General features: G+C 37.7%; 1 protein-coding gene across 1 annotated transcript; it reads right to left on the bottom strand.

The window, feature by feature from the left end:
- Nucleotides 1-16,167: 16,167 nt before the first annotated feature.
- On the bottom strand, nucleotides 16,168-91,804 carry HHIP (hedgehog interacting protein). The gene is made up of 13 exons (XM_015625760.3): nucleotides 91,058-91,804; nucleotides 83,931-84,126; nucleotides 76,607-76,763; nucleotides 75,607-75,808; nucleotides 42,367-42,518; nucleotides 41,759-41,932; nucleotides 40,806-40,949; nucleotides 39,814-39,935; nucleotides 37,638-37,761; nucleotides 37,148-37,278; nucleotides 36,478-36,559; nucleotides 25,749-25,897; nucleotides 16,168-23,396 (listed from the first exon to the last, which is right to left on the bottom strand). Exons 1-13 carry the CDS (start codon nucleotides 91,322-91,324, stop codon nucleotides 23,203-23,205), a joined length of 2,094 nt encoding a protein of 697 aa, XP_015481246.1. The 5' UTR covers nucleotides 91,325-91,804; the 3' UTR covers nucleotides 16,168-23,202.
- Nucleotides 91,805-144,179: the final 52,375 nt, after the last annotated feature.

The raw sequence follows: 144,179 nt of genomic DNA on the forward strand, positions 1-144,179 counted from the left end.
AAGAAGAGGAAATCACCATTTGACAATGTGGGAGAAAAGGAAATTAATCTTCACTAGACTAGTCAGGTAATTTGCAGCTGCCATGATATTATAGAATAATTTATTAATCTTTGCACCTGCCTAAGGTGAAAACATTTCCCCTTTCCAATCTACCAGCTAGGGTCCTGGAAGCAGAAGCACATAGGCTTTGGGGATAGGAGGGGGAAAAAATAACCACCTGAGTTTATTTTTTTACAAGAAATGACAAATACAGCCGATTTTTGTTCCCCAGAACTTGTTGTATCTTGGGGTGAGGATGTGTGTTTGAAAGCATTCTATAGCTTTTATTTCCAATTGAGCCTTTTAGACTGGACACATGGCAAGAATTTATCTTTGTTTGGTTGTTCTTTTATTTGTTCAAATAAAGCAGTTGCAACTCAAGTGGAACATTTGAGCCTTACCATAGTAGAGAGGGCAACATGGTAAAAATCTAGATGAAATTAATTTTCCTCAGCAGATGCTTAATAATCATCCCTGTGATCTTAACACGTGGATGCTTTCTGATGTGCCTGCATTCCACCCTTATCACCAAGCCTAGCCTGTTTTCTCTGGACAGACTGCTCCTTCTCAAAGCACAGAGAGTTTAACAGAGCCCTGGCTGGATCTGTGTTAGAAACCTGTGCACTGCCATAAATCTCTGACTGGTAAAGCAATGCCTATACTTACACATTTCCCAAAAATTCATAATTGTACTTGTAGTGTGTTGGACTAGAACCCCAGTGGTTCCATGCAGTGCTGTCTTGGGGGGAGGTAGGTTATGTTCCTTTGCTTCTTCACTATTATATTTACCTGCAACTAATTTTGAAGAAGAGAGGGAAAAAGGTCTATGGGTGATTCTTCTAAGGTCTATCTATATGGATCTATATGGATAAGAGAATCTCAGTATGTGAATGTATTTCATATTTCTCTGGATGTTCTTTCTACTTGTATTGAAATTTCTTATGCTTATTGCCTTATTTCTTATTGTTTATTGTTTATGTTTACTGTACCTTCCACTACATGAAGAAAAGATCCTTAACCTCAGAAAATTCCATGCAAAAGAAAAGTGTACAGTGAAACTTCATAGAAAAAAATAAAAATCCACTCTTTAAGTATAACATAAGATTGAAAGAATCTACATATTTTGGTATTCAAATTCAAGGAAAAAGAATCAATTAGTTTTTGGTGAAAGATGGAGGTGATTTGGTTTGTGCTATGAATTTATAGGAACAATTATCCTATTGCCTTCAGAAGTGCTTGGGATCTTTAGAAAATAAAGTCATCCTGTGGAAAATTGCATACTAATGTAGAATTTAGACTCACAAGATTTCCTCTTCTAGGTAGCTGAAATTGGCTGTTATTTGGTCTCATCTGCTTTCTTCAGTCCCCAGATTAATTTTCCCAGCTGTTTCCTCAGGCATGTAAGTTATGTGTGTGTCTGTCTTCCTGTTTAGCAGTGAAAAGCTCTTTTCTCATCATCTCAATCCTTTACTTGTGGTTAGGGGAAAAGGAATATCTGATATTGGAAAAATGTTCTTATACTGGAATAATGTCTCATGCAGGTTCCACTCTTAGGCAGACAGCAGAGAAAGTGCTGCATTTGACTTTTCCTCTTTGCACATTTTTCTGTACTCAACTAATTTTGGAATTAATTCAGGGTTTATTTAAATGTTCTTAGTCATGAGTAGTGGATATTCTAGAAATCTTCTGGTTAAATTGTAAGCAGAGAAAGTTTTGCAGGGAGGGCAGAGGAGGTTGGGTGGTTTGCAGTGGGAGGAAGGGAGAATGCAGAGCAGTTCTCCCAGGCAAGGTAGCTTAAGGTCTGGCTGCTCCTGGATTGCAGGACATGGGTACAGGCTCCACTAGGTGGCACGTTTCTGGGGACTTGGTGACACGGTGTTGACAACACATCAATGAAACTAGATGGACCTTTTTTTTCTTTAATCAGTACAGAGCATGTGTTTTGTGCTTTTACAACTGGTAAATTCTGCTCTCGGAGCGAACATTATTAATCCCATATTTCCTTCCCCGCAACGGAGGTGCATTTCCAGAGCAACCATGCATTCAGAGTGTGTTCCTATGATTTGGACTGTAGTGTGATGTTCAGATGGAAAAGTCAGCTATTTTAATATCTGTAATGCAAACCTCCTTTGCTTTACAATCTTCGGAGGCTCCATAGAACTTTAGCAATGCTCCATTTTAGCTTTCCTTCATTTAGAAACTGTCTGAAACAAATGGCATATGCAATATAGGATAAAGAGATAGCACAATGGTTCTTGGTTTGTTTTCCCCTCAGAGTTTTTAAAAATAGAATAATGGAACCATTTGGATTGGAAAGAACCCTTAAGATCATTAAGTTCAAACATTAATGTTAACACTACCGAGTCCTCCACAAATACTTCTTTCATTCTCCTTTACCTTTAGGTCATTCAGTAAATCTTGCATATTGCATAGGAATTATTTTTATATCACTCAAGTTAAGTTTTCAAAATTTAAAGAGGATGATTTTTTTTTTTTTTTAGTAAGTTCTAACGGTAAGAAATTTGGGGCTTACAATTTGCAAACTAATCCAAGTAGAACTACTTGGCTTTAAGTATCTTGTTGAATCAAATCTCAGTGCTAAAGTAGGACTACTGTCTTAAATATGAACCTATATCCACTATATTGTTTTGAATATTTAGATTAAAAAAAAAAATCAAATGGAATGATCCATGATATAAGAATGTAATTAAATAATTACCTTATGCGTCTTTTTAGGGAATTCTGCCTCACTGCAATTGTTGATCAGATAACTGGGCAGTAAGTTTTGTTAAGCAGGTTAGCTGATGGGTGGTCTCAAGGATATTAATATTAAAAGATAAAATCAAAGAATAGAAGCAGATAGAATGAAATCAGTTAACCTCCCACTCTGTTTAGAGAAGGATTCTGTTTCAGTAGAGGCCGACTTTTTAAAGACCGTGACAGCTTTTGGATAGCTCAACGGGCAAATAGTTCTTGGGCATAGGTATGACAGACTCCCACAGATGTTTAGAAAAGCCTCCTGCTTCACCTGGGGTTTTGTATTAAACTTACTGAGAAGTGTGGTCAGGTGTGCCAGCACAAACGAATAAATATCTCAAACTTTTTCCCGTAAGTCATGCATTTGTGCTCTGGGGAATCTGCAGAGTGGCGTGGGACAGGCTTCTGCAAAGAGCAGGGTTTGTTTACAGGTAAAGAGAGGTTGTTACATAAAATATGTCTGTGACTGGTGGATGTTCCTACAGAACTGAGGATGGAGTAGTGGCTGAGATAATGCAGAAAAAGAAGTAGCTATTGGATAATACCAGCCATGTTTTTCCACATCTGCCGAGCACTATTTTGGTGTATCTTTTTCCAAACCTAGTGGTTGTTATTCAGAATCTACAGTCATAGTCTTCCAGTAATAGAAATGGTTTGTTTCTGGACTTTAGACTTGTCAGTGTTAAAAATCAGATTCAGATTCATTGTGCCAGCTTTATTTTTGCTTCCTTTTCTGCAAGATGAAGCTAATAGTAATGATATATTTAGAGAATTAATTGGCCCTTTCGAAGTTATGTGAAACTTTGGGTAGAAGGTGACATAAAAGTATAAATTTTGAGTGCCAAGATGTAATTTTAGAACATAAAATTTGGCCCAGAACTTTTAGCCAAGTACCAAGAAGAAAAAGAAGAGAGACAGAATAGTTTTGATGTCAATACTCTTAGAGAATATTGCTTATTTCTGGTATTAACAGCAGATTTTCTGTTCAGAAGGCAGTGTAGACTTGCTATTAATTTATCTGAATAAAGCATCTGTACAACAGCTCTAGGAGCTATTGAAAGATAATTAGTTAAAGCTTAATTTCCTTCTGTAGCTGAGATTTAGGTTTGTTGGCCAATGACACTGGAAACGCTGTAGCATTGGAAGGATTTTTGAGAACTCTCTTGCTCTTGCAAGAGACCTGGAATTTACACAGGTTTTGTCTTCTTGCTTCTGGAATCTGGAATAACAGTTGCATTTTGAAGTGATGAAGGGTATTTCTGACAGTCTCCAAGAGCATCCAGTGTGAATCTCTTTCCTGACTAGTAGCCTAAATTGTTACAATAATTGGTTGTATTCTGAGATATTGTCTAATTATTTAATTTAAGATTATGTTAAATACACAATTGTCAGAAAGTTATTTTGCTTCAGGGAAGTATAAAGGCTGTGGAAATACAAAATATCAGTTGTAGATATTCTCCATGTACCAGTGAACTTTTGAGAGGAAAACCTGGCTCAGAGTAACTCTTGCATTATTTCTTATGTAATTTGATAACTTTCTCAAAAAACATACAAATCTTAATGTTTTCAAAACATTAAAAGGAATCTAAGCATTCAAATTCCTTCAGTATCATTTGGAATGGAATGGAATAATAGAATCAATCACAGAATGGCTTGGATAGGAAGAGACCTCAGAGATCATCCAGGTCAGCCCCCTGCCATGGGCAGGGACACCTCCCACTAGACCAGGTTGCTCAAAGCCCATCCAACCTGGCCTTGGACACTGCCAGGGATGGGGCAGCCACAGCTTATCTGGGCAATCTGATCCAGTGCCTCACCACCCTCACAGTCAAGAATGTTTTCATAATATCTAATCTAAACCTGATATCTCTTTCAGCTTGAAACCATAAATGGCTCATGATTTGCAAGGCTAAGGCTGTAGCCAGTTTCTGTAGCTGTCATTCTTGTGGACAAAATTTTCGGTTTAAAGCTTTCCTGAAGTATGAGTAGGTATTCTTGATTTGTTCTACCAGTTGTTTTCGTGGTGGATCCAAGTTTTTACACAGCCTGGGATTAAGTAACTAATTCACTAATGGCTTTGGGTCCACCTCTACCTGAAATGATTGACCACAGATGTACCATCATGCTTGGGTCTAGTGATTTTTTTTAATGAATGTAGCATTAGTACAGAAAGAGGCCTAGAGGGTTCGGTATTTTAGTGAAGATTGTGAGCCAGGCATCAAGAGAATTTAAATTTTATTCTTAGTCTTGGAATGAGATAAATCTGGCTATTGCTGGGGAAAAAAACCCTCCAAATGTGGTGAATATTGTGTCAGTTTTGGAGTACTTTTGTTTCACAATTATTGCTTTCTTAAATATTTATCTAACAAGAAACATTTCTTGCTTTGCCAAATGCCTTTCCTGCAATAGAGAACAGTCTGGAAAGGCTGAGACAGATCAGGATAAAGCGTTGGTAGCACACCTCTAGCAAAAGCAAGTACTCTTGTGTCAAATTATCTTGCAAGGCAGGAATTGATCCAGAGTTGATGTAATGTTAACTCAGGGCAGGAATGCAAAGTTAACTGAGGAAGTTGCAACATACCTTGACCGTTGCTAAATTATTTCTTCTTGTGGGATATTTAATTTGATGTGCATCACCTTTTCTTCTCTTTGTGAGCGAGTTCAAAGTAATTCTGAAGATTTAAGATACTCTCAAGTGGTTGGAGTGAGTAATTTAATATTTTTATATGTTTAATTCAATTAATGTCGTTAAATAAGAGATATATATTTAAAGTAATGGTAAGAGCTGGGGCTATTCAGCCTGGAGAAGGGAAGGCTCAAGAGAGACCTGAGAGCAGCTTCCAGCACCTAAAGGGGGCTGAAAAAGAGCTGGAGAAGGACTTTTCACCAGGGCATGGAATGACAGGGAGAGGGGGAATGGCTTCAGACTGAGATAGGGCAGGTTTAGATTAGATAATAGGAAGAAATAATTTGCTGTGAGGGTGGTGAGGGACAGGAACAGGTTTCCCAGGAAAGCTGTGGATTTCCCATCCCTGGAGGTCTTCAAGGCCAGGCTGGACAGGTCTCTGAACACCGTGGTCTAGTGGAAGGTGTCCCTGCCCATGGCAGGGGGTTGGAACTGGATGATCTTTAAGGTCTCTTCCAACACAAGCCAGTCTATGATTCTGTGATAATCAACCAACTAATCAGGGCAGTACTAATTTGATATTGTACTAAAACTTAGCTTGATAGGTAATGCAGCCAAAAGAGAAATTTCTAATCTAATGCATGAATGCAATTCTAAAAATCTGGTTTCTCGTTAAATACATGATTCACTTTCTGGGAGTGTCCATCAGTATCTGACTAAATCAGTTCTGAAAGCAAATTGCCAGAATATTTGCAAAAAGTATTTGAATGTCCTGAGCATAAATACAGTAAAATCCTTTAGACACTTAAGGTTTTAGGTACAATATTTTTCTGCAGACTAATCCCAGTGTATTCCTATCTATTTACTGATGTAATTTCTCTTCTTAAAGTTGTGTTCAGTGACTGGGGCCGCGCATGTTAGGATAGAAATCCAGACTATCTTCTGTCTGTTTCCAGTTCCACAATCTTTTTTACTATTCTATCCTGTGTTTTTCACTTTGTCCATGATGAGGAGGTCATAAAAAGCTAGGAAGAATCTCTTCTGAAATAAACAGGAGAGAATTTAATACAGTAATAATAACAATAATTACAAAAAAAAAATAGAAAGACAAGTTAAAAAGAGGAGCCTTCTCCTCATAACTTTTCCATGGTCAGAAGAAAATGCAAGGCTAGTCTTGTTCTGCATTCTTTCCTAGAAGTTTCAAAAGGTAGTACAAAGGTTGCCCAAATTCTTTTACTTCTGAGAAGGTCTGTCTTTTGTTTCTGGGGTAGATACAGTAGGAATTATCTTTGTTCTCAAAATTTACCTTTGTAGCTGCCTAAAATGAATCAAATCAAGTAACCTGTGAAAATCAATCATATTTGCTCTGCTGCAATAACCAACTTGGTTATGATTTGCAGAGAGCAAATCTACTTAGTGGCCTAATATGTTTTAGGATGTGGACTTCAAATGTTTCATGGATGCAAAATGCTGAATTATGGACTCTATATAAACTTATTTTCACAGTTTCTTTCCATATTTAAAAAACACATCTGTTTGTTTTTCAGGAGTATGAGTTTCATTCACAAAGTTTCTTCTGTTGCCATGATTGGGATGAGTTTCAAAGTCTTATTTTTACTCAATGTATATTCCCCATGTGCTGTTAATGAAGTAAAATTGGGTAATAACATGTATCAATTTATTTTGAAATTTGAATTAATGATGTGGAAATGTTGAGCTTTTCCTTATATTTGCTCTGGTTTTACCCTTTTTTGTTTTGAAAGGATGCGATTATTCATTTTTTTTTTAAAAAAAGGAGTAAATTGTCACAACTAGTTAAAGCCCTGTTTTGATTAAACAATTTGTGTAAATTGTAGCACTTGCTGCTCTGTGCTCTGAGCCTGCTGTTGCTTTCACTGCTAGCTGAGACTCCAATATTTAAAATGTTCCTTTTTTTTTTTTTTCATACATAAAAATGTACCTCCAACCCATCAAACCATTTCCTTGGGAAGTTGTGGTTCATGACAGCATGACCAAGTTAGTGTTCTAACCTGGAAATGGAAGGAAAGCAGAAGCTGAGCTGTTAGAGGAGCACTGGCACAGCGAGAGATTACCCCGTTTCATTTTCCCCAAACCACATTTTTCTGGAATTACACTTCCAGGAGAGTCCCCACCCAGGCAGTCCTTCTCCCAGATGAGGTAAAGGAAGCCACCATCAAGCTGAGCTGGGAGCTGTGTTAGGCTTCTCTGAGCTGGAAGCCTCTCTTCATTACATCACACCTGGCTGTATTTCAGAGATTAATGAACGGCATCTTGTCAGGTTTAATATATCGCAGTGCTTGGGTTCACATTGAAGATGTAATCATAAATTCCCTGAGCTGTGAACTACACCTTAAGGACTCGCAGGGAGTTCTAAGAAGGCAAGAAAAAGAAATGACTGTAAACTACAGAGTGTGCCAGTTTTGAGAGAAACCTGCAGATTTTCTAGGACATTAAGTTTCAAAAGAAGGATTACACACAGACTAAACAGAGTAGAAGTCATAAAAATTTAAAGACATCACAAAAATAAGATCCTTTTTAGGTATGACAGAATACTAAAGGAAATTCATACTGAATTATACCACCCAAGCAGACCCATTAATTAACGTAATGAGAAAATATGTTCCATTTCCATGGACCCAACATGTCAGGAAGCATTTGACACTTTTAAAAGGGGGAGAGGTGAAAGCACGCACTGCACTGCTCTTGAAATTTTCAGGTTTTAGCTTATCTATTCACATTCATGTTTGGGCTGCTGAGGCATTAGGATATGTACTAATCAAGAGAGAGAAAGAAAAAACTACTGCAAGTGACCGATATGCCTAAAAAAATGTAAACACATTTATGCTGAATAACTCAGGATACTCTTGTATCCTGAATGTTGGAGAGGTTGTCACGTCATATCATAGGAAGGCAGGAATGAAAAGAATCTTTTTATTGTCAAGATATGATTCTGAAAATATTATATATGTGAAATTTAAAAATCCATAAGCAGATGCTCTGTGCTCATTCCAATGGCTTATACTTGTAAAGCTGACAAGTAGGGCAATTTGCAGGATCAGGAAATAAAAGCCAGACATTCAAGTTTGTTCAGACATCATTTTTCTATGAGAAGGATTTTAAAAATCAGGTTCTAATTCCTTTTCTCAGAGTTTTATTCCATTCCTCTTATTCAAATATTCTCCTGTATATTACTTGGAAATTCTTATGGTCATTCCTTGATAGAAACAAGCTGAAAAAATCAGTTTGAGCTTTGGTGTTTTTTAGGATGTGAAACCCCTTGGTCCATGTTCTTTCATTTCTTATCTGTGGTGTAATGGCCAGTTGATGCTGAGAATGGGACATTGCAGGTAGCATCTTCTGCAACATGTCTTGTAATTTTTTCTGTTTGAAAGCAACTCCCAGATGTTCTCACACCTATTTAGTTTTTGATACATGGGACTACCCCTTCCAGATGTATTCTTAGACTTAATATGCTGAACCATCTACATTTCTGAGGCGTCACTTTAATATATCTTAATAAATACGTGTTTTGTAGACATATAGGTGATGCTTAAGGATCCTCTAATTTACAAATAAGTATAATTTTTATGCATGCAAAATTTTAAGAGTTAAACACACTAGTGTGTGTGCACATCTGATACAGCACATCATTGATTTTTGGGATCCAACTTCATTCCTTTTCACTTGGTGGCAGGATTTGGGCCTGCAGATCCCTTTTCTCTTTTGGGCTGAGCAGCTTACAATGCTGTGTGTGCAAAACTGTGCTGCAACCAAAATAATACTTGAAATATTTGGTCACCAAGAATCAACAGAAGGAAGGCCAAACCTTATGCTTTTGTGACCAGATAAAAAGCAGGAGGTAAGTAATAATAGCTAACCTATCTGTGTGGTTGAAGTGCAATGTAGCTGCTGTTTTATAACAGCAGGAAATAGAGGCAGAAGATGCAGGAGAATTGTACGTTTAATTGAAATAGGTGAAAATATTTTACATGGGCAAAATCCAGTTTATTTACTTCAAACATTATCCTATAGTGCACTGGCATTTTATAGGAGTGCTGATCACTGCTCTGATTATGTTAATCAGAATATTTGCAATGCAGAGAATATTAGTTTGTTTAAAATTGCTTGTATTTTATAGCTGCTGTGGAAAGTTTATCAGCATTGTCTATTTTTGGGGAGAAATTTACTGAGGACAATGTGCTAATAATCCCATTAAATATAATTGAAAGAAAGCTCTTCCTGAGCAGGCAGCTTTCAAAGCAGTCAGAGCACAGAATCTCATTTGCTTCTTTTTACTCTTTTTAAAAAGGTTAATATGAATTATTAATTCATCTCTATTAATTTGAGCCATCATTTTCTGATCTCTGGAAGGTTCAGCTTAAATGAGTAACGATAGCAAAGATGAGCCTTCTGCTGTGTCTGTGCTGCAGTTAACAGTGACTGCAGCAGAATACATTTCCAAATGAGGGGTCTGTAAGCACTTTGGGATACAGCTCGCAGGTAAAACAGTCCTTCAGAGCTTCACACGCTTACCTGGGATGTCTCTTTGCTGCCCCAGACTTCCTGATGCCACCACTGGGCTACTGCTCATACTCCAGCTGACTCAAAGCTGTCTCCCAGGCCTCTGTTCAACTCAGTAGTCACTCAAAACTTCAGCATAGACTTGTCTTCTCTTTCATTTCCTTTTATAATACAGAAAACACTTCAACACTTTCTGTTACCTGTTCAAAAGATGTATGAAAGTATTCACATAATCCAGCGGGGTTTTAATGTCTCATTTCCATAATCTGGCAAATCTTTTGTTTTGAGCTTTCCATTGGAGTGTTTATTTGTCAGGGGACTGAAGCTGAAAGCTCACGGTGATAATCGCTCGCTCCACTGAAGCCCATTGCCGTCTGAACTTGTCTTCCTGAAGTCTCTGTTCAGCTTCACCAGATTTTAATCTCATGGTTTCGTGTGCTGGCGTCTCTGAAAGGACAGGCAGAGCTCCTGTGGATGTCAACAGATCTGGATCTACTCTGTGACCTTCTTCTGGCAGGTGGATTTTGAAAACCAAAAATTTGTAGCTCTCAGGTGGTAATTTTTGTGTTGGCACTGTTTTCTTAGCGGTTCATGTGATGGCTTTGTGCATTTTCTGTTTAGTCTTCTCTGCTCTGTAGATCACAGAGTCACAGAATAGTCTGGGTTAGGAGAGACCTTTGAAGGCCATCCAGTCCAACCACTCTGCAATGAGCAGTCAATGAATGTCTTCAGCTGCCTCAGGATGCTCAGAGCTCTGTCCAGCCTTGAGTATTCCTAAGGATAGGGCATTCACAACTTCTCCAGGCAACCTGTGCCAGTGTTTTACCACCCTCTTTGTGAAAAAACTTCTTCCTCATGTCTCATCTAAATTTACCCTCCTTTAGTTTGAAAACAGTGCCCCTTGTCCTGTCACAACAGGCCCTGCTCAACAGTTTGTTCCCATCTTTCTTACAAGTCCCCTTCAAGAACTTGGACTCCAGCAGGGTCTCATCAGAGCCTTTCCTTTTCCAGTTGGATCAACCCCAGCTCTCTCATCCTTTCCTCACAGGAGAATCATCCCCCCTGTCATGTTTGCATCCCTCCTCTGGTCCTTGTCTTTGCTGCCCTGGGGTCCCCAGAGCTGGATGCAGCACTGCAGGTGGGCTCTTACCAGAGGGGAGGAGATGCTCTGCCTGTGCTATGAAATGGGGCTTTTATAATTTGTGAAATAGTAATATTTGTAAAAATCCCTGATTATTCCCTGTAAAAAATACTTTGGGTTTTCCCCTTCATTCTTTTACAAAACTTATTGGAGATTTCAGAGCTGCTGTGCCCCAGAGAGGACCAAGTGAAGAAGTGTGGAAGAGGCAGCATTGTCAGCGCTGCCTGCTGCAAACAGGCCACTTGAAAAAGCAGAGCATAGAGGCAGAAAAGGGAGTTTGACTCACCTGGAAGGAGGCACTGGGGCACTCAGTCTTGCTTCCTCGAGTGTGTATATCTAAATTGCTTAGCAGGACTAATTCAGTGGGCTAATTTAAACTTTTCAAATAAGCTTTCTAGGCCAGAAGATTCCGACTGTGCTCTTCCCTCTCTTCTTTTGATCCATTGCTTTTTATCACTTCTGGCTTTACTGTACCTTGGATTCAACCAAAAAGACTGCAGTCAAAACAATTTCTTGGGAAGTAACCAGAAGTCAGATCCACCTCTTTGAGAATCATAGTGGTGTTCTTATCATTAAACTGGCACCACCACCCATGAAGTTAATTGAGGTGCTGGCTAGGACTAACTTTTCAAGATTCTCCAAGGTCTCAAGCAAGCTTTGGCAGTAGTATGTCTTATCCTGCATTGCTTTTAGAAGGAGATAATTATCTATTGCCATTCTGTTTGGGTACTTCTCAGCATGTGTGCCAGCTAGAAAAAAAATTTAGCCGTATTAAAAGAAACACAGTGAGATCAGGTGCCAGGAGATTTAAGTGGTACTGGAAGTTGGGTAGATAAAATTGTTCTTTGGGGCTCAGAAGGGTTTACAGGCCTGGGACACACTTTGGGTAGACATCAGTTTGGAAACTGCTGCCTTCTTGGAGGAAAAAGTATTCCTGAACACAACAAAACAACCAAACCAATCCTGTCTAATCTGTGTTTGAGACAAATCAACACCAAGGCTGGGGGCTCAATCCCTGTATGGGCCTTTTCCTGGAGAGCTGGACTCAGTGAGCCTTGTGGGTCCAATTCAGAATATTCTGTGAATATTCAGTGCTCCATCTGGGGTATTTTTGGGTGAATCTGCAGTTTCAGCAACCACTGCTGCCTGAGTATTAAGTGAGAGATTTCATTTCCAGGCTAATAGGAGATGTGAAGAATTTGCAAGACAATAAGCTTAAAAATATTAAAATGCAGTTTATCTGCATACTGAAAATCTGATAATTCCATAGAAGTTCCATCAGTAACAAAAAGCTGTAATTATAAATGCAAAGTAAAAATGATTCTAGTAATTTACAGGGGCCTCCTAGACATGAATTCATCTTACTACTAAGGTATTTAAATAAGAAACCTGAGAGAATGCCAGACAGCTGTATTTTTTGGAATAATTTTAATAAGTTAACATGGTAATGAGTTTACTGGTTCCATCCTATTGCCCATACTGAAGTCTGTGCAACTCAGTCACTTCGGTATAATTTTTTCTTGCAGAACCATCTTAAAAACTGCCTATTGTTTTACCTTTTCACTGCTTGTTTGCACTGATCTAGAACCAAATAGCTCTGAGTAAGTGCAGAAATGATGCATGAGGTTTTAGCATGCGTGTGTGGCTGCAGCTTTGTGTTACAGATTTAACAAGCAAGATATATATATACATATACAGATAGAATAAGCAATATATATATATATATATATATATGCAGGCTGTACAGCTATGCATCTTGGAAACCTCAGGGTTAGGCTGACATAAGTGCCTTCTGATGGCTTGCTAGCTAAGATCTAGCATGAGGCTCTCTGGGGATGAATTTCTTAAAAAAATAAAAGTGGGTTTGGCCACATTTATTTGATATTACATTCATAGGTGTAAAATAGCAGTTTATAGTTTCACTTGTCCATTTCCCTTGCTCTGGACCTGCCTCCCTGATCAAGAAATTCAATAGCTATTAAAAGCTGCAGCTGTACTAACAGTCTTATGCTTTATAGGAGGCATTTTGCAGCTATTACTTTAGAACAGGCGTTCTGTGCCAGTACAGATGTTACATCCACCTTTTTCATAAGCACTTTATCTGCACCATGGGCATTGCATTTCTAATGTTTGCTTGAAATTGCTGAACATGCTCTGTGGCTGTAATTTATTTGGGCTGGTGTAGTTTAAAGGCCTGAAAGCTGTGTCTGCACCTGTTCTATTCATCCGACCAGGAAAGCACGAATTCCACTGCAGGAGAGTTTGTGCAGGTTGGATCTCTTCTTTATAAATCTCCTGAACCAAAGGCAGCCATTTGATTCACGTGTATGCTCCCTTTCCCTGAAGTGGAAATAGCTTGCATATATATCACAGAATCCCAGTTTTCTAGCACTGAAAGGAGAACACACCTCCTGCTCTAATGAAGGAGAGGCATGCAACTCCTACATTCCCTCCCTCGGTCTGTCTCTGAGTAATCAGACGTGCATGGTGAAAGGGAAAATGTGTAGAAGCTGCTCCAGTGTGTACAACTGGAGCAAACTGTGCTAGGTTAAGGACACCAGTTTCACTGTGGGAAATGTGACTGACACTTGTGAGTGAAATGCATTTAAAGTGATGTAAAATGAGTGAAAAGGAAAAGCCGCTGCTTAGCCCGATTCACCTCCTGACAACGCTGATATCAGTGAATTTGTGCTAATGGAAGATAAGCAACAGTTGAAGATGACTGAAACACTGACAATATCTGAAATTTTGACTACTGAATGTTGAATCAGTGTAAGAGCCATTCATTCAACTGTTTTAGCCCAAAATTCTGAAATTCATGCAAAATCCAGGAGTAGTCCTAGCTCTGAAAGACAAAAAAATAAACAAAAAAAAGAACTTAAAAAGCCCTCAGAAACCACCCCAAAACAAGCAAACAAGGAAGCCACTGTTGAGTGAGGTTTTCCAAACCAAAGCTATGTCCCACTTTGCCCAGTTCTGCCAGAGACGTATGTCATCTGTAGACATGTCATCAAATATGACTCAAACCAACCCTTCCCCCAAAGTAAATAAATCCAACCACATAGACCGAAATGATTCCTTGGCATCCTAGAGATCCTACCCTACTTACTTGTGGTGCATTTTTAATTCACAGTTAAACCAGGGGCTGATCCATTACTTAGTGTTTTCATTAAAGTAAAACAGAAAAAAATGCACTTGTGCTATAGTCAGTCTCATGAAACACTTGTAAATAGTGCAACAGAAGGGAGAAGCTGCATATCTGTAAGAAAAATAAAGAACCAAGGACTTAAGGGAAATAAAAAAAAGGCAATAAAAAGACAGAAGATTGTTCCAAGTATATATTTTGGGAATAGTTATTAAGTACTTAATCAAATATATGAGCAGTAACTGTATTTTTAACGTTATATGTTCCCGAATTGTGCATTCAGGCATTGGATTCCTTTTGAAAGTTCTGATGGCTTTTGGCAAACCACTCAAGCCTTGCTCAAGAGGCCGAGCATACCTCCTTTGGTAAATCCAAAAGCAAATTCAGAATTTGGCCCTTCAGGTTTAGGATACCATCAGAAGCTCTAGGTAGAATTACAGTCCTGCTGTACACAGCTGAGTGTATCTAATTCTCTAAGTAAAATTCATGTCTTATGTGTTGTAAAAGGAATGAAAGGTAGCTGTTAATTCCAAGGCTTGTAAATATGTCAGTGGGTTTTCATAATGTCTTAATAAATTACAAGAACAAACTCAGTGACTCATGATGTCACCAGAACTACATGCTGCACTGTATTTATTGTAATTATGTACAAAACTCACAGAATTCTTTTTACTCTCTACGTTAATATGTAGGTCCCACTGAAAATCAGAATATTCCTCATGGATTTCTTCATTGTTTATTTGCCATCTTTCAGCTGTTTTCTCGTTTTGAGCACTTCTTCAAATGAAGAAAATTTTCAAGAAAGTATGTTCAAAAGAACATTTCTGCAACTGCTGTATTTATTCATTGAAAAGCTGAAGTAAAATACAGTTTCCAAATATCCTCAAATTTGGGTGAAGTTCAAATTTTCCTTGGATCCTAGTTCTCTGGCTGGCCACCAGCCCATATCACTAATGCTATAGCTAGCTAAAAAATGGAAAAACAATTTCATGAAAATTTCAAGATTATTTTGGCTTCAATCTGAAACACAGAGATAGCATCAATATTGTAGAGTTGGTAATGCTTCATTCTCTAGTTTAAGAAATAAACACAGGACAGCCTAAAGGCTTTAGGTAAGTTAAATGTGTAAGACTAATACTACAGCATTTCACACCACCAAAGTAAACTTGGTGTGTGAAGCAGCCCTTGGCTCTTTAGTGCTCCCTATCCCAACTGGTTTTTGCTGTCCCAGATGCAAGTGTAGTTTGCATTTAAATGTTGTGATGATTAATTGTTCTCTTGTGTGATAAAACACGGGGGGTTGGATGTGTGGAGCTGGCCCTGCTCCCATGTGCACGCTCAGGTGTTGAGCTCAATGGAACAGAACCTGGATGGGGAGAAAAGGACAGAATTCCACACTGCATCCATGTTTTATGGCCCTCATTTAAACCACTGGAAACGGTGCCTCTGGATTTAACATACATTGATTTGATGACGTGCTCCTCTGAAGATACAAAATAAGCAACAAATAAATGACTCCAATGCTTCTCCCACTGTTGCTGAACTAATTCTCTGAGATATCTGTACTTCCAAAGCCTGTGTATGAAATCCCCTTGTTCCAGCTGCATGTCTGCCCACACACTGCTTGCCAGGCAACAGGTATCTTTTCAATATGGATGTCATAATTTTCTGACCAGGAAACGCCGTTCCAAACTTCCCATTCCAAAAATAATAGCAGTGTTCACTCACATTTTATGAAAGCATCTTAGAATTTATATAAATAAAACTAGAGTACATTTCAAAGAATATATAAAATGCTGGCGTTTTGCTTTTACTGCAAAGATCAAAGAGCCGATTAAAATTAAAATTTCATGAACATTAAATTATGCATTTAGTCATAAAAAATATTAAAACAAAAAAAAATTAAAGCAGCAGGTGTACCTTATATAGTAAGATAAAGTTTAATATATTTTATTAGCTTAAGGGACACAGAATAACTATCTAATCAGAACTTCAGGCATGCATTTACATAAATATATTAAATTAAGAAAAGAAATTATACACTTAAACATCCTTTTGTCTAAAAAAAAATCATTAAATCCACAGATTAACAATAAATCCAACTCTATGTATTTATCACTTCCAGATACAACTGTTCCATTTCTCAGATATTACACAAATACATTTGTTAGAATTTATATGCATTATACATATATTATATATTACATAATAGTGTGTATACATACATGGTGTTCAATAATATAATAATAATTTGTAGTTTTTATAGCACTTTTCATTTGAAGAGCTCAAAGCGCTTTACAAGGATTGATTTCACTAATTTTTGGATGGGAAGTGGAGGCACAAAGATGCGATTATTTCAGGTTATATAGAATTTGTGACAGACAGCAACTGAATTCTCTTGTTGGGAACTTCAGTCCTGCTGTCTCCCCAAAAAGAAATGCACATATAGCATATGGAGTCCGTGTAGGTAGACTTGCAAGGTCTCAGACCAAGAAAGCATTTAATTATATTAATAATGTTCAGCACATGACTTCAGTGAGGATCATATGCTTAAAATTACTCCTGTGCTCCCAGCTAGATCGGTGCCTGTATATGCTTAGTAGTATAATTCAGCTTACTGAAGATGCTTAAACCCAGTTTGAGTGATATTTTCTAGGCTATTTTCCCACATCTTAAATGTACATACAATTCCTGACAGGTACTATGAAATAAAACTAGTTGAACAGGGGAATGCCACTACAGTAATGTTCTCAAGTGACAGAAGTTTGTTACTTCCTTTTCTGCTTGGCTCCCATTACAACCTAATAGTCCTCAAAGGGGAATTGAAGTTTTAATTCTGCAGTATATTTTGTGGGGGGCAGCTAATAGCATTTCTGGATAATTCACAGGGTAGGGTTACTGCTTCTGGTACTAATGGAGAGCACTACAAGCTACAGCTGGTGACTTAATACCAGGTGGTTTCTGGTCTCAGTATGTCTTGATATGAATTAAGTCCATTCTGCACACCAGTTTTGACTGCCTAGAGCATTTTCTTTTTAGCAGCTCCTCCTAGGAACACTCAGAAAATGGGGTTGTTTGTTACTGCCTTGTGATGCAAAACACCCTTTTGTCCTACTGTAAAATGTATCCTACATAAAAAAAAAACCCTGTCTCCAAACCAGCCAACTCTCTCTGCCTTTTTTCCAAGAATACTGTGAGCACAGCCATTGTGTATATTCACATGCTTTAGCTGATGCTGCCTTTCTGAAATTTCCTGTGAATTTAAGCAGTTTTTCACTTAAAATATTTGCTTACTTCATCACAAAATGAAAATAAATAGGAAAAATCTCATAGACCACAGAAGGACCTTTACTATATGATACACTGGACCCTCTTGATAATGTGTTGATGGAAATGAGGGAAAGTTGTTTTTTATCAGTAGAAATAAAACTCTGCTATGGTAATGCCTGCTGTCTGTGCAAGAATGTCTGACAATTTTGTTTATCAAAGCCTGTCTGTGTGCAGTAGAGAACAGGTAAAGACACACATTATTTGTCTATAAGCCAGAATATTAAATGTTTGTGAATGTCTGTAGCATAGAATAATCTTTTTCATTACTTTTTCATGACTGAGAGCTCAGGGGAGCAGGTGAGTCACCGTGAACTTTCACATCAGCTGATTGCTGGACATTTAAAAAGTACCAAGAAGTCAGGTAGATTTTGTGTAAATGCTGGCAATACCTATAAGGAAACCCAGGAGGATTGGAAAGCTCTTCTGGGCTTTCTGCAGGGCTGGGTCTGCACTCTTAGTCCACAAAACATCAGTCTAATGCTGCAGATGCAGACACAGAGAGGTCATGTGTGCACTGATGTCTGAAGTTAAGATCTTCTGCCAGCTAAGTGGATATCTCTTAAGGACTTAATCCTATAACTAATGAAGTCAATAGGAGATTATCAGTTGACATCAATGGGCTTGGAGTCAGGCCCTGAAAGATTAAAGTAATCCTGTACTAAGCTTTCAGGTGGCTTCTGCTGTTTCACACCTATATCCCAAAAAGTACATGCCTTATTTCACTGAATTATTCTGTTGTTGAAAAGAACAAATTTTTCAGCAAAACAGTCTTAAATTTTTTTCAATGTTTCTGAAACATTTTATCCCAAAACTACTTAGGGAAATATTTATTTATCAGGTTTTTGTAGCCAGAACCCAAATTATTTGGTACAAATTTTCTGCAAATTTGAATTGAAATAAATTTAAAGGGTTGACTGCATTTTTTATGAGAATGTTACTTTATATTTTTTTAATATTGCAAAATGAATATAATTAGTTTTTATTTTCCACTTGCCTTCCTCCTGTTTTTTGCAAGACAAAGGACAACTTTTAAGTTGGACAGAAGATCAAAGTGGTATAATTCCTAAATGAACTGATACATAGATAATCTCAAGGATAGTAAATTAAAATGCATTAATATCTTTTAAGAATTTACATGATTACGGAGAAATTAGCAGAACAGGCTATTCTTGGACTTGTTTTTTCCATGTAGAACTAATCTTGCAAATGCCTATTTCATGGATGCAATTAGAGCTACATGTATGAATACTCACTTTCACCATAGTGCAACTTTACACCTGTGGAATTGCTTGTTCATATTTCTAGTGTCTCCATTTTGCATAATTTTACAGGAAAAGGTCCTTGTTTCTCAACCCATATTAGAGAAAATGTGTACTGAAAATCTACATTTCATCATGCCAGGGACATCATTCTGGTTTCCAGATAAGCCATCTGATCACTGGTCACTGCAATGGGTAACTTTGTGATAAGCACAATAACTGAAGTGATTTCTGCCTTCCTCCAGCTTCAGTCTGTCTGTGTCTGAGCTGTGTGAGGCTGGTACACCTGAACTGTAAATGCCCAGCTAAGACACAGTACTTGAAGTCACTATAAAAGAACAAAATTCTGTGGAATGACCATAAGATAAAAGCCTCAGCCTGCTAGGAAGATTTTGATGCACACATTTGTCAGGCACTTTCAAAAATAATAAGCCCCTGCAGCAACCAGGGATTTCTGATGTTTGCTGTGGGTCTAGAAAGGAAGGAGCTGCAAAACCAAATATGGACAAGTGAGTGAAAAAGGGAGATAGATACACAGAGGTGTCATGCCAGTGATACAGAATTTATATTCTTATTTATACCTGTCTTACACTTCGTTTGCAATGAAATAGAATAAAGTGCGAGGACTTAAAGGTAAAAAGGGTTTGGATCTGTGTCCCTGTCTGTTAACAGAAATTTATTCCCAGAGGGGGAGGCTGTGAGTTAGTATTTCTTATTGGGCACAGCAGAAAAATGAGTTTACTGTTTTTCTGAAACGGAGTGAAACGATTTGGAGCTGATTTTGCATAACATCTTTTTATCTATGGAGTAAAGCTGTTTCTCCTTATATTCCAATAATATGCCTTCTTTCTGATCAGCAGCATTTAAAAAGAGAAGGATGAGTTTTCTGTCCCAAAATAATAAAGCAGGGGTTTAACACTAGCAGGCATCAGGGAGAGTCATGTTTCTTGCAACAGGTACGTTTGTTCTCCTTTAGCAGCAGAAAGGCTGAAAGAATGCTTGAAATGTACAATGTGTTGGGAACAGAGAGGCAGTATCTCCGAATAAAGGAAGAAATGAATGGAATAAAAGATTAGGGGAGAGAGACACAGAGACAGAGACAACTCGAACACATACATAAAATCCCTTCTGGAGGCCCTTATCTAATTGCCTCATTTATCTAGTTTCATTTATAAGCTCAGTTTTATTCTGGGACACTCTCGGAGGTTGTGTGAGAATGGCTGCAGAATGACCTAACTGGCAACAGGCTTTCTACAGACCCTTTTTTTTTTGTTTTTTTGTATGCCAATTCTCAGGGCAATTACTGCAGTTGCCCTTTTTATATCAGCATCTTGGGTGGCTAGGCCTGGGGTTTGCTCACTCTTTTTAATAGTATAATTTTCTTTTGATAAATAAGCAACTAGGATTTTTTGTGTCTTTTTTTGGTTTGGTTTTTTTTTTATGAGAATACTTCTTTTCCACTGGGAATTCCTATGAAGAAGGATGCCTGCTTTCACACAATATAAAAGATGATTTAAAAATGAACCAAAACAGTTTCACAAAGTATCTCCCCTCTCCCCCTAACCTTCACTTAGATTATATCTTAGTTTTGAAGTTTTTATGGAATGACTCAGAGTAGATTTTTATTTTTTTTAAAATAAAACAAAGTGAAGAATTTTGCTTAAATTTTGTTTAATTTTGAAAGTGATTTTCTGGATGCAGCACAGTCAATGTGAGTTTTTGTCATTGATTTGAATGAGGCCTGGATTTCGTTCTTAGCTCTTACTGGAGTTTTATTTTTGGATTTCCCTAGTAAACTAAATTGTATTTATTATTAAGATCAAAACTCCAAGAACATTGTTTTCTGTTCTCTGCATGACTGTGGCATATATACAGTATTGTGAATCTTCAATTTAGGTGCCATCTGTGGTATTTTTTAAGGCATTAAGCAGTGAGAAAAAGAACTATCACATCTTCCCAGCTGGTTGTTGAAAATAACATGTCACAGTGGAGTAAAAGTTGGGTTTATTTTTAAATATATTTCATTGAAGAAAGTGTTAAAGATGTTATCTCTGTCAGATATTTAAACTGAAAGTAAAATACTTCAGCAGCTTTCTTGCCTTGCTGATTATGAAGAGTGTAATAAAACCGTGCTGTGTGACAGATTTAGACAGCTGGCTCATTCATGAGAAGTTCACATTTTTGTCACCCACGTTGAATAAGGAAAGATTAGATGCTAAGGTCAATTTACAAAAATGGTTGTCAGGACATTTTTTAATTGTAAAACTTTTTGTGATGGAATTCAGGGGGAAGACTAAAGGCAGAAAGCAGAGGAGACAAAGAGCTGCTATTAACCTACAGATGCTACCACGGGGTTCATTTTAAGATTGGTCACACTGCTTAGCCAATGAAGTGTTCGTGTGACTATAAGGGACCACCCTTTTCTGGGGTGAGAGGGCAATTTGGTCTTCATGCTCATTTAATCCCAAGATGTCTTTCAATGGACTGTCAGTTGAATCTACATTGTGCAAAATTATGCATGCACTTTTTAATGCAGACCATTGTTCTCTGAGCACTTAACCAAGATTTCTCAACCAATTTCCATTTGGCATGAGGTCACTCGAAACCCAGGCAAACATATATGGAAGGCGAATGTAATTGTTCCTCGGAGCTGGAATGTGTGAGACACAGAAATGCAAGTATCAGATATGCTGTAATTTCAGATTTAATACTTACTAAATGAACACTGATAAATTTCTATAAGGGAAAATTTGCTGCATGTTGCTGGCCTGGAGAGATGATTTTACTACTGGAGATTGACACGGTAAAACTCTTTTAGATATGTTTGGCTAAAGTGTTGTCAATCTTTGATGCATGAGCAGCTACTTCTAAGGACCACAGGATGTGCACACTGGGGCTGCTCTGCTTTCTTTTCTTCAGCAAGATTTTGTAAAAGCTGCAGTAGGTAGTTTTCAGGTAGTGCAAAGGAAACCTGATAGTTGGTAAGTAGTGAACGAAGAAACTGCAATTAGAGCTGGAGATGAGGGCACCAGTTCTGCAGATACATGTAATTAATTAATACCTTAGAAAACCTGACTACAGCTTGTACACCACATTTATTGATATATTTACAAAGACTGGGTTTACTGTTGGCTCTCCAAGGTATATTTAGAGCTGTGTTTGGCAGGAAGTGCTGTAGGTTTTGTACAAGTGACACCGTGCACAGGCAGCACGCGCTTGTGGGAGCTCTCGCTCCGGGACGCCCCATTCCGTGTGGCATCAGCAGAGTCTGCCTGTGTATCACCTCCTACACTGCCCTGCTACAGTGGAAATCACTTTATGGACACTTTTAACACATGCTGTAATTTTATTATGGTTGCTGGGCGTCTGCTTTTTTTCTCATCCTGTGTAAATGAACACAAGTTGACACAAAGGTACATTTCTAGATTAGATCCACAACACGTTGAAGTGTGTGTGTGTTTGCTCTCTCTTTCCCAGTCTTTCCAATTAAGTTGGTGAAAAATGTAACTTTAGTATTTTACAGGACATGGTAAAGCTGTCTCATCTAGGTGATTTCTATATTATAAAAATAAAATAAAATAATATAAATATGTAACATGAACCCAGTGCCCATCGTTAAATAAAAAATATGATAAAAAGCAGACCTTCTAGGATGACTGGTTTTGAAATATGCGAATATAATTTAATTATTAAACACTTGAAACAATCTTGATATTAAGCTGCGATAACCAGATTTTTGCATCTATGCTAGATAAAGAAATAACATTCTGTAATAGAGTTACATTGATGAAAGTGAAGGTTACAGTCTTACAATGAATTGCCTAGATAGGAATGCATTAAGCAGTTCTGAAATATTGTCTCATGATGGAGTTCAGTTTACCTTAGAAACTGTTACAACTGGATTTTATTAAGTCCAGCAGTTTATACAGCGATGTTTGGAAACTGCTTTCTCACTGCTCTAATCAGATAGGTACGGGAACGAGATTTCTGGGATGTCAAAGAATCCATTAAGACATCAGGAATAGTCCTTTGATGAAAATGTGTTTTACAGTGGACTTGCTTCGTAAACTATTTCTCATGAAGAAATAAATATTAAAAAAAGATTCCACTCTCTGCAAAACCGCACTTGTGATAGCGGCTGTGTGTGTATGTGTGCGCGTGTTGGATACCGGGACGTCTGTGGAGACGTGCAGGAATATTTACACACATACAAGGGATTTTTCTGCACAGTGGTGGGTATTACACTTAAATTAATAAAGTAAATCAAATCACCGGTGTTTGTTGCAGGATAACAGTCTTTCAAAAATGACAGGATTCAAAACAAATGCCCGTTGAAAGTGGAGTTTCCAAATAGTCCCAGAAACTATACAATGTAGCTGGTTAGATCCAGCAAATAAGATGTCATGTCTAGGATCTGATCAAGAATACCTGCCCTTGTCACTCTTCGGATGTTTCTATCCACTTGTTCACACTGGGGGCCCAGATAGCCTTTTTTACATAAGCATTTATTGGGCCTTACACAGACACCTCCATGTCGACAGGCTGGGTCACATTTTGCTGTGGGTAAAAAAAACAGTGATTTTCTAATTTGTTTAGAACATCACAAATAACAACAAAAAAAGATACAGCACACATTCATTTAGAGCTTTTTAAACCTTATCATGATAAAGCATATAAATTAAAAACAATGTAGAAAAGGTGAAATATTAGGAGTGTTGAAAGCATATTTTTTTAAGTTTTAGAATATTAGGGGGAAGAAGTAATTTTGTTTATCTGAGAATGACAGCCAGGAAAGACTGATAAAATCAAATAACAGATTTTTTGAAATGCCACATTCAGGTTTCATTTTGGACTCTCAGGCAAACTCCTTTGTATACTCAGAGTTCTGCACTACACATGAGCCTTAGCAAAGCAGACTACACCTGAGCAGTGCATCAAATGCACTCCTTTGGCTCTTGAATCACTTACTGCTAGAACCAAAATTGAATTCCTGTTGGAGAAAAAAGAGCCAGTGCATTTTTTCAACCTTTTTTATCAGTTACATAAGTTTCAAAGTTTTCTTCTCTCTTTAGCAGATGATTTATCTGTAGAGTTCTAGATTAATCAGCTTGCTTCAGTTTTTCAAATATATTTTCCTGTTTTAAATTGTAGCTAGTGTCAGCAAAATTAATAATAAATAACTTTAATTGTGGAAGTATTTTCTTCTGGGGTACTCACAGGACTGTGATATATATATAATGTATATAATATATCTTTCTGCAGGTGTTACGCTATTTAATGTTATCTATTGCAATGAACTTTAATATGGATTTATGGATATTTATAATACACTATAGAAACACAGGTTTTCTTGATTTTATCCAAGAGTTTCTTAGCTACATGAAAAGGAAACTCATACCTCATAAGGTAAATTTCCTTATTTAAACTATAATAGTAGCTTGAGATTCAACTTGGAACATCCCTATTAATTGTTGCGTGGGATACAGGGATGGAAGTTCCTTAGTCTACATATTTTCTGTGGCTTTCTTGCTCATCGTGTCCATCAATTCAGCTATCATAAAGCTGTGATTTTTGAAACAAAACAGGTTATTTGAGACCCATTTATGTTCATGTTGGAGGCATTTTTTACTTTTAAGTTCCCTTTGGACAAAGGTTGTAGAATGGGCCTCATTCTCTAAGTGCAGGAAGGCTCTGACAAGTGAGGACAATTGGGATATTTGGCCACATTACCTCATCCATTTCTGTAACCTGCCTTCATTGCTGGGTTGTAGATGGTCAGCTCATGAATCTTTCCCAGCAAGATACTTTATTAGTGATTAATTAATTTCATTTCATTCCAAAGTCACTCCTGCTCATCACTAAAAACCTGGAGGTTGCTGAAATTTACACTCCAGCCTATAAGGATTTCATAGCTGACCCTGCTTCACCAGGGTCCTTCTAAGTACCTTTCCATCCTGAATTATCCATGGTCCACCATGAGATCCTTGTTTTCCCTTAGTCCTTGCTATTTCTTTGAGTTCTACTGCCACAATATTAAACATCTCTTTGTGTGGGCATCTGGTCAAACTTGCTGACTACACCCAGTCATAGGACTCTGCTGATGCTGAGGAACAAAATCTCTGCCATAACATTTCCTGCTTCCCAGACTGGCTCTGGAACATCTGCCCTGGCCAAAATGACGCAGCTCAGACAGAGCCACAGCTTCTGAGACAGTCATGGCACAGCTGTGGCACTTCAGGCTCATTCACCTCATCCCATGGCTGGCACACCCATCATCTTAGTTTGATCACAGTCACTTTTCCAAGTCCCTTTTAAAAGCTAAAGCAACAAGATAGGACTTGATGAAATCACTGTAATAATGGATCACAATAACATTGATTATTAGCTGTTTTGTGATGTGTTGTACATAGAATTCTCTTTAACAAACTGGAGCCATTTCATTTGGTAGGATCAAAAGCAAGAATGTACCAAAACTAAAAAATCTGCACTAAATTAGTGAAGTGCAAAAGATGCAATGGGGACCTGCAGTTCTGATCTACCATCTTTCCTGACAAGTCACCTCTCTTTGACACTGACAGTGATAACACTGCAAGTGGAAGGACACGTATTGACTGCGTCTCCTTTCATTTGAAAATCTGGGTGGAAAAAAAAAAGAACACTGTTGTCATGTTTATGCTGTCAATTGCATTTTGCACTGGCTCACAATGCATTAGATGTTTTAGCAGTTGAATTTATCTAAAGACTTACTGTTCTCCTGCAGCTCCTGAAGTCAGTATTTTCTAATGTCTTAGAACTGAAGGCCAATATGTTGGTCAGTATATACTGGAAATTTCTCTGAGCAAATAATTAAAAGCCAATTATGACATGTCACTGCTTTTTTCACTTGTTGCTATGAATCTGTATACAAACCAGTTCTGCAGAACTCTCCTTCCCAGCCTTGATTACAGCAGCATTTTCCTGTGGGAGTGCAGTGCCCGTTCCGACAATGCCTTGAGCATTCAGATGTCAGTATCTGTGCAGGCTGAGCTGTTCTTTTGCATTCTTCAGGGATTAAAGGCCTGAATTAAAACATACAAACCAAGCAAAGAGTTAAAAGTTGGGATCAAGAAGAAAAATTCTGAATTTTTTTATTGAAGGCCTGATTCTCTGCTGTAGTATTATCATTGGGAGAAATCATAAGATTTCTTTTTTCCTCAGAAAAAGCAGTAAGCCCAGAGATGATATGTTACAGTGCAGAAAAATACAGTGCAATTTGCTATTATTTCATGTAACTGCCTTCAGAGATCTTCCACAATATTAAGCAATAGTCCTTTAGAATTCTTGAAGCATGAATCTGCCAAAACCAGCTTGCTGAAGGTTTATCTTCATAAAGCTGCCAGCTTATCGCAGGCAGCATCTGATGGTGTTTTTTGTTTGCATTTCTAGCTGGTCTAGATTTCCTCTAAGAAAGGGGAGAGAGTAACCTGAACAAATTTTGTCATGCATTATGACTTGTAATAATTTTGCAGAAGTGTTTCCTCTGTCTACAAATTCAGTTTTAAACTGCCAGCTTTTTATTTATTTTATTTATTTTTATTTTTACTTTTATTTCTATTTTTATTTTTATTTATTAATATGACGATATTCCATCATATCCACAGAATGATACTTGGATTGTGCATTCTGGATGCTTCTTTAAGCACCTGAGCATCAGAAAAGACTTTTTCACTCTGAGAATGACCAAGCACTACCACAGGTTGCTCAGAGTTGTGGAGTCTCCATCACTGGAGATACCCAGAAGTTGTCTGGATATGGTCCTGGGAAATTGGCTGTGGGAGTCCCTGTTTGAGCAGGGGGGTTGGACCAGGTGCCCTCCAGAGGTGCCTTCTAAACTCATCAGGTGATTTTGTGGAATGTATGCATGAAGGAAATTCTAGTTCAGATGACTTAAAAAAACTTTTGACACCGGATGTTTTGGTTAGGATGACAGAATCATCCCAAGGCTACAGGTTCCCAGTAGAGGTACCATGTTTTATCTCTGCTGTAGGTTGGTTGCACAGGTACAAGTTTGGAAAAGAATGTCATGATCTCCCAAGTGATCTAATCAAGTAATTGAATAGGAGCATCATGGAAAATTAAGTTAATTAGTGGCAAATACAAAATTACTCATTCCCAAGAAAATTGTCTTAACTACTACCATACATACTAAGCTTGAAATGAGCAAGGAAAAAATTCTAACAGTTTTGTGGAGAGCTTAGAGAAACCTTGTCTAAGTGTCCAGCTAGAATCCAAACAAACCAAAACAAAATTCTATGAAATGAAATTCTATGAAATTCTATGAAATTCTATGAAATTCTATGAAATTAAATGAAATTAATAGAATAGAATAGAATAGAATAGAATAGAATAGAATAGAATAGAATAGAATAGAATAGAATAGAATAGAATAGAATAGAATAAAACTTTGTTCATTATACTGACATCAGTATTACCACCCCAAATATATGCAAACAGCTGGAGTAGCAGCTTGTGCATGGATTACTCTGTCACATATTAAATTCCCAGACTGACACTCCTGGTGTGGAAAATGGTGATAGAAGAAAAAGAGGAGAAAAATTTAGCATTCTTGTTTATCTCCCATTTCAACATCAGAAGAAACATCAGGGGAAAATAAAATAAGCTAAAGAAAATACAATTTACTAGCTGAACTCATGGCTACTGAGATATCAAAAGATATCCAAAGCCCATGTTCTACTAGGATTTTAAGTTTTTGTGCAGAATGAGGCCATTCAAAGTAATATTAGATAGGGTAAAAATATTTTTTTTAAAAGATAAGCATTCATACCTTATTTCCTCATTAGCTGACTGGGCTTACATTTCCCCCTCCCACTTTGGCATGCATCTTGTTAATGGTCCACTACAGGGTTTCTTGCCTTTTCCTTGAAACTGAGTGATACAGTACAGGCCCAGAGGTTTGTTTCAGCACAGCACTTTCTCTGCCCAGTCTTAATTACTACCATGATTACTTAAACATCCACACACAAGAACTGGCTCCCCAAAGATGTTAAGGACAGAAGGAATGTGTAGATGCTTCTTTAGCATAGCATCAAGCCCTGATTTCCAAAGCATTTCTGAGAATCAGACTGAAGGTCCTGTATTATTTAAGGGCTTCGAAACATGTTTTGACACCTTTGGTGCAGCATATTTGAAACCCTTTCAGTTTTACTGTTTACATATTTCCACAGCTGTCTTTTAAGTAGAACACATTATTTTTTTCACCTGTAAAAGGAATTCCAGTTCTGTAATGAGCAATGAGTGTATTACATACGATCTGGTTAAGAAAGTTCCTACACTTAAAAAAATCATAAGCAATATTCACATGCAATGCTGTTTTGGAAATGGTTCTAGAAAATAATATGATTTTCAGTGGAGACTTGTTCAGATGTAAAGTAAAAAGATCTGTCTTCTAAAGTCCTACATCTGGAAAAAAAATCTACATTTGAAATTATTTCTGTATAGCCAACTGCACAGGATGCAACATTCTCTTTCTATCTATCTATCTATCTATCTATCTATCTATCTATCTATCTATCTATCTATCTATTATCTGTGTATCTATCTATCTATCTATGCATCCATCCATCCATCCATCCATCCATCCACCTATCCATCTATCCATCTATCTCATTATTTAAAGCGAATTAATTTCAAGTTACTTTAAATGGGAGACATGTCTTTCTGTTGCTCAAACACAAGTACAGTACAGTGTTTAGCAGGAAGCATAACCTCAGGCTCCTGGAGCATCTCTTGGAAAAGAACTCCAGTGCCATATCTTCAGCAAAGAATGACCTCATAAGTCACAAAGGTATTTTATTTGGGAAGATAATGATTTATTTTATTCATAGATGTGAAGTATTTGTCTATGATAGTGCTATAATATATCTCTTTGTATGCAATTAGGAAGGCAGAAGCCACACTTCTTTGTATCCAGCTGAGCATGGCTGGTCACTTCTATGATTTAAAGTTTTCTGCCACTCTCAGTACTTGTGAATATAACCTTGCCTTTTATTCTACCATCAATCAAGAACTTGCACTCATCAGCCTTGGATAATATTTATTAATGGTGGGGTGGAGTAGCAACAAAGATGGAAAAAATTTTGGTTGGCAGAGTTCCTTAGGAGAAGAGGAATACAAATGCAGCTGCAGCGGAATCCTCACGTGTGAGAATCGCCGGTTTTCCTTAGCTGTGCTCTGGGAAAAGCCACACTTCTTTCTCAGGATTCGAGCGCTGCTCTGGGACCAACACATGTTGAGAGAAAGCCTCTGCCCCACAGTGCTCACACTTTGCATTCTTAGGGCTTGGAAGGAGTGGAAATCTTCAGGCTCAGCACAAGTTGAAGTGAATCTCACAAAGATAACCTGAAACTGACTGTTGGGAGTTGATCTCTCCCGCACTTAGACAGGACCATGACTTTGTTTATATAACCAGTGCTTCGCTGTGTCTCCTGACATGGAAAATGGAGGGTAATAGATGGAGCCACACTCTGGGCTGGAGGGAATTTTTTTCCTTGTATCCCTCAATCTATAAAACTCTAAAGAGTACAGCTTGATTGCTCTTACAGTAAGCACTATTTGGTTCACAGAAAGTCAGCCAAAAATGTAGCTGATAATGACTATTTATATGGTCCGTACAATTCTAGTTATCTTAAAGAGCTGTTCATATATACAGTACAGTACAGTATATCTTGCTTGTTAAAACAGGCTTTCATGAAACTGTATAACAACTTTAAATGTATGGAACATGGAGGAAAAGTTGTACTGGGGGCTGGGGCCTCGCTGGATCCCTTTGCTGACGTGTGCAGTGAGCTGGGAATTCTTGACTATGCAATGTGTAAAATAATTTTTGCTGCCTTACCATAGCTAGTAGAAGAAAGCAACCTCTACTGTTTAGAGGCATATAAAAGTCCAACATGCTTTAATAGATTAAAACTCATCCTGGCATAGCTCAGGACTTCATGCTTTCTTTATTGCATCTCTTTGCAGCTTCACTAAGCACATAGAGAGATTTAGTTGCTGTATGTGCTATCTGTAACTCAGACGTGCATAAATCAACACAAATGGAGGGCCAAATTCAGCAGTAAAATAATGGTACTGAAGAGAAAACAGTTCCTCAACCAGGTGTTTGACACAATATCAAAAATTTCTACTTCCCTACTAAAGTGAGGGGGAAATAAAAAGGCAGACAAAATTCCTGGATGTTCAGATTCAAACAAGAGATGTTGCTGTAGAAATCCTGACACAAAATAAATGGAATGTTATGCTTCAGCTTTCTGCACATAATATTTAGGTATTAGAAATATATATTCTATATATATATATATATATATATATTTGTATATATATATGTATATATGTACATATACTATATTTGTATCTATATAAATATATATAAAAGATATACTTAAGTACGTCACTAACATTTGTGCATTAGTTGTTGAGGTTTTTTCCTTTATAAGGGAACATGTCAAGAAAAAATAATTTTGTTTCACTCCTTGTCATAACCTAAATTTACTACTTGTCATAGAATAAATATAGCATCTCTTCAGGTACAGCTTCTAAAATTAAAAAAGTATACCTTCAGTCCTGGGAGAGATGCCAAAAGCTCGTTACTTGTCTCCAGATTTACTACATGGGAATAATGTGGAAAAAACTCACGGCTTTTAAGATTTAAACTCAGCAGCATATCAAATTTATTCTTATATGGTATACTTGTTCATGACCTCTAGTCTTAAGAAATTCTGTCATGTTTGAAAACTAGTCCCTAGTGAAGCCTGTATCAATGTTAATAGCTAAGAGGTCAATGCAACTGCTAAACAGTTTGTATTACTGTCAGGGTGGTCATGAAAACAACACCTGCTGCATGAGCACTTGGCAGCTGGGTCAACAGGCACTGTGGGAATTTATCAATTTAGGGGGCCACTTGCATAACACTTTGACTGATGAATTGGGAACGACTGGCTTACTGGGCTAAAGCTGCTCTATTATGTGTGACTTTCTTTAGGATGGCAGAGGCTTCCTGCAGGCTCCAGAAAATAAGCAAAAGATAAACTGAGCTGTTTTTTTCCTTATAAAGTGATAAAAAGTGAGAACTCCTTAATAGCCAATGCTAGAAAGACTTTAAGAAAAGGGAGAAAAAAATATGAAACCAAAACAAAAACTTCTACAGTCAGTGAGCTGTGATGTGATTGAAAAAAATCCTTAGGTTTTTCCATCGTGGTTACAAAGGAGTTTTTGTGAAGTGCTTCTGTAAAGTGAAACTCTCTGGACTGGTATTCACAAAAAGCTCTAATTTCTCTTTAGTGTCTCTCGTGGGAATAGTAACTACATGTGGGTAGGTAAATGAGATAAGAATTTTGCATGCTCCGGCTAAACTAAACAAAATTAGACATTAATTCTGGCTTTCCATTCCCTCAAATGACTAAGGGATAGTAACTTTCTGAACAGAAAGAAATCATGTGGCCCACCTGGGTTGGTGAGGGCATTCACCAGCAAAATTGGCTCCTTCTACAGAGTTTCCAGTAGGAGCTTTGGAGTTTATCAACAACCCATCAGAACTGAGTATATTGATGCAGATTACTTTAAAACTGTGTGTTTCCATTTCCACAGGAATTAAAGTCTCAAACAGAGCTTCACTTTCATAAATACTTTTCTTCTGTCATACCACCAAACACTCCTGACTCATATTAAAAAAATCAAATCACTAATGGTTTTCTGAAGAGCCTGAACAGCGTCAAAATGAGGTATGACCTAGATACTGTCCCTTCGTGTCTGAAATCAGTCTGTTTGGAAATGCTCTCCGACAGCGGAAATCCCGGAAGGTGATGATGGAAAGGATGATAAGTGGAATTATATACTCTGGAGGGGCATGAAAGAGGAGTGAGATGGTTTGAATCAAGTTCAAGTTTCAATCCAAGGGGAAGCAGCTATTCCGGCTGTTGATATGAAACACATTGAAATCCAGATCTATAAGGTGTTACAAGGAGAGGAAGAGGAAATCTTCTTCTGTGTGCTGGAACACTTACTCAGGCTCTGCCCTCTTCCATAAAAATCACCTGCTGGCTTCAGTGAGCCATCCTGCTCAGAACAATTACTCATGCCCTTTGGAATCACTGTATGGATGGTGGCAAACTCTTAAAGATTCACGCTTAAAACTTCACAGCACATCTTTTAAAAGGAAAACTTTTGTATTGTCTGTCATTTCCAGACTCTTCTCTGGGTATCTTTCCTTTTATCTGTAATTTCCTTAGAAATTAAAGTGATCATATTATAAGCACTCTAAAAGAAGACTTACAAAGCCTCTTTATGGCTGTTTTTCCACCACCCAAAGTTTATTTTCTTACTTTTTGGCCTAGTTATAATGTTTAAATTACAGACTGTGTGGACCTATCAACAGATCTTACTTATTTAAATATTCATTTTCACACCTGGTTTTCTCCTCTCATCATGCTAGAAAAATGATTACTTTTCCTTTTCTAATGGGTTTTTCTCCTATTTTCTCTGTTATCAACTAACTGGAATCTTTTGACTTCTATACATTTTCTACAGCACTGCTTACTCAGTTGTTTTTTCTTTTCAATTCATCAATACTTTTGTGATTGATATTATTGTGTATTTTTAGAAACAGAAAACACGACAGAAAAGTTATGAAACAGAAAATAGAAAACTAGAAAATAAAAATGTTTTGGTTTTTGGCCACAAAAACAATTCATAAAATCTTAGTATTTGCATTGACCTTCAGGATGTCTGGCTAGCCCTACGTTTTAGCTGTGAAGAACAGAAGTATTCCTCCCTTTATTTTCTCACTAGTTCCAATCCCTGGAAAGTAGTGGTAACGGGTTTTTTTTTTTAATAATCATCAAACAATGGATATATTTTTCAGAGACAGTTTTAACTTAAGAATTTCTTAACTGCCAGTTTAACTAATGTGCTCAGTGTTAGGTTTATGTGCTTGTAATTTTTAATGTTTCTCACATGTCCTCCATCCTCAAAGCTAAAGATGCCATTGGCTATACTCATTTCTCTATGGGATTTTTGGTAATATTTAGAATACTTATATTTTGCAGCACTTCACATACTTAGGGCTTTTTTGTTTAATCACGTTACTGTCTGTGAGCTCTCAGGCACTAATGTATCATTAGAACAACCTTTTTACAAAGAGAAGAATTATTTCACACCATGCCTTCAGTGGGAGTCTATTTAGTTATTGATACAAAGTATTTGGAAGAACCAAACAAAAGTTTTGCTGTGGCCCCTGGAATTCTGTATTTCAAACTGCTTTGATAATTGTGGGATTCAGAACTTCTGTGTTGATCATGTTCATCAATTTGTCATGTATCACCTCAGTTTAACACCTCATTTCTGTTACACTTGAAGGATTGCTTTAGGATGGGACTTTCCCATTGCTGAGCATTGAAGACCAATCCAAAGAGTTCTCTGGATTGCCCTCATCTTCTGACCACCTAAGGTTTTAACCTGCCCACTTAATTTGATTTTTTCTATATCCAAGTAATAGATTTCTGTCTTAAGCCATATTTGAGACAAGAAAATTAGGAGTCATGGTTATGTTTGATTATGCAGTGCTTTTCTACAAGACAAAAAGACGTGGCCTCAGGCTGAGCCAGGGAAAGTTCAGGTTGGACATCAGGAAGTATTTTTTAACTGAAAGGGTTTTTAAGCATTAGAATGGACTTCCCAGGGAAGTGGTGGAATCACCATCCCTGGAGGTGCTCAAGAAACACCTGAACATGGCACTCAGTGCTCTGGTTTAGTTGACAAGGTGGTGATCTGTCAAAGGTTGGACTTGCTGATCTTGGAGGTCTTTTCCAACCTTAATGTTTCTATGATTCTGAAAAGGTCAAAAGAAAAAAAATCCTTCACCTTCATATAATGCCTATTTTTTAAAATAAAATAATAATTTTGTAAGCTTGCAGCAGCTTACAAATGACCACTAATAGAAGAAAGATGGGTTTGCATGGAATTGTTAATTTCCAGCAAGGGGCTACTGCAAGGAATGATGATTTTGTTTTTCTACACTGCCTTAGGCATGGAAGATTCTCTTTAGAGACCTTAGAGACCTCTTTAGACCTTAACAGGTCCTCCAGGGGCCACCTCTCACAGGGGTTTTTTAATGAGTAATGAATTTCTAAGATATGACAAACCAATAGTTTCATGATTTTATTTTTACCTGCTACTCATAGTTCACCTGTAGCATCTTTACTTTGTGTTCTACAAAGCTTAGTGTGGTAGAGTTTATGTGAATATTCATTGTATTGGTATGGTGCACACCACAAGGAAAAGGAACAAAATATTAACATGGAAAAGAATGTTATTATCTTGTAAATAACAATATTTTGTTACTAAAACTTTACATAAGCATTTGTCAAAGCCATGGAATTTTTAAGTTGTTTACATGGGTGGTATGAACTCAGCATGGAAGGGTAAATACATCTGCAGTGTCCTATTGTGGAAGTCACTCATTATCCTTCCCTTAAAAGCTGCAATGGTGTGAGACTGAAAAACAAGAAAACTCAAAACTTTGCCTGAATGAAAATTAACCCACGTTTCTGAGAAGTGTTACCAAAAACTATATCACTTTGCCACAGTCTGTTTAATTTCAACAGTGTGCCAATTTACAAAAGTATTTTATAGTTTTCTGGTTACTTTCACCAGTAACCAAACACAGTCTTGACCCTTTTCCATGCATGAGAACAGCTAACCGTGAGGCAGCAATGGGAGGTCTGGCCTTTCAGGTATGTCAGCTGAAGACCACCCTACTGGAAGAGGTAACAAGAACAAAAACCTGAGGTCAAACAAGGCAGCCCCATGTAATTAGATACTAATAGTGGATTTAGGGTGTAAAATTCACTTAAAACCATACACCAACAGACTAAACAATCCCAGGAAGAATGGCAAGTTTTGTTCTAAAAAAATGTTTTCAATACCAGAAAGCATAAATAAAACATACATAATAACCTTGACTGACAGACTGCTCCAACCTGCAGTAACATCTGCTTATGAGCTATTTGCTGTAGTTTTGGGATAGTACAATTATGAAACACTAAAACCCTGCTACCACTGAAATTCTACTGTAACTTATAGTACAGTGTGCATCCAATGTCATGATTTTCTTGTTGTATTCCCTTGTTATCCCACTAACAATGTTTAGAATTTTTGTTTGACAAGAACATAAATTCCTCCCTTAACAGCAAAGCCAAAAATAGAAGTCTGACTGTATCTGATACTCATGGAGGAACATGCTGAAGTAGATGCAGAACAAATAGGCAGCTCCTTTTGTAGGGTATGATGGGGTCAAAGTTATTATACAAGAAACTTAATTTCTGTTGGCTGTCTCATTTTGTGTTGACTTCTGATACTTTTGCAGGATGGATGTGCTACTTTTACATGTCACAGCTTGGTCTGATAGAGCAGCAAGATCCATCATGAAGAGCATGGTATTCCCCCAGCTAAAGTGAATATCTATCTGCTAGCCATCAGCTCTTATTGCTGCTGGGGCCCCTGAGTCATACTGGAAACTGGTTCTTTGCAGTCCTTCCAGATTCCTTAATATTTTCATACCTCCAGCTGCTCTGCACGGATCATGCCTTGAGGAACTTTGGTTTGATAATTTTCATTTGTCGTCATTTTACAAATGGTAAATTAGTCTAACTTATTAGAACAGTCCTATCAATTCCATGTCTTATAAATCACTTGAGTGGGATTTATAAGCTTTGGGAGCAGTTCTTTAAGAACTGTTAAAGAATTTCTTGTATTTCTGGCACAGAGTCCAAGGAGAGAGGATTTTCCTCCTTGGTGCTCCAAGGGAGAGACAGGTGATGGAAGGGGTATGGAAGGATGTTGAAAACTAGTAAGCAGTGACAACTCACACCCACTGAGAACTGAGTCCTCTCTATTATTGTCCATTGGTGGTATCTCCTGTACAACAGAAGAAATGTTTGGGAAAGACTGAACCTTAGAGTACCTTAGAGCTTACTTATGGCCAAACTGACACTGGCTAGGACTGCCAAGTTATTTTCTGGATTTGCTTTTTAATACACAGAGCAGGTACTGTCACACAGTGCTGATTTTTGGAGCCAGCTGCTGTTGTGCACTGTCCCACCACAGCAGCAGGTGAGGAAGCAGCAGCACTGAGGAGAATTCCAGCATCTGCCTTCCACTGATGCTGCAAAACTTTTTGTTGTACTTACAAATCATTTGGCATCAGAACTACCAGAAGCATCTTTTACCAGTCCATATGGACCCACATTAAGTAAGTTTACTTCACTATGAAAACATGTCAAAAATATACATCGAGGTGGGAAAGTGGGCAGCTTTCAGCACAATGTCAACCTGTAAAAATTCCCAGAAGTTAGTGCTGGTTACCTCTCTCTTGTTATGACATTCACTTCCTATGAGACAGTGAATCTATTCTGCTTGCTGCTGCTGGAATATTTACTTCTAGGGAGCCCCCTGCATAGAGAATTTTCCTTTTCATTGAATGTCAGTATTGCATAAGTCAGCCACATGAAGAGAACTGCAGTTACCTTCTGGTTTTTAACCTATTGAAGGAAAGGCTGATCCCAAAGAGAAGTGCAGTACTCACCTTTTTGGGTCAACAATCTTGTAGAGTTTTCCACTGTGAGGCTGTGTCATACTTTTACTGCTTGATAATATGTAAATCTCACCTGTTAGCAAAAACAGAGCCAAAAATTACTTCTCCTTTCCTAAGATGGTAAATACAAGACTTTTGTGATCTGGTTGTATTTGCAAAATGAGATTGAAAAGAGTTCAGAAGAAACACTGAAACATACAACAGAATCATTTGCTAATTGAAAATTTTTATAAGTACTTTCCCCAAATTGATGCTAAAATGTGAAAAATATTCTATCATAAGAGGCTTTTTTTCCATGTAGTATAGAATTGCTTAACAAAATTAAATTGGTGTGGAAAGGAGAAGAGGGGTCAGTCTGCTCAAGCAATATCTTTACCCCTTAATTCTGTAATGCTGGAAATAAAAGCAAGTATTTTAGACATTGTGTCATAGTGAGTGCCACGGTTCACAGCATGTGAGACACACTAAGGACTTTTGCCCCTTCCAGCAGCACATTCTCTTCTCAGTTCTTCCTACATGGCTGCTGAGGTATAGTTGAGAGCAGTGTAGACAGCTTTGTCAAAGATAGCCTTCTTTTTAAACATTTACTATATTTATGAACAATTCAGCAGGAATTACTGATAAGCCTCTTTAATTTAAGAACAATTCTTTTAGTATTTACCTAATTCATCTTCTCCAAATCCCAAGACAGGGCCTGAAAAGAAACCTCTACATGAGCCGGTGTTGCCAAGACAGAGGGGTTTCTCTTGCCACTGTTTGGTTGCAGGACTCTGTTGCAGTGTTAAAAAATTTCTACATTCAAAAACACATAAAAAAAAAAAGAAGTTATATTACATTTTGAGCAGAGAGTTTTCATTGTCCAGATAAATAAGTAAACACTCGCTGCAAATAGCTTCATGGATACATCTGTGCAGCTCCTTGTCTTAAGACTTCCTGTACTTTTTTTCCAAGGATTAGGTTTGTCTGTATGTCACCATTCATTAGAATGCTGTGCTATTTTATTCCCAGATCTAGAATCTAATCTGCATTACCACACTGCTAAACTGGCAAAGTGACACAATACACAAGACTGTTGGTGTGGCTTTTTACAGGCAGCTGGGTGACTAAATACACTTCACATGCATTTTTAAGAGTGAGTCTACAAAACCTACCCATTGCGGTCTCCAAACACATAACTTCCATAGAGCCTCTCCGACTGGCAGCCCCGATACACAAATCCACCAACCAGGGACCCACTGCTAAATGGTTTGAATTCTAGAAGTGAGGGCTCACTCTCTGAAAAGGAACTACCATAGCATTAGATCATATGCATTTTCACATTGATGAACATTTAGGAAAATGTTACTGCTTCAAGGAAAGAGATTAATTCCATTTTGATACTCCTCAGAATTCAAGATATGCTGCCAAAAATGAGACGTTAAAAAGAAAATCAGAAAATTACAACAAAGTCTGTTTGTGAAACAATCCATTAGAGATTTCAAAAGGAGAGGCTATTATTGCTTTCTTCCATGTGCACAAGCTGGGAGAATAAAACTACATAAAGATTATGCTTATTGTTTCCATTGAAATCCATGAGATTACTGCTATTAATTTCTACATGTCAATCCAGTCTGCAGACTGGATCTCCTAAACTTCAGGAACAAAATAACCCCCATTCACTGTAGAGTCCAATGCAGAAATTCCAGTGATTTTCAGTAGAATTAGTTTTGAGATCCTTTCAGTGGTTTGAGAAACTTTCCTAATCTCAGTTTTAAACATGGTTATGTGTGTTATATCCCACAAAACACGACTATTACTGGCTGTATCTTCTCATGGTAATTTATTTTATGCTGCTGTAGTAGTTGCAACTACTACATGTTTTTTCCCTTTTTTATTTCACAAAACCACAGAGTTTAGTCCTATCAAACAATTCTTCAAGGAAGTTTCAGTTTACATGTTCCTATTCATGCAATCAAATACTGCTTAGGGTACAAGCTGGCTATATTTGACATGCTAGCTGCATAATTTTAAAAAAAGCCAAGGCTAGGAGACTATTTTTAATAGGATTTTTTTTCAGTCAGAGGGATATCTGCAAGTCTTTGATAAATGCATTTCCCAAACTGTTTTACATGAGTTAGAGCTGAAATTTAATGGGGGAGAAAAGGATGGTGAACTCTTTTTATTGAAGCCATTGACCCACAGCCTAGTATTAATATTGGCAAGCTGCTCTGCATAGACACAATATTGCTTAGTTTACTCTGCAATAAGGATGCAGTCAAAATTCCATTGGAGCAGTGGTTAACCAAATATTATTCTTTGGTTTGGCTTTTATAAAAAGGACACAGAAAATCCATGCAATAACTGAAGTAGTACAATTGCATTATGCTGTTGTGTACTGTTGTGCCAGCCAGCACAGCTGCTTTGCTTTTAGGGGAAGTACAGGTGGGAGAACCTAGGGATGTGAATTAGAAAGGGAAATACTACATTCCAGGTAACAGGCCAGTTCTCAATGCCTTTACACACCGTTGGCATTTATCACATGTTACCATCAGGAATTTACAAGCTGCTAAATGGGCAGTCAAGACAGGTGATAGCTCAGAGGAAGTGTCACCTGGCTTGCCTGAACTAGCAAGGGATCTTGCTGAGCATCAGTTAAACATCAAACTAAATTTGTGACTAGCAATTGCACCAATTCAGAGACAGCATGAAGCACGTTAATATTTTTAAGTCCCTAATTGAGGGTATTTATATTTTTGTAATCTAATCTAAACTAGCCATTTATTATGAAGTAGTAGCATAGTGCCTTTTTCTAAGTTTTTTATTTTTAGTAATATTTAAACAAAGCTCAGTCATTTCCCTGTTTGGTTGTGGTCTGTTGTTGTCTATCTCACTTTTTCCATTATAAGAGGCACATTACATGAGGTTTCCATTCTCTGTCTTAAAAGGTTATTTGTGAAAGACTAAGAATACATTTTCACCATTTCCTGATATTCCAAAATATTCTCTTTATGAGCCAAAATATGCAGCAACAGTGAGATCTTTGACAGACTAGCAACTGTCAAATTTGTTAAATCTTATTTACATGATATTCTACACCAACAAGAACAAAGTTGAGTCATTTCAATTTGGTTTTGCCCTGCATCTTTTATCCACTTCTACATCGAAGTTTTCTCTTGAAAAGACAGAACTTTTCACTTCTATCTCAGATAAGTTATCTATCCTATCTATGTGGTAAGTTTCCTATCATGGCTATACAGGTATTTACTTATTCTCTTCTGCTTTCTGTTTATTATTCCATGGACATAGAACCTGACTGTTGCCAGCAGCTTTACACTGGATAGAACTTACCATAGTCTTTGCCCTTTATTATTTGTAAGATCCTTGCTGAAGATCTGTTCTTTCCATTTGAATCTGAACAAAGTATAGTTAAATTGATGTTTACATCTGTTGGGTGCCGGTCCACAGCACACCTTTAAAACAAGAGAAAAAAGAGAAAATCCATGAGGAAGTTGAGTTCATAACTTATTAATATGAATATTTTAAAGTGCCATTGTTTCTTTGTGGTGCCTACTCATTTGAGGGTCCAACTTCATGCTGAGCCAAAATACCTGAGAAATGTGTTAGATTTATGTACAGGAGACAATACAACTTTCCCACTCCTACACCGTTTCTATGTAATGTAAAATCAAACTATTTTTCCCTAGTAATAGATTGTAGTCTGTACTATAGAGCCTGAAAAGAATAGTGCCTTAAGCTAAATGAACTTACATAGTGTAGGAATTTTGGACTGTTAAAAAGTCCAAGAATCAAATCCTTATCTGAACAACTTGACTTTCCGATTTTTTTCAAACCATGACTTTAAATGTCACTTCAGTACTACCAGCCACCTAATTTGCTGAATTATGTGTTGTTTAGTTAAAGCATTTTTCTCCTCCTTGCTATTGTTTAGATATCACCAGATGTTCTCATTTGTTTTCCACGTGCCTTTCTTTCCCAGTCAAGATTCCCATTCTCAGCTGCACTTTACCAACTCTCTGCTTTAAGCTCTTTTCTTTCACCAAGGTAGTAATTTATTACTAATTAAAACTAAAAATCCTGTACTTTGTTTCTGTCATTTTGGGCTTGACTTGTAGTAGCTGTGCACGCTCTTCTCCTTCCCCTTTGCCAATGTACATTTGTTTCTAACTGTGACATATGTGTGGAAGTGGAGGAGTGGAAGATTCATAAAGTTCACGAGTGCTTTTATTATTGAAATATTGCTGCCTGACTGTATAAAAAAAAACCTGGTTGAAAACAGTGTCTGTTCCAGAGTAATTTCAGTTTGATTGAAACTTACTTACCGGCCTGGATTGTGGAGTCCATGTGCAAAAATCTCAGGAGGTTGGTTTGTGCTATTGAAGTGTGGGTTGCTCCGTGGGATGGAATAAGGCACATTGCACAAGTCAGTATTGACATCGAGGCGCAGTACAGAACCTGTAAAATCACTGAGAGAGTTGGAGGGTAAAACAGTTGGGTTTTTAAATGCATCTTACTGGTAGATTTAATCCATATAATAGCAGAGTGAACCAGCAAAATAAATGACCCACTTTACTGATTAATCATGTAGAGATTGATTTCATGGTGGATGCAAGTCCAAAGAAGAGCAGCAGAGCCTTTCAAAGATTCAGTTTGGTGAATATCTTGCCAACTAAAATGCCTCTGACCATGTTGTTGGGAAGCAACTTGATCATAAGAACAACTTTCCAAACATCAAAATTGTTTAGCCCCTCAAGTATAAGGCTATTAACTCTTTTATACTGTGTCATCTAGAGTAAGTATGAATATAATTTCTTTGTAATTACGAAGCGCTTTTTGCTCATGTTTTTGATCCTACTCTTGAATTCACTGACTTCATGTGACAATACAATGCAAGGACTAATTATATAGAAAGCAAGTGAGAAAAAAATTGCATTGTTTGAATGGAGATGTTGATACTGTTTTGTAAGGATTCAGAACTTTCTCATTATATGAAACAGGAGAAACTAAAATGTTTTAACTTACATTTGTGGTTATGATGGAGGAAAGGAGAAGAAGAGCACCAAAACTCTTTTCATAAACATGAAAAAATGTGATCTTTAAATTAATTCCATTCCATTAATTTAAAACCAAGTACTACAAATGCCCTCTGGTCTGGGTTTTGAGAATATCCTTATACTTAAAGAAATTAAAAACCACAGGAGCACCTGCATTTCTGCTGAGTCAAAGAGGCCTTTGAGCACAATAATAGAAGTCTCTCCACTGGTAGTTTTTGTACCTTAAACCATCCATCTCCTCCATGTCATCCAGAGTGATCATGCCATCTCCAAGAAAAATGTACAGGAAACCATCTGGGCCAAACAGCAGCTGTCCTCCTAGATGTTTTCGATGTAGTTCTGCTACTTCTAAAAACACTCTTGCTGTCCTCATGTCAACTTGGTGTGGATTTTTCCTGCAAGTTAAAGATATGAACACAGTTTTCCCAGTTCACTATCATTCTTCTTTTTGAAAATACAGTTGACTCATTCAAATTATACTTTGAGATGTGGATGTTGTAACTTGGTGGAAAAATGGCTAACAGTTATTTCTGAGAAATTTCAATTTTCTAGCATTCACAAACAATTTGCTGCCTATACACAATAAGTAAGAAGTAATTATAATTTAAAAATGACAGAATAACTGAAAAGAAGTCTTAATAAGACAAAAAAACAGTGTACTCACTTTAATTCCAAAACTACTATTTGAAATAAAATCCACAATAGTTTTTCTACAGGTGTCCAAGTTTATACATTGTAAATCTCATATTCATTTTAGAAATCAGAAATACTAAAGTGCAGAGGTTGCTGAGAAATAGAGAGTTTGTTAATTTTAGATTCCTACTGATACCTGGATACTGTGTACTCCACGACCCTAAGGATGTGGTCATGAGGTCCAATAGCCCACCGTTCTTGGTTGGTGGTATAAGACACGTACAGCTTTCCATTTTTCTTGTAATTGGGGTGGAATGCAAGGCTTAACAGTCCTCTTTCATCTCCTCCCTGCAGTCAAATGAAAAACACAAAGAATTGTGAAGTTAATTATGTTCTTTATTGTGTTTCTGCTGGAACCAAAAAAAAAAAAAAAAGTTTCTTTCTTGTGGATAATCTTTGCCCAAACTCTTTTATTTCTTTCCTGACTACTGCACAAAAAGGATTATAAAACATTTCACTTTGGGGAAGTCTTTAAGAGTTAGAACAAGACAATTGCCTTCTGTAGTTATCTATGCACAAGTCTGTTACGCCACTTTTGTGGAGTGATTTGTGTATGTAATCTTTGGGAAGCCATGAAGACAAGTTTAAGTGCTGGGAAGGATTCTTTGCTGGGTTACTAGGTTGCTTGTAATTCGTAGAAGACGAATAAAAAGGTCTATAATCAGCAGTCACTTGTAATCCAAGTATCCAAAACCTAAAACATAGTGCTGGCTGCCAACTCCCACTGTCTTGGCAATATGTTTAGAAAACAGTTAAATTGCTTGTGTAATATGTAAACCTTTGTTTTACCCTGGAGGCAGCAACATCAGTTGTCACAACTATGGTGGTCTGTTCATCATAGCTGGTGTACTGTAGGTAATAAGCAGCCTTGGTCTGTGTGCAGAGAAACCATAGTTTTACATGTGGTCCCTCACTGGAAAGGTTTTTTGTTATTTTTTTAAAAAAAATAAAAATAGAAAAATCTCAGAACAACTTTATTTTGTTATTATGTTTGCCATGAAGATTAGTACAGTTATATGTTAAGCATCCAATCCATTTAATGTACTGTGACAATGCAAATACCCAGTGAACTTAAATAGAAGGCTATTTTCTTTTTGGCTACTAAAAAGCTTCTAAAAATGTGTGTACTATTATTATGCCTAAAACTGTATTTGTATAAATGAAGAATAAAACTTAGATTCATTTGCTGCTCTTGAAGCAATAAAGGGAGTGAAGCTGAGGCACGGAAATAAACACAGCACATAGTTAACAATTCAAATTCAATTAATATATGTGATTATTCACAAGGTGATACATATTTCAGGGTTTGTCTCAGGACTTGCCAGCCCTTCAAAGCTGGAACCAGTGACTCTCTTGTAGATTCAAGTGCTCCAGCTCTTGATAGCACCCATAAGGAGACGTTTTTCAACTCTAACCACACCCAAGACAACTAATTAAGAAATTTGAAATTATAAGAGAGAATGAAGCTTTTAAAATGTATTTGCACTTCAGAGTGATGGATGGGCCTGTCTTCCTGTTGAAAGTCATCCCACAAAGGGCCTAATTGGGAAAGAGCACAGCTTTAATTTATTTTAATTCAACATGATTGCTGTACTTCCTTTTTAATCACAACCACCAAAGAGAAACCTGAGTCAGAGATGTAAATAGGTCAAGAGATTTCCATACAAACAGATTTGTACAATGAAATCTGGATCCTGCTAATTTAGAGGCAGACAAAATTTGCTAGTTTGTTTGTTAGAAAAATTTAGTTTCTGGGGGTTATCAGAGAGGTTAGTTTTGAAAGTCTAGTTAGAGCTGCCAAATCAGTTGCAGTCATCATGGATGAAGGGACTGCCAATCCAGCTCTTTCTTCCTTATGAGCCAAAAATAATTCTGCAGCTGAGTCTGAACTGATTGTAGATATTATTGTTTGAGTTTCTAAGAGTTTTGACCAAGTTGCTCTGATAAAGTCTGAAGCAAAGGGAGGCAAATCAGTTGCTTTGGGAACAGGAAGGCATATTTCAAAGATTCCAGATGAATGATTCTATCTGTTGTGCCCAGACAAAGACAGTCCTATTTCTTCTCCTGAGAGATGAGTTCAACTCATTTAAGGGCCCAGGAATGTCAGTGAGTCATACTAGGTCTGCCATGCAAGGTGAATTATTGAAAGTATTAGTAAGAAAAGATCATTTTGTTACTGAGCTGAAGATTTTATTTAGTGCTCGATGCCATGGCAGCCATCTCAGTGTGAAAGCGAAGTTGTTGAAAGCGTAAACAGGTGAAAATTAAATTAAGAGCTTTTAATGAAGTACACATGGAGCAAGAATTTGAAAAATGAACAAAACATGGGACCTACAAGGTAGTAACTATGGCAAGTTGCATTTGTAGGATCAGGCCATGACTTTTACTCATTGCTGGCTTGCATGATTGTTAGAGAGCAGTGTACCACTTGTAGATTGTTTCCGTTGCTTCTTGAAAAGCCACACTGCTGTTTTTCAAAGTCAGATAGACACATTTTGTCCTAAAAAGTCTATTCTGCAGTTAATAAAAGCTTTGTGAATAGCCCTCCAAGAGACTGAAATCAGTGCAGCATCAAGCCATTAGCTGGCTCATGTTCAACTAGAAATCCAGATGAGTTTTTCCATATTTAGCTTTCCTGGTTCTGGAAACTGATTCTTCATGTGTATTTTCAATTTTATCACTAACTGGTGAACCTGCTCTTCCCAACAAAATCACTGCCACAACTTCTATAGCTTTTGAAATGCCCTTTATGTGCCATAAAGTATATAGTTTTCTGTAGTCTTGTCTCATATGCTGTGTGGTAGATGGAGAGATATCCAGCAAAATCCCTTACGAATAGTAATTTTAGTACTATCAAACCAAGCAATTAGGTACAAAATCTCAGTTTTTCTCTATGGAATATTCCTCACTGATATTTTTTATCAATGGACTTTTGATGTGAAACCAGCATCCCAGGCTTTACAGTCTTTCTTGTGGATACCATGTGTCAAATATCTGTACCTTCTTGGCAGCTTAAAAGGTTATTGACATCCCTCTCTTTGAAAGTTTTCCTATAGATCAAAGCAGCACCAACAAACTGTAGATGACAAAGCAGCTTGTATGAGATTCTGCACTGCACTATTTGATGGAATAGCCATTAATGTTTGTCAGTTGTATAAGGAAGGGCAAGAATGAGACAAATCTTTGTATTCCATTGGGATGTCTGTTGAAGACAAAGAATGATGGTTGGCTGAAATGAGTATTAATTACTTAAACATACTGTGGACTGGGGCCAATGTGGAATTTGTGTCGTAACTAAATCTGGCAGCTCCCACTTTCGATGTCTGCCTGTGCTGCTCTGTAGCTTGAACGCTCCCCTCTCCTGTTCATGGCTGTGACACCTTCTGCACCAATACTAGTTTTTTCAAAACTGATTTCCTTTGGGCCAGGAACCTTGGACCTTTAAACCCCAGTTGGGTTTAGTGTAAGACCACAGCCACAAAAATAATTTAATCAGAATTCCGCAAAGTCAGTACAAAGCCAAGTAAACATTAAAACAAAGTGTTTCGATATTTTTCATTTTTAAAGAGATGTTTAGCTACATGATGTCAGTTCTGAAGGTATATTGCAGCAGTATGTGTTCTCAACTGAAGGATATTTTTGATACTTTTTGTGTTGTAATTTTTCTGATAATATATTTACACCTGTAAAAATGTTAAACAAGTGCACAAAATGATCCACTTTGTATCTTGACCTAACACTAAGAGAAATAACTTGCATGTGAATACTGGATGTGAGGCATGTGAATACTGGAATTTTATAGAATGGTGCTATTTTCATGTAACCACTACTTAGAAGTGGGCTCTGCTTCCAATTTGTGTGCTTTCAAATGCACTCTGGTATACCTCTGATATTATAGACAGAAGTTTTATTATATTATTAAGATATTATACTTCTTCTGTAATACAGAAACATATGCTGCACTTATTTTTAAGACATGCTGCCATTTAATTATGTCAATATATTTGTTATTACATATAGTAAATACAGAGAAATACACAGGAATGCTTTAACTGGTATTTAAAATTATTTAATTTTAAATTTATCATATTGTAAGTATGACCCTTAATTACATATCCTTAGTACTAATTAATGCTAGTAAGCAAAACCAGACATGACCATTTATTTCCATTACTCTGTGTGGCTTAATAGTAAACAATGTAGGTAGCATATGCCAAGTTTTCCTTTAAAACTGATTTTGAAATGCACTCTTTATTCAATACTTATAAAATAACGGTATTTATACTTAACAGTACTATGTGTATATATGTGTGTGTGTATATATATATATATGGTATATAATGGTATTTATACTTGACTTTTTTATCTGGACAAACTCACTCTCATGTTAGAATGGAGTAACAACCTTTTTGAAAAGGGGTTGTGCTTAAAATATGCAAATTCAACACTGACTTAAGATTTTAACTGTAATATCTTTGTATCTTTTTTTCGTCTATTTTTATAGTGCAAATCCTGGGTAAGTTGTTGAAGTAATATAATCACCTTTAATTTAGTTTATTTCCTGCTTAATAAATAGCATAACCAATATGCCTTACCAACTAATCTTATGGAGTATTATTTGTAAAAAACATGGGTGAAGGGTAAACTCTCTTATCAGGCAGAACCATCTGAACTCTTCAGAACAAAATTCAGGAGGGCTGAAAATCAGTGTCAGGTATTCTTCCCAGTGGGAAGTGTTTGCTTAATTGCCATGTTTTGGAAATTTGGCCCCAGCACAGGACAGAAACGTGACTCCAGCAGAAGCAGAAGCCTGCCAAGGTCTGCTGCAGGGGTACACCCTGCCCTTCAAACTGCACCACCTATTCTGAGCTCCCCAAGAGGGAATTGCCCAGACTGGTGGAAATAGAGCAAAGACAGAATGAAAGGAGCAGAAGTTGTCTGGGCTGCAGGCAGGCTGCAGGAGTGGAGCTCCTAGGAGACCTCTTGGGTGTTGAGGACTCCAGTGCTTTGCTATCTGTGGGGCCTGAGGCCTCTGGCAAGGGAAGGATTTGTAACATAAGACATTTACCTTAGGGGAAAATAATTACAGTGATGTCATGGCTCAGTATGGTCTACATACTAGACCCTATCTCCAAAGCATTTCCTTTTTCCTCTTGTGTTGCAGAGCTTCACTTTTTTCCTTGTTTATAAAGGGCTTTGCAGTTATCTAAAGATTTTTAAAAAAACATTTTAATTTTTTTTTACTAATTTCAACAAATGCATTATTTTAATACTTGAAAATAACTTTAGGTACAGGAACACTTTACAATTAAATTTATACATGAGAAATACTTAAAGGGCTGTACTCTGACTTGGAATTTAAGCACAAAACCTACTGAAGTTATAGATGCTTTCTATTCAGTTAGATGCAGAGCAGGATTTAGCTGAAAATGGCCAAAGTGCATCCAAGTTTTCTGTTCTGATGTTTGATAGGACTAAAACTTAAAGCCTAATTCTTTTTTTCTTCTTACTTCTGTTGCAGCAAAGACAAAATTTTGACATAGGGGGATATTTTTTTTTCTTTTCCTTACCTTCACAGTCCTTTGAAGATACCAGTCACTAAATGCAGGACCTTTCACTTCTAGTCCTAGTCCTCTGTACTTATTTTTTTTTAATTCCTCAACTCCACATTTTGCTGTTCTGCTGGGCAAGACTTTAGCTTAGTCCAAATGATAATCCTCATCCCCTGATAATACAATTATTTCTTCCCGTCCTCCTAAAGAAAGTACATGAAACTTATAAATGCAGATGCCAACCCAACACAAACCCACAGCTTGCCTCCTTCACACTTCTCTGGTACAACAGGAATCCTGCTTTCACAACTCTCCTAGTTATTGGTTGGGAGCAGCTGAAAGCTTTGAGACTGCCCAGAGCCAGCCAATAATTGAGAGGTTTTGGGCAGAGTGACATATGGCTGTGAGTGTGCTTACAAGGAGGTGGCCATGAGCCCATGTGAGGTCTGCATCTGGACTCAGAAACTTTATGTACTGCACTGCTTTAGGAGAATTGGAATAACAGAAGACAGTGGAAATCAGTCCCGGAAGAGGGAGATTCAAATAAAGACCAGATGATTATTGCATTCAGTAAAGCTGGCTCAGGAAGGTGTGAATTACACACTTTCCTGCACCACAGAGGCCTCTTGAGCTGTAAGCAGCATTTATCCTCTGGGAACACAGGTGGTGATTCCACCTCTGTCCCCAGCTGGATTTATTTTCAAGGAAGCTTTACATTCCACCAGCAACTCAGTGAGTGGTTCACCAGCGGAGGCCACTATGGGAAGGTAAAAAATAAGCATGCTCCTTCTCAGTTCCCTGGCATGCCTCCACTTTCTGGTCTTTTATTTATTTATTTGGCATATCTGCTCTCCTACACTTTTCCTCTTCAGCATTCTTCCACTGCAGACTGTCTTTCCCTGACAGGTTTTCTGCTGCATTGGTTTGAGGGCCATTGTGCTGCAGACTCAGCCTTCCAGGAAAGCGAGAAAGCATCCTTCCAGTGAAGGAGAACACAGTAAGTGTTCAGAAATTTACTGACCATGAAAATCCATCATTAGCAGTGGGGAATAGACTTGATATACCTTTGTATTTTTTCCTCCTCCTTTCTGTTGCTCTGAAGCTTTACCCACCTTTCCATGGCACTTCTATGATAAAGGCAAATTTTACAACTCTCTTGCAATGGGCAGTCCAATAAAATTGGCTCAGATGATGCCCCACAGAGAACAGACTACGTTCCATTAGTATTCACAAATACATGACATGATGACAAGACACTAATAAACCTTTCTCCCAGTCAACAAAACTGTGGCTTTATCTCTTCCAATCAAGAATGACTGTTTAAAACTCGCACCCTATTTTGATGCTATCTGACTTTATTTTTCTGTAAACACACAAACAATACAAATTAATCTTATTAGTGACTTGCTGTTCTACCAATGCTCTAATTTGGCTATGGTCCTTTCAGCCATCTGTTCTGATTTTCTCCTGCTCTCCTTCCCTCACTATGTATATAAAACTTATCTTTATTTTTCAGTAGCACGTTCAATACAATTTTTCATTTTGTTTAAAATACAGATTATTAATGGCAGAGAGTTGTCAAAAGACCCTAAGAATTACAATTCAATACATAAGTTGCTTTTTTTTGTGGCATGGTATTTCAGCCAATCACCGGTGTCCCTTTTGTCCTTCCTATGGATAAAAATATGCTATGGAAAAATAAAAACCCTGCTACCATGCAAAGGTCTTCTTGAGATGCTAATTTTAATAAATGTCCACAAAAAAGTCTACAGCACTTTAAATGAGCTATAAGACTAATTTTCTTTTCTGCTGAGAGAGGGGAAAAAAAAGGATGTATGGTGACACAGAGCAAATTTGACAGTGCTTATGTAAAATGAACGAACCTACAACAAATTCTATACTCCGATAATCGAAAACAAATTCATGCTGTTTTACCGTGACCACTTTATATGGAAATTTAGGGATATAATTCAGAACAGAATAACAGTAATTATCATACTCTCTGCATTAAATTAAAACCAGAAATGTTGATCTGTCTAATTGTAGGCATTAAAAATAACTAGTTGCAAAAAAGAGGGATGCAAATGGGAATATGCCATGATGACATTATTCTTACAAACAATTCTGCCTTTCTCCTTTGGCTCTCAGTGCTGAACTGTCACCTATTAGAGCAGATATTTGTTTTTTCTGCTTGCAAAAGGAATGGTACATTCACATGAGCTATGTAGTTCAATATTGTGGGGCTGGGGGAGAACACAGAAAACCACAGCCAGCTTGAAAGGAAAAAAGCTTTAGATTTCTGCTTAGATTGGTCTCCACGTCCTTAATGTTGTCTGCATGCTAATGGATATTAAAACTTGGTCAGCAAGTGCCAGAAGTTGCTAGCAGTTTGCATCTTGCAAAATAAATGGTTAAAAGAACTTTGAAAAACACCCCTTCAACAGGTTACCTTTTGTCAGAGATTAATAAAGGGCTAGAAGCACTTCATTCAGTCCACACCAGTTGTATTTCTTTGCCAAGTATTACCATGATAATCATTCATATTTGCAACACAGCCTGGATTAAACTGTGGCCTTTATGAGCTCTGTCACTGTTTTGAGAGAAGAGTGAGTCCCATGGCTTATCAAATTGATGCTCATCTTCGCTGTAAATAAAAAGGTAATCTTCTTCATTGAAGGTTATTTCTTAAGCAAATTTCTGGCTTTAGTCACTAAGGCTCTGAAGGTATTTAGGAAAGGTTTTAGAGTGATTTCTGCAAGGTATTTCAAATCTCCTTCTTATTGTAAGAAACTGGAAAATCACATTATCTGAATGGTTTTTAGTAGGGTATTGAGAGACAATTTGAAGGATAGAAGTTCAAGTAGCATAAAAACACAGGAGACAGGAAGGATAAAAAAAGGTTTATTGCAATTGATGCTTGTATTCCACCTATGATCTTGTCTGAGGTTCTCTCCTGAGGGCAGAGACCCCATATAGAATGTGAGGCTTTGCCTGCAGGCCCCAGAAGATGAGAACACATTACTATTTTTCAGCCACCAAAAAATGTGTGTGCAAATCCTAGTGATAAAACAAATGCTATTCTGCTCTCTAATATCCAAAGAACTTTTGGACTCCAAAATATGGATGCATGGAGAGGCCTATTTCAGCCTATATTTAGTATCAGCATTCAGCATAGTTTTGATAATAACGTGTCATATCTTCAAAGCAATGCTGGTTGCACGTGCTGCTGGTTTTCTCAGTAATTATTAAGCAAAACATAATAGGCAAAGTCAGACTTTGTACTTAGAAGCTCTGTAGACATACAACAGCACTACTGGATAAAGGCTAGACCACTCTGCTATGTCTTCTTACTTCGGGATTGGGATTGTTTACACCTATGTTCTTTGGCCATTCGGCTGTTCCAGAAAGTAAACGGTACTTTTTTTTTAAATGGCACAAACGCGAACATTTAGATGTCCGGCATCTGCTATTGAGCTTTAAGCTTCCACATATGAGTGTGAGCATTGGAACTGCATTTGTTATCTAAAATGAAACTCCTTGAAATATAATGACTGCATATTTTGGAGTCCTGGTACAAAGGCAGCCAGAAATAATCCAAAAAAGGCTGTGATTGCATTTTTTTAACAAAAAGCATGCATGTGCATCATGTTTGTACCTGGGTCAGAAACACATTTTAAGCAATGAACCCTCACTTTTCTGAAAAGGTACTGGATGGGAGCTGGGAAGAAAAATGCATTTGAATTCTCTGATACTGCCCAAGGACTTTTCTCCCTGGTTCTTTGCCAATCCCATCAACTTCCCAGTGCCCCAGGAGATGAGCAGCCCAAGGGCAGAAAGGCCAGTGAGCAACTTACATACACTGCTGCAGTTAAGCTTGGCTTTAAATACTGCCTTAAGCAACCAAATTATTTTAGTTCTTTCAGTAAGTCTTAAAAAATATATGTATTTTGCCAAATACCTGAAAATAAGTAAATAAATCCAGAGATATCCAGATTTTTTCCACAGACATTTTGCGGACACCAGAGGAAGCTAAAATAATCAAGCATTTTTTGTGGATCCCTCATATAGGTCTTGTCTTTACCTCTCAACTAAAACAGTGAGAAAAATATTAATATTTTGAGGAGAGATGTGAATATTTTTATGAAATGTGCCAAGTGGAAAAACCAGGGTGGTGGAGGATATACGGTTTGCTCTCCATGACTAGAATCTGTATATAAGAGGAGAATGATGGCAATCCACAGCCGTGTTGACAATTCAGACATACAGGAAATACCCTTGTAGGAAACTAATACCATCTGGGTTTGGCCCAAGATGTGTGAATGAGAAATATGTTTCTTGTTGAGAATGCAAAGATAGTTTTGGACATTGCAAAGAAGGAATGTGTTAAGCATGCACAGTTATAAAAATGAAATAGGGTGAGGCACTGCATGCATATGGAATAATTGGAGGAACATGTTTGTGTGCGTCAATAGCTGATGCAGACATAGAACTTCAGAACTCATTTGTCCTAAGACAACCATTAATTACTATGAAAAATGTCTTCAGTGCAAATGGCTGGAAGCTCTCTGAATAAAGACAGCATTGGAAAATGTTGATTTGTCCAAGTCCCTGCTTTCCCTGATGGAAAGGGAGGTTTGCTTGTCACACATGTTCTATTTGGGGGGCAAAAAGTGAAATAATTCTGAAATTCTTGAAACATACTATGTTAATATGTGTAAAAGTGGGAATTTTGATTATTTCAGTGAGTTGTTTTCAGTTTAGAAATTAGTTTTAGTTAAAAGAATGTCAACAGTGAAATGAAATATTTCATTTGGCCCTTTCTGAGAACCTTTCAGTCCACACTTGGTGAGAGTATGTTTTCAAAATCTCAGAATATTCTCACTCCTCTCTATCCTGTTCTTGCATTAACTGTCTGAGATTTTAGTGTCTGTTCTTGGCATAGGAAGGCTCTCTGGTTTCTAACGAAGCCATTGCCAGCATTCTGAGGTTCCTAAGACTCGCTGCCTGCGGGATGGATTTTTGCCTCTCCCTTGACACCCTCATCTACTTGTGAAAGCCCCAGCAGTGCTGATTTTTCTGTTATTTGTGAGAATAATGAATGCCTTGCATGGATAGGAAAAAGTTCCAGACTCTCTTTTGGGTGCACATTTGCCTTCTGCTCCAGACTAGCCTTGAGTACTATCACCCTCCTTCTAAGTTCAGGCTCTAAATGCCCTTTTTGAAGAAAATTATTGAGAAAATAAAAGAGAAAAAAAAAAATTCTGGCTCAAAGACACTGATTTTACAAATTACCTGTTCCTTAGCTGAGCAATGCTCATCTGACAATAGTAAAATGGCTGTTATTGTATCTTGATCTAATTTGGTTTTCAACAGATTTTTGACATATCCAATTTCTCACTGTTAAACACTCCTGGAGATATTTATTTAACATGTATTAATTGTTTTAGTGCTTATCCAGAAGACTGAATGCAAAAAAGAGAAAAAAGAATTTTCATTCTTTTATTTTCCATTCTTTTTTAGTAGTCATTGACCTTGCATAGCACCTGAGACCTTCAGACAGGATTACCAAAGTCTGTTGAACCAAATGTTATTGAGACACTGAAGGCACACCTTTGGGCGTCTTTGATTGATGGGCAACCTGTGCCCATCACCCTCACAGACAACCTGTGTCTCCTCACCCTCACAGTTAAGAATTTCTTCCTCATATCCAATCTAAACCTGCCCTCATCCTTTGCTAGGCTGGACACACAAAGCACTGCTTTCACTTGCACCTCCTGTGGAACGTGCACATCTGCCTTGCACATCTGCCTCTCAGGAGAGGATTTATGACTGTGCAGGGCTTGGATTTTCCAAGCTGTTTATGCTTATGTGTTATGCACATTTTCACTGCATACACTTGCATCCAGCATTTAGGTGAACACAGTTTTCCTTGGCCTCATAGGTTAAATTCTCATCAAATGTAATTGTTTTTGTAGCCTCAAAAGTGGAACATGAGTGGATATAAACAGTGTACACATGTTTGATTTGCATATCTTAAGGCTTAAATAAATGGTCTTTGAACTATCTAGAAGGATTTATTTTATAGTAAAGAGTAAACTAATGTTGTTATGCCTGCAAAATTCAATTCCACTGTTGGGGAAAAAGGGTTTTGAAAACTGCATTTCATGTACGTGCCCTGTATATTTTTAAAGAACTCATTAAATTATGGTTGTACTATGTATTTTAAATATTGACATTTCTGAGTGGGGTTTAATTTTTATTCTGCCAAGTGTTGTAAATTCCTGTTTTGGATTCTGAGGATTTCAGTGGAGGTGGAAAACCACTAATAATTTCTTCTTGTTCACGCAACTTATATTCACTTGCATGTTTTAACTTGAGGCAGACCTTTTCTATTGATGCTGATAACACTGCTCTGGGTGTAAACCAAACTCTTTTGGAGTTGGAAAGACTAAAATTTCCTCTAAGTAATGGCAATGAACATTACCTTAATATAAAATTTTGTTTCATAAGACCCTCATTCAGCAAGTACTTAGGCATATGCCCAAACTCCACTGACTTTTTTTCTAGTGCAAAACAGGATAACAAGAGGCAGCCAATTCTCTCCATTTTAGCGTTTACTTGATTTTTGGTGTCAGTAAATGAGATCTGATACAATGTTGATTAGAGGATTTATCAATCAAAAATGCTTCTGATTGAGAAGAAAAAAAGGTACTGGAAAAATTGGAGAATTTTCTCTTAATTAATCTTACCCTGAGATTTCATAAAGATTATTTTGTGGTCTGTAACTAATGTGGTGGTTATGCAGCTAAAGGCATTATCTTCACATCATTATAATGAAACATAACACTGGTATCCTTGACTTTATTAGCCAAGCTTCATTGGTATCTGACATTATATATTTCCTATTATAAATCTAAATAAGAACTTACATTGACCTGCATTAGACCAAACATTAAACAATTTACTAAGATTAAAACTTTTTTTTTAAAAAAAGAAAGAAGTCTTTTAGACCACCAAGAAACAACCATAAATTTAAGGAAATATGAGGTTTCCACCATGTGACTTCCCCTGCAGAGTTATGCAACAGACTGCTGTTACTTAAAGGTCATACATAAAAAATTTATGGTACATTTTTTAAGAGATTTATGGTGTTTCTATTTATACAACTTATATGTCAACAATTTAAAGGTATAGTATACTAAAATAACAAATTAAACTCTAATCACTTTGAATCCTTGATAAAACAGAATGCTTTAACGTAAGTCATATATAAAAGAGGTTTAATAAATGTATCTATATTAACTGATGTGGTATGTGTGATGTAATGATTAGCTGTTTATTATCTATTACAGATCATTTGCTCATTTTTATCCTGAAAATCATTTGCAAATGGGGCTGGTTAGGGAAGCATTCCTTGGAGCATAGGCCCATTACATGGTGGCGTAGCTCTCTTCAGAATTGCTCTGCAAATCAGTCTCAGAACTAACTTTCCTTTTGTGCTAAGCTGAATGATGCCATTGATACAACCTAGACCTCTTCTTTTGGGATATCTCTGAACTCACATATACATCATTTACGGAAGATGTTGCTGGATTTTCTGGAAGTAAAATTTTGTAACGCTCTATGATGGTACCAAGTCTTAGTTATTTGCTGAACTTTATTTTCTTTGCACTGGAATGCAGTAAGAGCAGTTAAGACACACACTCAGCATTGCTAAGGCAAGAGGGTGACAAAGACTGAGAGGGGGCAATTTCTCAAAAGCTTTACTTTGACTCAGACATGGGATTCACATTGTGAGCCTTCCCTTTGCTCACCTAATGTAAGTATAACTCTGTGGGAGTTGGGACTGACAATACATCACTTTATGCCAGAAGTCAGAGCCAAATATGTAGATCTGGCAGGGATTATTGATGACAAATTCATCCTTGAATTTTGCATATTAAATTAATTCATGAATATGATGGCTCCACTGGGGCACAGCATTTAAAGTACCCTTAAGTGTGTAAGCACTGTGGCACCATAAATATTAATTTCTCATGAAAACAACTCTTCACAGATAAAGGAAGGTCCTAATATATACAACATCTATGAATATGCTCAACCATAAACATATTGATAGATGACTGCATTTGAGGTCAACCAAAAACATGGTGCTGAACGGGGTAAGAGCATTTGGAGAAAGATACTAATACAGTCATGGAGATTTGTGGTGTTGTGGTCCAATCTTATCCTCAGTAAAGAGCCCAGGAATGCAGTCTGGTGGTACTGACCTCCTGAAAAAAGGGAGGGGAATTCTCCACAATTCTCTGGCTTGCTGTGCCACCCACCAGGTTTCAGTTGTAGAGTCCCTACTGACTTGAATCATCATATCTCATCCCTTGATGACTCTCACAGTATTCCTACAGGGATGCCCTTTATCTGGGCTTGAAGAATGTTTCTTGCCTTGCCTTGGGAGACTCTGTTTTATTGGTGTCCTTGGCTGCTGCTGTCTCAGGATCTGAAGATAACAGAGTGCCTGAGCAGCCCTGCAGAGCTGGAGCTGATCCTATAAGAAGTCCTCAGTAAAATTACCCAACAAACCTTTGCAAAAAGTACTTATGTAACCCTGCATTACTGGGTTTCTTCCTGTAAAATACAGCTCTGCGGGAACTGTGGATTTTGGATATTGCCAAGGTTGTGGCACCCTGTGATTTGTCTTTGCTGACTGCAGGAACATATCGCTATTCCTAAGCTGGTCATCACCCCTTCATCAGCGTAATTCACTCCCAGAATAAGAAACTGTTATAAAGAAATTAGCTGCAACTCTTCCAGCAGAGTTTATAGGTTTTTAGGCCAACCCAATAAGCAATTAATTTAAAAGAAGATGTGATCATTTCCTATCTTTTATGAGCATTAAATATATTTTTTTTCTTTTTGACAAAAAATATTTGACCTGTCAAAGGAGTAGAAAAAGAGCTGATAGTATCTATGGTATTTAAAAATATTAATATCTTTTATAAATAAGAAAATCACAAAGTGTTAGAAAAGAATAACAGATACGGCATTTTAAAAGATGTTTTTCTTTATAACTCTAAGTCTAGAGTTTCAGAGAGAAAACACTAATAAAAATTAGTCAGTCATCATTATGATGTCATTCTCATAATTTCCCTTGAAGTAAACTAGCAAGTACAAATAATATTTGTAATGTCTGACATCATCTATGTAGCTTTCCATATGCTCAGACTTTGGGTTAAATTTAGTGATGTTTCCCATTTGTTAGAGAGAACACCTTCTGGGTGGAATGGATTTCATTAAGAAAATTTCTCTGAAGTTAAGCCATCCTTGTAACTTGTTTGAAACAACAAAACCAAACCCCAAACAGTCCAGGAATGATAGGAGTACAGCAGTAGCAATTTGTCAAAAATGTGATTGTCTGTAAGAACCAAAGTTTCAGTCCCAGAGTCTCAGAGCTCAAATGAAGAAAAGAACCATGTTCTTTCTTGTTGCTCTCTTCTAAAAGAAATAAGCATCATCATCATAATTGTTTTATGTAGAAAACTATTTTCCCTTCCATGTGACAAATGCATATTTATCACAGTTGGTCTGCAAAGACTTCTTGGAATCAAACTTAAAAAATGCTTTAGAGGAGTCATGGACTCATTTTTTGTTGCTTCAGTATGACTGGCTCATCCTGTAAGCCTTATCTTTAGATAAATATCTACCAGTTGAGTTAATTTGCAATGGAATTATTGACTGGGATTATATCTTTCAAGTCATCTTTTAAAGATATGCAGTACACAAATGATATCGACCAATTTAATCCAAAGACCCGTGACAGCTTTTTCAAATAGTCTGTTGCATTACTTAATATAAACTTGAAATTTAAGTAAATATTATTCATTATTCCTGATTTTGTTGTTGTTGTTGGAAGACTTGGGCATCTGTTTTAAATGATGTCATTATTTACACTTTTGCATTTGAATGGTCATTAGCTAAATGTGACAGTTATTCAAATTAAAAGCAGAAAAAATTACTAGTGTTGTCAGAATATTGTAATACACTGATATATTATTCCTTGATAAATGCCAACATTTTCTATTACCCTCCCTCCCCACCAAAAAGGAATAGGAAATTCACACATTTGCAATCTATACTTAAGCACTGAACGGAACAATTCCTGAAAGAAAAATAGCTAACATAAACATAATTTCTTCTTTAGAAATATGAGGTATGTAAAAATTAGTAGAGCCTCACTAAAGCTACAGAAACCATATTCCCTTAGGAGAAAAAGAACAGTAACTTCTGAAAAAATCATAGTTTGCTATATCTGAGGAATAAAAATGTAACTGCTTAAACATATTTAAAAGTGCTAAATTCGCTTCCTCTACAAATTCATAAACTCAGAAATATTTCCTTTGCGATTGTTCTTGGAACTGATAGAGGAAAATCTCCCAGGGACACACAAAATGTAATAAGTGTAATATGAAAATTGCCCTTTCTGCTCTGAAGATTGAAACAAAGCAGACATTCTCCAGAACACCAGCAGGTTCCCCTGCTCTCTGCCCATATGGGCTCTTCCCACAGTCTCACTGCATGAGGGACTTATGAGCCTCGTCAGAGCTGACTGTATGGAAGGAATGTGGGCTCAGACATTTGCAGGCATGCCACAGAACCTCAGCAATCCAGTCTCTTGTTAATTACGACTAATATTTCATTATGTTGTGGAATTTTCAGCTACACAGCTATGTGCACACATCTTAGTATGTTGTGTAGCCAATGCTTGCAATTAAATTACAAGTCTTGTGTAGTATAAGAGGTGTATTGAAAGCTGAAATTAGTAGAATAAAGCACTGCAAGTAGGTTTTCAGCTTTTTAATTTGAAACTGTCAGACTTTTTGATTGCAGGAAGAAGTCTGAGAACACAAATCAAACTAAAAAGTAAGGAGGCAGTGAATTTCCACTCCCCCTGCATTCAAATGGGCTTTGTAAGCATGTGGCTTCTAAGCCAATCTCATGATTTTGGAGTCTGCCTCATGCGTGTGTGAATGGACAGGATTGAAGGTACTTTACATGGCTTATTTAAAAATAACATCCTAACCCAAGCTATAAATCACAATAAGTATTTAATGCCTTACGTATATAATAAATATTCAAGTCTAAGTATCTGGTTACAGCAGTGATTAAGAGTTCTGAAAATCAACCCCTGAAAGGACAGTCTTCAGTGGAAAGAGGGTGAGTGGTGATGCTTCTTTCATACCCTTCAATGCACATCTGCAGTCCACAGCCACTAAGTCAACAGCATCACAGCATCTATTATTTCTGAATTCTGATGCACATCCATACGCTTGATAAATTTCATTTGAATACTGCTGTTTGAGGAATTTGAGCAATTCTTAAGACAGAGGGGAGCCAGCCCAATATGAAGTTCTAAACTGTAGTGTTAAAAGCAGCTTGATGGGTTTTATGGTGGGAAGAGGGACTGGAGGATAAGAAAGATATCTCAGGGGGGCTATCTCTAGATTCTAGCTTTTAAACAGAGACCTTGACCTTCATTGTGCTGGGGAAGAACTACCTCTGACTGGACAGCCCAGCCAGAAAGAATGACTCAGAACTTCAGATAGAGATTCCTGCAGACTTTTTCTTTCCCAAATCCCATTACATTTTCAACAATGCAGGCAGGGAACTGATTGGCTGGGGATAGCTCTGCTGAAAGGGAGTGCGGGGTCTCGGCAGACAGCAAATTGAACATGAGCCAGCAGAGTGCCCTGACAGCGGAGAAAACCAGCCACAGGCTGGGCTGTTTAACAAGAGCACAGGCAGCAGAGAAACCCATCATCCTCCCTTCTCTGGGCACTCAGGAGGCTGCAAAGAGAACACTGCACCTGTAGTTCTGGGTTCTACAGCCCCTCAGCACCAGAGTGGTGTCACTACACCACAGTGAGTCCAGTGAAGGGAGGCTGGGGATTGGAACATTTGCTCTCCTCTCTGGAGAGGCTGCCAGAGTGGGGCTTGTTCAGCCCAGGGAACAGAAGGCTTTGGGATGCTGTTCTGCAAGTGAGGTAGTTAAGTGTGGCAATGAAATTAGAGAATGACATCCCCAGTGTAATTGTTCTCTGTGAGAGTCTGTGACTCTTATGCTCTTAGGGTTTTTGGCAAAACATTTTTGTGGCAGGTATTGCTAGAAAACCCTAATTAGTGAATAAACACCCAGTTCAGGCATCTAATTTAAAGATTTAACCTATCAAGCTACTTGTTATGTTGTTATGGACTTTTTCTCCTTTTCCTTTTCTGTTTTTACTAGTATTTCTAGTTTTGACCTGATAATGTTTCTAAACAGCCTTCCTAAGAATCAGGAAAGGAATTCTGCACTTGATTAATGAGAAGGACTACCATCTGTAATTTGCATATCCTGGATAATGTCCTTAATCTATATAGAGCAATGAGTCCCTTTCACCAAACAATATTTAATTTCATGCAGTAGCATGGCAGGTCTCTGTGAGCAAGGACCATTGGCTTTATATGTGCCTTTGAAGCTGCCTCTCTGAATTGATTGTATTATTGTATATTGTGATCAATATTTTGTAATTTTATAAGCTTCCCCAGAAGCCTATCTTGACAATTCCTAGTTACTGCTGGAAATGCTTTCTGTGGCATCCAGCCCTGATACAAACCAAGCTGTACATGTGAGTCTGGTAGCCAAATTAGTTATTAAGTCACCAAGCTTTTCAGCATACCTCAAGTTTCACATAAAAGCTAATTTTGAGATGCTTGGCTTTGTCCCACACAGAAAACAAACACTAACACTACGTTATTTCTGGACAAGGAATCTGAAGCAAAGATCAAAGGTGATTTTTCTATAGGCTACCACACCAGCAGACATAGGAGCTACCTGCACCCAGTTTTATTGACAGATGGCCCAATTCTCTATCAGGAGACCTACATGTCTGCTGTATTTTTTGTAAACAATTGGATGATAAATTACAGTAGCAGAAAAGCTACAGGTGAACACTTCATTAATTGGTGCTGAATCAAAACTATCAAAGCAGCACCATGTAAAAGACAAGTGATTATGTTTCTCAAATGTCATTTCTTTCAAGTGTGACAATTCAATTTGTTAAACTTTTTAATTTAAGAAGAAACATAATGAAAAGGCAATATTGCCTTTTCTGAAATGTATTACTTCACCTATTTCTTCTAGATCTTGTTTTTTTTCAAATTAAATATATTTTTAGATGCGGTCAAACAGAACCCCTTTTCAATACTATTTCATTCAATTGTGTCTTGCTGTACTGCTGAGGATGCTGCTGAGTTAAATACAGACAGTGTTCATTACCCAAATATCTCTTTTAGATACTGCTCAATACTTGCTTTTTATAGTTGGATAGATTTTGGTCACTGACACTTCTTATATTTTTTCCAGGACAGAACAGAATAAGGTGAGAGAGCTCTTTGTGTGTTGAAAGATTCTTTGTTATATTGAATTACTGGGGCATTTCATTACTTATATTAAAAAAAAATACTTTAGATTTCCTTCCAAAACACTCAATCTTCTATCACCAGCACATTCTGACACTTAGTTATGAACTTTTCAAAGTAACAGCTGATTTTCTGGAAGCAATACAAGATTACACATTTTAAAATTATTTTAAAGATATGGATTATTTATTTCTTCTATTTGTTTTTCACTCCTAATTTAGAAGTGTACTAGAGATGTCCAGAGGCATTGGTATAGTGCAGTTCTTGCCTGAGTGCAGTCAGAACCACAACAGGGTGTTTTTATTGCATGAGCAGCAATTTCTCATACCACTTTCTTCAGAAACACCGAATAAAAACTTCTAGAAAAATAAACTACTTTTTCTTCATTATCTTACATATTCTTTGACAGCATTCTGTTTGTGGCAAGAAATTAACATATAAACAACATGCTTTTTTTGCCCTAATTTCACAATTGTCCTAATTTTTCATCTAGGATTTTTTGTTCTCCCTTTTCTGTTATTTACAGGATGACCTTCAGAGACCTTTTAAAACCAGACTCAAAAGATGAAATTTTGTACAAAGAAATAACACAGCTTCATTACCTTAACTAATCAAAATTTCACTTGCTTTAGAGCACTTATTTTCAGGGTAATTTATGTTGGTGCTTTCCATGATTTCTCTTCTCCCTCTTTTTATCTTCCCCTTTCTCATCCTACAGGTGGAGAAGCAGCAGATGTTAAACACCAACTGTAGGATTTGCTTTTCTCAGTTTCTCTTTCGGAAAGAAACCAAGTTGTATCTTTTGCTTTTATACTCCATTGGTCCACCTAACCAGCCTCTGCCACAGATCATCACCTAGCTTGAGGAAGTTCCTCTATCATGAAGTCTTTAAAAATTCTCTGTATTTTCCCCTATTTATCCTTTAAATTTCCTCTCAAACCTCAGAATGTTGTTCTAGCATGAATATTTATGGCAAACTCCTACTTACTCTGTCAGTGAAACAATGGCAGGATATAACCCTTAACTCTGGTGTTCTGAATTTACACTCTGCTCTATTAGTGCCACTTGAGTTTGATTTCCATTTTATTATGGGATTATTATTTTTTGGGGGCCCGAACATTCCCTTGTACCTTGTAATATTTCTCACCTTCTTGATTCCTGATTGTTCCAGTTAGAAACATATTTTTGCCGAGTCTAATAAGGTACTTTTAAAGAACCTCCATGTTGCTTCTATGGATTTTAATTTCCTAACTTTCTCCTTCAGGCTATTTCTAACTTCCTCAATATAAAAATCTTCCTTTTTTGAAAAGTACTGTGATATTATTACCTTATGGTAGGTTCCCACGGGAGGATGTTGAGCTTAATTATATTATAGTTGCTTTTATTTAGTGGCTCGACCACATTAACTTCCTGAATCAACTCATATATTTTGCTCAAGATCTGCATCAAGACTAGATTTGCCCTTTCAGAATTCCACAGAAATTGTGGTACATTACAATTGAAAGCCCATGATGATGCCCAGTAATGTGTCTCAAGTAATCAGTTGTTGTTGGGCTAAGATTCAGCTGAAAACAAACTTTAGTAGTGAACTATATGGTAGTTCTGAAAAGCAGATTGAAATATGGCTTGTCTTTGAACTCGATCCACTGCTGCTCTGAACTTATAAACATGTCTTTGAAAGAATGTACACTGTTTTCCTGATTAGAAGTCCCTTCTCTTTTTTCTTTCCATTACTCATTTATTTCAGCCCTAGTTTTAAAATCTATCTCATTAGAAAAGCATTTTCAATAACAGAAGTTGAAACAAATACAGACACGTGTATCCTTGTTCAACACAGAGCTGTTACTATTACATGTTAAGAGAACACAATATTTGGTCTGTACTAGACTTAATTTCTTTATTATTCTAAATCCCAAACTGATTATCTTAAATCTAGCTTTTCTTAAATTTTCCAAGAAATAAATATTTGCTTCATTAACGTTATAATTTGTGGTTCACATTTTGAAAGAAAGCTAAAAATAATGTCTGAAATAGTGTGTCTTTCTGACATAAACACAGCTAACTTACATTTTTGCAGTTTCCAGGATTGTTTCACTTGTACAAAGCAGTAAAAGTATCCTGCTCTTTCCATTTTTCTCGTACTATAAGAACCAAGAAAGCAGGAATTTGTTTAGCTCATTGGCTCCATTTATCCTGAGCCAAGACCATGATCTTGGAAACCCTGTAACTTGGCTGAATACAGTACAAAGTTCTTTGCAAAAAAGCCAGTGCAATTAGAACAACACAGTGTATGTTCAGTCTCAAAATTAAGACGATAAAGTTTCAAACAGCTAGAACTGAAACAAAGTATCATGGACCCAGACCTTTAATCAGTTGAACACAAATCCTAATTCCACTAGTTTTTGATCAAATGAAGAATTGTGTGCTTGAGGACAGCATTAAGAAAACACTATTCTACCTTTTTGTAAATGGGCAGAATTCACACAGAAAACACTGAAACATAATGGAAGAAGTGCAAGTTTTGTGCAGTCCAGCCTTGGGAGCTTCTCTGAATACTGCAGACAGAGTGATACTTTAACACAGCAATCCCCTTTACACTTTCTGCTTTATCACTGCTTACTGCTCAGTGGCCAGACACATTTGCTGACCAAATCAGCACATTGAAGATTCTGTCTTAAAACCTAGTGCTTCAGTTTTGAAGTTGGTTTTGGTTTTTTCCCCAAAACCTCCCCTTTGCTGCATATTTAGAACTTCTAACACATGCATAAGGCATTCCCTTCACTTTCATGAAATCATCTGTAATTTCTACTTTGATGAACCACAACTCTTAAGGAAATCACATAAATAAAATTCAATACCAAAGGATTATAGTTTATTATGTTTCAATTCACCTAAACTATTCATGGGCTGTTGAAGGTTCATTTTTGTTTTATTGAATAAAGGAATTCCAGGCCTTATTAAAAGTAACTTTAGTTCTGCTCAGATTGAGAGTAGTTTTCTTCCATGCATTTTGTTTGGTTTTTTTTGGTTTTTTTGACCATTCATATAAAGCAATTTCAGAAGTTACTAGGTTAGTAAGGAGCAAATTAAGTTCACTTCACTTAGTCATTTGCTACCTTTTTTTCTGCAGAAAGAACACTTAGTCCTGGAAATTGAAATATTTATGCAGATGGCAAAATAAAATAAAATAAAATTTATATACATTGATGAGATGTATATGCATTTTATACAAAATAGGCAATTATGTGGATTGTACAGAATTATATTCCTTTTGGTTTTTCATTTGTACCATATAAGTTTAATATACTATTTTAAAAGAAAAAAAAATTAACAGACCATATAGTTTGCAAGGAGAATGAATCTACAAGAAGTGTAAAATGTTGCAAGTTACAAAATGCTGACTCACTAAACTACAGAAAAACCACAGTTCTCAATGCTTCTACTTCAAGGATGACATTACTTTTAAATTAAGTAATACATTACACATTTCTTTACCAAACATTTGTAAATAAAGGATTCGATCCAAGTTTACCTGCAGCTTTCCCAGCCCCACAGGCCTTTGGAGAAACATGGATCCTGTCTGTGAAACAGTTTTGATTCTCCCTGGTGAGGGAGAACTAGCAGAGGGGTAGAACCCCACAGGGGCTGGTTTCTGTGAGGCAGTTCCCTAATATTCCCCACTTTTGAGTTTGTCTGCCACTTCAGACTGTGGACATGATGTTTGGAACTACCCTGGGTTTGGCAGGGCTGTGATCTGTAGGGGCAAACTGGAGTAATCTTGTAGGTGGCTTGTTAAGGTTTATTTGATCTTCTGGCTTATTTGCACAGGCACACACCTGCTTGTTACATGAGAGCACTGACTTCTTGCTCTTTCCCTCAAAAAGTCACTGGAGCAATCCTGTCCTGATAATATTGTCCTGTCATATCTTGTAAGGCCATTACGGGGACGGAAAACAGCAGCAATGGAAGCTGTCACCATTTCGCCTCTCTTCTGATCTGAGATTCTATTGATTTGATGAGATCTTTAAAGTGCTCAAGGTTTTAACAGCCCTAAACATGGTCTGCTGCTTGATAAAGAGAGTCAATAGTGCTTGGTCACGTCTTCAACCAGGCCTCTATGAGGTGTACAGTATCATTTTACGTTCATTACTAACAATTAAGCATCCAGTTTGCTATCTATTTTCTTTAAGGAAGAGCTCAAGTAAGCACTTTTCTTATATGGTTTGATATTAAAAAAAACTCTTCTTATTTACCCTACAGCATCACTCAGACCCATGCATCTACTACCACTTGTGTGTCGTCCCTGGGCTGCTATAGTGATTGAGAATCCAGCTGACAGAGATTCACCAAATTTTTAAGAATGCCAAAAACATAAAAGTTTTTTTGGGTGATTTACTCCCTCTTTTATTTCTTTTGAAGGCATTCAGTTAGCATAAAAATAATGATTATTACATAAATTAAAGTTGTTGCAATTCAGCTGTAGGGATTGCAGTCCAAAGCCAGTGAAGATAGCTCAAGGTTTTAAAAAGTATCTGCTGTAAATTGAAAACAAATGGTTGAAAGTATTTTTCAAACTTCTCTCCCACAGATTGTATATTCCATTTTCCAAATTAAATCTAAGAGAGAATATTACTTTATTGAGATTTATGGAATAATTTCTTTAAAAATTCCAGCAATATGAGAATGTAGGCAGACACTGACAATGAAGAAAAATAAGTGTCAGCTACTAAGTGGTTTCATCTTTTGGAGCTTTTTATGTTTTTGGTAATGGGAAAAATTAGTTCTGACTGCTTTTTAAAGCTAAAATTATATATAAACCATTAATTAAGGGCAGATCATTTGTCCAACTTTTACTGCAAAGGGAATAAAATGGGTGGAAAACATGATAATATACCAGTGCTCCTTGGAGAAAGGGTTCCTCCCTCAACCCAACTCACTGATCCTGTCTAAGGAATAAGACTTAAGAGCTTGTGAGAAAGTGTGTGTAAGAGGATATAAAGGAAAATTGTTCTGCGGCATCTGGGAGAAATACATATATAAATAGCAGTTAGGCTGTATTAACTATGAAAGTGAATGTGTTACTCAATTTTTCACCTCTTTCAAGGCAAACACCGGACCCTTTTTCTGTGTGGCACAGTACAAGGGATGTAACAAAAGGAAATCATAGCTCTGATGGACAGGAAAGCACAGAGAAGAAGTCCCAAGGACGCAGGACTGGTTTTGAGAGCTCCAGTACGTCATGGATTCCCCAAAGGAGTCTTAGGACCTCATTACAGTTTTTGGGGTGTCCAAGAGCTTAAACGGATGATGAATCCTGGAGCCTAAGTGGACTGTTAAACCTCCTCCCATTAAAGAAAAACATGTGGTTGAAACTATGTTGGCTAAAAACCATGGAATTTTCTGCGTAACTTTATTCCTTCTTTGCCATTTTGTGTTGGCTATCATGATCTGCCTGTTATATTTCAGCAAACGCAATAATTTCCTTTTAATTAGATAATTGCCATGTTATTCATTGGTTTTGATCACTTCTAAATTCAGCTTTTGGTTTTAACAAATGTAGTTTCAGAAGATGATGGATTTTTACATTTTTTAAACCGCTAAATGTTCAAAAAGGATTTGTACACATAACAAAATTAAAGTAGGGATTATCTAGCACTGTGTGTGGGATACAGCTATAATCTATACAGAGCATGGAAAAGAAACTGGCATTCTCAATTGCACTGCACACATCTCAGTAATAACAGGGTATGAGGCATATAATTTCATGGAACACCCACAATGAAAATTATTCTTTCCAAACAGAGAATTGTTTTGGAATAAGTTAGGTTAATTGGCACCATGGGATTCCTCTCAAGGAAACACAGAACATTAAAATCTACACATGTGCATGTAAAATGATAAAGTATTATCTTCTTTCCCCTCTCAGCTCTTCAAATCTGAGACACGCTACCCAAAATCAACAGAAACTATTATGTTTTGTTGATTCAAATTTCCTCAGAATAAACTGGCAATTCTTCATCTGGTCAGTTTACAACCTGAGAGGCACTGCACTGCTCCACAATTGCTAGCTTGACTATGGCTATCTAGTGCAGTCTCTCACACAGAAATAGAGGTCTCTAGAGCTTTTGGCACATGCTTTTTAGATAGTAAGAAACTTTATTTTCAACAAAGCTATATGGCTCTAAGATACAACCTCTTTCAAAGGCCTGTTGTGCCCCTATTAGGATTAGAACCAAAATCTGCAAATGGTTAATGAGAAATCCAGGCACATTTCACTGTCATGATACAATCTTTGGTTAAAACGCAGTATTTTACAGCTTCTGAACACAGTTAAAGTACATTAAGTCCTCACAACAGTAATATCACCCTCTCTACAAAAAAAAGCTACAAAGAACTTACCACTGATTAAGAAAAAGAGTCTTCCTTTTCATGAAGAGGGCTGAATTCTCATGCAGACTGTAGTGCTATGTGCATTGTGTCTGTTTTGTTACTATTAAAGGCTACCAATGACAGTCTACATGGTTTATCTTTAAAATGTCCTGATTTTTTCACATTTGGCCATTTGCACACCTTAACCATTATTTCTTTCTGAGTTTTCTTCTCCAATTATGTCAAGACATTTCAAAGCAATTAATTGTGGTGCCTAGTGGGCAGGTCACAGGTGAGGTGTGGCCTCAAAAATTATGTCTGTTGTGCCACAGGTCTGACTGCTGGTCTTCTGACCTCTTGGATGAGTGAGAAACCCCCATGTCCTGTGACCTGACATCACTTCACCTGCAAGTCCTGTGCTGAAAAATAGTCTTCATCACTTCCCTCTGCAGTCTCCAGGAGAAACCCAAGGTCTGTCATTTTTGCAACACAGGCAATGTAGTGTTTCAGTTTCTCACATGCTAGAGTCCCCCTTTTCATACACTGAAAGAGGAGTTCAGGACACCCAAGAACACCCCAAAATGTATTACTGTTATGTGTCAATGATTTTATTCACTTTTCCCCCCTACCTGGGCCTATGCACATATCTTACATGGATTTACCACTTCATTACTCATAGAAGTACAGGAGCAGGACAGCCAATGAAGTTTGCACTCAGCACTGGTGCAATTAATTGTAGAATGGAATTGAAATGAAATTTTGATTTATTTATCATAGAATATATAACATAATTATGTTCTGTGCCCCAACATTGTTATTCTAGGGGACTATTCCTATTCTTCATATAGAAATGAGAACTTGGTCTGGTAGAACAATGAGGATATACTTTCCAGAGTTTTCATAGCTTGTTTCTGAATAACTGAAGAATTGCAGGCCCATTGGGTTGAACAATGAAGAACTTCGGATAGGATCTCTTAATCATCCTTCCAGTGCAGCCTGGAGAGAAATACAACTTTCCCCTGCTTCCCTTTCTCCCCACACATCAAAATAATCCCTTTTGGGACTAATTGGTCATGAACTTAGTAGCCACTGTAAATTCAGCTTTCAAGGGAGCAGAGAGCAAATAACCTTTGTGGAGGATACAAGCTAGTGCTTAGTGGAGGAGAGCACAGCTTGTTGTGATGTCAGGGCAAAATGTTCAAGAAAGGTTCATTGATTTCAGCCTCATCAGAGGAAAATAAATTGAAATTGCTGGACTTGTATGGAAGGATTAGCATGAATTATGTGAATGGTGGGTATTCTGTTAGTAACATAAATCCTGTAGGTATCAGTGGACAGTGTATATGTTAACACAGATCTGCTCTGTGCATCAACAAGATGCAAGAACAAATGTACACATCCAGTCAAGAGGAATATGTGAGAAATTGTATCAGTGACAGAACGAGCAATTCAGCAAATAACACAAAAAATCTCATTCCCACCCTAAGTTTTAAATAGATTTTATCCCTGGCTTACTGTAGTTTTCTGTAGCCACTCCTCATTGCAAAGACAGCACAACCTCTTACAAGCTTCTTGGAGCAGGCTTTTGCAGTGCTGGAGGTAGTGGAAATTTAAAAAACAAAAAATATTTGATTATATGTTGAATGACCTGAGTGATACATATTCATGTGATTAAATGTTACAGAGTTATGGAATCATTAACTTTGGCCAAGACCTTTATGTTCATTAAATGCAACCATTAACCAGCACCACCATTTTTTACCACTAAACCACATCCCCAAGTGCCACATCCACCTGCCTTTTGAACACTTTGGGGGTGGTGATTCCACCACTTCCCTGGACAGTCTGTTCCAGTATCATGACACAAACATGAAGGCACAGTAGATGTTTCACTAGTAATCATGCATCAAAAGGATGCCTGTGGTGACCAGAGGCTCATTTGATCCTGAGAAACTCTGGAATAATTGGCTCAGAGCAGCACAGCTAACATATTTAACACCTGACAGTCTACTGCCATATTCTTATACTAAACAAATGAATTGCTGTGTTCCACAGCAGTCTTCATGGCATCACAGAAAATTCCTACCTGAATCACTGGATCACTCATTAATTAAGACTCTGCAGGGCTGAAAGCACTTGTGCTCTGATATAAAAACTACCAAAAGAGAAATACCTAACTTTTAACTCATCTAAAAGCTGAGCATACACTTAAAATAATTGTCAGATATTTCTGTGGAGTTTTTTTTCCCCCTGCAAAGATAATTGACTGCTAAAATATTTGTAAAGAATTAAATAGGAATACAGCATTTAAAAAACTTTGGGAATTAAAAAACACACATAAAGTAGTCTTACTGATGTTAATTTGAAAGCAAGATGAACTAAGAAGGTGACTATGGCTTAATATTTAGGGGAGTTTCTGTTTAAGTGTTTGTGACAAGGAAAAGCAATCTTAGATCAGAGAAGGTGACAGAGGTTGAGTTTAACTCATATGTTTTCAACAGTAATCTCTGATACCATTTAACTAAGATTTTCTGTCCCTTTTCCCTTCACTCCCCTGTCCTGCCCTTTCCTTTCTCAGAGACTTTGCCCTTTATCATGACATCCCCATGAGATGCACGAGAAATATTTTATTACTAGCTAAAAATATATATATAAATAACTGAATCTCTACACAAGTGCAAGTTGTAATTGCATAATGGCAAATTTAAGGACACCCATTTTGCAGGGGTTTCTTCTCTCAGCACTGTGTGAGGCAAAGTGCAGCAGAGTGCAGCCGTTCTTGCTGGCTGCACAATTTATGACCCTGTAGCCAGCAGATACACACCAGAGCTGCACCAGAGCTTAGACACAATGAAAAAGAAAACAGAAAAAAAAAAAGGAAGCAATAAACTGAAAATAGCCTAAGGATCAGAGATGACAAGCAACTGAACATGAAGCCCTGCTGCAATTCCTACCTAAAGAGCTCGTTCAGTCAGTGGATTTATAAGTAGAAAACGACCTTCTAACTACAGGGACTTGATTTTACCACTGGCAGCAGTAAGATGTAAACTTGGCTACTTTGTACAGTTCTGAGGTCCTTCGTTTTAAAAGGATTTGGGGAAGTTGAATGATTATAGGGAAGGACCACAAAAATGATTTAAGGACTAACATTTGCAGCCCTAGAGCTACTTAGCTTTTCAGAAAGTATCATGAAAGGTGATTATAGCATTTAATTCCCAAGAGAAGTGGTAAGCTCCTAATTTTTTTGTTGTTGCCAAACCATACCTTGATGCCTTCCCTCCTGAACAATATATTTTAGACCAATATATTTTAGACCAATACAGGTTTCTGGGCTCAGGAGAGAAGCAAGTAAGTGAAAATTGATGTAATAGGTTGTGCTACATTTTATGGTGACTGCTGCTAACCTAAAAGTTTCCAAATCTTAGGAAATAATACAGTTAATAAGATAAAATACAGTCACAGGAGTATGAAAAGTTGGAGAACTGCTACAACATTGACCAATTTTCTGTAAGTTAGATACAATCTTGAGTGCAAGGTGACTGGGCTGATCTTGTAATAACAGCATATTCAGCATTGTTGCACCTCAAGAAGTCATTAAATCCATGAGCTTGGAATGTTTTGACACTTTTTTTTCCCCCCTGCTGAGTGCATTATGGGATGAAATCAGATTTGCATGATACTATTGGAGCCTTTAATTATTTTGACTAAATTTTGACAGTAGTTTCAGACACATCAGGTCTAAATTTTCTAAATAATTGATTAAGGTCCCCTTAAATGCCACTTAAAGTGTTACCATTAATATTTCAATAGCTTCTCATTTCAACTTTCTACCTCTTTTCTACTAGGCAATAGTTTAAAACAGAAAGAAAATAACAGTAGTGAAAATCAGACTGAAAGAAAAAATGGGTTCTAATATTTTCATTAAAGGTTTGTCTTTGCAACATAACTTTGAAGGAAGAATGCTAAAATGTTGCTCTGCAACTAACAACTCTCTTCACCACAACATAATGGAGCAGTAAATAACCAAAACAGGGAAGCAGACTTTTAGTTTGGGTATTTTATGGGGTTTTTTTGGTTTTTTTTGGTTTTTTTTTGGCAAAAGGTTCATTCTTTTCTTCTTCCTGAACTGCTCAGGAGAGTTCACAATATTAATGGGTACTTTAATGTATTAAGAGATGGAATGAGAATTTTCTCCATTACAGTGGGCTAGATATTCCTAAATAGTTGAGCCAGGTGCATGGCCTAGATTTGAGTTACAGGTCCATGTCTCACTCATGTCCTTGCTCAGCTTTGAGGCAAGACCAAGGTATGCAGCTTTTTCTTGTCTCCACGTTCCTGACATAGGGGAGGAGGTGACAGGAGGGGGTTGGCCAAGTGCCTGATCCATGCACACACACTACAATACTTATGTAGCCAGGGTGACATAAAATGCATTGAAGAAGGCCACAGATGTTGAACTAGCAAATTATTGATTTATCCATTCATGGCTTCCAACAACTAAGTAAAAAAATATAAGATCAAAAAAGCATTTCTGCTAACTGTGCTGTCAAAAAATTTTAGGAATTAGAAGATGTGCAAAGAAAAATTTGTTCTTAAGCTTTTTTTGGTTTGTTTTTTTTTTTTTAACCTTCAGGAATCCTGCATCTAATGTTCTCTTGAGTAGGGCCACCAAGAAGCACAGGTCACTATCATCCATTCATGGAATCTATCTCTGTTATGAAATGCTTCTCCACACTTGTGCTAATTCCTTCTGAGATACTAGCAGTGGATAAAATTATCACTGCTCCTTTTTAATTTGAACTCCTTAAAATTAAATAATGTAACTGTCAGTAATTGTGTTGCAGCAACAATTTTCAAGCAGAGAACCTCAGTGACTTTAATGAACATTAAAAGCCAATAGACCAATAAAACTTAGGCAAAGAATTGTACCACTTCTTACTTTCTCTTTATATCCACAGACTTTCCCAGGAATGATGTACAGGAAGCAAGTCCAAACATATTGATGTGCTTTGGGCAGCAGGGCCCGTGAAGAAACCCTACAGACTTGCTCACAGCAATGAATTTCATCAATACAGGGACCAGAAGATCCATTAGAGAAACAAAAAGGCATCTTTTTAGGAGGGAAACATGACTCATTGTTATACAATGCAATCATCTCTCTTCCTCTGGTTTTTGTATATTGTTTTCCTCCTTATCTGACTGCCAGTGCTGTAATGAGCGAAAGATGTTAGTGAAATCAAAACTAACCTCCAGGATTATTTTTATAAAGGAAATATATCACTTCAGTTTCTTGGTTACAGCAGCCTCAAGATAGTTGAAAGTTGATTCTTTGGAACAGATTTGCTACTTTTGACAATATAATGATTTTATCACTGCTAAATTTCCTCTTGACATTAAAAAAGGAAGACAAAATCAACCACCACTTTATTATTCCATCTATTGCCATGAAAAATATGTTATAGGGACAGCTGTCTAAAATTCTTCTCAGAGGCAGCAATTTATATTACCTTTGATTCAACCACAGCTGCATTATTAGCATTATCATTATCATTATTCTAATTATTTATTGCATACAACATATGTCTCTAAAAGTCTGAAAAAGTATTTTTGATGTTTCAACTATTGTTGGACTTAAGTATTTGTTTGTATTTCAGTACAGAGAGAAAATAGCAGAAGCTGCTGTTTTCAGACACTTGAGTATAAAAGAGAAAACTTTTACACTTCTTTTTAGAGAAAAAAAAAAGTTTCCCTTTTCTTTCTATTACTGCTCCGAGGCTGAAAAACAGGAGAGTGGTTTTTGTTTTCTTCAAAGTGTGTACATCCAAATTCTGGCGCTATACATGTTTCCTGAGTGAGCACAGAGGACACATTCTGTGATGTTTGCACCATGCAAGTGGATGCAGTGTTTTGTTGAGGTTTTTTTTAACTGTTGACTGTTCTTCACTGCCTGCTGGGAAATCATCTATCAACAGAGTATTCTCCATTACTGATTTCTAGTACTGAAGTGTGTAACAGATAAGTAAAATCAAATAATCCATCAAGTAGTGACAATTCTGCCATTGCCACAGTGACCTCCCATCCTTGTGGGTAAGAGACCATGAACAAGGAATCAGACTGCAGAGGATAAATGTAAAAGTGTTTAAGAACCCTTGTTTTAAAACTACCATTTTGCTTATATGGGTTTTGGGGTTTTTGATTTATTTATTATGTTATGTAATGTACTCATTCTACAAATTCTTTACTCTTTCTGTTTAAGAGCTGGAGTCTTCCTCCTAGGCACATTTCCTTTTTCCTTACCTGCAAAGTACATGAAGCCTTGGTTCTTGCCAGCCTGCATTTAACACTTCAATACAATTATTCTCAGTCACTGGACTGTTATCTCAGGGAATTGAATTAGACTTTCTAGCTTTGACACATCAAATTATTTACACAAAATGTTATAGTTGAAACAGATCCAGTGTAGAGCATTACATAATGGTTAGTATAGTATAGATTAAAAAGATCGTGTCACGGATTTAAAACAGATCTAAAAGTTGAATCTGATCCTGAGGGTACCTGTTGAGAGTCATATCAAGCAGGTTAGTGGCTGTTCAGAAGCATGGAAAATCAGTTTTCCATTTAGCCATGCCTCTAAGTTGAAGGTGTAAAAGTTTCCTTGAGAAAGGTTTCTTTGGGACCAATAGCAGTTCTGTGGAAATTTCACTGTCAGTTTTCCACAAGTACAAGTGATCAGAACTTTTGTTTAAGAAATACGAAACAGCCTTAGATGATTGTTCAAAAATACCCCTGACAAGTCCCTTCTGTTTGGGTATCTTGAATATAATGGTTATCTGCAGAGGCAGAAAGGGAAGCATTCAGCAAAATACATAAAATGTTTTTTTTTCCTGAAAAAGGTGCAATATGTTTCACTCTCTTTTTCAACACACACTAAAAACCTCTGAGATTTTCTCTCAGAAAAGTCTAACTGGCCTCTTGCTCTTCTAGCTGAAACAAAATTATCATTACCATGTGCTATGCATTTCAAATTGATCTATTTTGTCACATTTATTATTTAAGACCCCTCTGTCAAGAGTATGTCAATATAACTTTCATCCATGAAGACTTTTTGATACATGGTCCTCACTGCTCTAGGCATAACCTGATTACAGCTTAAAACTTCTTTATATATCTGAATTCTACTTGCATTACCACTCTGAATTGTGACAAGAAATCAACATGGAACAACACTTGACAGCATACCAGAAGTAAAATGCCTTTCAATAGATTTACGAGTTTTCCATTGGTACTTACCCCATAACCAGATGTAATTTCTCACCTCCACCTTCCAACATATTCCCATCAGTGCCCATTCCCCACTCACTGGCCTGACCATGAAAGTGTTCCCAGTGAACAGGATGGAAGCTGCTTGTCCCAGCAACCCTCATGTCTGAATTTAGAGGGTCAGTCACTTTTATGTGCCCCTCCAATACACGCAGTTTTAAAGCAGGCTCCCACCCAGGGCAGCTTGTGCTACATTTGGGGTCGAGCCAAGAGGTAATGAGCACCCCTGTTCCTCTCCAGGGCATCCCTGAGCATTCCCAGGCCCCCTCCTGCATCCAGCTGCCTGGGCATCACTGAGTACCCAGAGGGCAGGGGAGGCCCTAAGCCAAACTTGCTCCCACTGGTACCACAGAAAAACTCATGAATTCAGTGGGATGGAAATGAGCCCAAATGATGAAAATACAAAGATATTGCTGTGGAATGCTGGTGCTAAATAGTTTCATTTGAACTCAAAGTGAGGAAAAAAAATGAAGGGAAACAAAAAGGTTTGATAAGAGTTACAAGATGCTGTTTTCCCTTCCGTTTACAAGTTTTCACTTCTTTGCCAGGAAGAACTGAGGTGTCTCTTATCATTACTCCTTTTTGTTATTTAAATTTAATTAATTCCTAAAAATATTTTTCCCGTTTCTCCCATATACATGCTAAAATATAAAAAGGTAGAGGTAAGTATAAAATCCAACCTTTATTCCACTTTGAACAAGCTTGTGTATATCCAAAAAAGGCTCCTTGAGTATGTCTCCTTCGGGAGTAAAAATCTTCACGTATCCTTCTTTCTCAAGAATAAAGAGGCGATGGGATCCATCCCCACAATGTACTGCTCCAACAGGTTGCCTTAGTCCGCTCACAACCTCCTGAATACAGAAGCAGTTGTGCTTGTGTTTTCTAAAGAAATTTAAAGAAATAGTGAGACATTTCTTCTTTCTCGTAACCATGACACAAAAATGCCCCTAAAAGATAAAATTATTGCTCTGCAATGATAGTAAAATCAGGTTTATAATATTTTTTTAATATATTAATGTGTATAAATTATTCCCTTGAATGTATGCAAGCACATAATACAGAAAATCACCTTGAACTTGAGGAAAATTTGGTCTGCATACAAAAAATAGAACATTAAATAAACTTAGATCCAAAATGTAGAGCAATGGGAGGGAAACATTTTTGCAAAAAAGAGAATAATTTAGAAATTACAGAATTTCTACTATAAAATAAACACAGTAAATTTCATCATTTGGATAAAATTTGGCTTCTAAAATCCATTTAAAAATAATTACTTATGGAATAATCCAATTATTTTCACAAAAAAAAACCCCACAAATGAAATAAATTGAAGATCATGGCATAAATAGTTTACTAATATACTTATCGTAGTTTTTTAGCAATATTAAATTTAGGTACAGAACTACGAATGATCCACAGGCTGGATGATAACCAAGATCCACAGGGTGGATCAGAGCAGGATTCTAACACCTTTTCAGCCAGGCAAATATGAAATGGTACTGAAGTGCTGAAGATTGTGTAACTTTCTCTTTTGACGTACACTAGCAGCAGCAAAAGAAAGTCACATCTGGAAAACACAGCTGCTCAGCATAAGCACACACTGAGCTGTTTCACTGGGAAAACCACAGGCTTTTCTAGGGCTTTTTTTTTTCAGATTAAACAGCATTTATCTTTATGAACCTGCTGATCTCTTCCTCTTTGTCATATTCTTCCATGTGGTCCAGGGAGTTAGAAGCCGGCCCTCGCACTTGTTTTCTTGGAAAATCTGGAAAGCACACACCACCATCTTTTCTTGCATAGTAATAGCAAAACTCATCAGCTGTAGTTTGGAGGAAACCTTAAAAATGCAAAAGAGCATACAAATATTTAGTGTGTTGTCATGTCTGCAGTTTTGTGTCATCAAACTCAGATTACAGTGGAAAAAGAGGTCATTTTAAACAAAGGGCTATCTGCAAAAAAGTTTGCTCTGAGTAAACACAAATGTATAAACACAAACTGAGCATTGCCTTTTCCAGTTTATTCATCTGTATTTGTATTAAACCTTATTTTCTGTGTGCTTAAGCTTCATTCAAAATGACACAACAGTTCTCTCACTAAAATATTAAGAGACATAGCTCAGAGTTGAGGCTGTGACACACTTCTCCCTAATTTTAACCCTAACAATCGAGTGCAGTATCTGCTGTAAAATAGCTCGAGCAGCTTCTGTTTAACTTTTTTAAAATAAGTGATTAGTTCTAGTCAAAATCTCAGTGAAGACTCTGGCAAAAGCCATGCAGTGAAGATTTTGTGGATTGCTGCCAGCAAAGGACATTGGCTGGAGAGGTGAGAAGTGGGAAGTAGTGCTGAAAACTGCACCGTGTTGACACCCAGCTGGCCTCTGGGTGACTCCCAGCATTAAAGTAGCTGAGCAGTGTTCCATGCTGGAGTCTACTTCCTCAACCCCATCCCCTGAAAAGGGGGATATGTCTCATGCAGCATTGGGTGAAAGGTGGTCCTTAGGTTTTAGGTTAAAATGGGAAGGACTTCGAAGACCCAGAGAAAAACAAAGTTGATAAAAGGAGAGCCTTTAAAGAAAAACCCTGCCACTACTGCTATTACTTTCTTGCATTATGTTTAAGGACATTAAAACAATATGTATTTCTGTTCACAAACCTATTTCTAGTAGTTTCTATCCAGGTTTTAATCAGGAGTACTAAATCTAAGAAGACAGAGTCTGGCTGGTTATACACATAGTCTTTTACCAGAACATTGTTAAGATAATATGTCTTAAGTTACCTTAGTTCCTGTTTGCATTACTGGCAACTGTCTTAGGATGTACTATAGTCCAGGACATAACTCATAGGATACACAGAATTAGCACTTAATTGGAATTAGAGGCCTAATTTATGCATGGCTTTACCACTTGTGAATAATGCAGTAATCCACAGATCTTGGCCATAAAACCTCTGGCTTACAATGTACAGTAAGAACTGATCAGGGACAGCTGTGTTTCATTGGAAAATGCCAATTTCTTACAAGCAGAGCTTTTTCAGAAACATTATCAGTTTTGACAAAATTTTACTTAACATGATGTTTCTGGTCCAAGCTCAAACTTCTGGTCTAAATGAAAAAGACAGAACCAGACAGCAAACCTTGTATCACTATACTCCAATGTCTTGTAATTAGGGTGTTTCATTAGGAAGAGGAATATTCAGGTCAATGCCCCTCATCTGTCAGGCAAGAGTTTGACCCTAAGTCTCCCATTTCCCAAGTAAATGTCCTAACAACGACTTTATTAGCCATCCTGGGGTGGTCTCTCTGTGGCTTTCTCCATGGAAAATTTCAAAAGAGTTCAATTTCTTCCTTATGTGGAATAGGAAAATTTTTTGGATCCCAGAATTCTTGTGGAGTGAAAAGCCTTTCCCACCCAACTGTACTTCTTTTCATATACATCTTCCTTAAAAACGGAATTCCTTAAAAATTGGAAAAATGACACGACAAAGCACATTTTGATTTCTATAAAATAATATCTGGAAACACAGGATAGTGTGTTGTGGTGTAAATGTTTAATTACTGTGATTTGAAGCTTCAGTAAATTTCGTCTCTGAGGAGCTGCTTTTAATTTATAGTAGTTATTTTGAGAAAATGGGAGATGTAATTTCAAGTGGAACAACTGAAGAGAAACTCTGATATAATCATAGAGTAGTATTCCAAGGCTTGTAAATATAATGCCAAAATCAAAGGTAATCTAAATTCTTGCTGTTGAATTATTTAACTTAAGAATACAGGGGTTTGTCTTTAATAATTTATTTCTCCAGGCACAGTGGGTCATTTGAAAAATGCAATAGCAAATTGGAGGTGTACAATTACTAAGAATTTCTAGAATTTTCCAAGTACCATTTACTATTTACTAAAGACAAACTTCTCTTGGCTTGAGTGTTATCTTTAGTCAGGGAAACCCAGAGCAGGTTGTGATCACGTGGTTCACTCAGTACACTTCCATTTCAAATAATAATCAGATGCAAACTCACTTTACCAGTGCAATGCCTTTTCTTATATGTAGGACTAATCCCTTTGCCTCATGAAATATTATATCATGCACTAAAGTGCATGGTGCACTGCAGTTGCCTTTTGCTGTTTAGCAAACCCATCAGCAGATTCTAAGAAAGGATAAGGATCATTATCCTGGTCCTAAAACATCTATAATAAACCTATCCGTGTTATGAACCGTTTTCATTAGAAATGCTTGTAAAAAAGTGGAGTTAGAATTAAACTATGAAAAATGTTGCATTACTGGAAGGAATGTAACCTCTGTAAATACAGTTTCACCTGTGCATTAAGGGTGGAATTTGCTATTTTGTTCTATAAAAACCATAGTAATTTAGAAAAAAAAATCTCCATGTGTTATATATGCTCCATTTAACATACTAACAGCTTCAATGAGGACATTTAGAGAAACATTTGCTTCTACTCTCCTATCTGCTTGTAGCCATTTATTATCTTCTTTCTCATGCTTAGATTGTAAGGTCCTTAGTGTACAGTTTTCCATTTTGTTCAGAGTTTGTACAGTGTCCAGAAGAATGGTCCCTGACAAGTGCCCCTAAGCACTAGAATTGTTTGAAGAAAAGAAAAAAAAAAGAAAAAAAAGTAATAGGGACTGCAACCCTTGGTCCTGTGTGAATTTCTGTACTTACTAATTTATTTTAAAAGACTCATACATATTATTACAAATTTCCTACCAGCTGTGTACATGTTGACAGAGCAGTGCCTGTGTTAACAAAGAAAATTGAAATCACAAAGGATGATTAAACATCATGTTTAAGTGTCAGATTTTGCACAGGCTTGCATTTCTATGCTAAACTTTCTGTCTTGCAAACAAGAATCCAACGACAGGCTTTTCAGTTAAGGCAGCTACAGTGAAGGCTTTCTGTGTTCGCCTTTATAAAACACTGTGGGAATAAATTGCAAGATTAAAAGCCTTTTCAAAGGAAAACTGCTCCCAGCTGATCCCCACCTCCTCTCTCCACTTGTATGTGCAGCCAGTTGTTCCTCACACTGTATCTCCCTTCCTATCCTACCTTCACCAAATTCCACTTTGCTGGATTCCCTGATTACCCATTCCCTTGCCTCTTCTCTTTGACACACAACTCCAGTGCCATGGTAGCACATGTCTCAGTCTTTGCAGCAAGTCAAGTTTCTATTCACTCTCTCCTGCTTGCATTGCACACAGGATTGAGTTTGATCCACTCATCTGAATAAACCTGCACTGCCTTTGAGGGCATCTGGAAGGCAGGCTCACCTGCTTTATTTCTCTGTGACCTTGAGCATACAGTTCAACATTGTGTCAAAGTCCCCTTTACCTTTTGGGTTTTTTTTCTGATTTCTATCTTTGACAGCTAGATATGAATTTGTGCACAAAACCCCCACATTCTCCTCTCTTTTCAACTGCCAGTTGAGAACCAAAGACGTAGTTTCAGACAGATTGTTTCAAAATGTAGTAAGTCCACTGGTAACTCTCATCATTTCCAACTGGTTTTTAAGTGACTGGTGACCCTCTTCTCCTGCTCAGACACTGCATGTTCCTGCACACAGGCAGGGAAAGAGTTGATCCCCTTCGTGCTCTTATTACTAGTACCAAATTTACCAGCCACTACTATTTTTCTGGAGTTTGACTATGTTGACTGTGACTAATAATCAGCCATGTTAGAACTTCCAGAATTGCTCTGTGAGCTGGAGAATCTCTTAGAATTCCAATGTTTTGGGCTAAAATTCCAACATTTTGGAACAGTGTGTTTGGCGCTTGAAAAATCCTATCAGATGTCTCTTCTGGTAATGTCTGGATTCAGATCTGGGCCTGGATCTGAATTCACCCACAGTCATCTGGAAGCCATTTCTTCAAATGAAAATAATGGAGGCCAGATAGCTCAAAATCTCTCCCACATCCTTGGATGGCACCGTGGCTGTGGCACAGGTTTGTTCCTTAGAATATGTCACTTCAAATGGCATGGATCAAGTTTCTGCTTATGTCTAAAGGCAGAATCAGCTGTGCCTCTCTTTACTAGCTGTATTAGTAATAAATGCTAGACAGTCTTCCCTTATGGAAAGGGAAAACTTAAAATTCATATTGACTGAAGACACTTCATTAAATCACTTAACTCCAGTGTCTCCATCAATAATCTCTTAAACTGAGGCTTGCAGTAAAGATTAGATGGGAAATAATCAGAACAGTTATCTGGAATGAAGCAGAGCAGCTCTAATCTCAAAGTCTTTGGGAAACATAACACCTTTCTGCTCATCCATACAATCCTAACAGCTTCTGATATTATTCTGCTTGAATAAAGAATAGGGTCCACATTTTCTCTCAATATTCCGAAAGAAGTCAGTGGAAGTTCTGATATAGTCATAACTGGTGGGCAAACTGCTGTCTTCAAAAGAGTTAACCAAGCATCTGCTAGGATTTTCATCTTTGCAGCAGACAGAACAATAAATTCATTTTTGAAGCTAATTCATGACAAAACCTGATACATAATTGCTCGGCCTTCTTGGTTAAAATGTACTGTGAACATTTCAATCCCAGAAAAGGTGCTTGCTGTCTTAAAATGTTCATAATACTTCTCATTTGCACAGGACTTAAGGGATACAATTATTTTTGTAGTCAGCAATTTCCTTAAACTCCGTTGTATTAGTGTTCAGAAACAATTAGCACTCCCTAATGGAGGAAGAATAATTATTTGACATATTAACAAATGCACAGTGAATCATTGCCAGAGACCTTGGGTTTGGGGGACTGTTAATTTTCAACTCTTTGTAAAATCCTCCAGGCTAAGCTGAAAATATAGCTTCCACATTTTCTATTTTTTCTTCTTTCTTTTGCAATAAATATTATTACAGATATACAAGTCTCACAAGGAACACAGAACCCCCAAATAAGTCATTTTAATTACTTATATTTCAGAATGAACATGACTATGAAACTATATTAAAATCCTATAGGCCATCTTTTCAGAAAGAGGCAAGATGAATCTTAATGAATACCTTTGGGCAATCCTAGAATAGGTATCAACAACCATGAGTACTAGTCAGCTCACCAAATTAATCCTGTTGGTGGATGTAAGCATGCAACAAGTTTTTGTTAGTACAAGCTATGTTCAGGACAAGTATTTAGAACGATTATTAGCATCTGATTAATGTAGGAAAAATCCTATTTTAACTGATGCTGAAGTATGTAAGCGCTTTTCCTGCAAAGCACAGTGATCTGCCCAGTGCTAAAGTTATGCTTTCATCTGGTTATCTTTCAAGGCAACCTGGGTGGTCACAAAAAGCACTTGACATCTTGATGCACTTCAGCAGTTTTACATATACACAAACTTTGTAGAAAAATAAATTTGTCATTCGTCACCACATATGTTGATCTGAGGAGTGAGGTTCCTGTGGCTGTAGCTCCTGTGCTGCTCAGCCCTTTCTCATACTCCCTCTCTTTCTCCACCTCCTCCTTCTTTCCCCCTTTTCCCTCTTTCACTTTTTTCAATTAAACTGTTTCCTCATAAACACAGATTTTCACCAAACAACTCTGAAGGTCTTGCTCTGCAGAATATGAAAATCATTTTTGCTAGCTACAAACTCATGTCAAAAATGTCTTTGTGCTGACTTCTTATATGGGCCAAACATTTAGAATATCTAATCTGTTATCGCTCTTCAGCAGGCAGTCTTGGCAACTATGATCTATTCTGCTTTGCTTTGGGGAATGTGATAAAGAGCAAGAAACAGCTGGTTTAAGAAAGCCTTAGAAACATCTCTTAGTTTATAAAGACAATAATAATATTTTCATATTTGAATGGGTTGAGATACATGTTAAACCACAGTAAAGGGAAAAAGTAAGTAAATTCAAAATGTTTTCCCAAGTCAATAAAAGAACACTGCAAAAAAAATCCCTTCACTCTTGGGGTTTCAGAGAAAACAAGTACACACTGTACACATGCAATTAAAAAACTGTCCTTCAAATCCCATCCACTTAAACTATCCCCTTTACTCAAATATGTTTATATTATATTACAAAGCTGTGTTCATATGTTAAAAGTGTCTATTCACAAATTCATTTTTCATCTCATTATCAAGTCCTTTTTTTCAGTCTGTGTTGCTAGTTTAAAAGAAAAAAAAAAATTCTTAACCAATTTAATTATTTTCTCCTGTGTGGCATTGTTTATAAGTAGTGTTTGGACAGGGAAAAAAGCATAGTTTAAAAATGACAGTCTTAAACATATAAATAATTTACTATTGGGAATACCAGAGATGTTATTTAACATAATAGTGTCTTAAGACAGTGTTTCTGTAAGAGCCATCTTCTGCGGTTATTTTGTTGATACAGTTACAAGTGATAGGACACATTTGGTGACTGCCTCAGACAACACAGGGCAAACTCTGCTTTTGGTTATGTCCAGCTAGCTCCACTGACTACAGTGAGGAAGTGTTAGGTAAGTTAAGAATTTGGTTGTTAACAGCAGGCTGGAAGTGATTCAAAGATCACAGAAGTCTATCAAATAGGGCCCTTTGATTCCAATGGGCTTTAAACCCTGTGGAAAAAACATCAGTTTCTAGGGTAACAACACCAGAAGAAACATTTTACTCATCAGCTTTTAGAGGCTACAGCAAACAGCCAAGACCTTTTATTTCTTGCATTTTAAAGCAATCTATCATTTAGAAGAGCTTTCTGGATGGCTAGCTGCTTGTTTGCATGATTAGAATGAACACACTGATATTTCAGCAAAGGTAATAGTTTCAGGTGCCTTTGACAAAAATCAAACCATGTGTGTGTCATGGCAAGTTATACAGGAGGGTGTCAAGAAAGCCCTCAAAGTATATACCTCCCCACACAAGATCTGCTCTGAAAACATTCTGTCCCTGCTTGGGCAAATTCCCCTGGATATCAGTGGGGACTTTTCTTGGTTACAAGCTGGATCTGTAACTGCTCAGGCAATATCAACATATCAGGACATCCTTTAGCCCCATATTTTGTTAAGTGTTTTACCTGGTATATGACCTCTGCAGGTGTAATAGAATTCTTTACAATAGTCTTTGCACAGGTAGGGAAGCATTAGTTCTTTTTCAGGAGTTTCCCCTTTCTCAGGTGAGTGGAATAGGTTCTGAGCGTGAGGTGAGCAGTGTGCACACTTGATTTCCTCCAGTAGCTTTCCACATTCTGTGTTGTTGGTAACAGAAAGGACCTGCAAGCCACAAACCAGAGACAAGTAAACCTGTGACCTGTGTCCCCATCTTACAGAAAGAAAGATTGCATGGCCTAATGCCATAAATAATGCTAGTGGAACCAATACAGTTACTCTCAATGCATCGAGTTTCATGTCACCATTCTGCAGATGCAAAAGTTTTTACTATGAAATGTGCAATATGCTGTTGGCACAGTGAGGTTTTAATTTCTCTGATTTCTTGTAGAGGATTCTTACAGAAGCTTCAATAAGATTTCCTATCTCAGCTTGCTTCTCAGATAAGACTAACAGTACTCAAGTTATTTTAAGGACCTGTGCCTGGCATCACATAGGCAATCTGTGAACTAGAGGAATCATTTATATAGGAGGGAGTTACAGCAGCAGGCCTACCCACTTCTCTTACAAGAAATACCTAAAATCCTAACTTGTAAGGGGCCTACTCAAGTGTTTAGAGACTAAAATTCAAAATTCTCCCATCAGAACACATCAGGAAAACCATGTCTAGGTATTTGTAAAATAGGTGGATCTTGAACAACACCACAGGATGGCTGCTGAAATGACTGCTGTGGACTTCAGCAGGTGCCAGGGATTTTTCATGCTTTAAATGCTGCCCTGCCTTTTGCTCTCTCTAATGCACACTGCTTGGAGGTGGGAAACCGTGCATGTTTACAGACATATTTTTCTACTACAAGTGAAAAAGCAGAATTTGTAATGTCTTGTTTGTGTCAATATGGAAACTGAAAAAAGCATGCATTATATATGCAGAGTGCATAAAGAGGCATGAAACCACAACTGATGATGTGTTTAAGTAAACACAGGAGCCTAAGGAGTGCAATGTCATCAAATTGTGAAAAATAATGGAAAACAGCTTAGTTGTCTTTATTAGCTTTTGAATGCAGTGCACTTTGTTAATCTATTGTTAACCACACAGATTGTTTTTTGATCATTCATCCCAATGGTGGGCAGTGAGAAATGTGTTCTCTCCATTGAGAGGGTCTGAATCTGATCCAGTGTAAAAACAAAGCTCAGGTTCTTTCTGCTATTTCCATAAAACAGTTATAAACAGAGACTGTAAGACACTTATATTAAGAAATACCAATGTAGTAACTACATGTATTGTATGAAATATGTAAATATTTGCAAATCACACATTTGAATAGATTGCTAATTTTTCTATAGTTCCTATCTCTAAGCTGCTTTGCAGGACTTTCCAATGTCATTCCCTTGCCATGTAACATTAAAGGGAATTATCTAAGTCACTTTTAATAAGTAAGTTATCTAGTGCAAGAACATTCTGGATATGTTTGAGTCCACTATCTCATAGATCAGCTCTCTTCTAGGATGCTGTACTTTGATAACAGAGGTCTGAACTCAACTTTTTATTTATGGGGCATAATTTCATAGACCTCAAGTGCTTGAGAGAAATGCACTTTCAGTTGTTTAAAACAGATATGTATGCAAACTTTTTCACAATATATGGCCCATGCATTTAAACAACATCCTATTTAAAATAACCTTAATTTTGAAGGCAAACTCTATCCAGGAAAATTTAGTCTTACCATGCATATATTGTCAAAAGACCATCTGAAATGAGCACTGAAGTTTAGTGTTAGAAACTGGACCACTGATTAGAAGAACACCAATTGACTTCTACTCTTATTCTGGATATGCTGCCATTGGCTTCAAAAAGAGCTCCTCCAGGTTTGCCAGGATCACTAAATGCATTAAATATTCTATTCTTCAGACTATCTCCTGTCAAACTATCCTCAGCTTCACAGCACTTGCAGGCAATTAACATCTGCCACACATAGTATATCATCTCTCTTCAAACCTTTCTTGAGAATATAACTGTCTCACATATTTTGTAAAGTGTTTGTTTTCTAGTGGTTTTTTTTAAGCTTTAAGACAGTAACCAATTAATTGCAGGTTGCAATTATGGCAAAAGGTTTGCATTAGTCCTGAATTCTTTTTGGAATTTTTTCCATGGCTGCAGGCTCTTCTTTTCTGAAAAAGTTTAGATGCCTTTTGCTAGATTGCCCATTTGGGCCATAGCAGCAGAATTCTTAACCTTAGTCTTCTTTCTTAAGTTCCAGATGTTGTTCTAATACAGTAAATCTTGAAGACAAGAACTAAAAATATAATGATAACTACCATAAACTAACAAAATACATAAGAACTAAAACTTTGAATTTGAATACTGCCTAGGATTGCAGTCCAGGTAGTAGAAACTGGGCATGCTTGCAGCAATCTATGCTGTTGAGACAATATTCTGCACTAGGCTGGACTTTCCTAAGGGATGCTGTGATTCTGATACAGGGAAGGAGCCTATGTAATTCCATCAGGTCATTGGCTGCCAAACAGAACAGAGTCTGAAGCCAAGAGGGGATGAGCAAAACCACTAAATGCTACTTTTTAAGAACATCATGTCACTTGTCTCTTAAAGTAAGGATGAAATGACCCATTTTGGTGCTTCCATGAAAGGAATGTGAGTACAGACCCTGCAAAGTACTCGCCTACATGCAGTAGTACCACCTGGTTTGCAGAAGTCTCAGAAGTTTTCATCAGGGAGTTCATCTCAGGCTTTCTTGTGGTAACAGTGTGATGGTGTGTTTAGAAATGCAAGTAAACACAAGGTATTACTAGGTAAATATTCAGTGTGTTTATTGAATTAACTCCACAGAGATGCAGATATAAAACTGTACTTCTACTGGAAGACTCCAGAACACATTGTGAACATGGGCGGGAAAAATAAATTACAGGATGGCAAAGCTAATTTACTGTTTCTTGTGGAAAACGTAATTGACGTTGCCTGGTGATACAGGCTTGCCAACATTTCAGTCCTCAAAGTTAAGACAAAAGGATCCTAATCCCCCTGAGCAGCTGCTATCCAGGAATTAACCACAGGAATTCACCCCCTCATGTCATTTCTGGAATGAATCTTGGTCATATAATAGCTAATCGGAAGATTAAGGAATGAGAGTCAATCAATTATCTGAAAATCAAGTACAATGTTACTTAACTTTTAGAATGCTCAAGTAAAATCGGGTGGTAACATTTGCTCTGTGTGAGGTCTGATGTGTAACTCTGTACTGGCTTGGAGATAGGACAAGTCTCTATTCTGAATTTCAGTAAATCGATAATGTATTTATCCTGGAGTATACTAAACCAGTTCTAAGCAGATTCTGAAATACTTATTTAAATGAAGCTTTTTCTGTTGGATGTCTACTTTGAAAATGACCTTAAAGTTGACAGTGGCTTTGGTCTTTTGAAGAAATGTAAACTAATTTCCTGCTTCAGTTTTTAAAGTCATATGTAAAACCATCAAACTGCAGTGGTTTAAACTAACTGTGCTCTGGAAAATATGTAAAACTTCCAAACATTTATTGCAACATGCCTAATAATGATTATGCCTACTGCTGACTAATTTACAACATCTGTAAGATCATCCTTTAATCTCTAGCCACATGAAAGTAAAACGGGTAGACTAAAGGTAAGATAAATCCTGGAATGCACAGGAAAGCACAGCATACTAAATTGGTTTATCAACAGAAGGAAGAATGCAAAGAAGAAGAAACAGAAGATGACACAATAGACAGAAATTCTTTATGACTAATATTGTCATCTATCTTGTGTACTCTAACATATCTAGTTAGAGAAAGGTAGTAGGATTTTGATGCTTACAGAAGGAAAAAACCAGTGAAATAAGTCATTACATTTAGCCATATTTGATATACAAACATTTATGTCTAAAAATCATGTGCTGATGAGATTGTTCAGCTGTTGAGTTGAACATATGCCTCTTCTGTATTATAGTGCTGGATTATGTCATTAAAGAGTTCAGTTTCAATTTTAGGGTAATATTTAAATAGATCATTGTACTAAGGCAGCTGTTAAAGGGACCCCAAGATGAGTTATTTGTTTAGTTGGATGTGTTCAACAATAGCCTTTGTTCATGAAAGAGCCAGAGCAAACAAATGATTGTAAAAGGGCACACTTGAAAACAATTACTTTTCACCCATTCCTTGACAGCCTTGGCTGTGAAACCATCCAAGGTAGAGAGGACTTCTTTGCCTATCAGGCTGTAAGCAAACTTTTAGAAAAACTGATATTACAATATTTGGCTGGGATGCAGTAGCCCTTCATAAACAAGAGGATATTGCCAGAAAAAGAGTTAAATGTCAACAACAGGACACAAATTTTTCACATGAGCCAGTGCAATGTTGTATCTGCTCTTTACAGTAGCTCCATTATTGTTCCCAAAACTGCAGGTGGTGTTTGAATTTATAAGCACAGATAAATAATTTGGTCAAAAATTCTCACAGACCCAGCACCTTAACCAAGAAGCTCTTATTAGAATGTATACTAAGCATGCTCAATTAATTTTTAGATTTTTTTTTTAAAGATGGCAGTGCTCACATTTCTGTTAATGGCATGGCCACTCCATCATGCAAGTAGATGATGGAGTTTAAAAAAGGTGGTTTGGGAACTGTAGTAAAACACAGTTTAAAAAAAAAATGAGCTTTTAGAAAAGTTACATTCAAAGGTATACCATAATACTTTGCCATGTCTTTTACAGAATGATCACCCCATTCTGTCAAGTATAAATGACATATATTTTGAATTTTTTTTAAAACATATATGTTTGTCAGATAATGGTAAAGCAGATTTGTGAGTTTCATAAAAAACAATCTTCAGTGAAAAAAGTCTGATTTTACAACCCTGTAAAATAACATTCCTTAAAAAATGTAATTTATATTTTAAAGAAAATACAAAATGGGTTCACCAGCTCAGAAATAGGTACTGTGGCATATATGGTCACCTCCTCACATTTACATCAGGTTTTAGTACCCTCAGTAAGAAAAAAAAAAACACACTGAAAAGGAATTAAAAGATCTTTTAAAGTAATAGTAAGAAAAGAATAAACACTTCAACTGCCTGGGGATGGAAAACTAACCAAAATTGAACTTCCAGTTTACTGCCTTCAACCAATTACCACAAGGGTCTCCAAGCACTGAGTATTCTCAGTAGCATATATGCCACTGAGACATTGCAAACAGGGTGAATTAAGGACATATTTTCCAGTCCTTTTATTTTTTTCCTTCCCCCCCTCCTTTTTTTTTCCAGCTAGATCTTTCAGGTTATCTGTGTGTGGTTATAGTTTAATTCAATCATCACACAGGAGCCTAATGACACTGTCTCTAGACAACATGAAGAAATATATCTGCCTTGAATCTCAAACTGCTGCTGCATATGGTATGAATAAAGAGAGATCTGCAGCTGAAAACCTGCAGTAAGACAGTTCTCAATCATCTGGGAATAGAGGGGGTAGGACAAATGCTCCCTCAAAAGGCATGAACATTTGGACAGAGCTGGGGACTGAAGGAGAATGATGTTCTCCAGTTTCACCCATTAGTGAACCAACTAACAAACACAATGGTGTTGTTGTTATTCTTTTGCCATAAGCAACAGGACTCTGTGTGTGGGCAGCAGTTTAGTGGGGAGGAGGATAAGTCGACCCCTTTTTGTCCTATTGATTTTTTCCTATTTGCATGACTTGAGCAAATTAAATGATGCAATATGGCTTTTTGTTACAAAACAAAGTGAGAGATACCACCCAGACACATATGTTGATTCGTAGAAGCTGTTTACATGAGAATGGAGTGAAATCTACCGTGAACTGAGCATAAAAATTCGATTCAGGCTGGGTATTTTTTTTTATTATGCTTGGGCCAGCAAGACTGAAACACAAGTTTTCCAAGAGTCTCTCAGACCTTGACAACTAGAGAGTTGTAACTGAGGAATTCTTAATTAAACCTAAAGGAGGATGAAATGTTCTAAAAAAAAAGGAAAGAAAAAGTAATAATAATTAAAAAGAAAAAAAAAAAAAGACAAAAAAGACACCTAATGGTTTGTTTCATGCACAGTGCTTCTTAATGACATTATTCAGCAACTTCCCTGTGCGTACCCCCGGATGCAGCACTGGCCAGCACAGCACAGCTTATCAAACACGGTCCTGCCTGGTTAGGTACCCACGCGCTTGAAAATGTAAGCAACAGGCTGATAAGCAGAATTTAACTTGCTAAAGGATGCAAAGAACTTGACAATTTTAAGAAATCGGTGAGCAGAGAAGGTGCTTCCCTTCACATGACCGCAGCTTGAAATTGGGCAGAGAGGCTGCCAGGTAATGTGGAAAAGCATTCAGCAGAGTATCCCACGGCACCTGGTGAGACACCGGCCCTGGCCAAGAGCCGGGAGACCGGGGTTCCACAGCGGACACTGCGGGGGGCTTTCGGCGCTGATACACGGAACCGTGAGTAGCATCACGGAATGTTGGTACACCGGCATCAAGCCACTATCCAGACCCCCTCCCGAAGTAAGCGTGTGGAGGAAACTGGACACGATTTTTCACCCCAGGAAAAACCCAACCCGGATGGCACCGCCGGGCGAGGGCACATCCCCTTCGCTGCCGCTGCCGGGAGCCCGCCCGGCTCCTCCGCCCTTCCCCGCAGCCGCGCCTGGGCAGCGGCGGTACCTGCGGGCGGCCCTGCACCGCTGCACGGGGACGGGACCGGCGCCGGGGCCGCCGCCAGAAACTCGGGCGCTGCGGACTAAAAGTAGCTCGGAGGCAGAGCCGGCGGTAGAGCCGGCACGGCGCTCCCCCCGCGGGGCTGCCGTGTCCCCTCCGGGCGCGGACCTGCGCCGGCTCCCCGTGCCTCCCGAGGCAGCGCCAGACCCGAACCCGGATCCCGCTCCCGCCGCGCCCTCGCCCCCCGGGCAGGAGCGGCCGCGCCCCGCCGCGGCATCGCCCCCACCCGCGTGGGAACGCGGCAGGTTCGCGGCCGGTGCGTGGCTCGGCGCAAAAATAATAAAAAAAAACCTACAACACCAAAAACCTCCCCCAAAGTCCGGCGCAGCCCCAGGTAATACCTACCTTGGCCTCGCCGTGCGGTAGTCCCTGCGCCTCGGAGCGGGAGCAGCAGGACAGGCGGGGGTAGAGGCCGCGGCACATCGCCTCCCCGCCGCCCGGGGCCTCCGGGGACAGCACCCGCCGGTCCCGCTTCTTCAGCCGCCGCGGCGGGGTCCCGTTGAGGCACCTTCTCCTCCGGGCGCCGCTCTCCCCAAACTTGGCATCCCCCTCGAAGAAGCACAGAACCACGGCCACCAGCAGCAGCTTAAACGGCAGCATCTTGAGCATCATGCCTGAGGGAGCGTGTGAATGCACCCAAACCGGGGGTGGGGGGGGGGTGGGTGGGGGGAGAAGGAAGGAGGGGAATCCCACTGACTTTTCTTTGCACTTCAGATCAGGAAACCACCTCCCTCCCCCAGAAGGGGAAAGTCTGGAGGAGAATAAGTCTGGAGGCGGCTAAAGCGCCGACGGAGGAATAGCACCTCGGCCACCGCCGCTTCTTCCAAAAAGGCGGACGCAAAGAGGCAGCAACGGGGGGGAACCGAGCCCCCGAGCCCCGGCGGGAGGATGCTCGAAGCCGGCGAAGTTGTGCGAGCGGCACAGGTTTTAGCAGCTGCCGCTGCCGCGCCGAAGCGCCGAGGCTCGGGGGGGGCCGGGCAGCGGGCGGCGGCAGCAGCCCTTCACTTGTCGTCCCATAGGAAGGGTGTCCCCGCGGCGGGACTGCGGCGGCGGCCGGGCCGGGCGATGCCCCCTCCGCTGCTGCTGCTGCTGCCGGCGGCGGCGGCGGCTGCGGCTCGTCCGGGCTCTCATGTTTCGCTCCCTCTTTTCTTCTTCTTTTTAAGCGGCGCGCGGGGAGGTGCTGCCACCGCGCGCCCTGCACGTCACCCGGCGGCATCCACCGGCCGCGCGTGCCGCCCGTGGGGGCCCGCCGGGAAGCGGGAGCGGCGCGGGGGCCGCGCCCGGCGGGAGGGAGCGGCGGCGGGCCCCGCCCCGAGGAGATTCCCCCGCCAGGGCATCCGGCTGTCCCTTTCCCCGCGGGGGAGCGGGAGCCGGGCCTCCTGGAGGGCCGGCGGAGAGAGGGAGGGAGGGGGCGGGCGGCTTCCCGCTGCCCTGTGTCGGCGGGAAGCGATGGGATCGCGGCGGTGCCCGGCGGAAGGCGAGTGCCGTAGGTGGGTCCTGCGCCCCCGACGGCCGCGGCGCCCGAGGTAGGGCTCCCTCGGCTTTCGGCTCGGCCGCGACCGCCCATTGCCCCCACAGCTCATCCCCAACGCCATGGAAGGTTCCAGAGGCGTGGGGCCAAGCGCGGGGCGGGCGTCGAAGGCGAGAGCTGCCCTCCGCTCCCGGTAGCTTTTTCCAGCGGGGCTTCGGCACCGTGGCTGCCCCGAAGGTGCCGCGAGCTGGCCGACCCTTGGTGTGTGCGGGTGCGGTGACCCAAGTACAACCTGCTGGTGAGGCCGGCACGGCGGCCATCTCCAAAGGTGTGAGGGAGTGGCATGTGGGGGGTGAGGGGCCGAGAACGGGAGACCTGAGAGTGGGAAGAGCAGGAAGGTCCCAGTACCTGGCTCTTGGTGGCAAGAAAGCACCTGTGAGGCCAGAAGCCATCCAGAAAGGGAAGAGGTGAAATGGAGGAAAAAGATGGAAGCCCATAGAACTCCAGCCTAGGGTAAGCCCTCAGAGGGGGCTGTGGTGCAGGTGCAGCTACAGCTGCTGACTTGGAGGCAAAGGACAGACCAGAGTCAGAGGTGTGTTTACCAGGGACTGGCTACTCATCCCAGAAACTGAAGAAAAATTGGGGTGTACCCAAAGATCCCCTTTAGGAGGGAGAAAGGGCAACAAATATTGCATCAAGTTCCTCACCTGCACAGGTATCTTTAAACCAACTAGGCCCTGTTCCTGTTCCTGTTTTTCATCAAACAAAGTGAGTCTCTTCATATTTACACTTGAGCTCTTAAACAGCCACACTGAGCTAAATAGGAGTTTGGCATGGATAAATGCATATCAAATAAATTACTGAGTAAACACAAAGACTCTTTCCTCTCCCTTCAAGTGCATTTTTGAAGGCAACTCACGACTACCCCTTGTCTTGCCACTGACTCTCATCTGACTGAAGGTTTTCCTAAGCCAGGCTTGAGCCATATCCCCATCAGTAGGGAAGGCCTGTGGTGCAGCTTGGGCTTCATCACTTGTGTTATTTCATGAGTGAAATGAGAGTGTGTTCCTGAGAAACAGTATCCTTGCTTTGTAGTTTTAGAAAAGAGTTCTGCTTTACACAGACTTGTTCCGTGAGCAACCTGACATGGCAGAGCTGTACCAGTGCAGTTCTACAACAGCAGCTGTGCCCTTTCCATTACTCTGGGGTACTGCATAGATTATTCTGAAATGAAAGTGATTCTGTTATACAGCACAATAACATATCATAATAAAGTCACTCTTATTCCCAAGCAAATCCCTCACAGGGGGGTTACACTGTGAACTGTGGCAGAACTGTGGTGGCCTAAGGATAGAGCAGGAGGTCTGTGTGTCTCCTTCCCTCTATAGGCATAAATATCCATACCAGTTCTCAGAGGAGGTGAGTTTGAGGTGTATTAATTAAATAAAGATTTTCCAAAATGGGCTTTAGACCAAGCTGCCAAACTAAGAAAGAACTTAGTTTTCTTAGTTTGTGTAGAGCTGTTTCTACACAGAAATTTTACATTCATGCATGACGGAGACATTTCCCAGAGATTCTGTGGAATGTGCTGTTGAACTTGTATAATAAAAAGTGCTCAAAACTTCAAGCTCTACAGTGATGGGGTGATCATGTATGTATCATCAACAATGTAAAGATGTATAAGCAAAATTTGAAGAAGGTTGAAGGTTCTTTAAAACCTCTAAATAGAAATTGCTGATTCTCAGGATTTTGTGCAAGAAGACTCGACTTAATCTAATGTTCCTTTCCACTCTTTAAAAGTACAAGTTGGCTTCTTTTTTAATGAAGCATTTTTCTTGGTTGGTACAGTATTTTATTTTAATTTTAATAATTCAAAGTTAAGATCAATGTTAGTATATGCTAGTTGAGACTGTTGACTTCAGGTGACTTCTAGTCTCTGATAAACAGAGATAAGGGAATGCTTACAAAGTAAAAACATACACATAAGAAATATGGATAATAAACATGTCAGTTTTTTAAGGCGACCTGGATCTGTCACATGAAGTTCATTACTAGAAATAATTAAACATGGTGATGCCATATGTGAGTTGAATAAATTCTGTTATTTCTTCAGACGTAGATGAGAATTTTTGTAGGTTGTAAGAATCTTTGGGTTACAGTGCAATTATGTGTGAAAGGGTTAGAAAGTTTTAAAAAAGGAATCTGTTTCTGCCACACTGTTTGAAAGTAGCTAGATTTTCTTCTGTTTTTGCCTGGGAGATGGACTGTGCTTAGTTACACCATTACTTTAATTAATGGGTATTATTATGTATCTAATGATATATCCTTGGCTACCAGTATCATGTGGATTGAATGTGTCAGTGTAAGGCTGATGGTGGCATGCACTTGAACTTCCTCAAGTTTCTCAAACTATTTTGTTATACATATTTGGAAAAGGAATTCAGCTTTCAGGTTTGAAGACCTGTTGGACACCAGGAAGAATTTTTTCAGTGAAAGGTTGGTTAAAGCATTGGAACAGACTGTCCAGGGAGGGGTGAAATCTGTGGAATGTTCAAAAACAAACTGGACATGGCATATAGTACTGTGGTTTAGTTGGTGTTGTGGTACTCAGTCAAAGGTTGGACTTGGTGATCTTGGAGGCCTTTGCCAACCTTGATGATTCTAGGTCCGTGAACTCACCAGCAGTTTGAACAAAAGAGGAAATGTGTAATTACATGTAGCAGCTAGAGTCAGTTTTGGGAAATACAGCTATCCCAGGAGTTTGCAGATAGGAGCAGAAGCTGGGCAAAGTGATTTCATGGCACCAGGTTTGATAGAAGCAAACAGTAGCATCAGATCATCCCTAAACTACCAACAGATGCTGTTTGATGACACAGATTTACATATTGTTGTGATTCACAGGGAAACTTTCCATGTGGTTTGTCTTCAGCAGGGCTAAATTCCAGCCTTCCACACTGGTGGCAAATACCTAGCATATATTGAAGATGAATATTGCAGTGTTGGAGCAGGCTTGGAAAGGACAATGTTATGAAATTACAATATTCTGAGAAATTGTGGTATTTCAGATACTAGTAGGGGAGCATCATGCCTGTATATCAAGAACACAGCTAGATAAAGCAGGTGTACTTCAGTCCTTGGGAGAGAGCCTCTGCTCTTGTTTTAGCTGGAATTTGAGTTGAACTCCTGAAACACATTTATTTTGTAAAGACAAAAAAGCTTTTTTCTTTTTTTTTTTTTTAAGAACCACTTATTTGAGGGTGAAATCTCTCCATATGTCATTACCATTACATTTTTCATTGAGTCCTTGTATAAACTGTAGGATGTCTTGTGAAGCCAATGATTCCTTTTCAGTCTAGGTAGTTCTATGAAGAGCAGGGAGTAAGTAGGGCTTGATGATCCCTATGGGTCCCTTCTGACTTCAAATATTCTAAAAGTCTGTGGTCTTATTGGGATTTACTCTGTATCATAGACCAGTAGGAAACACTCAGTCATGGATGCTGTAGATGCTCAAAACTAGAGTTCCATTTCCAGATTAAATTCTTTAAAAAAAAAGCCTTTAATTTGAAATTTTGTCTGTTTCATTTAGAGGGGAAAGCAGAAAAATCTTTCAAAAGGTCACATAGTTTGTATAAATTACTTTGAAACAACACCGAGCTTGAGAGCCCAAGTTCTGAGGCTTCTGCCTTAGCTGCAGTAGACTTCAAGTTCCCATCTCCCTGTTTTCTGTCAGCTAGATGGACAGAGACACAGGAATCTGGAAATTTGGAATGAGGACATGGGCAGGAGTTTCAAGGTTTGGCAGTCTGGGCTCCTGTGCTTCTGGCTTTTTTTTGGATGAAAGCCTAACTGTCCTGAGAGTCCCATTAGAAGTGGAGAGTTTTTTCTGATTCTGGGCTGCATCACTGGGGCTGGGGTTCCTGTGGCTTCAGGGCAGAGAGCTGAAATACCAGGAAACTCTGACTCTGGGACAGTCTTAATGGCAGGAGTTCCCCACAGCTGTGAACTCCACAAGTGCACTCCCTGTAGCACTCCTCTGGTAATGAAGAAGGAAAACTGCTGGAATGGTTTCATTAAAGTGTCTTGTGGTTAGTCAGAAGGTTATAAAACCATTATATTTTTGCTTATATTTCTGTTTGTGATGTAACAGAATTTTTTCAGTTCGTCAGAACATTTCTGGTTGGTTCTCCCCACCCTATATTATAGCCCACATAATTTCATGGGGTTGAGAATAACATGTTGCTTGTCTTTGCATACCACAAATACAAGGTGTGAAAGCTGGTGTAGCATGAATGAACAGGACTTGTTAGGATATTTTTTATGGGAAAATAGGTGCTCAGACAGTCACAGAAAGGTTTTTATGGTATGCCTTTACCACGGATTTCCCCACGGCTCTTAGAAATCTTCTAACCCAGCTGAAACCACCTGGACCATTTGAGTGTGTAAACTAATGCGTCTCCTCTCTACACAAGACTTCAAAAAAACCCTGATTCCTGTCTGTGTACAAAAGCAGTATTGGACTGACGTTAACTCCACTTGATTGGCTCATTGGGGATTAAGACCTGCAGATTGTTTTAGCACATCACATCAGCTGCTAACACAAACCTTCAATTACGTGTGTTCAGTTTTGCAATGAGGGCTGGTCTAACTAGGAGGCAGATAAAGCAAGGCATTTTGTGAGGGAATGAAGACTCAAGAGGCCCTCTTGCCTATAGCCTGCATACTTTCACTACCTGCTGTAATTCACCTCAACAGCGGGTCTCTATTTATGTGTGCTACAAAGAGACAAAGGAAGCTGCTGTGGGAAAAATCTTTCTTTCCTGGCAGGGACTGTGGTAATCCCACTCCATACTGCAGTTTACAAGCCACGTGTTTGCTGTGCCTTGCTCCAGTGTTTGAAGTATCCATAACTTGCTGTAGGAATGATTTGCATAAGATGTCAACAGGGAACTCTGAAATGCTTCTAATACCTACCAAAGGTCTTTCTGAATAAGTGATATTGTGCATGCCAGAAATAAATAATGGACTTAAATATTTGTGCCTAGTATTCTTTGTGGCCTGCTGAGCATGGGGACAGAATTTTTTTTCCTGGCAGTGTTAAAAGTAAATGGTTACGAGGCTCTGCTGTGAGCTGCCCAATGACTGGGATGTCAGACAGGATTCCACAGGTTTTCCCTGTGTTGATATGGTGCATGTGCATTTCCCTTTGTTCCATAGATCAGTGTGAGTCAATTCCTATTTGATATGGAAGCTTGGGGAAGTTCTTGGTACTAGCTTTTTTATAATACATGCTAAGTCACTGTGTACAGCATTGCTGCATACCAGGCATATATGCTACGTTAACTTGAGGCCACTTTACAAACAATAAAAAACTTATCTCACACAAATGGAAAATAACAGTGGAGTCAGCAAACATTGCCACATATTTTTCTGGAACAGCATGTGTCCAATTCATATGTGTGATGCAGTTTTCAGAAAGATGTCTCGAGTTCAGTACCATAATTTATCTCTTGGAAAGTAAGGAGTTCAGCTCTATTACAACTGCTCTTCGGTGCATTGTTCACACTGCTACCCACGGCCCTGGCACATGGCACTGAACCTGACACACATCCTCAGCCCCGTGCTAGCAGCCTGGCCCAAATCAGTCATTCTGCCATGTTAAGCGATTCTGAGCGGAGCTGAACACTGCCTCATGTTTCTGGCATCACACGTGAGCTCTGCAGGCTAGTGTGCACTTCTGTGCAGTGTCACACATACAACAGGCAATCGTTTCCAAGTGCCTGTCTTGGAAACTTGTCACCACTGACCTATGTGGTCAGTGAAATTTTAACCTTTCTTTCCTTTACTTTTTCCATCTTGTTTCCCTGAAGGGGCATTGGGAACACTGTGTTACCAGCCTGAATACTGACCGGATGAGATCAGTCTGGAGAGGATTAAAGCTGTAGCCTGAGTCCCAGTCATGTAAAGAAAAAGCTGGTGGAAGGAGATTTTGTAAAAAGCTAATTTTTACAGAGGGTGTTCTTTGGGAATCCATCACGGAAGTCACTCAGTTTGGCCTGCTTGCCCCCCTGCCTGCAAACTCCTGTGATGCACGGCAAATTTCAAGCATATGGATCTTAGATTATGTACAATAGCGAACCTTTAACCAAAAGCCATACTCAGGTTCACAGTAATTAAAAGGGAATGCCAGCACTTGTTTGGCCAGTAGCTTAGGATGTGGCCATAAAGCTGCTTCAGCCACACAGAGTACTGTCAAACCATCAGGTTTTGGGACTCCCTGGTTCTGCAGCCTGATACTATTCTGCCAGGAATGTGGTCTTCAAAGACAGATTGGACTATCTAAATTCTTCAAACCTTGAGGTAAAGAGCCCATTAACTTTGGTGAGAAATAAATCTAAGTAGGTGGTGGGTTCATACACAGGTGGCAATGTGTGAGTAATTTCTTTCATTTGACTGTAAGATGCATGAACAAAGAAGATCTTTGGATAAAGATGTAAACTGATGTGGATGCCAGATGAACTTTGACTGAACTTAAGGCCGAACCACATTTTAAAAAATAAATAAATTACACAAGGATAAGGAGAGACAATAGCAGATGCTGGAACCATCTGTTCCTGGACAGCTCTAATAGAAAACTCCTCTAGTCTATTGCATGTTTCTTTCTCCATTGGATAGTAGCGTTCTCCCTATGAATGTGGTCTGCCTGTGGTAGGATATGAACAATGATAGCCTTGATTTCCAGGTGAGTTGTCCTCAATCACAGAACTTCCATATGCAGCCTTGTTTCTGCAGCATTTGAAATCTTCATATAATCTAGTGGTTGAGTTAAGCACTTCATCCTAACCTTAAGGCATGTATTACAATCACTATCAAATGAACTTTAAGGATGAGCTGTACTGCTCCATGTAATTTGTTACAGATGTGAGGGAATCCCTAATTTCCCAAGGAATGGTCACTGCAGACTAGATGTTGTCTGAATGAGGTAAACAGACTGCACTTAACCCTTACAGCAGAGATTTGGTTTTAATTTGGGCAAAAACATGATTTAAAGTCATCATTTTTCCAGCTTTTTAACTTTTTCTGCTCCCCATATAATTTTTTAGAATGAAAAATTTTAGAACAGAATCATAGCATTATACAAAGTTACAGACTACTTTCTGTGCTTGGGACAAGATTAGTAGGTATAGGTCACCATTCAGACTTTCACGAAGGATCGATTTTTTGAGATCCATCCAGTGGAATAATGATACTTAGTGATTTTTAATATGGAAATACACTGTTTGCAGGACAATGTCTATGACATGGATGAGTTGTTGGATCTTGCTAGCAAGTCAGCCAAGTATCAGCGGGAGTCAGATGAGTTCCTATTGCCACTCAACATTTTGTGGAAACTCAGGGGTCAGCTGGATGTTCAGGAGGGAATTCTTTGTTCCAGCAGTCATTTTTTTTCTAATGTAGAGTCTGAGATGCACTCCTGTGGAACTGTTTATGATAAACTTATCTGAATATATGTAAGGAAGGAAGGCTCTGAGGACATTTGAATCCTGTGCCTCTGGCAGCTTGAAGGAGCAGAGGGACTATGTGGGTTGTTCTCTCTGGACCTGTGTTTTTTTTAGTAGAACCCCACACCAAACATTCAGTTCTTTTGGGAGGCTTGTGTATCGCTCCACCAAGCATGGCTTTCCAAAGGGTTTGAACTTTAACACCAGGGGCACTTGCACGTCTCAGGAGGAGGTAATCTGTATAGACAAAACTTTGGGAAACACTTCTAAGTGACAGCTGCATGTTCCCTGAGAGTGCTGTTGCACCAAGAAGTCAGTGAACTAGTCTGGAAGTCTGCACAATCAAATGGTTTTGACAGAGCTGAGTGGGCAGGTAATAATTCTAAATTTTCCAGTATTTTTGGATACAAGACAGAGTTTTAGAGTTTTAGTACTGATTTGAACACAATGCTAAAAATGTAATTTCAAGCAGATAACATAATAATTGTCTTTCTGCTTTCCTACAGGGAGGGAGTCATGTAGGACATAAATAAGACACCTCTAGAAAAATAACTTGATGGGGATACAGTCCTGTGCTTCCTTCTTACCAATCCTTAATTTAGAGACTTCTGGAACAGGATTCCACACTTTATCTTGAGATCCACCCAGTAGCATGAGAGAATTCTGAAAAGATGTAACATTTAAATGGGTTAATTATGATTTTATTTTTTTTTACATCCTTTCTCAATGCAGGCATCAGTTCACTCACTGATGGGTAGAACTAGGTAAATATCTTTTATTTAAAGAATGTTAAGATTTATGAATAATAATAAAATGAGACTATAACTGAAAAAACACTGAAGCAAAAAGGAAAAGAACAACAATTAGAGATAAAATAGAGAAGAAAAAGTGAGTAATGAAATTAATGTTCCTTTACATAGCATTATCCTCTCCATTCTGGCTCAATCCAGAGCCCATTCAGCAGGTTCCCCTTAATTTCATATTGTATAATCATGGAATGGTTTAGGTTGGGAGGGTCCTTGAAGGTCATCCAGTTCTAATCTCCTGCCATGGGCAGGGACACCTTTCACCAGACCAGGTTGCTTGGAGCCCCATCCAGCCTGGCTTTGAACACTTCCAGGGATGGGGCAGCCACAGCTTCTCTGGGCAACCTGTGCCAGTGCCTCTCCACCATCACAGTAAGGAATTTCTTCCTAATCCAACCTAAACCTGTCCTCTGTCAGTTTAAAGTCATTACCCCTTGTTCTCTCTTGATCCTCCCCTCACTGTGGAGATCCTTCTCTTCTGGACCTGAACTTAAGCTGATCATTTATGTCTTGTGAGTGCAAAGATGTTAGTTAGCTATCTGTACAGTATTTGTTTACATACATACTTACGTTTATTTTTATACTCATTAATGTTACATTAATATGGAATATTTTCAGTCATGCATTGATAGGACAATAAAATTGTTTCATGCACCACTTAACTTTTGAGCCATGGATTTTGGTTAGCTCTGAAACATAAACCATTGCAGTGTATGCTGATTCTTACTTGAGAAAACAGTTCTTTTAAAATCATTCTTAGAGAAAGATGCCCGTTTCAGTGACCTTACTTGTACAATGCTCACAATCCTTACTTACTTGTTTGAGGAGCCTTGTGGAAACGCAAGGCACTTCTTAAGTGCTAAGTACTGTTTATAATAGGAAATTTTTCTTCCACTCCCAAGCCTAAACTCTTCCCAGAAAATTATTTAGCCAGGCTGTGCTGTAGCTTTCTGTAGTGTTTAATGAGAATAATGTTTCATTGCTTCATTTGGCATGTAAGATACAGTCTTTGTGTATGGCAACCCACAAAATAGAAGGGAACACTACAGTTTCTGTTATTAAATTACAACATGTAACAAACATCCATTTTTAATTGGTATCAAGGACTCTGAGAAGCTGTTTTGACATAAAGCAACAAAAATTGAGATATTTTGTACTTTGTCATACAGGTTTGATGCTTTGTGAGTCACAATTTATAAACATTGTGGAATATTTATTACTGTCCTATTAGAAAAGAACTGAGGATCTGTTGTAGCAATATATGTCAGAAGCACATGAATACTCAAATATTCCTGTTCAAATGAAAAATAAAGATTCCTTTTTTTTTTCACAGTTACAGTTTTACATTTTCAAATTAAAATACTGTAGAGATGCAATTTCTTGAATTTGCTTTGTTTATGGAAATGCAGCTTTCCAAAGAGCCGTATTGGTCGATGCTCTGATTTGTTTACATATCTCTAGAAAGGAGACAATTGGAAATGATGAAATCACTGCTTTACAGGTAGCCAACACCCTTGGCTGTGTGTATTTTGGCTGAGATGGTGAGGAATGCTGCAACCCAAGTGTGATTCCACCGCCAACTCCATCGATGCTTCATACTGAGAATGGGTAATTAGTTTTCATTAAACACTTTAGCTGACACTAAAAAATATTAGTATTGCTACTGAACACTATTTGCAGGACCTATATTGACATTTTCATACAATGTGCATCAAAATTAACTTTGTTTTCACTTGGTGTCATGGGTAAAACAGCATCTGAATCACCTGCTTTTGGAAATTTACTTATTACACTCATGGTACTAGAATAAGACACAATGAAAGAGAAAGCTGAATGCAATTATTTAAAAAATCTTCATTATGTAAGTTAGTTCAATATAAGTCTAGTCTTTTGTTTTAAGCCTGTTGGAAATTAATTTTCCATTAGTATTTTAAATGTATTTGTATGTTGCCCTGCACAGTGACAATCTGAATTGGATTTTGTCATTTAGTTCATATTACAGTAATCTATAGAGTAACATTAGAGTAAATTTTAAGTAAACTAAGGAAATATGGAGATTGTAGAAGGAACATTTATTAGGGTACTGTTGTATATGGAGAAAATGCATGCTTCCTTCTGTTATTGAATTAAACATCTCTGGGCAGTAATGGAGAGTTACTGAACTCTGGTGTGAACTCTGAGTTATAGTTAATATTCTAAACGGTGATTTCCTGCTTTTGTCTTATGAATAGTTCTAAGTAAATTAGTAAAGATTTAGTCTTATTTTTTTTCAAAAAGAAAATGTTTAATTAATAGGTTGATTCATTTACTTATTAGTTGTTTGTGTCTTAATGTAAATTTTAACTTTGTGAAAGAAAAACATAAGCCATTACTCTCTATGCGATTGAAAATTCCTAAATTACTGAAAATTTTCAAAATTCTTAGCTTTTAAAGTGTCTGTGCTCTAAGAGTTAAAAACAAAAAAGCTTCATTAAAACCTGCAGCAGAGTCAAACTTTTTTCCTTTATGTCTGAGGCATGAAATTCTGTGCTGGGACTTCTTATGATCCTTTTATGGCCACATTCAAGTCCCAGTTGTAAAAGAGAAGAGGAGGCCCATCAGCTGTTTGAAACTGTCACATCCCTGTTGATTTCAGTTTGAATAATTTCTATCTACAAATTTGCCTCAGGATCTTTCTGTACAGACCCTTCTGTGTTATTTTCTTTGGGAGACAAAAAATACCCAGAATACTGCAACAAAATGCTTTGTGCTCCATCTTGTGAATTATCATTTTAGGATATTAAAGTGTAGTGGCACTTTGGAAGCAAAAGAAAGGAAGGTGGTCTGCCAACTAAAGCAGGATGCAATTTCCTTTCACCCTCTTAAATGATCTTTTGATGTCATCTTTGTTAGCTAGCCTCTGTTGTATTGAATTTGTCTTCTACACATTAAATTCCAAAAACAGAAATACTGTTGGTTCTCATAAGGCAGGGTGAACCAGAAAAAGATTACACTTATAGCCATGGGTCTTAAAATAATAATAATAAAAAATAAACCTTCCACTGTTTTACCTGTTAACTTAAGACATTTGGAAGACAAGCATGACCACTGAGAGGTCCTTCCTTTTGTGACACTTCAGAGACAGCCACCTTGAAGAGTGGTGACAAAGATGGTATGGAAACACCTGAGATTCTGACTCTGTTGCGGACCTTAACTGTAGGGAGAGTGTACCAAATCCAAAGAACTCTGAAGTGATTATTCAGTTTGCTGTCCTGGATGCGTCTCATTCCCTATGTCCTGCAGGAAAGGAGTGTCTCTTTTTTGTTGTTCCGTTGTTGTTGTTGTTTCCCTCCCCAGCTCCCCACCTACCCCAGAGAACCAAGTGTTACTCAGTGGAATTCACCTTGCTGAAGAGCAAGACTTTTCAAGGCTCCTGGCCTGCTGCACAAACACAGGCTGCTTGTGCTGTTTTGGCTAACAGTTCAAGTATCCCAGTGAGTCCTACTTAATAAGCTATCTGATAAGGCTTGGTTGTGCTTCACAGTGTTTAAATTTCTTGGGGAACTGTTTAGATGATGAAAGTGCTCCAGTGCCTGCATTTGTGTAAAACTCCAAAATTATAAAACACAGCCTTTAGTGTCTCAAGTCTCAGATGACTGAAATACCAAAAGGATTTGCATATTGAAGTATTTTGCTCAGTATCTCAATATTGGCATAGACAATATGTTGTGTAAATTATATCTGTTTATGCTTTGCGTTCTGTGTTACTTTTTGTTGGTGTGTCTGTTAAATAGAATAGTCAGAAAGCAATTTCACAGCTCCTTGCAGTACCAGAACCTAAAGAAGGAAAAGGTCATGTGCATATCATCTAGTTTTTATCTCAGCAACAAAAGATTGTACCTTGTATTTTTGAGAGATTCTTCTGATTTGTTGAGCTTTAAACAGTATTATCAAATTGTAGGTGGTGCTGTTTCTCTTTGGCATTATATTTCCATTAAATAATGTCTTTTGAAAATGGTGTGTCCTCACAGACCGACAGTGTCTTAACATTCACAATATGTTGTGGTGGAACATCACAAAAAATCTGCAATAAATTTTAACTGATCCTGGGTAAGTAGTGAAGTATTCTTGCTGGTATAATTGTTCATCCTTACAAATTATATATAATACAAGCTTCCATTATATACTTGGCCTGAGCTTTAATTTTTCAGAGCTATTACTTAAAGAAAAAAAAATAAAAATTCAAGCAACAGAACATAGTCTGTGACAAATAAGGAATTCCAAAGGTTACAGGAGACTTGCTGAAGTTAACATATTTCAGACCTTCAAAATGCCATACTTCTGCACACATTACTTTACATCTCATTGAAGATGTCCAGGTTCTAGTGATGGCATTGTTGTAGCTGTGTTTGTTTAGCTTTTTTGTTTAAATATAGCTCTTCCTTTCCCTGCTGCCCTGGCATTATTTTCACAGTGTTTTTGCTTAAATCAATAATTTTGATAATTCTAACTGGACAATTCTGTTTCTTTTACTTATGGCACTTCATGTGAAACAGTTCTGCCTTCATTTCCTGTTTATTTTTAGTTGCTAATTTTCAGACTTTTTCCATCCCCTTGGGTTTTTTAAAATCCTGTTTGGTATAAACCAGGGTGGTCCAACTGGCAGCCCAAGGAACAGTTCCATCTGGCCCGCTGCATTTGCCAAGGAGGAGCTAGGAAATGCCTGTAAGAGCATGCATTGCCCTCACAAGCACATGTTACCTATTACTCAGATACATAACCATGCTTGAAGCCCAACTGTTGTGCCATGTCCACCTGGAAAAGGAGATGGGAAATTGAGATTTCCTGGCATAGCTACTTGTCTAGGAGGCTAGTTGTCCTTTCAACAATCTTCAAAGAGGATGCTACAAGTGGGAGCTACCACCTGTTGTAGAAGAACTAGGCCACTATCATTTTTCCTGGTTAGATTGATAAATTAATAGACAAACTGACAGGAAAACTGTTCTTAAGCCCTGGGACAGTAGGAGCTAGTTAGAATTTTAATATCAACTTCAACAAAACTGATTTTACCAATTCATGGGATTATTTCAGGCTTTGCATCTGTCAAGTGCTCTCTGTTAAGTCACTCTTTTTTCCTTAGGCAAGATGAGCTGATGGTAATAGCCAAGCACTGCATTGAAAGCACCTTAAGAACCAAGTACATTTTGTTGAACTGTCAGTATCATTTCAAGGTGTTTAATTTAGTTACTTTGCAGGTTTCTTTTGTTGGACAATCCTGTGCCTTCAGATGCAGATGGGTGCCTCAGCTGAAATCAGTGCATCTGCCAACATGCAATCTCTCCTAAAAAATTATCTCAAAAGCTGAACTGATCCCATGTACTCCATTATGTTGTATAATAATTGCCTTTTTGCAACAAAACTAAGCCTAACTAAGCCTGAGGTCTAACCAATGCCTCATAAAATAATTATATCTCATCTTTTGATGTGTATTCCATTTCCATTAAAAATATTTAAAATGTTGAGAAAGAATGGGGCAGACTACAGCTTGGCAAAAAGCTGCAATAAGAAATCAGGAGCAATATACCCCAATGTAAAATGTACATTTACTGTTATCATGTATCATTGTGTGATGACAGCAGAGTTCTGTTCTTTTATTATCTGTATTCAATATTCTGAAGTACATAAAGGTATCAAGAAGATATAGCAAAAAAACCCTTCATAACATTCAATCTTAATTTTATACTTACTCCTTTTAGCATCCTGCTTTCCATCTCAGTTTTAGAGAAACACCAGATTAATGCTCATAACTTACCTCTTTCCAGTTTAGAGTGTACAGCAGCACAATTGCTCTAGTCACTCTGTGCTCATTTATTTTAAAATATTTATTCTGTTTATTGTCCTGCTCTGGTCTGTAGTGTTCCCCATTATACCAGGCATCTCCAATTTTGGTTAAAAACACCCCTTATTTCTGATACAGATCATCTCCCCAGGGCATTTTTTTTTTTCTGGTCTTGATTAATCTTCTTTGTTTTCTATCTCCTCTTTGTATGTTCTTTCTTATTGTCTAATCTTTATGCTGTCTATGGCTATAGTGTTTTTCCAAAGTCTTTCTTTCCTTTGTCTTCTTTTTTCCTTTCATGCTCAGCTCTCTTTTTCACACTGATTCACCTGTCTTCCTTTGGTGTTCACCCCCTCCTCTGTTTTCTTCTCATATCTTCAGTCTGATGGTTCTGTTCTGTTTCTGCTCTGTTCACTTTACTGCACTGTCCTACAGCCTTCTTGGTTTTCCTTTGCCTTCCCTAATGTTGTCTTGTATTTGGGAGATGACTGATGATGACAGAAAAGTGTAAGGGAAGACAAGAGCTGAAGTAATTTAGACATATGCAAACTTTCAGAGAAAAGTTTTGTTCAGGAATAAATAACTGAATTGAAGCATCTAACAGGAACAGCAACAAACTCCCTGATTTCTTGTGGGTAATTATTCATTAGTGAAACTGAATTTTACTTGATGATTACAGTTAGCAATATTGTAGAAGGACTACACGATGGCATACTTTAAAAGAGATAACTTTAAGTGAGGCCAAACATAGTTAGAGTAATTAAATATATTTAGTGAATAGTTGCAGGGTTCATGTCTCTAGAAGTTTAATGGAGAGAAAAATGGAGAATAAGGCACTGGAGGATAAAAGAGGCTGGCTCAAGGAATAGATACATAAATTAGATGAGGAAACTACAAATTATGTATGAAAAGATGGTGAATCAGAGGCAATAAAGACTTGCAACAAGTCTTTGGAGCTGGTTAAAAACCAGAAAAAATAGCACAGAACTGAGAACAAGCAGTGATAATTCTGCTACACATGATGGAAAAAACAGGAGCAGTGGAAATGGCAGCAGAACCAGTTTAGTGGGTACCAGACACACACTATTAATTAAAGCAATTTCAAGAGGGTGCAAAGCTTTATGGATAAAACAATGAAGTCCTGGGAAGCCAATGGGTTTGAAAAGGGGTATATTTCATACTGGTAAATTCTTCCTTGTTTTGCTTGCAGAAAGTATTCAGCTAGAGGAATTTAGGTCATAGTTACCCATTGAACAGTGGTTTGTCAAAATTTTTGCATCTTACTGTGATACAAAGGTTGGGTCTAGAGTTTTCTATTTGTATTCATGTTTTCTAACAGAAATTTATTCTCAGAGTTGTTACCCTGATTTAATGAAATCACGACCACAGGCGGCATATAGTCAGTCACTGGCATTGCTGGAGTAACTGTCCTATAAAAGAATCACAAGCTTTTCAATTGTGATATGTGCAAGGACTCAATTTCCAAAATAAAATATCATTTTTGCAGTTTTGTCAGCAACTCCAAAATTCTGGTCACCCCTCATTGGCTCCCAAAGATTATAACTGGGTGGTATTATAACAGTCTGCTGTTTGCTGCAAAACAGTGAATCCTCTTTCATATCTCACATTATTTGCAGTGAACAATCAGATAGCATAACCTTTGTTGCTGGAACATTTTTCTGCTTGAAAGCCACATTGCCTGGAAGTCTTATGTTAAAAAATGGTATCACACATCTGAGTACCATGAGTTTTGTTAAATTAAAATGACAGAGGCACATTCTTAACTAAAACACCAACAAGGTGTGTGTAGTTAAACCACATTCTGCAACATTTAACAGGAGTTACGTTAGGGGTGGCCAGCATGGCTTCACCAAGGGCCAATTGTACACGACTGATCCTGCAGCCTTCAAGGGTGGATTAACTGCTTCAGTGAACAAGGGAAGAGCTATTGATGTCATCTCTCTGGACTTCTGCAATATTCTTGTCTCCCAATTGTGGAAGACATTAATTTTGTGGAAGGACTATTAGGCAGACGTGAGTCAGTCAATGGCTTGGTGTCCAAATGGAAACCAGCAATGAGTGGTGTATTGGTCTCTACTGGCACAAATAGTTTAATATGTTCACTGTGTCCATGGTGTTTGCATATAAGGAACAAAGAGCAAGAAATGTTGTGTCTGTTAACTGTTCTCAACTGTTGTCTGAACAAAGAAAAAAATAAGAGATGAAAATATTTTCTTGTTTCAAAACCAAAGGAACATTTTATGTGGGACTAGATTGTATGTTACAGGTTCATTACAGGAGTGTTATTTTGACATGTGAATTATTAATTTTTATAGCAATTTAGAGACAATAAGGGAGAAAGAACAGGCAACACTGTACTTTGAATAGCTCTGGGCACTCAGTCTCCCATCTTACCAATTGCAGTAGGCATCAGTTGTCTCAGTATCAGAGTGAACCATGTATGTATATCCCTTATTAACATAATGCATATACCTAAACAATTTGCATGACAGTTTAATCTGTGCAAGTCAATAGCCACTTAGTAGAAAAGAAAAAACTTTTCTTAGCTTCTAAGCCATGAAGTGTTTGGGGCAAGTCGGAATGCAAGTGGTTATAACAGCCCTTTGATTTCCATGTTATTCTGTCCCCTTACTTGCTGTGAATTAACTTTTCCTTGAGAGCATATAGAGAGTGAAATTCGCTCTAGCATAGTGTTGTAGTCTTTTTTTGCAAATAATGAAGTCAGAGAAAATGAGCACAATGTGGACTTGTCCTTTTTGTTTAAAGTTCCATCTGAGATTTTGTTCTTTGTAAGGAAGCAGAGGGAATGCCTATTTATGGTATTTTGCAGCTACACTGAAGGAAATGTTCTCTTCAGATTATGTTGAGTGGCTCCATAGTATACAACGTTTGTGGTCCCTCTGTTGGGGCAAGAGCCATGTAAGCAACATTTACGCAGACTGGACCTTAAGTATCTGATCCTCAGACATGAAGATGGTCTTTCATGAGTTTAATATTCTGGGAATTCAGAACACTGCGATTTTTTCTTTTGTCTGAGTCATGTAGGTCACTAAATCAGTTACTGTTTGTGCTTTTCAGGTTAAGTTCTGTGAGGAAATAACATGTAATTGCACCTGTCCAAAAGAGATAGGGTTTAAATCTATCCTGTATCTCCAAAATTATTCAAGGTGAAAGCAAAACATGTTTAGTTTTATGTTCTGGTGCAACAGATGGAGGGTAAAGACTTAAGGATTCATCTGCTTCCCAACTAAACGTGCAGAAAAGCAGACCCTCTTCTCCTGGCTACTTCTGAACTGACATGAAAACTGGGGGTATATCAGTTGTTTTGGTTTCTTGTAGCCCTACATCCTAGTTCCTAGCATACACCTGTTGTTGACAGGAATATCAGCAAGTTCTGGGCAATAACTTCATTTCAATTAATTCAGGAATCCTTTATCTTACTAGCCCTGTTGGGCAGTAGGGTGTTTTGTCCCAGAGGGCACAGTGTCTGTTGTTCAGGCAAGCCTGTCTATCCGTATATGGAGCTGTGTTGCTCCAGTTAAATATACCTCAGTTGAGCTGACAACACAGCATAGCTTTGTGGTTGCATAATCAATGTTTTCCCCTTTTGCTTTGTTGGTGACCTCTAGCCAAACCCTGCTTTGAGTAACTAATTTCCATGTGGGATTTTCTGTGCAATTGCTGCTATATTAAATGAGTTTCCTGCAAGCAATAAATAATTTATTTTGTGAAATGAGCTCCTTTCTATGCCACCACATAAATAGCTGTGTACTTCAAAGACTGAGAGCAAATCCTGTTTTGTTACGAATGTCTATTCCTCAGAATGCAGGAGACTTCAGGCCTGATTGCTCACATGGTTTTGAGGTGCTAATAGAGCTTGAAGTGTGAAGAGCAGAGACCTTCTTGACTTATGTCACTGTTGAGAGAATTCAGGTCTTCTGGCAGACTTCAGAAGCAGAACAGTTCCAACAGAGCAGTCTTCCATTGCATGACTGAGATCTTGCTTTCTCTTCCCTCACCTTTCTCCTGACATAAGCTGCTCCCTCAAGGGCTAGAGTGCTGTTCCTTCCCTCAGGATCTCTTCTTACTCAACTCAACAGGAACTTTTAAATTCACATTCAGAAGAGAAGACCAATATTTGATTTTGCTTCATTTCAGGATACTGTCTGCCTTTTGGAGGAAATGAGGCAGAAGTCTAATGACAATATCCTTATTCAAAGCCTAGGCCTTAGTTGTTCCCTATACACTATACTTCCTAACTATCAAATGAAGCAGGGATCCCAAATATATTAATATAAAAAAAAAAAAAATGTAGCCTCTTTATGCACACAGGAAGCAATTAAAAATTGTACAGTTGAAGTTAATGTTGATCTGTTTTAAATACTGAGTAGGACTTGCAGCATGTGTCACATTTTATTTAGATTTTAATGTATCATCCTATCTGACAAGGTAGAATGTAGTAAAGGAAATAAGACCTTCCTAAGAAACAGAATTGCTCTTAGGTGGAGGTACACAGGCTGCTATCTTGATATTAAACAGAGATTTTACTGACCTGTGGCAGAGGTTTTTGCATGTCTTCAAATGAAGTATTTGGCAACAGCTGTAAGCTGTCATCTCCTTTGTGGGTTGACCACAGTGTGGAGAAGACTCATGCAGTTCAGCAGTGACTTTCCCAACAGGATACCTACAGCAGAGGAATCTTAAAAATTGAGAACTGTGTGTCCTGTTCCAGGTTCCTGTGGGAAGTAGTTGTACTTAGTAGTACTAAGTTGGAATTAGTAGTACTAATTAATATTTTTTCACACTTTTCCCAGTAGTTTGCCCCTTCTGCTTTTCTCCTGTCAAGTCTCCCCATGCACTTTTCACTCACTTTTTTTATGAGCACTGCGTCTTCCAAACCAAGTGATTCTTTTTCTGAGCTGTGTGTATAACAAGACGAACATTGAGAACACAGGAAGACTGTTTGCCTCTTTTCTGTTCCAGTGCCCAGTGCCATAATTGTTTCTGGCAGCCATGAAGAGCTGTTGCAAGGAAAAAGCTCTGTTCAGTCTGGAAGACAAAATGTGAAAACAGGCTCTGTAAAGAATGTTGCTTGATACCCTCTAGCAAGCTTTCATCGAGCACGTGCAAACTCCTGATTTTTCTCAGTAGCTTAGAGCATGTCTGTGCAGGGTGAGACTGCATAGTGACAGTGAAAAGGATCCTGCCAAATTTCAAGTACTTTCTTCAAAGAAGGAAGATTGGAAACCCTCTCAGTGACACAGCTGTAAGAATTTTTTAACAGAGGCAGAAGTGTATAATGAAGTTACTTTTTATTGGTTATTTGAAAGAAATAGGGTTAAATCCATTAAATCGAAGTGTGCAACCACACACAGATTTAGAAGACTCCTAGAGGCAGCATTATTTGCCTAACATCACAGAAAGTTCCAGTTTCACCTGCAGAACAGAACAGGACTTACTAGGAAAAAAACCAACCTTTTTGGAGGAGCCAGAGTTGTCACTGGGAGTTTTTAACGCATGTATCTGACAGTCTGCATGAAATAAAGATTGTAAGACAAGCCAAAGCCTAGCTGACACTTGGTCTCATTTTAGGAAAGAAATCAAAAAGGAGTGTTTTTTCCCTGCTGTTCATTAAATACAACTGTAAATGAACGCTTGCATAGCAATGGAATCACTTTGCATTCCTTAAAACCTCGTTGGCAATGCGTAGTGTGGTCAGCTTCAGTATCTGCAGAGAATGTGTTTGATCTTGAGTATAAAGCCCCTCTTTCCTCAAGTAATCAGGTAGCACTTAAATGATTTGTTAATCCCTTCCATGGCTGGCAACTGCTCTGAAAGCTACCTTTGATAGCCAAGTTTATTGAGGAATGGTACAGGAGAATTTCAGAGGGAACAGAAGAGCAAGCCCCTGCCTATCTGATTAATGGCTGGGAAGAATGAAAGGACAAATTAACAACCTAACATCTTCTGCTGGCCATTCTGAAACCACACTGTCATTCAAGAAGAGACAACAAACAAGAGCCCTGCCTAAGGCAGGCTGAATTGTCAAGACCACTACCTCATCCTCTGTTTCTTCTGGGAACAGTGCTGCACCACAGTAGTCCTAAAATGTATGAAGGGTGGGAAGCGGAAACTATTGAACTCTTCGCCACATCATGACCCAGTTTTTTTCCTCACACCCATACAAATTGCATCCAAGTGTTTATTGTAACCTCCTTTGGCTCAGACTGTTCCTTTTCCCTATAGTGTCTTATTCTTTGCTCTCTGGACTCCAGGTTCCATCAGCTCAGTGTGCAAATGTTTCAGGAAGTAATTAGAAAGCTATGTGCTCATTACTACCATGTAAATTAGATCACAGCTCACTCTCCAGATAATTCATATAATCAGGCACCTCCCTTTCTCAGGTCCTAAAGGAAAGGTATCATTTTAAATTGTCTGTCATTAGTAAGTTTGCTTACTTTCTGTTTGATTTAGTTATGTTTTTAGTGAATTAAACACTCTTAATATGAAAAGAGATTTAAACTGTGGAATTAAAGCCAGATTCTGGTGACTAGCAGCAGCAATCTGTGAATTACTGATGTATATGTTTAATATCTCCTTTGAGGGTAGGAAAGTTCTTCAGATGTTGAAACTGGCTTAAATAATTTAAATTCATATGAGTGGTGAAAATTCTTTGGCTAATAATGTTAGCCTTATCTCTTCACTTCCAATTTAATGTGGAATATTTGGAATAGTTGTTAATAGTATGTTGATTTATTTTAATATTTATTCAACAGAATGGTTTGCATCTTTACACATTAGAACTGACTAGATTAATATTCTCATCCTGATGTAAAAAAATATATTTTCATCAAACAAATTGTTATGTTCCTTCAAATACCTGGTTTTGCTTGTTGCACTAAACTAGCAAAAAACTAGCAAAAACTGTTTTTCTTCTCTGTTTCTATAAAAGCTGTTAAGGAAGGATAATATTTTTTTTCCCTGAAAATGCTACTTCATGATCACTTTTAATAGGAATGAAGAAGAAAAAAAATAATGAATGAAAAATATGAAAAACAAAAGGAGTGCTGGGATTGGGTTGCAGAAAGCTGAGTTTCAAGTTCCCGCTTTGACATTAAAATAAGGACACTGACAACTGATGCCTTTTGGCTGTTCTGGACTCTGTCTTCCCTGCTTTTATGTGGGGAAACTTTGAAACTTCTGGGGTTAACTCTAATGTGGGGAAGAAATATTTTTGAGATTTCAGAATTTCAGAGGAAAAGAACTATTTACCACCCAGATACAATGTCAAGAAATAGCATGAAGCAAAACAATTGTCAGCATCAACCATTCAAAGTAATTTCTTGTTCAGGTTTGAAGCTTCAAGTTTTTACCCACAAAATAGGTTATTGATAGGATGGTCCTTCTCATTCCTTTAAAGAAATTGAGCTATTTGATTTAATGGTAATGGAGTGTTTAGGAATAATAAATTTAATTTAACATGAAAACTGTTAGGTAGTACAGCCAGTAGATCAGGCTTTCATCTCCTTATTTTTTCCTAAGAACCATCTATTTTCTTTCTGTGTAATTTGAAGACCTGATATCTCTGTACCTATGTGTTGAACATGTCTGTCTGTCTCTCTTTGCAGAGAGAAATAAGCAGCACTGCTCTCTCAGCCATTTGATTCGGGTGGTTTATTTTAATGTCAAGGCCTACAAGAGTCTCTTATCCTCCTGCCATTTTCTTATGCAGCCAAATGCAACTTCTCCTTTTTTTGCAAAGTAATTGTTCACCTTTCTTACAGACACAATCACATTTAATATTTAGTGTCATGAAACCTTTGAATTGTATTTTGAAATTTTGTATTTCCTTGTACTTTACTGTCCAAAGGAAAAGTATTGTGATACCTGCTCCAATTTTGATGAAATAACCCAACAATGAACTGGTGTTAGGTATAGTAAGGGAAAAGTAATACTTAGTGTGTTTATAAACCTTAATTGTGTATGTGATCAGGATTATGTGCTAGGGCGATATCAAGATTTCATACTAGCTGTCTCCAAGGGAAAAATAAATACACTTTTCAAGTTTATAGTAGCAGCAATAGGGCAAATGCTGCCAAGTCAAGAAGTCTTGTTAAATTCAGACAGGACCAGAGATGTGTAAATGAAACCTGCACATCTAGCACAATGTAAAAGTACCCAAATACCTGTATAAATAAGCAAGTTTAACCACTGGCAGGAATCTTTCTGGGGAAACATGCATGTTTTCCAGACTAAATAAGCTGATATGTTTGGCCATGACCATGCAGCAGGATGTCTTCTTGTAGGTGGCTTAAAGTGAGCTTGGACATCTCTGCACTTCAGTCTTTTGTACAGTCCTTTCTGTAATGTAAATTAGCAGTGGCATACTGCCCTTAAATGTTACGCTATTGCTGTGCAAGAATAATGCATTAGAAGATTACGTTCAGAAAAGGTATACTAAATAAGTACTGCTAAAACAAAGTATAATTTATTGTGCATTTTGGTCATCAGTTGAGAACACTTTAAAAAACAGAGTTAATGAGGTGCAGAAACTGTTGGATGAAACTATTCTCATGAGCCCCTGAAAAGGCATAGCTATCAGAAAGCTTCTAGCTTTCAGGGGTCTGTACCTTTTCAGTTACCAGAGAGAGGCAAAATCAAATTTAACTGCTGAGATTGATGGCTTTTGACATTCAAAAGTTTTGAAGCTTCTGCCCTGTAAGACCACATTTTTCTGATAATTTTATTTGCTAAAAATATTTTATAGTGGGGTCACTCATTGCTAACGACTTTGAGAACCACTTTTTTGTGTCTTATAATGCCATACATGATTTATGTCACAATCTTTAGTTTACTTCCAAAATGCCTCTTAATAAATATGACAGAGACTATCACCTTCTGACAGGCAGCATGTGTCATTTGAAATAGAAGCAGTAATGCAATAGCTTTAAAAGAGGAGTGCCACAGCTGAACAAGCAGCTTTTATGTTCTTTTTCTGTTGGACCCCCTCTGGGGGTAAGGGGTAAGTTTGGTTTATTACCTTAGTTTAGCTTTCAGTTTAATGCTAAACTAAATTTTTCTGGAAGCAAGCTTGAATAGGATCTTAGTAAGACAATCTTCCTGAAAACACAGTAGAACAAATGCAGTCAGATATGGCCATACACAAAATGTAATGGACATAAAATGCTTTGTACACTTTCTTTGTTTTAATATTTGAGTGTGCAGGTACCATTACCTATATGACTGCATGTATAAAACCTGATTTATGTGTAGGGGTATTCATGTACCAATAATTCACTGGCGGATTAATATGCAGCAGAAATAACTACACTGAAATCAAAGTAGTGTAAAGCAGTGTGAGAAGTGAATCACACCTCTTCTAGGTCAAGAGCATTGATTAAATTTGGTTTTACTGTGCAATGCATTGTGTACAAACACAGGCACATACACACACAGCCTGTATTAAAAGAATAGTGTTCGAGTTCTCAGATCCAGAAGCCAAATCATAGGATTTAATGTATTAGCATGACCTGTGCAGCTTGGTTTGAGCTTCTGTGTATGCACCATGTTTAATTACATGACCTCCAGCTTTTTGTTCAACAGTGCCTGAAGGAGACCAACACATCCTAAGGTGTGACCTTGCTGCTGTAGGCAGGCTCACAGGATTGCGTGTTACAGAAATTCCACCTGTGACAAAATCACGTTTTCAGCTGTGTTCTTCTTTAGATACAATAACCTTGAACTGAACTCCTGCTTTGTACACATGTATTCCTGCACTATTTGAAACTCAATTTGATCTAGGTCCAGTCATTGGAACAAATAAGTGAGGCTCTTTTTTCTTTTTGCTGTTTTGGACCCCAGTGGAAACACAGAGGAGGAGTTGCCTTGGTGGAATGCAGGCCGGGAAAAGACAGACATATATAAATAAATGTAAGGAATTGGGACAAGAACAAGAGGGGCATGGACAGTGGGACAGAGCTTCAATAAGGGATAAGGAATGAGGAAAAGCCTGGGAGGTTTTGATGGAGTAAACTTGGTCCCTCATGTCTTTACATTTAATTATGAGATTACACTATTTTTCCACATCCTACCTCATGCAGGATGCACTTAATAAGCAGCTATTAAATATATTGCTTTGCCCTTATCATGCATGGCTCAAAGCCCTACTTGTTACAGACATTTCAAATACTTGTTCAGAGGTAGAATCTCATTTTTTTCTGAGATTTTTGTGAGGCCCCTGTCACTCTTAGCTTTTAAAGTGGGGTTGTACCAACAACACTAATTCCAGTGTTTTCTACATTTTCAGTGCTTCAAGTCATAGTCTCAATATATAAATTTTTCTTGTGTATAATTATACATATGCATTTATATATGTATATATTTATATATATATATATGTATCATATAGTGTGAGCAAACAGACTGATATGTAAATGTTTCTGAAGGACAAAATGCTGCTTTAATTTTCATTTTATAAGGACAGAAAGTTACATGAGGGCACGAAGAACTCCGGAAATGACTGGCAATAAAAGAAAGCAAAGCTATTCCTTACTATTTTTAACCATTGTGTTACATCATGTAGTTCTGCAGCAGATTAGTCATCACACTGAAAGGTTGATGGAAATAATAGTGAAAAGCACTTGGCGGACTTTGAACATCTATGAGGTAATCCAGTAGAAGTGACAAATGACTTCTGGCATTTAAAGGTGAAATGGAAAAACTAAAGCCAGAAAATCTGACATTTCTGACTCTTTTTCTGGTTTTTGTTTGTTTTATGTTTGTTTTTTGGGTTTTTTTTGCTTGGCTTTTTTTTTTTTCAATTCTTGATTGCAATATGATGTTAACATTGCAGGTTCTAGGGCGTCTGGTCAGAAATTAGGTAGAGTAGAAGGATATCAGTTATAGTAAAGTAGTTCTGTGTTTAATTATTTTTAGGTAGTGTAGTCTAGAGAGTCCAAGGGAGAAATAAGCAAGATGAAGTTCTTGCTGGAATGGCTACGAATGCGATATTTGAGGGAAGAAAGCGGGTTATTTCTAAATCTCATCGGTATATGTGGACAGACTTCCCCTTATAAGTATATAATATCTGACAATCGTCTTTACAATTCCTTGAGAAAACTTACACTGATTTTTCAGCAGAGCTGTGCAACAGAGTTTTGCAAGGCTGACTTAAAATTATTGACTGGCTCAAATTGGTGAAATCCATGTTGAGCATCATATAGTCAAGAAGAAAGGGATAATGAAGAGGATTTGTAACTACTTTTTTCTGTTAGAAACAAAATCATTTCAACAGATATTGATAGTACATTTCTAGAAAATTACTGGTATGTGTCCTAGGCAGTTACATTGCTTTATATGTCTTTATTTTTTCACATATGCAACACCCATTTAGGTTTACCTGTTGGGACTTTCAATGGGGTTAAAAATTACAGTAACAAATAAAACAAAGCATATGAGCAGTGAGAAATAGATGAAACTTGAACATACTAATTATTGCTGGACTGATCAAAATACTGTATCTCAATTTTTTTCAAAAATTGGTATGTGTATAGTAAAAGGAGCAGTTGTTTTTAAAGGACTTGATCTAAAATGAGGATAAAATTAATTTAACATTTTTGCAGCTTGATGAAATGGCAATACAGGCATTTTTTATTAGGTAAGGTTTAATAACAAGTTATAAATGTTAATGTTTATGAAACAGAAAAAATAGATGAGGCACAAAAATTTATCTAAAAGGTCCCTTTTTCAGTAAGATCCAAAGGTAAAGATCAATATAGAATAGTATGTATCTTAATAAACAGGTGATTCAGTGCTTGATAATGTGATACGTTAATTCCTTGTTTGTACATATTAACCATGTCACATCAACAACTATTTACTTGACTATTTAGTATTCAAAGTGCTGTGCTGTTGAATATGGTGATCTGTATGTTCAGCAGAGTTCCATGTGATTTTAGGGCTGCAGTTTCACAGTTGGTGTAAACCAGTTTAAGTCTATTCTGCTACTGTCCTACCCCTTTTCCACTCCAGGCAATGGGTTATAATGCCTTTCTTCTGCTGGCACCAACATTCAGGCGGCTGTGTAATTAGTTAGATCAAAAAGCTGATCTGCCTGAAAACTAATTAATTAATTTTTATAGTTTTCAGCTGAATAGAGTCAATCCATCTGATCCAGTGCTGGCACAAAAGAGGGGCCAAAGGCTTAATGAAATAGGGAGAACTTTCCCTTTTGGTGGCGACATGGCCATGAATTGTGAAAGAAACTAGCTGTGAAACTGCCTGAATTGTGATCAACAACATGGTCTACAGAGGATGGAGAAATAAAAAATGAACTAACAAGTTTTAAATGGGTACATCATAATCAGTGGAAGTGTTGTAGGAAAACTCTGTTTTGAACTTCATGCACTGTATCATGGAGTGAGGAGGGACTATTTCTTATCTGTGGGCCTACTCCAGTTCTCTTATGAGTCCCTAGAAGAACTATCATGTTTTTAATATAAGATGGGTCAATTTTATGTCTAAATATGAGTCAAATTGAATGGCTGAAAAAAAAATAGAAGTGACAAGTTTTTTTCAAAGAAAGAATACCTTCACTGAATATCCATAAAACAGGGAAATTATTAAATATACTTATTTGAAACTTAATGTATTAGCAAAACATTTCATTCATTTGGAATGTAGTATGGCTTGCTATTTGAAAAAAAAATATTTAAAAGTTTATTTTATTTGGTTACTAATGATCACAAAAGTTATACAGTATTACTGTTGGAGTCTGGAATACAACAATTACTACTGGGTCCTGGTCAAATACATGCTGTAATTCTCTTAAATTCCAATTTCTGATTCAAATGCTTGATTTTGTTTTTCATTGATACTTGCTTTAAAATTAGTTCCTTAGTCATAATAGAAGTACTTGTTGAGATGAATACAAATGGTATCACAGGTAGTTAAATTCTACATTGAATATAGTTTCATGGGTGTAAAGAGATTATAGTATTTATTTATCCCAGAAAATTGTAGCCTGCTTCTAGCCATCGAATTTCCAGGAACCTTGGAGAGGGCAGTAAAGAGATGAGGTTACCTCCATGTTTTAAAAAATAAGGTATATATTTTTTTCAATATTGTATTTTCAGTATAGCTTTCAGTATATATTCAGTATAGCTGGGTGAGTAATTTGTTTTCCTGAAAAAGATTCTTGAAATTAATATTAGGATTCTCTCTTTAGGTGGTTAGGTGAAGGTTAGTAGTTAAGTCTTGCTTTTTTCCTTCTCTTGACCTTAATCCCCTTTCCCAAGGACGCAGTATTCATCTAATTCAGATAGCCCTCTAGAATTAGATTTACAAAGTCCTCTGGCCTTCTAAGTTGCTTTTCTCACATTCATTTGACTCTCCCCTGCCAACTTAGCCTTCTGTCCTCCACCCATCCCTGTTTTGATTCATTTCCCTCATGCCGTGTGCCTAAATATTGCCCAACCCATGTGGAAAGTCCTTAATTCTTGTCAAGACAGGGTCATGACTAGCCCACCCAGGAAGATCAGAACCATGGCTCTGAAACTGGGAACAAGGCTTGCCCACTTTATAATATAAAAGCCATTATTCCCTCATGCTCATCCAGACCTTTGGGTTAGCAGACATTTGGAGCAGAGGCACAGAAGGCATGTGTTAGGAGAGATGGGATACACTGGGAAACAGCAACAGATTTATCAGGGATACGCAGGGGATGATGCAAGGGGGGTATTGAGACTGACCGTGAGACTGTACACAAGCACAATAAACTGATGTTGGAGGAATGGGACAGGAAGGGTCAGTGATTGAACCATGCAGGAGAAAGAGATCTTGGTAAGTTGGCCAGTATGTTTTCCTTTAGTTAAGTCTGGGCATTTGTAGGAGCTGGGGAAACAAGTTTGGCAGAGGACCAGCAGGCCACCTACTCCAGCTTTCTTACCCCATGGGGGAGGCATGAATTAAAAAGAATTACTGGGCAGACTGAGGCTATGCAGGGCTTAGTTGTGGAACAGGCCCACCCTCAGTTCTGTGATGCCTTTGGCCACCTCCATCCAAGTCTTTGATGAGTGTTGCCCTTGGTCCACTGGATTCTTTAACTGCACAGCCTAATAGTCCATTGACCAATCCATGGCCTGTAGGATACTTGCAGGATTTAAAAGGCTAGCAAATAGTAAGAGGAACAAATCAAGTGCCTTGGGGATTTGAAAAACTGAAAACTGACCACACAAGAATTTTGAGAAAAGGCAATGTTTTGAGCATGGTATTGACAAGCAGCAGGACTTGAATAAATATTAGAAAACTCCATTAATCCCAGCTGTGCCTCCACCAGATGACAGTGGACATAGGGTATGAATATAATTACCATCTGTAATATCAACCACTATTTTGCATACCTGGGTCAAGTTTCTGGGATCTGTGTAGAATCTCTTTCAGCCCAGCCTTGATACATGCTTGAGACAAGCACATTTCTCTAATAGGTGACATCTTTTTTAGTGCTCTCCAGGCAGCAGCCATTTCTGAATATTCTGCTACTCCATTTATCTGCTCTCAGGTAGCAAAACTATGTTGTTCATAGCAGGATTATTTCTTAGGCATGTTTTACTAGACAACAACTTCTGTAGCTTATTGTCATTAGAGCCTGAAAATGCCATCCACCAAGTACTATTGTTCACAGCACTTGATGGACCTGATGTTCTCAGAGATCTTTTCCAGCCTGATTGATTCTGTGATTATGTCCCTCCCAACCCAAACTGTTCTGTTATCCTATGTCTCACGGTAAGCTGCTAAACACCTGTTTTCTGGAGAAGAATAGGAGAGGCAATGGTCATGCTGAGGAAGCTGTCATGATTTGTTAACTTAAATGTCTTTGGATTAACTTTGCGGTTACCTATATGTATGTACCTACATGTTTACAGATATTTCTGGTTTTGCCTGAAAGAAGGCATATAAAGCATGGGAAACACTCAGATCTGTGCCCTCAATTGTTTTCGTAGGTGAGCTTCATTTCTGTGGGATGAGAAGTCTCATTTCTGAAGTCTGGTCATCACGGTGGGCTTGACACAGAGCTAATTCAAAAGCAGTTATCTCATTCCAGTCAGGCTCTGCTGTTTATTCCTTTCCCGAGTATTGTGTCCTGTGGTGTCTGGCCAAGTAGTGTAAGTTCCTGTGACACCCTTTGAAGTCTTTAGTCTTTCTAATGATTGCCATGAAGTGTAGAATTAACTGGACCACCTGGCCCTAAATATTTGGCTCTCCTACATGATATTTGTGACCTGGAATAATCAGAAAAGTGGCTTATTTGGCTATGAAGTGACTACCCTAATTTTGCTTCCACTGTTATTCAACTGACTCCCTTACAGACTTTAATTTTGGTCATCTTATCTGTGCTTTGTGTGGAGGATGTTCTTAGACGTTCATTAGAGGTCTGTTTCAAGAAACATCTTAGGAGAATGATACCATGTACATCAGAGATCTTGTTGTTTCCTCTCAGAGCTTGCTATCTAATCCACAGAGTTGATACAGATTTACTACAGGGAATGACCAGCAGGAACCAGAGGATGACAGGGGTATACACAGGAACTGTACATTGCACAGATGTAAAGAAAGGCTAGGGAGAAAAGAGAGTATTCATGGCTCTGCTCACAACTAGAGTACACGAAAGATGAACATATCAAAGGAAAAATAAAATGTTTTCAAGGAGCCCATAGAATAAATTTCCTTACTAATTAGGAGAAATCCTATTTCTTCAATCTACTTGTGATAGAGGATAAGTGAAAGGCGCAAAGCACTTCTGAATGGTCAAGGGCTGGATGAGGTGACCTTATAATTCTGCCAGCTGTAATATCACACACAGTGCAGCACTATTACTGGTAGGAATTGAAGTAGGAAGAAAGCTCACTGCAACTATTCACGGCTGGCTCATCGCTGTTAAAAGTTAGAGCAGAATCACTTGTAGAGTGAAGGTAGCTTACTTGACCAGTGTTTGTGGCATGCTCACTGAAAGTACCAAAAAAATGTTGCTCTCCTCCATTTCAGCTACTTGTAGTACATTTGGGTTTTTTACTGCCTGATGTATTGAATTTCCCATCTGATTTATTTGGATGTAAGGTGTTAAAAAATATTTTTAGTTCTATTTTAGGCATGATGGTTCTCCCAGTTTGACTAGGAAAATTGATTTCAGTCCCTTTAAGCTATGCTCCAGGATGGGAGGTAGAACTGTAAAGGGCTTACTTTTTACAGAATTAGTTTTGAGACATTAATTTAATATCTTCCATTCTTTGGCATTGTCCTGGATCTCCTCTATTAATATCATAGAATACACTGGTACTGTTTTAATTTTTGTCAGGAAAAGTAATTCTTGTCTCTTTTAACTGATATTGAACTGGTGGAAATTATGGCTTATAAAGTCATGCAATTATTAATTACTGGTATAGATAATGGGACAGTGTGACTCCAATTTTTAGAAGCTTTGGGTATAGTCATGTCAAACAGTAATAATATACAGCCGAAGTAAGTAATACATCTTGAAGCCTGTTTCACTGTTCATGACTAGGCTTGATCATTTTCAGTAAGACACTTGCTAAGGCAATAGCACTGCAACATCCAGGAGTTTTTGATAATGTGCTCTAAATCTTCATGTTATTTTTTTAAGTAAATTGCAGTTAGAGAAAGTGCCTTAAAGTTCCTGTTTTCTTCATATCACTAGGAATGCTGTTTTATTGTGAATGCTAAAAGTTTTAATACTTGTTTTCAGAAGAAGTATTATGTGACAAACCAAACTATTTAATATCGTTTGAGACACTATTTCTATGGACAAAAATTAATAAGAGAAATGTTTATTTGGCTCCATTATAAACAAATGGGCTTATTGCTGTAGAAACTGTGGTGAGATATAAACTGACATTATCATGTTTTTGACATCAGTAAATGCTGTAATTCTGTTGTAGTTATGTACCTAAAATCTTGGGTTTCTGAAACACTGGCATTTAAATACAAAGCAAATAATTTCTTTGAAATACAGTGTATACTTTTGTGGATGACAGGTTGGAATTAAAATCTGTTATTTCTGTGAATGAGAACATTCAGCATTGTAATCATCCAACTGTAACCATACAGTTTTAGTGTTTAGTCCAAATAGAAGCATTTGTACACAGGTGTTTCCAGTGTGCAACATGGTACTAACTTCAACAGGTTTAATCTAAAACCACTGAGAAAAGGAAAAAAAATAAGAATAGAGACAAGATTTTAATCACCTTAACTTTGATTATGTTATCAAGCCTTCTACAGTGAAGTTGTCCAATACATTACAATTGTCTAAACGAAGCAGAATTTTAAAGACAAAGATTTCAATATAAATTAATAGCCAAAAACACTACTGCCAAAAAGTAAATATAATTTATGTCCAAAATAAGTATATACATACACAATATATGCCTGTGTATGTCTTTAAACATAATTTTGCAACTCTGTTGAGTCTTTTCTATGATATCCTATTAACCGGTGTGGAGCCAGCCACAGGAATGGCTCTTTGTATGAGTTATAACTTAGTATGGCATTGTCTTATCCTCTTCATAACTACTTATCCTCTTCATAATTACTGTCTGTGAGGGAGGTAGAAATGGTCTTCTGAAGGTGCTCAACAATTTTAATTTACATTAGACAAGTAAGTCCAAAAGCAACTTTTGGGCCTGACAACCTCTGAGCCCAAACAGAAGTTTATGCACTTCAAATATTGAAATAAAATATGTATGGAGACCTACCCGAGTAGAGGAAGGATAGACTTCAGCAACACATACTATATGTACCAAAACATGGAAGAAATCCAGTGGCCAGTTACGGTTATTCATTTTGGAAACGTTACTTGACTAGTCCCTAAGAAAGGGCAAATTTGTATTTTAAGATGGATTTACTGCACCTAGTATTTTCAGGTGACAAGTGACAATAATTTGTAAATGTAGGGGCTGAGATTATTAAATATGTATTAGTATGTCTTGACTGTTACCAATATATTTGTAATGCAGTTGTGAGAGAGGCCAATCAAATGTAATTTTTATCATACTGATGGTTTCTGGTGAGAGAAAAACATTCAAGAAATGTGTAAATATTGTAATGGAAGGAAATGGGCAGAGGGTAACCTTTGATATTTGCCTCTGTGATAAATATGAAGTAAATAAGGTGTTTAGAAACATGACAACTCATGTGAAATTCATCATGTCTGTTCAAAAACATTTTAATGAAATGTAGTACTTCATTTTAAGACGAGCAGGAAAAGTCTTGAGATTTTCATTTGCATTTAAATACTAAACCATATTCTCTGTATTCTTTAATTTTCTAGTTTGATTCCTTATTCTTTGTCTGGTGATACTTAACTGGAAAAGGTGTTAGTGGTTTATTATCATTGTATTTAATTCATTAATGGTTTCAATGTTTTATAGTATTCTGTAAGAACTGGTGTTTTAAAAAACATAGTATTTGCTTATAAGAGGTATCAGTGAAAGAATCTATTTCAGAAAAAAATTAAAGGTTATGTCAGTTGTACCATTTCTTACAGCCATATTTAAAGTTTTTTTTTATAGGCTGTTGGAAACACAGAACTAAAATACATAAACAATTAATAAAATATGGAGCATACCATGAACACACATCAGTGAAACTCTGTAAAATGTTAGAATGAATTATTTTTTAGCAACTTGGTGTGGCTTTTGCTTTGGAAATCATGCATCAATTTTCTACTTTTGACTGAAATAAGGACCACCCAGAAGCCAAGCTTAATTGAAATAAATACCTTAGGAGGCTCTATTTATCACTTTGTTTTAAATTTGGCAGCTAAAAAGACATAACAAAATATGCAAATTAGAGATAAAATAAATTTTACATTAAACAAACATTTAATTTAGAATATTGAATTAATTCATCATTGACAACTGATTCTTTGAGGAGACAGAAAATTACTTTAAAATAGTTCTGAAAAACTCTCAGGGAACGTGGTAACAGAAGATGCAGGGTTTCTCCACACCAAGTGTAGTTTTTTCATAACAAAACACTTCTGTAGAGAGAAATACTGTTAGTAACTTAAACCCGTTAATATTACTAACAAGCATGACTCTCTTAATCTGCTTCTTTGTGTTGATAAAGGAGAGCCTCTATGAATAATTATCATGTAGGGAAAAAAATTATCTCAGCATGTTTACTGTCCTCTATTCAGCAGTTTTGAAATCTGAGCCAATCATTGTTGGGCAGTCTTTAGATTATCACTTGATAGAGAATGTGGTGTTAATCTCTGTTGTATGGCTTTATAACCAATAATTGGAGTTTGGAAAAATATTATTAAAAGTATGACATCACTCTGACTAAACATCATAGAGATGCTGGTAATAAGTTGTTCCACTTTTGTATCAGTTTATCACTGTGAAAAAAGGGTTCTTTGGTTGCTGCTACATACTGTTGTTCCATAAAAAAAGAAGCAAATTGTGAAAGCATTAAATGTTAACAGTAAAGTACTTTTTAAATGAAACTTTACATTTTGTTTATATTCCAGCACAGTTTGGTAGATCTAAATATCTTTTACTGATCATATATGCATTTAGTTTTTTGTCATGCCAAGGAGATGAAACAAGGTTTTCCCTCATTTTCACTGCTTACAAAGCAGTTATGAGCAGGAAACTTGAAAGAATGCATGAAAATGAGGAAAACCACTCAGTTTAGGTGACTGACTCTTGTTTTGATCCTCAGAAATGTCCAGAAGATGCAGAAACTCTTGTTCTTTGTTGTTCAGTAGCAAGAGAGCATTCTGCATCCAGGCTGCTTTCAGTTTCCAGTGTGGACTTAGTCTTCTTCCTTCCCTTGCTCATCTTTCAAAAGTGTATCACAGTTCATGGCAGCATTCTTACCTGTTATTTGGCAGTTCAGAGTTAGAATAATTTTCCTTATATTTATAGTGAAATATTTAAATGGATGTTCCATGTAGAAGACTTAAGGTAGATATTTCAGAATACTTTCAGTATTTTTTGGCTCTGGCCAAATTTGGCCTGCACATTTGCTTCCTTGCAAGTGCAAGTTTTGTTTACATTTTCAATCTGTTTCCCACATGGTCACCAAGGAAAAAACAGATTCTCTTCATTACTCCTGAGTACTTGATTACTCCTATTAACTATTAAAAGGATTTAGTAGTTAAAGAGGTAAGAAGAAATACAGTTGGAAGAAACAAAGACAATTGTATTTACATGTTGTCACATACACATCTGAAATAACTGCATTATAAATATTTTTTTGATTAAATACCTCTTGAAGTGCCAGACATGGTAAGAGTGGTCCTAGGAAAAGGCTGCTGGAACAGATACAGTCCTGGTCAGTGTGGTAATGGTCCTGGGTGTGAAGAGTGATAACTGTTTAGGTTCTAGGCCTACAAAGTGACAAGTTGCTGCCTACTTGTCAGAGACATATAGACAGTGGTGGCCAGCTTTACAATGTCCCTAAGAGACAAACATGGCCCAGTTTAGGAGTCTAGATTATAAAACCCTCTTGAATTCTCTGATTAGTACTTTCAGTACAGGAACCTTTTGAAGCAAACCCTCCTGTTTGGTGGCTTCCCATTCAAGTACAGGACTATCTAATTCCAAATCACCCCACAGAAAGAAATCACAACTGCAGTCAATCAGACATTGCTCTGGAGGAAGGTGTAATGTAAGGATGTTGTACTGCTAGGGAGAGGCGATTGTGACAATAAATGCATCTCCTGAGATGTGTGGTAAAGCATATGCTGAAATAACAGGCATTTTACAACCTACTGTTACAACAGCTTGCAGTCATAACTTTTGTGATATTTCATGCCCTTAATAAAATGGTAGTATTAAGCTCTTAACCAGGTTTTGATCTATTTCTGTGCTTTAAAAACAAAGTGATACACACAGTGATATGTTCAAATTCACAGAGATGTTCAAATTACTTATAAGAACAACATTAGCCTCATTAAGTTAAAATGAAATAACAACCATAACTCCTGTCTATTTTTAATGTGTAAGAGCATGAGAACTGGTAATTATTTATTCTTTTGTATAAATTTATATTTGGGGAAAAAGGAGTTCTAATTATACTGGAGTGATTTAAAAATTGTTACAATGTTTATGTTCACTGAAATTACAGGAGCATTTTCAGGCAAGTCTTTAGTTTTTAGAATTTGTAGTCAGTTCATCCCTGGAGTACTCTCCATATGTCTCTTTTTATTCTGTGACAAGACATTATTTGGTAGATTATGACAGCAATAAGTTAAGTTCCTGTCTATTTGCAATGCACTGACTGGGAGCTGTTGTCCAAATAAACCCAGGAAAGGTATGAGGATGAGCTCTGCTCCTTAGCCAACTTAAAACTGGAAGTCAGTTTACTTGCCATTCCTACAGCTCCACTAGAACTTTAATGTATTAAAATGTAGACTTAGAAATAAAACATAATTCAATGAATTTAACATTTGGACTCAAGGATTTCAGAGCATTTTTCCAGCTTAAATTATTCCATGATTCTATGAATCCTTTTGTTACCGGCTTCCTAGCATGATTCTACTTCATTGCCAAAAACAAGGCACTGAGATTAGTCAGATCAAGCAAGTATTAAAATATCATCTTGCTACAGTTCAGATGAGTAAAAACTGCCATTGTGGTAGACAAAGATTCTCAGAGGAAGAGTGCAACTCAAGAAGCAGTGTGAGAAAGCCTGAAGCATTTCTGCATTGCACCATGTAACATATAGTCTACTTCAGCTCCAGGCTTCTAATTCAGCTGGGCTCCCTGAGTTTGGACTTGCATGATCAGACCAAGAAGAATGCAGCAGTATTTCACTGAGGTGGAACATAAAAGCAGAGGATTTATTCTAATATGTAAAGAGAATTAGATGAAAAAAAAAAATAAAAAAAAATAAATATATATATACCTCCATGCTTAGCCACCTGCACCTTCACTTGTGATTCTGAGCACTGGAAGCTTCACAGCTTCTATTTATTTCATTCTATTTTAAAACTTCACCTGGATAGACTATTTTCATATTCCACTATTTTTTGGTAAAGTGAATGAAATCAAAGACTAAGAAATATTGATTTAGAAAAGTCATTAACTGTTGGATCCATGTCAGTTAGTGGACTTGTATTTATTGGTGTTGTGGTTTTAGAACAGTAACTAAAAAATTACTTATTTCTTGCTGTGAGATATGGATTAGAGCAAGAGCAAAACAGGCTTAAAACTTAAAAAGGAATAAAGGAAGTTTATTAACAAACTACAAGAATAAGAACACCAGAATAAACTTCCAGAAAACCCTTTTTATCCCCTACTACCCACCATTCCCTTGTTCACATGACAACAGAGACAAAAACTTTGGAACTTTGGTGTTTAAAACAGTCTCAATTCTTGCTAGAGTTTTTTCATCAGTTTTTGTAGAGAAACAGAAGTCTCCTTCTGCTAATCTATGGAGTTTCTCACGAGAAAACTATTTCTATTATAGCTTTCTATTTTTCTGATACCAGTTACCCGTAACTCTTGTCATCAGTTCACTCCTATTTCACATCACTCTGAGGTGTGTATGGGCCATGAGTTTAGGGATGTCATTTTAAGGATGAGTTATTCAAAGGCAAAAGTCTTCTTCATCTGTCTTTGTGAGCTCTACTGGAAAACAGTTTTTCTCATTGCCCCCCAAGGCTTCAAATCTTCGCTTCACTCTGTTCCAGCACTTCACTGTATCACAATTACTCTACTTTTTACTCAAAATCCAGACTTTGAACACTCTATTCCTCCCTATATACTCTGTCATGAATTAAAGGAGTTTTTTCAAGACCTTGTCTACCTCCATAGCTTTAACAGAAAAATATTTCAGCTTATAAAGCATCTCCTTATTCTCTACCTTTTCTGAAGCTTAATTCTTTTCTTTACAGTCTCTGATAGTTTATAAAGTCTCTTTACAAGTTGATTACTCTCTCTTTCTCTCTCTGGAACAAAAGGATTAATCTGCGAGTCTCATCTGGATAATGAAAGGGTTAAAATCTTGCCCAGGCTTTGTAGATGGTTCTGTGATCTCTGCCGGAGCAGCAGCTGGAGCTGTCTGCGATGGAAGATTCTTCAAGGCTGCTCTGGAGAGTGTGGTCACTGTCTCAGCCCACCGCAGGTCAAGACATTTTTTCTTTCCTTTTTTTACTCGGCAGTCTCTGGTGAATTCAGTCACAGCAAAAACTGCAGCCGAGCCAGGGACCGGCCTGGCCTGGCCAGAGCCCGGGACAAGCCCCGCAGGCCCCATCTCCCGGCCAGGAGCCGTGACAGGCCCAGCCCAGACCCTGCCCGGGCAGCATGGCCGGGCAGGGAACAGGAGGCCAGCCAGAGCTCTGTTACCTTTCACAGCCAGGATACAAAGAGCCCAAGAGTCCTCTGACTTTACATCTTAAGGAGGTGTTCACAGGTTGACTTAACTTTTTAATGGTCAAAACTACTGTCAGTTCTTAGAAATGACTGATAATTGGTCAGGAGGAAAGACTCCCATCAGCCACCAGCAGCTTCAACTTTCCTTAGCTCCCAAAGCTATCTTAAAGGTAAAGCCACTCCATGACAATTGGGAAGTGATTACATGACCAATCCCATTATTTATTATTTCTGCATCTTTAAAATGCCAACTAGCCTGCAGTCTGCCTTCTTGGAAATCCTAATTATACAGTAATTCAGTCTCTTTATAACATGTTCTCAGTTTTCACTACATATTCTGCTGTCAGAAAAATATGACATTTGGTTTTATGGAAATATTTAAATCATAACAGCAAACTATTGCACTGGAACTCTGGCTTTTGGACACAGGGATGGGCTGGTGAAATTATTTGCTCATAAATGGGACATTCAGAAGAAATCCCAATTGATTTCCATAACAGATTAGTTAGTCAATGTGGAGAGGATCTGAAATTGCATTGTATTTAACAACACTTGTAAATGGAAGCAACTTCTAAAATGCTGATGAGCAGTGTTCAAATGCTAATCTAAATATACATTTTGATTTATTCATTTATAAATTAAATGTATTTGTGTGACTCAGAATTTATCAAACTATTCAAACACACTTTGCACTTTTCAAATACGTGTTATCAGATCCGTTTTGGGAGTAATTTTTATAAGGCTCATTTTTGCCCACAGTAATTTTCAGTGGAAATACCTAAAGAATTCCTATTGCTTTGTATTGCAAGAGAGTATATTTTTTATAATGGTGTATGGTTTCTTACAAACCTTGTGATAGCTAATAAATTAGCATGGGTAGCAACAGCAGGCAATATTGGCAGTGTCATTAAAACAAGGCCTTAAAAATAGGTACCTGTAGACAAGGGCCAGGCTTGACTACTCTCCCCAAATCCCATCAGTTTTTGTTACTGTGGAAAACAGAACAGTGGCCTGGATGGACCTTTCCCTCACCCAGCGAGGCATTTATTTCCTTACGGTCTTACGGTGTTATCTGCTCACTTTTATTGCAACAAATACAGCGTGCAGTGTATTTTACTTCATACACAGATAAATACAATTGTAATTTGAGATTCTGCTTGAGTGGACTTGCAATATCAGAGAATTTGAAAATGAAATGTCAGAAAGTGATTAATTAGCTTCTCATGACAAATAAGGTATCTTCCTGAATCTGCAGCTTTTTTGTGTGAATTTTTCCACTTAATTAAATTTACACTCTTCACATGCTCTTCTTGTACACAGTGATGCTGACCCTATAACTCTTCAGAAATTTCCAGTGTGTTTGCTGTTTTAAACCTACTATGGAAGCTGGACAACAAAGCTCCTTTTTGAACTTAGGACATACTTTCCATCCCATGTTTATTGTACAGCAATGCAAAATGTTACATTGCTGCCATGTGAACTATTACCACTTGTTTTGCTATTACCTAGCCAGGAAACTATGTGGTAGGTTGCTGTTGTACAACATTGGGAGACTCCGGCCAAAATTGTCAGAACCCATACTTTGTGGATCTGACAATAGTGATTTTCCTTAGGACATTCAGTCATTAGTCCATGTAAAGAGCTCATCATCTCAACTGGTACTTAGTTCCGTGGGGGGTGTAGCGCTGTCTCAGGGGCAAGATTTACTTTGCCAGATTTTTCTTCTGAGATTTCCACAACTGGGAATCATGAGGTGATAGGGACAATGGAAATTCCGTGATGGACAAGCAGGTATCTCTTCTAAAATCCTGTTTTCATGGTATGTATTCCTTTCTTTCTCTCACATTTTAATGCTTGCAGTTAATCTCACAGTCCTGAAGTCCCTGCCGCGAAAATTTCCCTCTGCCAGGTTTTACTTCCTGACAGTATTCCGATAAATACATTTAAAAGACTCACACCTGTAAAAAACCAAACAAACCCACTCAGATTTTATATTTGTGGTAGCCTCATTAGTCCCATTTTAATCTGATTTTCTAATAGCCATTTGTTTCCAAATTTTTTTTTCGTCAAATCTCTTAAAACATCAAAAATTTACTTTACACTGATGATGTGACAGGCTATTGTTTAAAATCTCACTGACAGTTCACAGAGTATTTTGGAGTAAATTTTCTTGATCCAAATAATTTACCTGATTGGAGTTTACAACTTTCCACATCTGAAACACGTCATTTTCTTGCAGAAACATCACACACCAAGTTTTCTTGTCATATTAAATTTAAAATCAATATGGAGAAATGTAGGGAGAGAGCTGAACTGAAGTTACAATGAAAACCAAGAGTTCACAACATCATGCTAAAATATTTTTAGAAATATTGCCTTCTATCAATGGACGTTTTAAGACTTTTCTCTAGATTCTACCTTTTTCAAGTATTAAATAGGAATTACATCCACTAAAAAGGCTTCTGGCATTCAGTTTAATATAACAGGGGATAGTCAATTTATCTATTCATACTTTTTAGGACATTATCAAATTCATTTTCTGAAAAAAATTATTTATGGAATGTCTAAGAAGCTCAGAAATCTCTAAATCAGGAAGCTAACTCAGATGATTCTATGTGATCTTAGAAGAGTACAAGTTTTCAATGTCCTAATGGTGACATTTAGAATCTTTGCAGAAACAGGATTTAAACCATTTTTTAAACATTGTAGAAAGTTTTCCCATAGTAAGGATATAAACCCTGTTTACAGCTCCAGACTCAGTGAACTCCAGTTCAGCTTCTAGATGTAGCCAAAGCAGATGGGGAAGTTCTGCCCCCACCCCAAGACTCCACAGAATGAGAATCCACACTCATGATATCCAACAAGAAGCTCTTTGCTGCTAATGCCACTGTCTTCCCAAGACAATAAAGAAATAGTACATAATTTTCAAACACAAAATCTGTCTCTCCAGGCTGCCCTCACACATAAAAGTTTTAATTTCTGGTGTCTTAGCTGAATCAATACCAAAGTAAGTCCCTTAATGCCGTGCTTTTGGACTTAGAAGGCCATATTCAGTTTTCAAATGAAAATGTTGGAACTGCATCCATTTAGAAAACTGCTGATTTGGATTTCATCAGACATGCAAACTGGTGATATTCATCATATGCATTTATTAACTTTTACCTACAAAAGCACATGTTAATAGTGACCAAGCTCCAGGTTTGATTTGCCTGTCTGCATCTCCTTTCAAGTTTCTCTCAAGTTTGGTTCTTTACTTTGCTGCTCGTCTGCATTTTTGAGTCTTTTTGAAGCTAGCCACTGTTTAACAATTGCCACATTTCCTCCCACAGGCAGTTCTGTTTCACTTGTGGTTTAACTAATCCATAACATGTTATTGGTTACTATGAGTTTGTCAAAGCATTAGTATTTGACTTACTAATATTGAGAGACAAAGAAATTCTCATTCATTTCCAAAACCCAGTGCTACTGCCATAGAAATTGCCTAAATATTAGTAGTTTGTCTATGGCAGGGTATTGAAAGAGAAGGATCAGGGAAGGGAAATACTGTTCTGGAGTGATGTCATACTGCATCACTGCTGTGGTATACCATGAGAGAGAAACACAGTTAAAATGCAAACAGAGACAGATGGAGTTTTTGTTTGTTTGATTGTTTGTTTTTGTGGTTTTTTGGTTGTTTGGTTTTTTTTTTAGAACTTTTGGCCACAATAAATTTGGGGTTGGAACTAAAAAAAAAAGTAAAGAGAAGACATGCGTGCCTAATACTGAAGTAGAACTTGTTTGCATCTAACATATTGGAGAAATTGTTTGAGAACAGTTCATTCTAGTGAAAATATTACTTTTGTAATGCTGCCAAGATCAGTGTTTTCTCATTCATGAATCAGAGTTCTTTGCTCATTTGTGGTTGCTTTCTTCTCATCCTCTTTCTTTGCCTACTGTCCTTTTACAGCAAAAAGCCATCCACAGTTGCCTAGATAAGCAATTGCTCAAGTGTCGGTGGTGAGGGTTCTACAGAACAAGTCAGTTAGGTCTGATGTGCTCTTTTCATTTGTGTAGTCCACACAACTCTTATTTTGTGTGGACACGCTGGGGTTCTTTTGGAGTTATTTAGTTCTACTGCAGAAGAACTTGTCTGTCTTCTGGTAAAAAGTGTGGAAAAGGTGTTGAAAGGCTGGGCCTTGCTGCAGATGTGGGCGGTCCAGCAAAAGCAAAAGCACAGTGTGGGCTTTAATTCCTGCCACCAACTGCAAATTACGTGTGGGATCAAAGACCAAGTGAATGTGTGCTTTAAAATATGGAGGTGCAGGGCAAAAATATGGAGGTAACACAGGTGAAAAAAGGTAAGACAGTAGGTGTCTCCCTCTTAGAAACTGTTATGTAATGACTAGATATCATTTGGATTATGAAAATACTGGTCTGTCATTACAGCTACCCAGGGGTTACTTTTCTGAGATGGATTTACTGGTTCTACCTAATTCTGTTCATATGAAACCTGAAGACTCCCAACAATTACATAGCTGTGGATGTTCTGTGCAGGAGAATATTGGCCATTTCATTATAACAAATCCAACTAAAACAAAATGATAGCTGGGGAAGGAGGGAGGGAGGTAGGGGAAAGGAAGGCATTATTTCTTACCACAAAATGTTCCTCTCTTTCTCTTCCTCCCCTAAGCAAATTAACAGAGTAGACTCTTTATGCATGCAGACCTGTGCAGGAAAGTTACTGAAGCACTGAAACAGAAGGAAATCATACAAGATACTGTACCTGGTTCCAGTAAAATTTGAGTGTGTGGGTGGCAGGGAGCTTAGTTCCATGTGCTTTCCACCCCACAGGCAGCTTCACAACTTCCTGTTGTGAAGGTTTCTCCTCTTTCCTATGTGGCTTTGTGCAGTAGGCTTGCCTTTCCCTTGGTTGACGTTATTTGCAGCCTGTGTACAGTAAGTAGCCTTGTGCAGTTTGCTCATCCAAAAAAGCTGCATATAAATTTGACTTATGAACTCCGTGGGGTGGCGTTTTGAAGAATTATCTCAACTAGGAATAATTTTTCATTAGTTAAACAGGAGATGACATAGTCACTGACTTTTCTCCCCTGGACTTTTTAGTATGTCCCATTCAGGAATCAGGACCAATGACAATGTTATTTTAGTTCTTTTTGGAATATATTTACTCACTCTCAATGTGTCCTGTTCTTCTTAAAGTGACACATGTTTACTCAGAAAGGAATATACCAATCACTAAAATTGTATATTTTCTGCTTTTATGTGAAGTGTTTTTTGGCAGCCTGAAGGAAAATTTGGAGACTAAAATCTGATCTCACAGTCTAAGTAATAGGTCCTGGCTTTAATGATTTACAAACAGAATTACATACCTACTCCCTTTGCTTTTGAGTTTTCAAACTGAGGGTCATCATGAGGGCAAGCTGTATCTTGCTGAAACATAGACAAGTGTGACTGAACTGTTAAATTTGTACTTTTTTTTTTTTTTTTAATCCTCTTGATTTATTAAGGGAGAAGACAGCAGAATGAATGAAAGTGTAGATTAGAGGCAGAGACTTTCATCTTTAATGTGTATCAGATCTGGATAGCAAGGTGAATGTTTTGTGGTTGAATGACTGTCAGGGAGTAGCAAGAGTGATTAAGTAGTTCAATGTAATGCAGATGTAAGTAATTTTTTTAATGATTGGAAGCTTTAAGTGTTTTGACCACTAACAGGGAGAGGTGCAAAAGCCTGTTTGATGATACAGGATGTGGATAAAGAGGATGAGGGGTTACAACATTTTATATATATTTATCTTTATCTGTCAGTCATCATCAACAAGCATTCAGATTCTGTTGACACAGCAGTATTAAAGTTGTTCCAGCTTCAGTAACATGAGTTTGTTTTAAATTTCAAGGGATTTAACTAAAAATTGGTAATGAAAACATAATACATATTTCCATTTACCATTTTAGTTTGACTAGTAAAGGTCAAACAGCTTTGTATTTTATTGCCTTGAAAATGCAGAGTATATTACAGTAGGATATTTCATGGTTAAAGCAAACTAATGTTTTTCAAATTTAAGGCAATCACAATAAATTTTTATAAAGTAAGTAGCATCAATAACTCTTGAATAGGCATAGATGTCAGTTGCTTCATTTACCAGATAGTTTAGCCCAGGATATTCAAGTTAAATAACAATTTGGCTGACTTTGAGGAAACTGTTTCATAATAGTTCTAAAGAACAAGTGTACAGTCTTCCTGGACAAACTATAGATATGATTTGAACATGTAAACAATATAGATTGAATACCCTTCTGCCATTTATTTTACTAGCAGAATTTTTACTTACTGTCTAACTAGAATCCCAATTTAAATACAGAATAATAAAAATATCAGCCTCTGGTTTAATGGTGATAGTCTAGCTACTCTAGACTATTTTTTTAGCCTATTAAGCCTTTATACAGTTTAAACAGGCTTCATACTAAATACTTTTGAAATAATGAGAAAGTTTACAGATTTTGATCCTCTGCAAATCTGCTTGAGCATTTTGTTTAGTCACAAAATAGAGAGCATTTGGTTGGTCCAAGTACCAGGCACATGAGTCCCAACTGGACAATTTGTGTGGGAGTGTGGGTCTTTCATCTACATACCTCATTTCTGGCCACTTTTTTTTGCCTTTATCCAATCCTCAATGACCTGCTGAACACACATTAATTACCCTGAGGAGACAAGAAATCTTTTCTGTTTCTACCATAAATGCCACTCAATGAACCAGCCACTAGGTCATGCTCAAGTGCAATGGAATCTTGTTTTTCCCTCCCAAACATCTAGCATCACCTCCACCCTGACTTCAGCTTCTGTGAGGCCAATGAAGTCCTTTCACAAATACTCTTAGTGTGCTTGGTATAAAGAAAATGTTTGTAGATCAAAATATATTGAAACTGTAAACATTTGCAGGAGCAGGATGTAGAAGTAATTGTCAAATTTATCTTTTTTTTTTTCCCTAAAACTTCTCTCATATTTTAAAAATCACTTATTTTATCACTGTGGAATTTAACAATACTGTAAAAGGCCTCCTAAGGTTCAGCCTTTCTGAAACCACCTTAGGGGTTGTATCACTAATATTTTCTCCTTCATGAGGACAACAGCAATTGAAATACAAAATTATTTGTCTGTCTTCATATACTTTCATCAATAGATGGTTATCTATCTTCAAACTTTGTTTAATTGAATCTTTTTTAGGAGTGTCTTTAAGAGAAAAATTCAATAATAATGAAGATTTTTTTCTATGAAAACAGGTTAAAATGTTCATCTTCACACTTCTAATGTCAACACTGATTTTAATTGGAAAAAATAATCAATGAAACAAGTTACTAAAATGCTGCAAAACAAATAGCAGAAGCTTCTGGGAGGTCTTCATGCAGAAGAAACTGCAGATTTTTTAGGTACACTTTTTGAATTACTACTATGAAACGAGTCTTTTAGATGGAGAAGACCATCAGACATAAAGCCATTAACTTCATGTGTGGTTTTTAGCTTTTTCTACAGCCTTGATGAAAACTAGAGAAGACTAATTTGCTTTTACATAAGATTCTGATAGAAGACTGTTAAATTAGCATAACGATGCCTTAGCATTTTAAGCTTATTTGAAATATGTTGCACATCTGAAACAACTGAGAATCATTGGCTTGAACAGACATTACCTAACCCTGCAAAGCCTGTGTTTGTGGAATTTGATGAATATATGGAGAAATACATTGAGTGCAGCACTCTTTCCACTGGCTAAATCAGTCCTATTTGGAATTACCTCACCCTGATGGTGAGGTTCTTCCTCTAGCAGCTTCCCTTTGAGAAATTTCCTTGCCTCCGGGCAATAGATCAATTATACCAACCTCTTCCAGTGACTGCTGCCTCACTTTGTAGCTTGTGCCACTCATTTTTGTGGCCTGTTTACACTATGTGACTTGGGAAGCACTCTTGGGCACAGTAGAAAAGCTGCAAAGCTGCTTAATCTGATGTTCTTTGTTTAAGGCATGGTACAGAACTCTAAACAAGTTACGAAAGAGGGAGCCAAGAAACAAGGACCATCAAGCAAATCAGGTATAAAGCTAGGACAGGAATTTAAGTCATGATTTTAGGTTCTTTTTACTGTATAATCCTTTTTTTTCAGAGTTCTGGCTAATCTTTATCAAACCATGTTACTAACATGCAGCTCCTGGACCAATACATTGCAGAGTATCTGGAATTAAACTGAAGTACATTAGAAAGCAAGGTGAGAAGACTTAGGTAAAGTGGTGACCTAGTCATATTTTTTATATAGGATTGTGGAAAATTAGGCTTGTTGGTATTTATTTTCAAAAAATTCCATAAAGGCCCTGCTGGTTGCCAGGAATCACTGTGGAATGAGTTTTTTTCTGACTGAATATTTGGTTGAGGAATGTCTGTGCAGAGTTGCTACTCACGGGGACATTTTACTGGTGTGCATTGGAGGCTGCAGGAAAGGACTTTAAGAACATTTGAGACTTGCCCATTAAGGATGCTAGACACAGGACTACTGGGAAGGTGATGCTGAGGAAAAGATTAAAGTGCTTAAAACCCAGTGGCTTCTGAGAAGGATTAAACTGAGACTTGCAATAAACCTTTTCACTGCCTGAGAGTTTTAAAAGGAGATCTGCTGTGACATTAATTTAGTTGTTACTTCTTAGATGTGAATAATAATCAAAAATTTATGAAATAACTCTAAAATGACAAACTGGCTGGAGACTATGTCTTGAAAGAAGGTATAGAATAACCTCAAAACTCTTAAACCCAGCAAATATTCCATAGGCATTCTTTCTATTCTCAATTACACTGATTTAATTCTGCTTAAGTTGGGGTCAGGTTGAATCAAAATTTTGCCTGTGTTTTAAGTTTAATTATAGGCTTATCTAGGATCTCAAACTGGGGTAAGATAAATCATAGTGTGTAAGTGCCTGTCTATCTGAATCTACTAGAAATGAAGCTTTGCTTGTTCATTTAGACCAGATGCAGTTATTAGAGTTAGGTGAGCTGAATGCCATTCATAATGCAGTAATATGTTTGTAAAGGCTATCAAAGGCTTTTGTTATCACTTATTGGATTACAGTAGACCAGATCTGACACCTTAGAGGCAGGATTTTTTGTGTTTCATGGTATGCTTGGTACTGAATGTGTATATATGTGGTATTTGGTAAACACTTTCTGAGTTTGTTATCTCAGTGAACTGCTACTGCGTTACTAAGGCCTTCAGGTTTAGGTGCAATTAAATTCAGATTGGAAAAAACACGTGCTTTATTTGCTCTTTCTACAGCTTTCCTTGGGCAAATTACTGTAAACATATCAAATTCAGTATTTAATTAATAATGCCATTATTTTAAGAGCCTTGCTTAATGTGCTTTTTCACATCCTAGCAGCATCAAGGTTAATTATGGTAATTTTTTTCAGTGCTCTCAAGCAACATGCAATAGGTTCTCCAGAAACAACAGATGTGTAGAGTAAAATCTTTTCACCACCATACAAGTACAACAGGGTCCTCTAAATGCTTTTGCAATGAACATGAAAGAAAAAAAAAATAGCTGATCTTGAAAATACCATTACTATTATTTATTTTGAAATTGACACTGCACAGTTTTCAGGCTAACACCCAGATTTAGCTGTGTATCTGAGATAATCCAACACATACACAAATCAGCCTAAAATGTCTTTTCCTTCATCTCTGTTATATCCATTTAATTTCTTGAAAAGGTGAAGAAAACATAGATCGAGAAAAATAAATCAGCTAAGGAATTTTGTTTATTATGATTGGACAGCTGCAGTTGGTCCACTAAGGATCACTTTATGTTTTATTTTGATTAAGGAGATACCAGTCTGCCAACCATAATTTGTACAATGCTGCTATTGCAGTTGAAAATAGATGACCTTTTGCAGCTGACAGTGGTACTAATTAAGGTGTCATTGCTGGGCAAAATTTTCCATCTGTGACATAATCAGTAGTGGGACTTTTGTTTTTATTTCTGCATATTGGTATGTTGCCAATTTGATCACTTATTTTTCACCGAGATTTGTAGTGTCCCCCACTAACATGCTTAACATGAGGTTTAATTCTAGTCATATATTCAGATCTTCACATATTTAGTAAATGTTGATGAATTATTTGTGCACTCTTTCAAAGTTAATAATTTTGCTGAATCAGGGTTAAAGTCTAATTTTTTCACCACCTGACTTAGTTGGAGAATGAATGAATATTTGTCCAAAGAATATTTGTTTCTATTTTGTTAGGAAAATAAGTGATCTCTTTTTTTTTCAAATTTCCATCTTCATATTCTTGTATCTGCATTCTTTGTCCATGTGGCCCATGTGTACCTTTCCTAGCCTTTGCACTGTCTTTTCATCCTGTAGGAAGTCATAGACATCATAATAGTCTTCAGTTTCTTTCTCAGTTTTACTTCTCAGAAGAGAGATACAGAACAAAATTATGCAGTCCCGCCGAAATCATGGCTACTAAATACAGTGATTTCCTTTTTTTTGCCTGTGGTTCTACCCCTGAGTTTAAGTATGAAAGGGAAAAGCAGAGTTCCATTCTATAGCCATCATGTAGATTATATCAAGTCTCTAGATTATGCAAATTATGTTGTACTGGGGAATACTATCACTCAAATGAATGCCCATACATCTATTGAATTAAAGAAAAAAGCAAGCAATGCACTACTGGGCTTCAAATAAGAAAGTAATATACTGGGCTTAATTTCCAAAGGCCATGTTTGCTGTTCCAGCACCTCTTACCCTTTGCTGGCTTTCTCCAAATAACAGGAGCTTGTGAGCCAGAAGTGTTTCAGTGCCCATTTTTATTTATGAAACAAAACTGAGCAGAAAGAAGAGAAGCACCTAGCCTGTCATGAAGGAGAAACATGTAGCAACTTGAAGGCTTCTGGTTCTGCAGTTTCCCAGATGGAGTTCAGGTTTATTAATTTTTGGGCCATGCTCTGAAAAGCCATTTAAACATACATTGAACATATGAAAAGGAATTGTTTTGGGGGAAAAAGGGCATTATGACAGGATATGCCAGGCATGGTATGAGACACTCTGATAGTCTTTACTAGTTGTCAGCTCTAAGGTAATATTCTGTTGCTATAAAACAATTGTTTGAAAAAAAGGCTCTAAAACATTTATAGAACAGAGGTGTAGTGTTAATACAATTCTATATCCAGGCCAATTGAGAGATAAAGAAAAAATACTCTCAGAAATAAAAAGTTTCTGGATTTCTGCATACCATATCATATTTCTCAGGAAAATATACTTAAAATAACCATTTTTAAGGTACAAGTGAAGCCCAATCATTTGACTTTTACAGCACTACTGAATTAAATGGAAGTTTTTCTTTTTTTTAAGTTTTTAGACTTTACTGTTTCATCAATAATTATTTCTTTTTAACTAATTTTTTTAATACTTCTCAGTTTGTTTATTTTTTAAATTCCTGAGTTTAGCAAAATTCACACAAAGAACTATGAGTTTTTTATCATTGAACACTTAGAAAAGTAGTAAAATAAAAAAATATTATTTAAAAAATAATAGCATGGGCTTCTGCTTCTATGTATAGGATGTTGTTTTTTTTTTTTCAAACTGCTAGACATATTCTTTACCTGAGATATTTCCAATCAAATATAAAACAGGGATGCATGTATTGGTGAATGAAACAGGAAAGAAACACATGATTTGCAAATCCCATAATACTTTTATTTCTAGAATTTCATGTATCAGACATTGGACTAGATAGATTTCAACAGTGGATTTTAACCAAAGGGATCAAAGTTCAGAATTAAAACTACTACTTACTACTGCTTTAATATTTCCTGTAGAAATAGTCAAGGTTCTCTCTTCAGCTCTGGCAAAGGCCATTTAGTGAGGCACCAACTTAGGGGTGTGAGTAGCTCTGCTGGTGTCACTAAAGTCAAGTCTGTGTTTGCTTCCTTAAGAGAACATGCTTTTAATGCAGTGCTGATGTACCTAGATTTGGAATTTGGACAGTTTAGATGTAGTCTGGTTTTGAGGTATTTGTACTATGAAACAGCCTGTTTCAATACAACTGTTTAAAGTGTACAGCTTGTTCATGTGGCTTACCCTTATATCCCAGTTTTAGGGATAACTGAAATGGAGCCACTGTCACTGTTGTCTCTGCAGAACTACGGTGTAATGTAAATAATTTTGCAAAGAAAAATACTGACTTGAGGAAGTCTATTTTTATTTGCCATGTGCTTACAATATTTCATGTTCTGGGACAATGTTTCTCACATCTCACTTGTACTTATTTTGTGAGATTATTTGCTGTGATGCAAAAAACACAGAGCTGACACAGCAATTTAAAATCAGTAATGTGACAGCAGTTTTACAACAAATATATGGGTCTATGTTGCCAGAAAAGCACAAAACCAAGAGATACCATGCAGTGGTGAGATTTTCAGCAGAGAGGGAAAGGCAGCTGTAGCTGGAAGACTGCCAGAATGCTCTCTTCAAAGTACTGCATCTGTCCTTGCACAGACTGCTGTCCTTGGTTGCAGCAATTGCAGGGAGCACGACAGATGCAATAATCTATTTTCAGTTTATGGTCACATTTATGCAACATCACCTTTCAGAAGGGACTGTGACTAAATAGACCAGGCCCTGCCTTTCTTTAGATGTTTGTGCAGTTCATTGCAACTAATTTCAGTGAGGTTGTGAGGCAAGACCTGTGACATAAGATGAAAAATATTCACAGTACAGTCTTCCTTGCTTTTTCTTAGGAATATGCTGATTTTCCCCAATCTTCTACTTAAAGTCTACTTGTATTTCTGTGTTTATTGAGTTTTGACGAAAATATTTTGCAGTCTTCAGCTCTGTATCAAACTATTGGGAAAAAAAGGAGATGTATGGATCTATGCCTCAGCAATCTAAAACAATTATTTCATGCTGTCACTGAATATAATCTTTAGCACTCAATCTGCAATACTGACTGCTTTGGACAAGAACTCTGATTTTTTTCCCCACATAATTTTGAAGGGGATCTGGTCAGAAACAGCATTTAAGAAAGAAGACATGCTAGCTGTGATTGAAAGAGCAATGGAAGTGAAAGAACATATCAGTAAGGCACTGTATACCAGAAATAATGTGTTGTATATTGTACTGTTTCTGTGTGGGGGAAAAAAAAACCTTTAAGATTGACCACAATAATTTCTCATAAATTTAGTTGGATTCAAGGGGTTAAATTATCCATTATCAAGAGATTGATTGGGGTTTTTGGCTTTCAAGCAACACTTTTCCTCTTTAATTATACCAATATTAAATGTTGATTCTGTGCTGTCTGGGTGCTGTCCTGGGTCATGTAATTGAAAAGCTGTGGTTTATCATGACAGGCTACTTCTTCACTGTGATGGCATTGTGATTGTCCAAACAGGTTCCTTTTATCCAAATGTAGTACTGACTACCACCAAGCAGTCACAACAGGAGCTGTGAAAACTAACTTAGATCAAATGAAACAACTCAAAGAGAGTAAAAGAGAGGTTAAAGATAGCTGGAGGGACTGAAATTCATGTATTAGATTTGAGCACTGTATGCTTCCCCTTTTGGGACCAGATCTCTCAGCTAGCAAAACACTGAGAACAACAGTGATTGGTGGTCATCAGAAAAAAACCCCAAAAGCCTTTTAATGGACCCCTACCAACAACCCAGAGCAATGTACATACTGAAAATATCTACACTTCTAAAACCTCAAATATGAGGAAAACCCAGGAATGAAGAGAGTGTTCCAGCTGGTTCCCAATTGCCATTAGCTCTATTATCACTCATTATTGCCCACCCAGTCTTCACTGTGTACTTGACAATTTCTTTTTAGCATTCATAGAACCACATGCAAGAGTCAAAACCACAGATCACTAGGATATTTATTAGGAAATTAGACTCTTGAATAAGAAATGTGATTCAAACAATCTTCTAGCAATATATTATCTTGACCTGTGCATATACTTTTGCCAATTTTATGACAGAGCAACATTAAATTGAGTGGGTGGTGTAAGCTAGGAAGGATTATACGAGCCAGAGGGAACAGATCACATTACTGTTGTGTTCCAGATATTTCTAATTTAAGAGTTTTGATAGGACAATAGTTTTGAAATAGTACACACAGTACTTGTTTACAGGAGTTATTAGACTTCACTGAAACATATGTTCAACTTTCTCTCTTTTTTAATATTTTTGTTTCTTCATCCCAGATTCTGTAAAGAGGCCCTAGATATGTGAAGTGAGTTATGCATAGGGTATGTTGGAAGAGTCATATAGGGTGTGTGGGAAGTCCTCCATCTGAGGCCTTTCAAAGCAGGTTCTTCCACAGGAGAAGTGTGGTGGGCTGTGGGAAACAGAGGATGGTGAAAGGGAGCTGGCAGACATATATTCACATGGAATATATTAAGCACATTCCAGTCACTCCTCTGGG

The sequence above is a fragment of the Parus major genome, chromosome 4 (genome assembly GCF_001522545.3).
Source record: "Parus major isolate Abel chromosome 4, Parus_major1.1, whole genome shotgun sequence".
NCBI lineage: Eukaryota > Metazoa > Chordata > Aves > Passeriformes > Paridae > Parus > Parus major.

What these genes read in the sequence shown, in the direction of transcription:
- HHIP (XM_015625760.3), bottom strand. Translation starts at nt 91,324, where the DNA reads ATGATGCTCAAGATGCTGCCGTTTAAGCTGCTGCTGGTGGCCGTGGTT. An exon ending in TACCGCACGGCGAGGCCAAG is followed by an intron (nt 84,127 to 91,057) that starts GTAGGTATTACC and finishes TGTGGCTTGCAG; the next exon opens with GTCCTTTCTGTTACCAACAA. An exon ending in AAGATTGTTGACCCAAAAAG is followed by an intron (nt 25,898 to 36,477) that starts GTGAGTACTGCA and finishes GTTTTAATTCAG; the next exon opens with GCCTTTAATCCCTGAAGAAT.